This window comes from Pelophylax lessonae, assembly GCF_965119305.1.
Source record: "Pelophylax lessonae genome assembly, chromosome: 1".
In the NCBI taxonomy this organism is placed as follows: Eukaryota; Metazoa; Chordata; class Amphibia; order Anura; family Ranidae; genus Pelophylax; species Pelophylax lessonae.
Window position 1 is genome coordinate 10,738,097 of NC_138768.1, and position 144,179 is coordinate 10,882,275.

The window sequence follows — 144,179 nt, forward strand, 5'->3', positions numbered from 1 at the left end:
CTGATCATGCCCCTCTGACCTTAACAATTAAAACCCCAACTTATCAAAAAAATATGGGAATATGGAGGTTAAATGAAGATTTAATCCAAGATGAAGAAATAGGAAATAGAATAGAAAAGGAATTAGAATTATATTTCCAAGAAAATTACCTACTGGAAACATCATCTGTTACAATCTGGGAGGCTCATAAAGCCTACATCAGAGGATTATTGATATCCATAGCCTCAAAAAAAAAAGGAGAGGACCAATCAAATTAACAAACTAAAAACAGAAATACATGAACTAGAACAAAAGCATAAAAAATAACTTACAAAAGAAACAGGAAAATACCTCATATTTAAAAGAGATAAACTAACAGACCTACTAGAAGAAGAAGCCATATGTCATTTTAATAAAATAGCGAGATATAGATACAAATTTGGGAATAAACCAGGAAGATCCCTAGCTAGACTATTAATGAAGAAAACATCAAAAAATTACATAGAAAAAGTTAAAAATAGCAGAAATGAAATAACCAATTCAACAACAGAAATAGCTAAAGCTTTCCATACTTTTTATAATACTTTATACAATGTTCAAAAGGAAGAAACTCAAAAATCAAGACAAGAAAGAATAATAAACATTCAAAAATATATTAAGGAAGCAAATTTACCTAAAATCCCAGAAGAGAAATTAGAACTTTTAGAAGCCCCAATTGCCGAAAATTAGATAAGAGAAGTGTTAAAAACCATCCAAAACAGAAAAAGTCCAGGACCAGATGGATATACAATAAAGTATTACAAAAGATTCAAAGAAATATTAATACCAAAAATGCAAATATATATGAACAAAGTTGGGATGGAAGATCTAAGGGAGGAATCTCTGATGGCCCATATCACGGTAATACCGAAAGAAGGGAAAAGATCAAACCCTGTGTTCCAGTTATAGGCCAATTGCTTTGTTAAATGCAGATATTTTAAATGCAAAAATTTTAGCAACAAGATTAAAAGGCCTACTAAAACTATGGATCCATCTGGATCAAACCGGAGTTGTGCCAGGCAGAGAAGGGAAAGACAATGTAACCCGAACTTTGCTACTGTTACAAAAAAATAAAAATCATGAAGTCCCCTCCATCCTATTGCCGATTGACGCCGAGAAGGCCTTCAATAGGGTGGATTGGGACTTCATGAAGGAGACAATAAAAAATTTAGGGATCGGATTAAGAATGAGGCAATGGATAGAGGCACTATATAAAAAACCAACAGCAAAAATTAAAATAAATGGTGGCCTGTCAGAAAGGTTTTAGATGAGCAAAGGGACGAGACAGGGGTGCCCCCTGTCACCCCTACTGTTCATATTAACCTTAGAACCTCTATTAGCAAAAATCAGACAACATAAAGATATAAAAGGAGTAAAGGTAAATCATGACGAACATAAAACTGCAGCATATGTGGATGATTTATTATTTTTCATTACAAATCCTAGGATTACACTTCCAAACATTCAAAAAGAGTTAAGAGTACGGGAAAGCTATCAAATTTCAAAATAAACCCAATAAAATCAGAAATTCTTAACATTAGGTTAAATACTCAGGAAGAGCAAATATTAAAAACATATTTTCCATACACCTGGGCAAAAGAAAAACTAAAATATTTAGGGATATATATAACACCACAAATTCGAAAACTATATCAAGCTAATTATATACCTTTATTAAATGAAATAAAAATAGATATAAGAAGGAAATCAAATAATCAAATTTCATGGGTCGGAAGAATAAACTTCGTTAAGATGTTTGTTACCAAAGATCTTGTATACCTTTTCTCTATTGCCAATAAACATTCCTGCAACTTTTTTTTAGGGTAATAAAAACTTTATTAACAAAATACATACGGCAGCGGAAAAAACCCAGAGTACAATATACGTTTCTCACCAGAGGTAAAACACAAGGAGGATTAGCAACCCCAGATATAGAAAGGTACTATAAGGCAGTAATTATCACACGAATGATTGATTGGACAAAAGTAGAAAGGGAGAAAAGATGGGTGGAGATAGAATGTGCACAAAATAATACTCACTTACACAAAACAATATATAGGGAATCACAAGGAGCACATGAATTAACAAAGGTAGTCTATAAAATATGGGATAAGATTAATAAACAATTGAAATGGGAATACAACTCACCAATGATATCACTAAATGGCACTAAATACTTCCCACCAGGGAACAAGGAAAAATTTGGAAAATGGATTGGAAACACTCAATTAAAGGATGTACTTCACAAAGGTCACATTAAAACACTTCAAAATTTAAAACAAAATAATAAAAATATGAAATTAGATGAATGGAAATATCTCCAGCTGAGCCATTTTGTAAAGTCACTGCCACAGCCAATTAGATCAGAAAAAAATCTCAATACCATTGAGAAATTAAGTTATACCTCCACCCAAAAACATGGAGTGTCACAAATATATAAAATGCTGACAGAGTGGCACAGCTTGGAGAACCCTCCGTTCATGGTAAAATGGGAGAAAGAAATAGGGGCACAATTGTTAAAACAAGAATCGGATGTCGTACTGAAGGCGGTAGGATCCGTAGCCATAGATGTTAGTACAATAGAACTAAATTACAAATGTTTGTCAAGATGGTATATTACACCAGAATTACTAAATAAATACCAACCAGATAAGACAGATAAATGTTGGCGGGAATGCGGTAATACCGGAACAATGTACCACATGTTTTGGGACTGTCCAAAAATAAGAGAATTTTGGACAAAAGTCCGACAATTGACCGTAGAAATCACAGGAATAACAATACCAAACGACCCATGGGTATGCTTATTTCACAAAACAACAATGTCATTAAAAAAATATAAAATGACATTGGTCCCAACCTTATTAAACTCAGCAAAGGGAATAATACCAAAAAAGTGGAGAGAAGTAGACAGCCCACAATTAAAGGAATGGTGTAATAAGATAAATAATACCTTTAATATGGAATATATATGTAATTCGCAAGAGGAGATTCCAATAAGCATGAAAGACAAATGGGGAAAATGGATAGAATTTAAAAAGTCAATTAAATATATTTAATAAATGACTAAACATTACTGCTTTGGGGAAATATAGGAGGAAGAAAGCTATGGGCAGAAAGGGGAGGGAGTTCTGGGGGGGGGGGTGACAAGGGGTAGAAAGGGGAGAAGCATTATAAGTTTATAGATATTATTTTTTGAATATTGTTTATTTCTTCTTTTTTTTATATATATATATATATATATAAATCTATGTGTATATGTGTAATTCCATTTTCTGGAATTTTTTTTTTTGTAAAATTTATATGCAAATAATAAAAAAAAAATCGCAAAATATAGCCTGGTCATTAAGGGGAGAAATCTATCTAATACTAAAAAGGAAGGTTTTGTCTATGCATACATTTTAATTTGTTCTCTTTCTTTTTCTTACAATAAAATCTCTCTTCATTTGTTCCCTTTCTTTTTCTTACAATAATATCTTTCTTCATTTGTTGGATAATGTCCTCGGCATCTTTAATCTCCAAGCGTTTACTTTCTTCTATCAAAGGTTTCTTATCTAGGCTGCATGCTGTCAGGTTCTTTAAAAGTTTCCCTTTTGGGACCTCCAAGCAAAGATCGTTAGGGAGATGGAATGCAAAAATTAGATGATTCCAAATACTCCATACTTCATAATCTTCTTCTTTGATATGACCGCAATAACCATTGTCAATGAAATGTTCACAGGGTTTGGGAAATTCCCTCCAGGCAATACCTTGTTCAGAAATCTTCACTCTCAAACCACTGGAAGTGGATTCGGGTCTCCAGTACAATATTCCATCCTTCCTGTAGACAAAGGGAAGGGGTTCAGAAGGGTTCACAAGGTGTTTAGAGCTATCCCGTACCATCCTTAAGTTCTTGAACTGGTCAGCCTGGTCAGGACTGTGCACTAATATATAATGAGCCAACTCATACTTGTACATATCAGTACAGAGAATCTTCAGCTGTGGTTCTTCTCCCCCACAGTGCTGAGCCTGGTACAGATCCAGAAGAGAAGACAAAGGAAAGGAAAACTTGAAGTTACCATAACGGGAGGCAAATGTATTAAAAGCGGGAGAATTGGCAAATTGTGCTTTAATTCTTCCTTCATGTCTCATGGCCTTCTCTGGTGGAAGCACTCTATTTACGATTCCATATGAGTTTTCACGTGCTGCCTCAATGTCTTCTGAAGCAATACCTGCACTCCAGAATGAGAGGTTTCTAAATCCAGGTCTGGAGGTGGGCTTTACTATCCTGAAGCCCCCTTCATTATAAATTCTCTCCATAGAGTCCTTGTCGGTGACATGCTGTAGGTAAGAGACTGGAAACTCTTGTTGGATGAGCTGGAAGTCATGAAATTCAATTTTTTGAAAGGCTGCTAACATTTGCCTCCCACTGTCATTAAGTTGTGTAACATTTCTGGCCAAGATGGTGTAAGCACCTCCTAAAGACAAATGTTCTCCCTGTACACCATGGGCTGGACTTCCTTTTGAGCTGGTAAAGCTCTGAAGCTCCATGTTCCTGACGTCTCCTGAAGCCCATGACTCTGCCATAGTTGAATGCTGCTCCGGTGTGGGCTTTGAACCTCTTCTGTCTTCAGTCTGACCAGGTATAAGAGTTACGTGCAGTTTGTCAGGTTATATAAAGATATGCCAACCGCACCCACAACAAGATCACAATATAGAAGCACAAATCATAGTAAAGTTAAATATTCTTTACAATATGAGTGAGGTGATATATGAGAGTCATCTACCTACATTCTAACTTTCGCATTTTTCCAATAAAATTGCATTTCATTCCACCCTTGTACCAGGAAACACTTCAAAGGTAAAACCAGTAAATGAAACTTAACGAAGACCTTATCTCAAGACCTTATCTACGTTAATCTTCACGATCAATAGCACACTTGTTGTAGAAGTATGATACATCGGAAGACTAATAAAAGATATGAGGTATCAGACTCAATGGTGGCATGTGGTAGTAGACAAGTCCACCCAGTGCCGAAACAATGTCACCTACAGCCAGGGCCGCTGATAGAAATCATGGGGCCCCGTACAGCCTACCTGACGGGGCCCCCTTTAGCCCCCCCCTCAACTCCGCCCCGGGTCCCGCCCCAGACCCTGCCTTATATGTAATATGTGCTGCTTTTACTAACAGAACAGTCTGTTTTTTTCTCCTTGCTTTGCAGTGAGACGAAATAGCCAGATCGCTGATCTGTGTACAAAGCATACAGCAAAGTCAGTATAACTAGCAGAAGATGGAGGATATATAGGCTCACAACATCCATTGCTCTTTTACGTTTGGAAAATTGTTACTGCCATCAGAACCTTATCACACGGGTATTTTGTTACATGACAGGGTCTCTTAAAGAAATACAGTGATTATAAAAATTTGTAATCAGCCATTGCTGACCATTGCTTTTGAAAATGCTAGCTGCTTTACTGGCACATGATGCAGTGGCTTCAATACATTCTGCAATTTTAGCTAAAATTAGCAAAACTAATTTAGGTGGGTCTTATATTACAATGCAAAGTATACTTATTTACTTAGGGCCCCTTCTCCATGCCGCAGTACAATTAAAAATAAAAAACCTGTGGGGGAAAAAAAGTTAATAATTTACTTAGGAAACGTACTAAACCTGCAGCTTACATGTGCTCTATCCACAATATAGTGTGGCTCCCTCTGCTCACTGTAAGCTGTCTCTCCTTGCCACTGCTGCTGCCACCCGCCTCACATAAGCCTCTTGATCTCGGCTGCTGAGTGGGGACCTGAGTGGAGGAAGATCACTCCGCCAGGGTAGGCAATGGGCAGCCACAGTGGCAGGCATCCAGGACTTTAGCACAGCAGCCAGCAACGTGCGGAGCAGGTGCGGGAATGCGCATGCTCCCAAAATTGAAAAAAAAAAGTCCCTCAACTGCTCCGCCTCCACCATCCCATAATCAGAAAGGGGAACTGGAATTGCATGTAGTATATAACACCCCTTAAGCTAGTAGGAGTGGAATGAGCGGGGGTGCATTTTGTCTGTGAGGCTGCCCGGGCCCTCTCTGCTAAGCTCATGTACTGGCTTATCAGTGGCCCTGCACTGAGAACCCTCAAGTGTTTTTCTAATGGGGTAATGTCTGTTGAGGACCATAGCATCAGGAAGTCCTGAACCTCTTGCAAGTCAGAACCCGGGATCCATAGGACCTTGAAGTGCCTAGCCCCGAACTGATCCACAATGGGGTCGGGCCCCAAAATCATGCCAATCAATAGCCCTGTCTATGAATGACTTGTAATGTCTCTATGGGTGGCCAGATGTAAATGCACTCATATCCATTTTTACATCATGCTAGCTGTGATCTATAACATTTAGGTCTGCAGACCCGGAGGAAGGAGGGTGTATGGACACAAGTCCATTTACATCCAAACCCCCATAGACCTACATGGAACATTCAATCAGATCCGCATGTAAAGCTGACAGGCGGACCTAATTGAAAAGCTTGGTTGAAAGGCTATTTAAGGGGAGCGGTGGTAGTGGGAGGTAAAAACATGGCTCAGCTGCATGTTCTTACTCCCCCCTTTCCCCTTCCAAACACAAGAGTGAACTAGCAACCAAAAGCCATATAACACAGAGCCATAAAGTCCATGCTGTGCTGTGATCATCATAATGAATATGATTATAAGCACACAGTCAGGGAGTCTGGGAGCTGTACCTTCCTTCCATAGAAGTCTGCCGGTGTCACTGTGTGCTGCTGGTCTGTGTACTGCTGAGCCCTCTCATCCATCTCTCATCAGTCACTTCCTCATTCCACACATGCACAAACGAATCACTCCGCCAGGGCGGCCTGAACTACATATTCATTCAGTGCAGCATAGACACAGTGCACAAGGTTAGTGTGCCTACGCCCCGAAAATGGAAATAAAGTCCCTCCCCTGCTATCACCTCCTGGGCCCCTCTGTTGAACTCATGGGGCCCAGGAAAATATATTTATACACCCTGTAAGCAAATTGAAGTGGGGGATGCGATTAAAAGGCTTTCTATTTATTTAGGCAGACGTTAACTTTAAAGCTGCCCGGGCCCCTAGTGGAGCTCATGGAGCCCAGGCCCGGTACAGCAGGGCTGGTTGTACTGCCCTATCAGCGGCCCTGCCTACAGCCCAGGGCGAACATGCCAAACTGCGCCCCCCCCAAGATGTATAAGCATTATGTGTCAGCAAAAAATTATCTTCCCCCCCAAATAAATTGGGTATTAATCTTCATGATTACCCCCTAAGCATAAACTCCTCCTTCCCCCAGTACAAATACACCCCCTGCTGAAATCCCCCCTCCCAGCAAACATCTCTGCCCCTCCATCCCACAAATATGCCTCCCTCCCAAAAGAAAATCACCCCTTCTAGCGGATTCCCCCCCCCCCCGAGTACACATTCTTTCCTCCACTACTCCAAATCTCCCTCCTATCGAAAATATCCCCCCCCCCCAATGGCCAGTCATGTTCCCTCAAGTTAGCATAAAACAAATTGGCCTTAAATGTTAAAAAATTTAGATTTTTACATTTTTTTTGGGGAATTTCATATAAAAAAATGTGAAAAATATTGTTATCGCATAGCTGAACCTGCGATCTGTGTCTGTGTCACACAATCCCCTCCCCCCACACACGTCATTAAGCATGAGGCTCACATTTAACCCCTTGATCACCAACAGTGTTAACCCCTTCCCTGCCAGTGTCATTATTACAGTAACAGTGCATATATATAGCACTGATTACTGTAGTAATGTCACTGGTAACCCCAAAAGTGTCAAAAAATGTCAGTTAAGGGTCCGATCTGTCCGCCGCAATCGGACCTCTTTTTTTGTTTATAGCGCATGATCAAAAAATCGCACAGGTGATCAAATACCACCAAAAGAAAGCTCTGTTTGTGGGAAAAAAAGGACGTCAAATTCGTTTAGGTACAGCGTCACACGACTGCGCAATTGTCCGTTAAATTCACGCAGTGCCGAATCGCAAAATAGGCCCTGGTCAGGAAGGGGGTAAAATCTTCCGGGGCTTAAGTGGTTTTATTTGTATAAAGCACATAACATAAAAACCCAGTGCTGGTCACACTAAAAAAAAGCTCTATTTTTTGGAAAAAAATAAAATAAATGTTATTTGGGTACAGCGTTGCACGACCACGCAATTGTCAGTTAAAGTAACGCAGTGCCGTATAACAAAAAATGGCCTGGTCATGAAGGGGGGGGGGGGGTGGTAAATATTCCAGGAGGCAAGTGGTATTAATATTATTATTTTTTTATTATTAATAATAATAATAATAATTGTAATAATAATATATAAATAAATATATAATTATTCAGAATCTGAAGTAAGAAGAGCACATATGTGCCAAGATACTGGGATTGAAATAAACGTTTGAATAAATAAATAAATAAATAACCTTTTGGTGTGCAAAGGGGTTCAGAAGTGATTGCTGAGGAATACAGCGGCACATGTCAAAACTTTGAACTATGTCCTGGCCAAGAGCATTTTGATTTTCCCCCGGTTATTAAGGGGTTAGAGAATCTGGGGTCGAACTCGTATGGAAAATTCCCAGCTAGGACCTTATATACACAATGAGCACGTGGTGTGCACAGTTCTTTACAGCCCACTTCCTAGTTTACAGCTGTGCATTGTGTAGACATATTAACCACTTTAGGACCGGAGGATTTTCCTGCTTTACGTCCAGGCCACTTTTTGCAACTTGGCACTGTGCGACTTTAACTGACAATTGCGCGGTCATGCAACGCTGTACCCAAACTAAATTTATGTCTTTTTTTTCCCCACAAACAGAGCTTCCTTTTGGTGGTATTTGATCACCTGTGCGATTTTTACTTTTTTGCGCTATAAACAAAAAAAAAGAGCGACAATTTTGAAAAAATAACAATATTTTTCAAATTTTTCAAATTTTTTTAATGAAACCCCCCCCCCCCCCCAAAAAATGTAAAAATTTAAATTTTTTAACATTTTAGGCTAATTTATTTTCTGCTACATAGTTACATAGTTACATAGTTAGTGAGGCTGAAAAAAGACACCAGTTCAACCTATGATGTGTGTGTGTGTGTTTGCTTTTAACCATACATTGTATACCCCTGTATGTTGTGGTCTTTAAGGTGTCCATCCAATAGTTTTTTGAAACTATCAATGCTCCCCGCTGATAAGACTGCTTGCGGAAGAGAATTCCACATCCTTACCGCTCTTACAGTGAAGAACCCCTTACGCACTTTAAGGTTAAACCGCCTTTCCTCAAGTTTTAGTGAGTGGCCACGTGTCTTATTGTATCTCCTTTCTCTGAATAGTTTGTTCCTTATGCTAGGGTCACCAGTACAGTATTTGTACATTGATATCATATCCCCCCTCAATCGTCTCTTCTCCAGAGAGAATAAGTTCAGTGCTTGTAGTCTTTCCTCATAGCTGATGTCCTCCATTCCCCTAATTATTTTTGTTGCCCTTCTCTGGACTTTCTCCAGTTCCAGCACATCCTTCCTGAGGACCGGTGCCCAGAACTGGACAGCATACTCCAGATGTGGCCGGACCAGAGTCTTGTAGAGTGGAAGAATAATCTCTTTATTTCTGGAGTGAATCCCCTTTTTTATACATCCCAGTATTCTGTTGGCTTTGCTTGCGGCGGCTTGGCATTGCATGCCACTTCCAAGCCTGTTGTCTACCAGTACCCCCAGGTCCCTTTCCATCCTAGACTCACCCAGAGGTTCCCCCCCTAGTGAGTAGCTTGCTTTCTGGTTTCTGGCCCCCAAGTGCATTACTTTACATTTTTCTACATTAAATCTCATCTGCCATGTAGTTGCCCACCCCATTATTTTGTTCAGGTCCGCTTGCAAGATTTCCACATCCTGCATAGAAGATATTGGCATGCCTAATTTAGTATCATCTGCAAATACTGAGATTGTACTAGATATCCCCTCCTCTAGATCATTTATGAATAAATTAAACAGGATTGGTCCCAGGACAGAACCCTGGGGGACCCCACTTTCCACACCCGCCCAATCCGAGTACTCCCCATTAATCACCACCCTCTGTACTCTCCCCTGGAGCCAGTTCTCTATCCAGGTACTCACCTTATGGTCCATACCTACCTTCCTTAGTTTGTACAGTAAGCGTTTGTGGGGAACGGTGTCAAAGGCCTTTGCAAAGTCCAGATACACCACATCCACAGGCTTACCTTTATCTAAGTGGCAGCTCACTTCATCGTAGAAGGTTAATAGATTGGTTTGGCATGAACGATTTTTCATGAATCCATGCTGATTACTACTTATAATACCGTTTTCATTACTAAAGTCTTGTATGTGGTCCCTTATCATCCCCTCCAAAATTTTGCAGACTACTGATGTTAGGCTGACCGGCCTATAGTTACCCGGGATATATCTCGGCCCCTTTTTAAATATTGGTACCACGTTGGCTTTTTTCCAATCAGCTGGCACCATACCAGTCTGTAAACTATCCTTAAAGATCAAGAATAATGGTCCGGCAATCACCTGGCTGAGCTCATTAAGAACCCTTGGGTGCAAGCCATCCGGTCCCGGGGATTTATTTATGTTAAGTTTCTCTAGTTTAGCTCTAAGTCTATCTTCTGTTAGCCATGGCGGCACTTCCTGAGGTGTATTATTTAGTTCGGCCTTACAAGCTGGGTTCGTGTAGCCCCCCGATTCCTTTGTGAAGACTGAAGAAAAGAAATTATTTAACACTTCCGCCTTTTCTCTGTCCTCAGTGGCCATTTTTCCTTTATCATCTTTTATGGGGCCAATGTGTTCTGGCCTCGCTTTCTTACTGTTTATATACTTAAAGAACTTCTTGGGGTTCTTTTTACTCTCCTCCGCTATATGCCTCTCGTGTTCTATTTTAGCCGCCCTGATTTCGTCTTTACATTTCTTATTACACTCTTTGTAATGCTTAAATGCTGCCAATGACCCCTCAGTCTTGTATTTTTTGAAGGCCTTTTCTTTAGCTCTAATATACATTTTTATGTTGGAGTTTAGCCACCCAGGGTTTAGTTTTGCTCTTTTAAATGTATTTCCCTGTGGAATGCACTGGCCCACCCCCTTGTTAAGTATGCTCTTGAAGCACTCCCATTTTTCCTCCGTGTTCTTTGTTCCCAGGGTTCTATCCCATTTGATATTTTCTAGCAGCGAGCGCAGTTTAGGGAAATTGGCTCTTTTGAAATTCAGTGTCCTTATATTACCCTTGTGTTTCCTATTACTGTAATTAATACTGAAACCAATTGACCTATGGTCACTGTTCCCTAAGCTGTCCCGTATTTCTATATCCGTGAGCAGGTCTGTATTGTTGGTAATCAGTAGGTCAAGTACCGCATTGTTTCTTGTCGGTGCATTCACCATCTGACCCATGAAATTGTCCTGCAAAACATTTAGGAACTGCCGAGCCTTGGCTGAATGCGCGGTTCCTTCTGCCCAGTCTATATCAGGATAATTAAAGTCCCCCATTATAATGACATTTCCCATCCTTGCTGCCAATCCTATCTGTAACATGAGGTCCGCCTCACCCTCCTCCCTCTGGTTTAGGGGCCTATAGCATACGCCCAATATTACCTTCCCCACCGTGCCTTTCCTTTGAAGCTCTACCCATAGGGATTCTGCCTCGTCCATAGCTCCATTATTAATATCATCCCTCATATTTACCTGTATACTGTTCTTAATATACAAACATACCCCTCCCCCTTTTTTACCCTCTCTATCTCTGCGATAAAGGGAATACCCCTGAATGGTCGCCATCCAGTCATGAGAGCTGTCAAACCAAGTCTCAGTTATCCCCACAAAATCTAAGTCCTCCTCAAACATCAGCAGCTCCAGCTCTCCCATCTTGTTGGCCAGGCTTCTGGCATTGGTATATAAGCCTCGTAATTTTGATGTTTTTAGGCTGCTCTCTTGATTTTTCCCCGTACCCACCCTGGGTATAGGAGCTCCGAACACCCTACCGCTAATGCCCCCATTTCTGCCCTCTGAAACTTGCTTTCCACTGGCTAATTCTACATCTGTACCCTCCCCCCCATTCCCTAGTTTAAAAGCCCCTCTAACTTTGTGGCCATCCTCTCACCCAGTACGGCTGCACCCTCCCCATTTAGGTGCAATCCGTCCCTACCAAAGAGCTGGTGACCGACTGAGAAGTCGGCCCAGTTCTCCAGGAACCTGAAACCCTCCTTACTACACCAGCTCCTCAGCCACTCGTTAACTTCCCTAATCTCCCGCTGCCTCTCTGGTGTGGCTCGAGGTACCGGTAGTATTTCGGAAAATACTACCTTGGAGGTCCTAGTCCTCAACTTAGCGCCTAAGTCCCTGAAATCGTTTAGGACTCTCCGTCTTCCTCTGCCTATGTCATTGGTACCCACGTGTACCATGACAGCTGGGTCTTCCCCAGCCCCACCCAATAATCTGTTCACCCGATCCGCGATATGCTTGGTAAAAAAAATCGCAATAAGTGTATTTTGATTGGTTTGCGCAAAAGCTATCGCAGCTACTAACTACAGGAAAGATTTGTCATTTTTATTGTTTTTTTTTTAACTAGTGATGGCGGCGATCTGCGATTTTTTTTGTGGGACTGCGACATTGCGGCGGACAGATCGGACCCTTGACTGACATTTTTGACACTTTTGGGGGGACCAGTGACATTACTGCAGTAATCAGTGCTAAAAATATGCACTGTTACTGTAATAATGACACTGGCAGGGAGGGGGTTAACTTTATTGGTGATCGGGGGAGGGGGGGACGTGTGTGGGGGAGGGGGTTGTGTGACACAGACACAGATCGCAGGTTGAGCTATGCTGAATCCTGTAATCTGTGACTGTCTGTCACATAGGAGATCCGCCTGCTTTGTTTACACAAGCGGGCGGATCTCCTCACTCGATCCCCGACGATCGGGGGAAGAGCGGCGGTGATCACCACCTCTCCTCCCCTGGCCCGACTCCCGCTGTGTCTGAATACAGCGGGAGCGAGCCTCCGGCGGCGCGCGCGCGCCGCCCACAAGGGTTGGAGGTCTACGTCGCTGGACGGAATCGAGCCACTTTGCCGCAGTACGCTCCATGTGAGTGGTCGGCAAGTGGTTAACCTGCAATCATCTTGCATCTTGTGTGTGTGTGTGTGTGTGTACAGTATGTTTGTGTATTGTGTGTATTATATGTGTGTGAAACTGACAATAGGTAACTCAAGCGCAAATAGGAGAGCAACAAGCAGTTAAAAAGATCTGCGGGGCAGCCTAAAAAATCCTCCAAAAGCAGCACAAATCACTGTGGCCAATTTGCCCCCGTTCACATCGGCACAATCTGACATGTCCAATTGCATGCCAAACCGCAGCCTATTGCCGGCAACAGCAATGTCCCAATCGCTGCGATGCCAACTTTGCGGCACCGCACCGATTTCCAAAAGTAGTTCCTGACATTTTTACAGTGCGGAGGGCACGGGGGGCGGGGGGGTTCATTGGGAGGGGGCCCTGCCAGGTAGGCTGTATGGGGCCCTGTGATTTTCTATTCTAACAGCAGCCCTGGCTAGAGGACTTGGCTCACAATTGGCATTCCAATCCCCCCCAAAGGTCCTCATTAGGCAGTGCCAGGACAAGGTAGTCTAAAGCCCCGGGCGAACATGCCAGACTGAAAAGATGTAAGAGTATTACACTCACTGGCCACTTTATTAGGTATACCTGTTTAATTGCTTGGTTGCTAATCAGCCAATCACATTGCAGCAACTCAATGCATTTAGGCAGAATGGAGAAGAAAGGGCTTTTAAGTGACTTTGAATGTGGCATGGTTGTTGGTGTCAGACAAGCTGGTCTGGGGGATTTGGAAAAACGGCTGATCTCCTGCAATTTTCACATACAACCAGAGAATGGTGGGAAAAAGAGAAAATATCCAGTGAGCGGCAGTTGTGTGGAGGAAAATGCCTTGTTGAGGTCAGAGGAGAATGTGCAGACTGGTTCCAGATGATAGAATGGCTCAAATAACCCCTCGTTACACCCAATGCAGAATACCAACTCTGAATGCACAACACATGGAACCTTGAAGCAGTGGCACACCGGGTGCCTCTCCTGTCAGATAAGAACAGAAGAATGAGGCTACAATTGGCACAGGATCACCAAAATTGGACAATAGAAGATTGGAAAAAACGTTGCCTGGTCTGATGAGTCTGGATTTCAGCTGCGACATTCAGATGGGAGGGTCAGAATTTGGCGCATGGATCCATCCTGCCTTGTATCACCGGTACAGGCTGGTGGTGGTGGTGTAATGGTGTGGGGGATATTTTCTTGGCACACTTTGGTCCCCTTAGTACCAATTGAGCATCATTCAAATGCCACGGCCTACCTGAGTATTGTTGCTGACCATGTCCATCCCTTTATGACTACAGTGTCCCCGTCTTCTGATGGCTCCATCCAATCATCTCACCACTGGTTTCTTCACCATGACAATGAGGTCACTGTACTCCAATGGCCTCCACACTCATCAGATCAGGTCACTGTACTCCAATAGCCTCCACACTCACCAGATCTGGTCACTGTCCTCCAATGGCCTCCACACTCACCAGATCCGGTCACTGTACTCCAATGGCCTCCATACTCACCAGATCAGGTCACTGTCCTCCAATGGCCTCCACACTCACCAGATCAAGTCACTGTGCTCCAATGGCCTCCACACTCACCAGATCCGGTCACTTTACTCCAATGGCCTCCACACTCACCAGATCAGGTCACTGTACTCCAATGGCCTCCACACTCACCAGATCGGGTCACTATGCTCCAATGGCCTCCACACTCACCAGATCAGGTCACTGTACTCCAATGGCCTCCACACTCACCAGATCAGGTCACTGTACTCCAATGGCCCCCACACTCACCAGATCAGGTCACTATGCTCCAATGGCCTCCACACTCACCAGATCAGGTCACTATGCTCCAATGGCCTCCACACTCACCAGATCAGGTCACTGTCCTCCAATGGCCTCCACACTCACCAGATCAAGTCACTGTGCTCCAATGGCCTCCACACTCACCAGATCCGGTCACTTTACTCCAATGGCCTCCACACTCACCAGATCAGGTCACTGTACTCCAATGGCCTCCACACTCACCAGATCGGGTCACTATGCTCCAATGGCCTCCACACTCACCAGATCAGGTCACTGTGCTCCAATGGCCTCCACACTCACCAGATCAGGTCACTGTACTCCAATGGCCCCCACACTCACCAGATCAGGTCACTATGCTCCAATGGCCTCCACACTCACCAGATCAGGTCACTATGCTCCAATGGCCTCCACACTCACCAGATCAGGTCACTGTACTCCAATGGCCTCCACACTCACCAGATCAGGTCACTGTGCTCCAATGGCCTCCACACTCACCAGATCAGGTCACTATGCTCCAATGGCCTCCACACTCACCAGATCAGGTCACTGTGCTCCTATGGCCTCCACACTCACCAGATCCGGTCACTGTATTCCAATGGCCTCCACACTCACCAGATCTGGTCACTATGCTCCTATGGCCTCCACACTCACCAGATCAGGTCACTGTACTCCAATGGCCTCCACATTTACCACATCTCATCCAATAGAGCACCTTTGAGATGTGGTGGAATGGGAGATTAGCATCATGGATGTGCAGCCGACAAATCTGCAGCAACTGTGTGATGTTATCATTGCATAGATCCCCTTTAGAGCAGGATCCCCATATATCTCCCTTTAGGGCAGGCTAGGGCAGGTCCCCCATAGATCCTCCTTTACAGCAGGCCAGGGTGAGGTGAGGTCCCCTATATAGATCCCCTCTTACAGCAGGCCAGGGTCCTCCCCCAGACAGTCCCTATCAGTCTCCGCACCGACAGGATTGGGTTCGGGAGCTGAGCAGCCAGGGGCAGAGAGCAGCAGACAGAGAGGCGGCGGCCATGGCGGAAGCACTGCATGAGGGTGATTAGGGTGTGCCTAGGCACACCCAGCACACCCCGTGCGCATGCCTATGAGTAGGGCTGCACAATATTGCCCCCCATCAATGTAGCGACCAGCATGCCCCCCCATCAATTGACAATGTAGTAACCAGCGTACCAACCCATCAATGTAGTGACCAGCGTACCAACCCATCAATGTAGTGACCAGCATGATTGCCAACCTATCAATGTAGTGACCAGCGTGCTGTGTCCCCTTCAATCATGCAGAGACCAGAGAGAGACTTACCTAAGGTTACAGGTAGAAGAAGTGAACGAGAGGGCCCCTGTGTAGCTAGTTCTCTGTGACTGTCTGTGACTGAGCGCGGTGAGCAGCAGTGGCGCCGTGATTCGCTGCCCAGCTAACCAATCACGCGTGCCTGCACACCTGATTAGCAGCACAGCGAACCACTCACCGTGAGTAGCGGTACAGCGAACCAATCAGGTGTGTAGGCACGCGTGATTGGTTAGCTGTGCAGCGAATCACGGCGCCGCTCCTGCTCAGCTCACCGCACTCAGTCAGAGTCACAGAGAACAAGCTACACAGGGGCCCTCTCGTTCAGGTTCAGCTATGCTATGTAATGTTATACGCATAAGCGAGCGTGAGCGGCAGGGGCATTGCTAGGTGGTAAAAAGACCAGGGGCTGCAGCCCGAAGGTAAATTTGATAACCCCTCCCACAAGTCCCGCCCAAGATCCACCCAATACCCGCCCCCTCACCCCTGCCCAATGCCCCACCATAAAATGACTCACCCTTCGCAGCTATAACAGTCACAGATGTTGGATGAGAAGCCCTGACCTCACAAATGTGCTTCTGGAAGAATAGAATCAGAATAGTCAGGGAGGGAGAGAGGGATAAAGAGAGAGAGGGAGAGAGGGAGAGAGCGGGAAAGAGGGAGAGAGAGGGGGGTAGGGAGGGATAGAAGGAGAGGGAGGGAGAGAGAGGAATAGAAGGAGAGAGGGATACAGGGATAGAAGAAGAGAGAGAGGTAGTGAGAGAGGGGGAGGGGGGTAGTAGTGAGAGAGGGGGGAGGGGGGAAGTGGTGAGAGAGGGGTAGGGGGGTAGTAGTGAGAGAGGGGTAGGGGGGTAGTAGTGAGAGAGGGGTAGGGGGGTAGTAGTGAGAGAGGGGGAGGGGGGTAGTAGTGAGAGAGGGGGGAGGGGGGAAGTGGTGAGAGAGGGGTAGGGGGGTAGTAGTGAGAGAGGGGTAGGGGGGTAGTAGTGAGAGAGGGGTAGGGGGGTAGTAGTGAGAGAGGGGGGAGGGGGTAGTAGTGAGAGAGGGGGGAGGGGGGTAGTGGTGAGAGAGGGGGAGGGGGGTAGTGGTGAATGAGGGGGGAGGGGGGTAGTTGTGAGAGAGGGGGGTAGTTGTGAGAGAGGGGGAGGGGGGTAGTAGTGAGAGAGGGGGGTAGTGGTGAGAGAGGGGGAGGGGGGTAGTAGTGAGAGAGGGGGAGGGGGGTAGTAGTGAGAGAGGGGGGTAGTGGTGAGAGAGGGGGGGGTAGTGGTGAGAGAGGGGGAGGGGGGAAGTGGTGAGAGAGGGGGGTAGTACTGAGAGAGGGGGGAGGGGGTAGTAGTGAGAGAGGGGGGAAGTGGTGAGAGAGGGGGGTAGTGGGGGAGGGGGGAAGTGGTGAGAGAGGGGGGTAGTAGTGAGAGAGGGGGAGGGGGGGTAGTAGTGAGAGAGGGGGAGGGGGGGTAGTAGTGAGAGAGGGGGAGGGGGTAGTAGTGAGAGAGGGGGGTAGTAGTGAGAGAGGGGGAGGGGGGTAGTAGTGAAAGAGGGGGAGGGGGGTAGTAGTGAGAGAGGGGGGAGGGGGGTAGTAGTGAGAGAGGGGGGAGGGGGGTAGTAGTGAGAGAGGGGGGAGGGGGTAGTAGTGAGAGAGGGGGAGGGGGGTAGTAGTGAGAGAGGGGGGAGGGGGGTAGTGGTGAGAGAGGGGGAGGGGGGTAGTAGTGAGAGAGAGGGGGGGTAGTAGTGAGAGAGGGGGAGGGGGGAGGGGGGTAGTAGTGAGAGAGGGGGAGGGGGGTAGTAGTGAGAGAGGGGGGGTAGTAGTGAGAGAGGGGGAGGGGGGAAGTGGTGAGAGAGGGGGGAGGGGGGTAGTAGTGAGAGAGGGGGAGGGGGGTAGTAGTGAGAGAGGGGGGAGGGGGGAGAGTGGGTAGTGGGTGAGAGAGGGGGGTAGTGGTGAGAGAGGGGGGGTAGTGAGAGAGGGGGGAGGGGGTGGTACTGAGAGGGGAGGGGGGTAGTGAGGGGGGGTAGTAGTGAGAGAGAGGGGGTGGTAGTGGGGGGTAGTGGTGAGAGAGAGGGGGGCAGAGCCAGCAACACTTACCAAGTCCAGGAACCGGAGCTGACACCATCCATCCATCCATCCCGCGGCTGAATCCTTCCTGCCCCATCCAGCTTCAGTCAGTTTCTCTCTCTGATGGTGGCAGGGAGGTGGGTGGAGCCAATTTCAGGCGCGGAGGATGAAATGAAAATCCTCCTGGCTCTGAATGCTGGGGGAGGATGGGAAGCTCTGTGTGCCCATACAGCAGCTACAATTGGTCCCGCCCCCTGCCAGCTTCCTTCCCAGCCAGCTTCAGTTTCTCCACGGAGCAAGGGGGCGGAGCCCCGACTCCCGCAAACGGCCCCGCCCACACCCGACATCAATGTCTAAATTTGACAGCTGCAATCACATTGCAGCTGGCCCCCTCCCCCGCCGAATCGACCATTTTATCACTTGCTGTGCTAGTGTGCTGCCTGTTAAAGTGTTGATATGTAGCCCCGAGTTCCCGGTCAAACCCCTCCTGCCCTGAGCAGGGTGGCAACAGGGGTGGCAAAGATTTTGTCTGGGGTGGCAATTGACACCCCAGCTAGCCCTCTGGCTCCGCCACTGGTGTGATAAACCTGTGGCCCCCCAATACCACAGATTGAAGCGGGGTGTTATCTACCTTTTTCCACATACAGTATACTGCGATTCTCTAGAGACTTTTGTCACAGGGTAATTCAAAAACATGATATGCAGAGGAAGAGGCAGACACTTACGCAGGGTGGTAGGGGTAGGGCAGGAGCAGTAGACTGGAGCCAAAGTGTGAAGTTTCAAAAGCCGCGTGCAATTACATCAAAGGACGCACCAGACTTGGTTGAGTGGGTCACTCAGTCTTCCTCTTCTGCACCCTCCTCATCCTCTCTATCTGCACCCTCTTCACTCTCTGCTGTGTGCACCCCTAAAGACACCACCAACACCACCACCACCACCACATACCCTCCGCTTGAGTCACTGGAATTATTTTCCGATCCATCACAAGACATTTGCGATGCGCAGCCATTGTTGGCATCGGATCAGGAAGAGGAGGTAGCAACAGCCGCCACTCATCAGTCTGAAGACAGTACCCAGATCAGCCCAAGGAGGTTGGTCCCCGCTGTTGCTGCCTACTCCGAGACCTCGATTGTTAGTGGTTGGGAGGTGACGTGGATGATGACGATTCTATGGACATCACATGGGTGCCCACCAGAGAGGAAGAGGAGGGAAGTTCAGAGGGAGAGACGGACCAGCAGATAGTGAGGAGAGGCAGGCAGAACTTGCATTGCACAAGAGGTACAAAGCAGACTTCTAATGTATCAGGAGCGAGCCATCAACCATGTACAGTCACATCTGGCGCTCCCAGAATGCCGGCCCTTCTCCTCTCTCTCAAGCTAGCTTTCAGCTGCTGCAGATAGAGCCATAGAGGGGATCAGTTCCAGTAATTGCCCCCCCCCCCCCTCACCTATCACCCTTACTCTGCACCATACAGTTCCCCCTGCTGCCCAGACCAAACTGTGTACCCCCCACCCCCACAGTGCTGCCAGATTCCCACCTCATCTTCCAGCAGCTGTAAGCACACAAAAGGATCCTTCAGGATGGAGAGTGGGAGAAGGGTCCAGTAAATGTCATATTTTCCAGCCTCTTCCTTTCCTGAATGAACACAATGAGTGATCAGTACCGATCACTCACTGTGTTCAGTCATAACTGAAGCATAGTAAACTGTATTTATTTGGGGGGCTCTGTCAGGTTGGATGTATAGTGCCCTGTGGTTTCTAACTGCATCCCTGCCTGCAGCTGTACATAATTTCACTTTGTGACCGACCCATTGTAGCTTTACTGCCATAGGGCCACTGCTCTGTGAAAAATCATGTGTATATATATATATATGCGATTCTGCTCTTCCGGGTAGGGGCTGTGCACACAGCTCCACTTCTGCTGTTTTTAGTCACTGCACAAGCCGATCACATACTTGCCAACTGTCCCTTTTTTCCTGGGACAGTCCCTGCATATAGGAGCCTGTCCCAGGCAATTTATATTGTCCCTGGAAGCGCCTGTTAATCGGGCTGTCCATAAATGTTACGCAGAAGTAGTGCAGTTGAATGGGAGAATTATTCCAACTCTGCTACTGTAATGAAACTTGAAATTCCCTTTTTAATTTCCTGTAACTCTCTCTATATTGAGTAGACTCTATAATCTGATAAGTAGGCGGAGATTAATTATGCAGAGTGGGCGGAGCTTCAAGGAAGTGGGTGTGGTAATTGATAGCTGTGCTGCAAAGTGTCCCTGGACATTGTTTTTAAATGTTGGCAATTATGCGATCAGCGGGTGCCGGCTAATGGATGTCCGCCAGCACCTGCTGATCAGCGAGGACACAGACTGGACGGAGCTCGGCATATATAAATAAGGCAGAGCTTTGTCCTGTCAGCGGGGATGGGATGGATTTTGTTTCCCTGCAAAGCACATCCCTTAGTAAAAGCAGCACACAGTACACATAAACACCAGCTAGGCACACATTTTACCCTTTGATCGACCTAGATGTTAACCCCTTCCCAGCCAGTGTCATTAGTACAGTGACAGTGCATATTTTTAGCACCGATCACTGTACTAATGTCTCTGGTTTCCATAAAGTGTCATAAAGTTCCCATAAAGTGTCAAAAGTGTCAGTTAGTGTCAGATAGCAGTCCTGCTATAAGTCGCTGATTGCCACCATTACTAGTATAAAATTTTTTTTAAAAAAAATTCCAGTATATATCCCATAGTTTGTAGGTGCTAAAACTGTTGCGCAAACCAATCAATATACGGTAATTGACATTTTTTTTTTCCCAAAAAATCTTTATTTAGTAACTGTGCACATAAGGCACACAGGAACAAACAATGATTTCTTCAGAATAACAAAAGATAGAGAGAGGCCATTGTATAAACTTTCTCTTCCATCCTGTGCGGAGTGATAGGTTCCCAGTGCTGTACACATAACCAGTTCCAGTGGTAAAAGGAAAATACTGGTATTATTGGAGCCAATCTGAGACTCTCAGCTGTGAACTAGAGAGTAGAGGTCGGGACACCTTTCACTATTGGAGTAGTCCAGCATCCCCATCCCTAGGGACAAAAAGTAGAGGTCGGGGCACCTTTCGCTATTGGAGTAGTCCAGCATCCCCATCCCTAGGGACAAAAAGTAGAGGTCGGGGCACCTTTCGCTATTGGAGTAGTCCAGCATCCCCATCCCTAGGGACAAAAAGTAGAGGTCGGGGCACCTTTCGCTATTGGAGTAGTCCAGCATCCCACTCCGGGACAAAGACCAACCCATAGTGCCTTTAACCACTTTACCCCCAGCCCTATTTCGGACACTTTTTGTTCACAAGTTAAAACCAGTATTTTTTCCTAGAAAACTACTTAGAACCCCCAAACATTATATATATTTTTTAGCAAAGACTCTGGAGAATAAAATGTCGGTCATTGCAAAATTTTTTGTCACGCGGTATTTGCGCAGCGGTCTTTAAAACGCCATTTTTTTGGAAAAAATTTGAAAAATCACATTTCACTGCATTTAAAAAATACTAAACAGTAAAGTTAGCCCATTTTTTTGTATATTGTGAAAGATGATGTCACGCCGAGTAAATAGATACCCAACATGTTACGGTTTAAAATTGCGCCCCCCCCGTGGGATGGCAACAAACTACGGTCAATAGAGATCTCAATCTGCGACGCTTTAAATTTATTTAACGGTTACCAGTTTAGAGTTGTAGCTCTTTTTTTTAAAATTATTGCCCACGCTCTGGCGATCGCGGCGATACCTCACATGTGTGGTTTGAACAGCGATTTCATTTGCGGCTCGACTTGCGTATACGTTTTTTTTTGTGCGCGAGCTAACGGTGACGGGGGCGGCTACATTTTTTTTTTTTCCTATTTATTTTTCTTTTTTTTTAACTTTATTACAGGTTTTTTAAAAAAAAAAAAAATCTGATCACTTTTATTGCTGTCACAAGCAATGTAAACATCCCTTGTGACACCAATATGCAGTGACAGGTACTCTTTATGGAGGGATCGAGGGTCTAAAAGACCCCAAACCCCTCCACTACACTTCCCTGTATGCAAAACGCCGAAAACGGCATTTTTGCATACAGCCGTTTTTCAAATCTGCCGCCTTTTGCAGCACAGTAACCCGGATGTGACGTCATGGACGCCGCCTCCGGGTTACGTCATCGGAGCCCCGATTGATGCCGTTTCCGGCATTCATCGGGACTCCATCCAGCCGGCGGACGCGCCGGCTGGGTGCTCGGGGCTCCCGGTGGGACGGGAGCCCCGAGCAAAGCCGCGGAAGGCGGCGGGAGGGGGGGGGACGTCCCCTCCCGCCCCCCCGGGTAACGATCGAGCGGCTCCCGAGCCGCAGCGATCATTACCGACGGTAAGCTGACCGTCGGCTTCAAACAACGGTACCGGGATGATGCCTCTAGCTAGAGGCATCATCCCGGTATAACCACTCAAAGTCAACCGACGTAGGTCTACGTGGCTGGTCGTTAAGTGGTTAAAGGTGCAGTGAGGTGAGCGGCCACTGCACCTATAGATTGTCACAGCTCACTCCGGATCACAGCACTGGATATCCACTTGATTTCTCTATAGGATCACTAACTGTCACTTTTAATTTATGCACGGATGAACTTTATCCTATCACCACACCTATTTTATATATATATTTTTTCTTTTGCACAAGGATTATTTATTGCACAAGACTCTATGATAATTTATATATAGATGGATTATTGACTGCACAGAGAATTTTATTTATTTAATCATCACCTACTGGATTTTTTTTTATGCACCTTGACTACTGTACACTGAATTATTAATTTTTATCTATAAGATTGTGTGTTTTATATCTACATATTAGGGATAGTTTATGAATTTATGATTATCACGCACTGATGAGTATATTTTCACATTTATATTTATATCTTTTTTAGTCCTTTTATCACGTTTGGCATCTTAAATGATACTGTGAGAATTTTAGGTTGATTTATACTATAATTGTGAACTAGTGGATTGAGTTTTAGGATTCGCATCATATACGTTTTTACTACAATTGATTGTTTTCTGATCTCTGATTGTTTTATGGGAGGACCCGTCACAAGTCAGATTGATTGAATTTCTTTTAGAAACGGATACACACAGATTTTAAGAATCGGATTGATTTTTAAGAGTTGGATTTTATGCTTTCTACTTACATCTTTATCTTTTATGGATTACCTATTTATCCTGATTACTGACATATATTTATGGTGACTTTCGTTACATTTATTTGCGGGGGGTCCCGCTGCGATTCACACATTGGTTGGCTTGATCTGAGCCTTCTTTGAGATTTTTTCTATTTGCGCCGACTCACTGTGAAGTTGATAATGTACGGTAATTGACATTTTTTTTTTTTTTCCCAAAAATCTTTATTTAGTAACTGTGCACATAAGAAAAGAGGATTACAACAGTTGGACCATTCCGATCAACATTCTCGGTGATCCAATAAAAATTAGAATAAAGGTTGAACATGAAACATAACATTGTGACAATGTATTTATAGCAAACATAACATGAATCTTGGGAATAGGGGTAGGATACATTGTAGAAACATGAGCACAAAAATAAAAAAACTGTGAGTACTTTACTAGTCATATACCATTAATACACAGAGATTGTCTTTTCACTGAAGTCGTATTGTTGAGCGGATGGAGTGATATACTGAAAACTGTGATAGAGATAGGGAGGGGACACAGCATGGTCCCTAGAGATGGAAGGGAAGTGGTGAGGAGAGTAAAAATAGGGGGGGGGGGGGGGGGGGAGAGAAATTTAAGAGACAAACTTGTATGCTAGGGTTACATAAAAGTTTAGCAGATGTTTTAGCAGAATTTTGTTTTTTTTTGTTAGATATTATTGTTTTATAGCAGAAAATTGTCAGTTTTATTTATTTGTTTATAGCACATAACATAAAAACCCAGTGCTGATCAAATAACACTAAGGCTCCGTTCCCATGTCAGCGTATGGATCGCGGGCAGAACCGCCGCGGTTCCGCCCGCGATCCGGAGATTATTGCAAATCGCGGGACGCCTGTGCGTTGCCCGCTGATTTGCAATAGCCCCCCAAACGCTGAGCGATGTTGCCGCGATTCCCGCCTGCCGAATCGCGGTAACATCGCTCTTGTACTTTTTTGGGCGTAATGCATCCCGCGTTTTTTTTTTTGCGCGATGTTACCGCGATTCGGCAGGCGGAAATCGCGGCAACATCGCTCAGCATTTGGGGGGCTATTGCAAATCAACGGGCAACGCACAGGCGTCCCGCGATTTGCAATAATCTCCGGATCGCGGGCGGAACCGCGGCGGTTCTGCCCGCGATCCATACGCTGACATGTGAACGGAGCCTAAGGCTGCATTCACACCTGAGCGTAGCAGTTTCGCGCGTTTTTACCGTGATTTTACCACGATTTACAGGCGTTTTTTGTGCAGGCGTTTTTAGATTGAATAGAGATCAATGGAAAACGCCTGTAATCTGCCCAAAAAGAAGCTCATGTACTTTTTTGAGCATTGGGCGTTTTGCTCACAGCGTCAAAACGCTCACATGTGAACAGGGGCCATTGAAATGAATAGGATTTTTCTTGTTGGGTGTTTTGAGAGCTGATCCTAGAGCAGAAAAACTCCCCAAAAATGCCCCAAAACGCCTACATGTAAACGGAGCCTAAAAAAAAAGCTCTATTTCTTGGAAAAAAATAAAAATAAATGTTATTTAGGTACAGCGTTACACGACCACGCAATTGTCAGTTAAAGTAACGCAGTGCCATATAGCAAAAAATGGCCTGGCCATAAAGGGGGGGGCGGGGTGGTAAATATTCTGGAAGGCAAGTGGTTATTAATATTATTATTATTGTTTTCTAATAATATTTGTAATAATAATATATAAACAAGCAAAAAATTGGGGGAGCAAACCCTGAACATGTATTTCTAAAGCCGGTGCAGCTATGAACCAAGCGACATGCATATTAAAAAAGAATAGCGCACACATGCAAAAGAAATGACTATCAAATATGAAGACAATCCATACATAAAAATGGGGATTTAGTCCCACCATATGGCCATATCGTGCTGAAGCCCACCACTACGTCAAAGTACCCCATTATCAGTGGGTCCTACACTATCCATAAAAAAGGATGAATGCAGCCTCTCTAACCCTTGGAGATAACACTCCTTGCTGGGAGAGATGTGCTAATGCACTACAAGGGACTCCTCCTATATCTCCCCCAACTTTTTGCTTGTTTGTTATGTATTCGGTCTGACCAGACTTCTGAGGTTGAGCACCCCACCCCCCACACACACCTGTACTCTATCAGTGTCCACTATCAAGTAGATATAGGAGGAGCCCCTTGTAGTGCAGTAGCACATCTCTCCCAGCAAGGAGTGTTGTCTCCAAGGGTTAGAGAGGCTGGATTCACCCCTTTTTTATGGATAGTGTAGGACCCACTGATAATGGGGTACTTTGACGTAGTGGTGGGCTTGAGCACGATATGGCCATATGGTGGGACCAAATCCCCATTTTTATTTATGGATTGTCTTCATATTTGATAGCCATTTCGTTTGCATGTGTGCGCTATTCTTTTTTAATAATAATAATAATATATATATAAATATATAATTATTCAGAATCTGAAGTAAGAAGACCACATATGTGCCAAGATACTGGGATTGAAATAAACTTTTGAAAAAATAAATAAATAAATAAATAAACCTTTTGGTGTGCAAAGGGGTTCAGAAGTGATTACTGAGGAATACAGCGGCACAGGTCCAAACTTTAAACTATGTCCTGGCCAAGAGCATTTTGATTTCCCCCGGTTATTAAGGGGTTAGAGAATCTGGGGTCGAACTCGTATGGAAAATTCCCAGCTAGGACCTTATACGGTAAACACAATGAGCACGTGGTGTGCACAGTTCTTTACAGCCCACTTCCTAGTTTACAGCTGTGCATTGTGTTGACATATTAACCACTTGCCGACTGCCTAACGACAATTTACGTCAGCCCCTCACAGGCAAAGTGACGTAGATCTACATCGCTAGCCTGTGAGGCTCTAAGGAGCGAGCGCGCGCCGCCGGAGGCGCGCTCCCGCTCCCACTCGTTCAGGGACCCCCCCCATGCGAGTGACCGGCGGACCCGATGTCTGCTGGTCACTCGCGATCATCGGTTACATCGGGAGAAAGGCAGGCGGCTAATGTAAACAAAGCCGCCTGTCATTCTCCCCTGTGTAACAGCAGAGATCATACGGTCCTGCTATGTAGGACTGTAAATCTGTGCTGTTGCATAACAAGCCACATCCAATCACAGTAAGAAGCACGCCCCTAGGGACACACTTAACCCCTCCCTCTCAAGTAAAGTTAACCCCTTCCCTGCCAGTGTCATTATTACAGTAACAGTGCATATTTTTAGCACTGATTACTGCAGTAATGTCACTGGTACCCCCAAAAGTGTCAAAAATGTCAGTCAAGGGTCCGATCTGTCCGCCGCAATGTCACAGTCCCGCAAAAAAATTGCAGATCGCCGCCATTACTAGTTAAAAAAAAAAAACAATAAAAATGACAGAAATCTTTCCCTTTGTTAGTAAACGCAATAACTTTTGCGCAAACCAATCAAAATACGCTTTTTGCGATTTTTTTTTTACCAAACATATGTAGCAGAAAACAAATTGGCCAAAAATGTTGAAAAATGTTGATTATTACATTTTTTTTGGGGGGGGGGGGGATTTCATATAAAAAAATGTGAAAAATATTGTTATTTTTACAAAATTGTCACTCTTTTTTTGTTTATAGCGCATGATCAAAAAATCGCAGAGGTGATCAAATACCACCAAAAGAAAGCTCTGTTTGTGGGGAAAAAAACATCAAATTATTTTGGGTACAGCATCGCACGACCGAGCAATTGTCCGTTAAAGTCACGCAGTGCCGAATCGCAAAATAGGCCCTGGTCAGGAAGAGGGTATCTTAAGTGGTTAACCTGCAATCATCTTGCATTGTGTGTGGGTACAGTAGGTTTGTGTATTGTGTGTATTATATGTGTGTGAAACTGACAAGCGCAAATAGGAGAGCAACAAGCAGTTAAAAAGATCTGTGGGGCAGCCTAAAAAATCCTCCAAAAGCAGCAAAGATCACTGTGGACTATTCGCCCCCGTTCACATCGGCGCAATTTGACATGTCCAATTGCATGCCAAATCGCAGCCTATTGCCGGCAACAGCAATATACCAATCGTTGCGATGCCAACTTTGCGGCTCCACACTGATTTCCAAAAAATAGTTTTGGCGAGTTTCAGCTGAACTCACATGATTTTAACCCCGCCCTCAGTGTGAACGAGGGCTTGCTGTGTTGTGTGTGAGCTTCTCAGAAATTGCCTGTTTGCAGACAATGAGATGACATCAGCCCTGCAGGTGTCTAAGCCCCACCATCCCCATCACTCCCTCCTTTACGCCCTCCTGATCATTTCTTCCCTCCTTTCTGCCCTCCTGATCACTTCTTCCCATCCCTACCTCGTGATCACTCCATACTCCAGACCTCCCCTTCATTCCTCCAGTCTGTGCAATCCCTGAGGTTGCATCAACAGCACTTGTGGATGTCTCTGCAGAGTCTCCTCCATTCCTGCACCATGAAGACCCCACTGATCCTCCTGATATCTCTGACCACCCTCTACACAGCTACAGGTGAGAGCTACCAGTGTGGAGGGGAGGGGGCACTGCCTGGTGTGCTGGAACAATTACCTCTATGTTAGGGAGCAATCATCTCCATGTTATGGAGCAATCATCTCTGTTTAGGGAGCAATCATCTCTATGTTAGGGAGAAATAATTTCTATGTTGGGGGCAATCATCTCTATGTTGGGGGCAATCATCTCTATGTTGGGGGGGCAATCATCACCATGTTGGGGTCAATCATCTCTATGTTAGGTAGAAATAATTTCTTTGTTGGGGGCAATCATCTCTATGTTGGGGGGCATCATCTCTATGTTGGGGAGCAATCATCTCTATGTTGGGGGCAATCAGCTCTATGTTGGGGAGCAATAATCTCTATGTTGGGGGCAATCAGCTCTATGTTGGGGAGCAATAATCTCTATGTTGGGGGCAATCATCTCTTTGTTGGGGAGCAATCATCTCTATGTTGGGGAGCAATCATGTCTATGTTGGGGAGCAATCATGTCTATGTTGTGGAGAAATAATTTCTATGTTGGGGGGCAATCATCTCTATGTTAGGGAGAAATAATTTCTATGTTGGGGGCAATCATCTCTATGTTGGGGAGCAGTCATCTCTATGTTGGGAGCAATCATCTCTATGTTGGGGGGCAATCATCTCTATGTTGGGGGGCAGTCATCTCTATGTTAGGGAGAAATAATTTCTATGTTGGGGGCAATCATCTCTATGTTGGGGAGCAGTCATCTCTATGTTGGGAGCAATCACCTCTATGTTGGAAGGCAATCATCTCTATGTTGGGAGCAATTATCTCTATGTTGGGGCGCAATCATCTCTATGTTGGGGAGCAGTCATCTCTATGTTGGGGAGCAGTCATATCTATGTTGGGGGGCAATCATCTCTATGTTGGGGAGCAGTCACCTCTATGTTGGGGGGAAATCATCTCTATGTTGGGAGCAATCATCTCTATGTTGGGGAGCAGTCATCTCTATGTTGGGGGGCAATCATCTCTATGTTGGGGGGCAATCATCTCTATGTTGGGGAGCAGTCATCTCTATGTTGGGGGGGCAATCATCTTTATGTTGGGGCGCAATCATCTGTGTTTGGGGGCAATCCTCTCTATGTTGGGGAGCAGTCCTCTCTATGTTAGGAAGAAATAATTTCTATGTTGGGGGGCAATCATCTCTATGTTGGGGGGGGCAATCATCTCTATGTTGGGGGAGCAGTCATCTCTATGTTGGAGGGCAATCATCTCTATTATGGGGAGCAGTCATCTCTATGTTGGGGGGCAATCATCTCTATGTTGGGGGGCAATCATCTCTATGTTGGGGAGCAATCATCTGTGTTTGGGGGCAATCCTCTCGATGTTGGGGAGCAGTCCTCTCTATGTTGGGAAGAAATAATTTCTATGTTGGGGGGGGGGCAATCATCTCTATGTTGGGGGAGCAGTCATCTCTATGTTGGGGAGCAATCATCTCTATGTTGGGGAGAAATAATTTCTATGTTGGGGAGCAGTCCTCTCTATGTTGGGGAGCAATCATCTCTATGTTGGGAAGAAATCATTTCTATGTTGGGGGGGCAATCCTCTCTATGTTGGGGAGCAGTCCTCTCTATGTTGGGGAGCAATCATCTCTATGTTGGGAAGAAATCATTTCTATGTTGGGGGGGCAATCATCTCTATGTTGGGGAGCAATCATCTCTATGTTGGGAGCAATCATCTCTATGTTGGGAAGAAATCATTTCTATGTTGGGGGGGGCAATCCTCTCTATGTTGGGGAGCAGTCCTCTCTATGTTGGGGAGCAATCATCTCTATGTTGGGAAGAAATAATTTCTATGTTGGGGGGGCAATCATCTCTATGTTGGGGAGCAGTCCTCTCTATGTTGGGGAGCAATCATCTCTATGTTGGGAAGAAATCATTTCTATGTTGGGGGGGCAATCATCTCTATGTTGGGGAGCAATCATTTCTATGTTGGGGGCAATCATCTCCATATTGGGGTTCTCTGGGGTAGGGGGAGATACTTGCTGCTGACTGTTGTGTTTTAGTAAATACAGGGAAATGCAGCAACAGGCAAATGCAGCAACGTATCAGGTTGTCCTACAACTTTAGGAAGTCAGAGCATGTTTGCAGCAGTGCTGTATCCTGGCCTAGGGGGGGCAGCAAAAAAAATATTTCATTATTTGTAAAATGACTATGGACTTCCTATTTATTATACAAGTAAGTGAAATAATCCTATAATTACAATCAGTGGCAGCAAACACAAGTCCCAATATCCTAAAAGAGTAATCCTTCTAATCCCGTGACATAAGGCTATACTAATGGGCACTGATAAGGCTGCACTGGTGGCCCCTGATGAGGCCACAGATATGCTGCACTGATGGGCAGTAAAGAGGAGGCACTGATGAGGCTGAACTTATGGGAACTGATGAAGCTATGCTGAAGGGCACTGATAGACTGTGGTTATGGTCTGTGGTTTACAGATGACAGGGTGGGTCATAAACAGGAAAGGGTGTGGCCTTTACAGGAAGTTGGATAAAATACGACTAAACTAAAACAATTCAGATGACTAAAACACGACTAAAACTAAAATGCCATTTTAGTGAAAAGATTATGACTAAAACTAAATCGAAAATTGACCTCAAAATTAACACTCCTGCTGGCTGTTTCTAAATCGGCAACAGAATTCCATCCAGAGCCTGGAATAATCGCATATTAAAGTTTAAACATGTATTGCACCACCGCATAAGTAAGGGGAATCTACTGAGCTGCGGAAAGAGAAACAATTAAAAAAAAGGCTTTTCTTATTTTTTTTTTTCTTAACCACTTGCCGACCGCCGCACGACTATCTACGTCGGCAGTCAGCCCCTCACAGGCAAAGTGACGTAGGGCTACGTCACTAGCTTGTGAGGGTCTAGGGAGCGAGCGCGCGCCCCCGGAGGCGCGCTCCCGCTCCCGAGTGGTCACGGACCCCCCCGCGCGTGTGACCGGCGGACCCGATGTCCGCCGGCCACTCTGCGATCGGCGGGGGAGAGGGAGAAAGTCAGGCAGCTTGTGTAAACAAGCTGCCTGTCATTCTCCTCGCTGTATGAGAGCTGATCATCTGGATCTACTATGTAGATCCGTTGATCACTCTGCATACAGCTGAAGCCCCAGCCAATCACAGTTAGAATCACGCCCCTAGGGACACACACAGCCCCTCCCTCTCAAATAAAGTTAACCCCTTCACTACCAGTGTATTTTTACAGTAACAGTGCATATGTATAGCACTGATTACTGTAGAAATGTCACTGGTAACCCCAAAAGTGTCAAAAATGTCAGTCAAGGGTCCGATCTGTCCGCCGCAATGTCGCAGTACCGCAAAAAAAATCGCAGATCGCCGCCATTACGCGTTAAAAAAAAAAACAACAAAAATGACAAAAATCTTTCCCTTAGTTAGTAAACACAATAACTTTTGCGCAAACCAATCAAAATACGCTTTTTGCGATTTTTTTTTACCAAACATAGGTAGCATAAAACAAATTGGCCGAAAATTTTAAAAAATTTTGATTTTTACATTTTTTTTGGGGGGAATTTCATATAAAAAAAAGGGAAAAATATTGCTATTTTTGCAAAATGGACGCTCTTTTTTTGTTTATAGCGCGTGATCAAAAAATCACACAGGTGATCAAATACCGCCAAAAGAAAGCTCTGTTTGTGGGAAAAAAAGGACGCCAAATTCGTTTAGGTACAGCGTCGCACGACCGCGCAATTCTCCGTTAAAGTCACGCAGTGCCGAATCGCAAAATACCCTCTGGTCGGAATGGGGGTAAAATCTTCCGGGGCTTAAGTGGTTAATAATGAATGTTGGTAATATATTCAGGTAATATGTGCAATGGCATTACAGCCAATAGAGATTACAGTTTTTTGTATTTTAAAATTGCACTTCTATTTGTCAAAAAGCAGCATTTTTGTTTGTTTTTGAAACTTTGTTTTATTTATAAAGACGTTTTATATCACAATGGCCAAATCTGTGTCTGTAGTGCGTGATCAACCAATAATACCAGAAGAAATAATCACATATTATTCTTTTTCTTTTCTTTTTTTTTTTTTTTACTCCAGGAGTTTATCATTCGTTTGGAAATTCTAGAGAAATGTTTAAATAATGCATTACAATTTACCTAAACCCAACCCGATTTGTAGTTGACTAAAATGTGTTGGCGATTTTAGTCAACTAAAATATGACAAAAACTAAAACAATTCAGAAGACTAAAATATGACTAAAAATTAAAATTGCATTTTAGTCAAAAGACTAAAATACGGCAAAAACTATTTTGCATTTTAAAACTAGATTGAAATTTGCTGCTAAAAGTAACACTGTTGCAGACTTGTAGCTCAGCTGTGCTGCTGCAGAAATAAAAATCCCACCATGCTCAGACTGCTAATGCTGGGCCTTGTAGTTCTAAAGTGAAAGAGTCATCGTATAATTGTGTAGTATATTGCAGCATGACTTTGTTGCATCATGGTATTTTAACCACTTGCCGACCGCTCACTGAGCTGGTACTGCGGCAAAGTGTCTCGTTATCGCCTGGCGACGTAGACCTAGGTCACTGGACTCCTCCCCTCACTCGGCGACGCGTGCGCGCCGCCGGAGGCTCGCTCCTGCTGTATTCAGACACAGCGGGAGTCGGGCCAGAGGAGGAGAGGCGGTGATCACCGCTGCTCTTCCCCGATCAGGGAAAGACCGAGGAAATCCTCCAGCTTGTGTAAACAAAGCGGGGGGATCTCCTATGTGACAGACAGGGACAGATTACAGGATTCAGCATAGCTCAACCTGCGATCTGTGTCTGTGTCACACAATCTCCCCCCACACACATCATTAAGCATGAGGCTCACATTTAACCCCTTGATCTCCAACAGTGTTAACCCCTTCCCTGCCAGTGTCATTATTACAGTGACAGTGCATATTTTTAGCACTGATTACGGTAGTAATGTCACTGGTCCCCCCAAAAGTTTCAAAAATATCAGTCAAGGGTCCGATCTGTCCGCCGCAATGTCCCGCAAAAAAAATTGCAGATCGCCGCCATTACTAGTAAAAAAAAATAAACAATAAAAATGACAAATCTTTCCCGTAGTTAGTAGCTGCGATAACTTTTGCGCAAAGCAATCAAAATACGCTTATTGTGATTTTATTTTTACCAAAAATATGTAGCAGAAAACAAATTGGCCTAAAATGTTAAAAAATTTTGATTTATAAATTTTTTTGGGGGGATGTTATATATCAGAATGTAAAAAATATAGTTTTTTTTTTTCAAAATTGTCGTTCTTTTTTTCAAAAAATAAAAATCGCAGAGGTAATCAAATACCACCAAAAGAAAGCTCTATTTGTGGGGAAAAAAAGGACGTAAATTTAATTTGGGTACAGCGTCGCACGACCGCGCAATGGTCCGTTAAAGTAACGCAGTGCCGAATCGCAAAATATAGCCTGGTCAGGAATGGGGTAAAATCTTCCGGTCTTAAAGCGGTTAAAAATACGCTCATTGAGACTTTTTTTGTCAAAGACATGTAGCTAAATACATTTTGGGCTAAATATATGACAAAAATTGAATATATTGGATATTTTTTAATTGTAAAAGTAGAAAATGTCAATTTTTTTGCAAAATTTTCGCTGTTTTTTTATTAATATCGCAAAAAATGAAAAGCGCAGAGGTGATCAAATACCACCAAAAGAAAGCTCTGTTTGTGGGGAAAAAAAGGACGTAAATTTTGTTTGGGTACTGCGTTGCATGACCGCGCAATTGTCAGTTAAATTCGAGCAGTGCCAAGTTGCAAAAAGTGGCCTGGACGTAAAGCAGGAAAATCCTCCGGTGGTAAAGGGGTTAATGGCTGCCTGTGTCAGATGGCTATAGAAGCTTGTGTGTGGTTTCGTCATTGGAATTTCCCTGGAAGTATTATGTAACTCCATGTGCCCAATGATGTCCTGGTGTATGCTGAAAACTGTACATGTCGTCATCACATAAGGTCCCCCCCCCCCCCCAATGCTTTATTTTTACATAGCATCATTGCATCGGCTAAAGCAGTAGAGTGGAGTCAGTTCATCTCTCCCTCCTGCACCCCAATAACTCCGATACTGACCAGTACCAGGATGAGCCCCCTCATTATCCTGCTCATGTTGGTGCTGAAACCCAGTTGGACCGTAGGTAAGAATTTAAATGTAAAATCCCAATAACTGCAATCTATATATAGTGTGAGTGTATCGGCTGCTATGGAGGAACTGCAAGTCCCAGCATTATAGATCTCTTTTCATTATGGTTTACTTTATTTTAGTATCTTTTTTGGGTGGAGGTTCACCAATCCCTCTCTGGATCTGAAAGGTTGTAAATTAGGGGCGGTTGGTGTCACATCGGTGCGCTAAGCTGGCGTCGGACATTTTGTGTTTTGGAAATTGAGTCACTCATCATGTGTTTGCTTTCTTTTTCGCAATTGAGTCAGTGAGGTGGGTGTGGGAAATGAGTCATTTCACTATGTAGTTAGTCAGCGGTTATGGCGTCATTGCAGGATTATGGACTGTCTATGCAGAGTCTGGACCCTATACGTAGAGTAATGGGGGCTCTGCTGTATAAGTTGGGGACACGGTGAAATGGGGTTCCTGGTAAATTCAGGAGAGACTTCGGGTACGGAGGAAAGAAGGGAAAGGGGAGACATAATTTAAATGTTCCAGAACATTATAGGCTCTGAAAAGGGTTTGGGAGGGCAGTATTTTAAATGCCAAGAAGCCTAGATCAAGAACAAGGGGACATGACCTCAAACTAGCAGGAGGAACATTAAAACTAATCTTACAAAGTATAATTTTACAGACAGAGTAGTTGGTGCTCGGAATAGACTTCCAGCAGAGATAGTGAGTCAGTCAGGTTGTGGATAGTGAGGAGGGCTCTATGGAGACTGGGGGTTCTGTAACATGCAGGGGTCCTAGTTAACAGAGAATGGTATTTATAGCACAAAGGGGTTGTAAATTGTATAGGGGTCTCCAAACTTTCTAAAGAAAAGACCAGTTTACTGTCCTTCAGACTTAAGGGAGGGCAGACTGTGCCCAGTGCGAGCAAACCATGCCAGATCTTTGGTATTAGGGGGAGAAATAGTTGGTGTCAATGGGAGGAATAGTGCCCCATTGTTGGTGTCAATGGGAGGAATAGTGCCCCATTGTTGGTGTCAGTGGAAGGAAAAGTGCCCCATTGTTGGTGTCAATGGAAGGAATATTGACCCATTGTTGGTATCAATGGGAGGAATAGTGCCCCATCATTGGTGTCAATGGGAGGAATAGTGCCCCATTGTTGGTGTCAATGGGAGGAATAGTGCCCCATTGTTGGTGTCAATGGGAGGAATAGTGCCCCATCATTGGTGTCAGTGGGAGGAATAGTGTCCCATTGTTGGTGTCAATGGGAGGAATAGTGCCCCATTGTTGGTGTCAATGGAAGGAATAGTGCCCTATTGTTGGTGTCAATGGGAGGAATAATGCCCCATTGTTGGTGTCAATGGCAGGAATAGTGCCCCATTGTTGGTGTCAATAGCAGGAATAGTGCCCCATTGTTGGTGTCAATGGGAGGAATAGTGCCCCATTGTTGGTGTCAATGGGAGGAATAGTGCCCCATTGTTGGTGTCAATGGGAGGAATAGTGCCCCATTGTTGGTGTCAATGGGAGGAATAGTGCCCCATTGTTGGTGTCAACGGGAGGAATAGTGCCCCATTGTTGGTGTGAGTGGGAGGAATAATGCCCCATTGTTGGTGTCAGTGAAAGGAATAGTGCCCCATTGTTGGTGTCAGTGAAAGAAATAGTGCCCCATTTTTGGTGTCAATGGGAGGAATAGTGCCCCATTGTTGGTGTCAATGGGAGGAATAATGCCCCATTGCTGGTATCAGTGAAAGGAATAGTGCCCCATTTTTGGTGTCAATGGGAGGAATAGTGCCCCATTTTTGGTGTCAATGGGAGGAATAGTGCCCCATTGTTGGTGTCAATGGGAGGAATAATGCCCCATTGTTGGTGTCAGTGAAAGGAATAGTGCCCCATTTTTGGTGTCAATGGGAGGAATAATGCCCCATTGTTGGTGTCAGTGAAAGGAATAGTGCCCCATTTTTGGTGTCAATGAGAGGAATAGTGCCCCATTTTTGGTGTCAATGGGAGGAATAGTGCCCCATTGTTGGTGTCAATGAGAGGAATAGTGCCCCATTGTTGGTGTCAGTGGAAGGAATAGTGCCCCATCGTTGGTGTCGGTGGGAGGCTGGGAAGGTTTATGTAGTATGAAGGGGTCATAGATAATAGGGAAAAGTTTTTGGAGCACAGAAAGGTTGAAGATATTGCTGCAGGGTTTCTGGATAACAGAGACGTTTCTCAGGTCGCCCATAGACAGAGCGATTTTCTTTTTCTACCACCACGGGTGGAAGATAAGAAAATCATTTGATTTCCCCATCTAGACTGACAGTGTTGATGGGGGAATCCCTCCTGCGGGGCCATTTTATTCTCCCAGTGGGGAGACTTGGGAAGCTGTGGGAACACAGTGATTATTGCGATTGGCTATAATAGACGCAATAATTGCGTGTAAAATCTGAAAGGCTGGTTGTACCCAAGTTTATTGATGAACTTAGGTACATTCAGCCTACCCATACATGATTTGAATCTCGGCCAGTTCCTGCTGAACCAGTTGAGATTTAAAATGCCTATGGCCGGCCTTATGGCTCGTACACACGATCAGATAATCGTACAAAAAAAAAAAATCGATTTTCGAATTGATCACACGATAATCTGATCACACGATAATCTGATCGTTAGTACACAGCTTTCAACAGCCGATCATGACATTTCGTCTAACAAAATCCGAAGGGATGAACGTGAAAACTTGTCGTACAATAGCCTAGCGAACGGCAATAGTTTAATCAGTACAGTATGCGTGCGCTACAAATTGATAGACAAAGACTACGCCTGATCAGAAACCCAAAAATAACCCGGGAAAAGCCTGGCTGCCATTGTTTTCGTTTTGCACTTTCCGATACGTAGCTACGCAACCAGGAAGCTTTTCCAGAATCGTACGAAAAAAAAATCACACGTTTAGTACGCATTGTTGAATTCGATACTAGTATCATGCAAGAAAATGCAAACGATAAGTCGTCCAATTATCTGATCGTGTGTACGAGGCATTAGAACACAGAAGGGTTGCAGATAATGTGAAAGGCTGTATGAAGTCAGGAAGGAAAAGGTGGAGGTTCTGTAGCACAAAGGGATACTGGACGATAGTTTCTTAGAGCACAGAAGGGTTGCAATTAGTGAGGGGGCTGTATAGAGCCAGTGTAATGCAGGGGTTCCAGATAATAGAGACTGACTCTTTATGGAGTAATGAGGTGTCTTCAGCTGGGTACACAGTTGGTGGACTTATGCTATGGTAAGATTTATGGCTACCTACACTAGAACATGTAGCTAAGCCTTCACTCTGTTTTGTGGCACCTCCAAATCATTGTGGTCTGCAGGCATACTCACTAGCACTGCTATGGTCCCCTGCTTAGAAGGTGCTAGAGGTCTAAAGAACAAAACCTGCCTGACTGAAGATGCCCCGTTATATAGGTAATGCTGTGGGCTAAAGGGTAGCTAAAACATGGCCTGACTAAAATCCATCCACTCAATCATGGGGACAGTGATGTGGGCTAGAGGTCAGGTAGACTAAAATCCACCCCAATATTAGGGCACTGCTGTTGGCTACAGGCCAACTGGAACGTGGCTTGACTAAAATTCGCCCAGTCAGTGGAGTAGTGCTGTGAGTTAGAGGCCAGCTGAAACGTGACCTGACTAATATCAGCTCCATCACTGGTGAACTACTATCGGATAGAGACCAGGTAGAATGTGGCCTGACTAAAAGTCACCCCATTACTGGGGCAAGGCCATGGGCTGGAGTCCAGGAGGAACATGGCCTATTATTGGAGACTTGCTGTTGGTTAAAGGCCAGCTTGTATATGGCCTAACCAAAATCTGCTCTATCACTGGGGAACCACTGTGGGATAGAGGCTAGCTGAAATGGGCCGGATTAAAATCCACCCAGTCATAAGGGCAGTGCTGTGGGCTAGAAACCCTCTGAAATGTGACCTGACTAATGTCTGCCCTATCACTGGGGCACTGCTGTGGGCTAGAAGCCAGCTGGAATGTGGCCTGACTAGAATCTGCCCAGTCATTGGTCTGTGGGATAAAGGCCAGCTGAAACGCGGCCTGCCTAAAATTCAGCGTATCACTGGGGCACCACTGTTTTGGGCTAGAAGCCAGCTGAAACATGGCCTGATTAAAAATCCACCCTATCACTGGGGCACTACTGTGGGCTACAAGCCAGCTGGAATGGGGCCTGACTAAAATCCACCCTATCGCTGGGGCACCACTGTTTTGGGCTAGAAGCCAGCTGAAACATGGCCTGATTAAAAATCCACCCTATCACTGGGGCTCTGCTGCTGTGGGCTATAAGCCAGCTGGAATGGGACCTGACTAAAATCCACCCTATCACTTGGGTACCACTGTGGGCTACAGGCCAGCTAGAACGTGGCCTGACTAAAATCCATCCTATCATGAGGGTACCCCTGTGGGCTACATGCCACCTGTAACGTGGCACTGTATAATTCTTGAGACTAAAGGCCCGTACACACGATAAGAAATTCTGTAGGGAAAATTTGTCCGACGACCGATCTGCCGATTTTCGGATTGTTAGTATGGTGCTTTCAACAGCCGACTCCGACTTTTTGGATGCCAAAATCCTGATGTGCAGGCTATAAAATTTTTGTCAAACCAACGTCCGATTTTCAGATTTTGACTGAAAAAAAATCTTAAAGAGGAAGTAAACCCTCCTCTACAACTTGTACCTATAGGTAAGCCTATGATAAGGCTTACCTATAGGTACTGTAAATATCTCCTAAACATGTACCGTTTAGGAGATATTTACCTTACATGCCGCCAGTGACGTCACTGGCGCATGCGCTCTGAAGGAACGGCCGATCGTGCCGTTCCTTCAGAGTCCCGTGCCGTGACTGTCGGCTCGCGTGCGCGGGAGTGACGTCACCGCGGCTCCGGCCAATCAGATGGCCGGATGCCGCGATCCCGGAAGACGGGCGACTGGACATGTCACCCGTCATAGAGGTGAGTGAGCGGCACGGCGGGGGCTCGTTCTAAGGTAAGTATTGCATAATGAGCTAGTATGCGATGCATACTAGCTCATTATGTCTTTCTCTTGCAGGGTGTAAATAAAAAAAAAAACGAGTTTACAACCTCTTTAAGAGCAAGACTAGGCATGCTCAGAGACGAAAGAACACATACAAATCAATCCAACACATGACATCACTTCTGAAGTTGAATTCTGTCGTACGGGAAAATTCGTATGAAAATAACCTCTTCACTTTCCACATCAGACTAGCATGCCACAAAAAACGGACGACAGATCGTTCGATAATCTGATCGTGTAGATGGAAGAATAGGATTTTGGAGGGGGTTGTAGTTAACCAGATATGTCATCTCTATATGTGACTGGTATAAGGTTAGGTGGTTCTTGACGGCTATACAGGACAATTTTTCGAAAAGATCCAGAGGCCGAGGATTGTATAGAACCCCAAGGAGGACCTGTTGTAAAGTATTGGCCCCACAGCCTAACTATCTTTCCTCCAGTTCCCAGTGGTTGAAACATGTTCAGATGACACAAGATCAAATGCAACAAAAGTTAATTGGTAGGCAGTGCAAACAATCCTACTCTTGGCTCGATTTGTGGTGAAAAATATGGACAAATATAGACACAAGTTTTGGACTCATCTTGGCTCTACCAATAAAAATCCTGGGTAGTTAATGTCCAGATGTTCCTTTTTATATGAGGCCTTCTTGGGTTCCATATTGTGCCATTGACCATCATTTCGCCACTTACCTTCATAGCTCCATCAATGACACCCAGTTAACCCCCCAAAAAACAAAAATATTCCAGAGTACAAGCAAAAAATAGCTGAGGTAGCAGTTGGAATTGGGGTGACTGTAGTCATCCAGGTGTTCCATTATGGTGTGTTTTGGGTAAAAAGCTGGTCAGTTCTTGAGGACCACATGGGACGCAGATGACAAAAAAATCCCATAAATCCATAAGAACAATTTTTCTATAAGATCCAAAGGCTGAGAATTGTATGGGGCCCCTTGGAGGAGCAGTTGTAGAATCCCTGATAGGTGATGGTGCTGGTAATCCATGGGGTAGGTTTGGCTCTCTGTTGTGAAGCAGAATTCAGGTAGTAGTCAGGACTCTTCGTGCTTCGTGTGTGCTCTGTCTCAGGGACTTTCCAGCCTCGCTGTACACTTCACTATCTGGAAATAACACGTCTCTGTTCAGGAAGTCACCAACGCCCAGTGTGACCTCATTACATGACTGAGCTGTGGAACAGAATCTTAAGACGTTCAAGAATCCTTTCTGTTAAGAAAAAAGATTCTCGTAAATTATTTTTTATTCATTTTAGAAAAAAAAATGCACAGATAAAATACACCACAATAAAAACCGAGACAACATTCATAAAATAAGTAAGCAAAAGTAGAAAAAAACATTTAAATCTCATGCAATACACTATATATAGACTATTACAAATATAAAAAAGGCGTACATCCTATGACCTATTCATATTTCTTCCCCCAAAGAGGCGGAAAGAGACCTCTTAAGAAGTGGAGGCTCCCCAAATCTATAAATTGGTAATCTGACTGATATCTCTCCCTGATAGGTCTGAGGGCTACCCCGGCCTCTACCTAATCTTTACCCCTCGCATCCTCATTCCCCCACCACTTGTAGTCTTCATTGGAAGTCCCATGTGACAGGGTAAAAATGCCAGAGAAAAATTGGGAGACAAGTTCAGATTGTTGTCACCCCATAACAGCAAATGCCTGAATAAAAGAACATCATGTCAGGGATTATAGTTTCGAAAGCTGCAGTGAGATGTTGAATGACACAAGCATGTTAAGGATCGTAGAAGGTTTTTGTGATCGAGATTTCATATCATTTAACCACTTTGCCACTGGTCACTGAGCTGCTACTGCGGCAAAGTGGTTCGTTAACGTCTGGCGACGTAGACCTACGTCAGTAGACTCTCCCCTCTCTCAGCGGCGCGTGCGCGCCGCCGGAGGCTCGCTCCCGCTGTATTCAGACACAGCGGGAGTCGGGCCAGGGGAGGAGAGGCGGTGATCACCGCTGCTCTTCCCCGATCGTCGGGGATCGAGTGTGGAAATCCACCCACTTGTGTAAACAAAGCGGGTGGATCTCCTATGTGACAGACAGGGACAGATTACAGGATTCAGCATAGCTGAACCTGCGATCTGTGTCTGTGTCACACAACTTCCTCCCCCCACACACGTCAGTAAGCATGAGGCATACATTTAACCCCTTGATCACCAATAAAGTTAACCCCTTCCCTGCCAGTGTCATTATTACAGTAACAGTGCATATTTATAGCACTGATTACTGTAGTGATTTCGCTGGTACCCCCAAAATTGTCAAAAATGTCAGTTAGGGGTCCGATCTGTCCGCAGCAATGTCGCAGTCCCGCAAAAAAAAAAAAAATCCCAGATCGCCGCCATTGCTAGTAAAAAAAAATAAACAATAAAAATGACAAATCTTTCCCGTAGTTAGTAAACTTTTGCGCAAACCAATCAAAATACGCTTATTGTGATTTTTTTTTTTTACCAAAAATATGTAGCAGAAAACAAATTGGCCTAAAATGTTAAAAAAAGTTTGATTTTTAAATTTTTTTTTTGGGGGGGGGGGGGGGGGAAATGTTATATATCAGAATGTAAAAAATATTGTTTTTTTTTTTCAAAGTTGTCGCTCTTTTTTCAAAAATTAAAAACGCACAGGTGATCAAATACCACCAAAAGAAAGCTCTGTTTGTGGGGGAAAAAAGGACATTCAATTTAATTTGGGTACAGCGTCGCACGACCGCGCAATTGTCCGTTAAAGTAACGCAGTGCGGAATCGCAAAATATGGCCTGGTCAGGAATGGGGTAAAATCTTCCGGTCTTAAAGTGGTTAAAAATACGCTCATTGAGGATTTTTTTGTCAAAGACATGTAGCTAAATACATTTTGGCCTAAATATATGCCAAAAATTGAATATATTGGATATTTTTTAACTGTCAAAATAGAAAATGTCAAATGTCAAATTTTTGTTCTTTTTTTATTAATATCGAAAAAAAATGAAAAGTGCAGAGGTGATCAAATACCACCAAAAGAAAGCTCGGTTTGTGGGAAAAAAAGGATGTAAATTTCGTTTGGGTACGGCGTTGCATGACCGCGCAATTGTCAGTTAAAGTCGCGCAGTGCCAAGTTGCAAAAAGTGGCCTGGATGTTGAGCAGGAAAATCCTCCGGTGGTAAAGTGGTTAAATGCAGTGCAATCACCACACCATAGCTCTGTTCCCAAGTTTGGACTTTTGGATTTTCAAAGCCACCCTAGGGTGTTCCCTCGTCTGGTTGCAATATGTCCGTAATATAAAATAAATTAAAAGCCCAACAGAGAGAGTAGAGCCCCCTTCTAATGGTTTTCAGACCCTGGAACTCATCACAAAGATGTTTGCACCGCAGTCCCTGACTGATCCCATTGAGTGATAATACGGTAACCACTGCTGTATTTAGGCCTAGGCCGGCACTTTGCTTTTGGCCGCCCCCCCCCCCCCCCCCGCATGAAAAAAAGAAACCCTAGATCCATTGCACTGGTTAATACTTGTGAAAGAAAATAGGGTGCGCTAACCATACAATTATGCGGCAGCACCGAAATGGGGAAAATAAATGTGAAAAAAGGTATAGTGCACTCAACACAATCATAAATATTAAACATATGACATCTGGGATGACCCAAATATTATGGTGATCTTCAAACAGTGTGAAAAACCATATGTGAAAATTCTTTATGCAAAAACATATAATTTATAACAATCGTGAAAAAATATATATAAAGTCCTCCAATTGATCCAGATAATCTCAAATAGCCAAAGAGCAAGCTTCCATCAATATTAGATCTTCAATCTTGCTAATCTTAGACCGATATGTGAGGGTGAAATAGAAGAAATAGCCTCTTACCAGATAACACTAAACAGTGATCCTTATTGGTGAATCGGCACTTTCCACGCCTGAACAAATGAAATCAAGTAAGGTGACACCTCGGTGGTAGTGCAAACTTCTTACCAGAGGTATGTAGAGGGTAGGCATAAACCACTGGATGCACCAGGTATAGGTATCCAATGGCGGCTTCAATGCGTGGGCTGAATGTTTCTCCACCCCACCATATCCAACTCACCGATGTGGCTGGCGATACTGTACTCTAATGTATCTCCACCATAACAAAACATATAAAGTGCCAATAGTGCATTATCCTTTATTAAAAAAGAAACACAATTACATGGCAAATGGAAGGAACTGGGCATAAACAATGGTTCCAAGTGTACCGAACGTGACTGCCTGCAATGCGGAACACATGGTGTGGCGTGACGGCGTGGCTACTCCCCCGACGCATTTCTCCTTATCAGGCTTCAGCTGGGACCAGAGCACACCGAAGCCGCCATTGGATAACCTCTATCTGGTGCATCCGTATAAACAACAGTGGTTTATGCCTACACGTTCAGCTATTCCCGGGCAGGCGGCGCATGCACGGTGATGTAATGGCGGCACCTCAAGGTAAGTGAGACTCCTCCGCAGCAGGTGCAGGTTCTCCTGTACCATTCCCGCAGCCCTGCATCTCTTGTACCATGCTCGCAGCCCTGCATCTCTTGTACCATGCTGCCCACAGCCGTGCATCTCCTGTACCATGCCTGCAGCACTGTATCTCCTGTACCATGCTGCTCACAGCCCTGCATCTCCTGTACCATGCCTGTACCATGCCTGCAGCACTGCATCTCCTGTACCATGCCTGCAGCACTGCATCTCCTGTACCATGCCTGCAGCACTGCTTCTCCTGTACCATGCCCGCAGCACTGCATCTCCTGTACCATGCCTGCAGCACTGCATCTCCTGTACCATGCCTGCAGCACTGCATCTCCTGTACCATGCCTGCAGCACTGTATCTCCTGTACCATGCTGCCCACAGCCCTGCATCTCCTGTACCATGCCTGCAGCACTGTATCTCCTGTACCATGCTGCCCACAGCCCTGCATCTCCTGTACCATGCCTGCAGCACTGCTTCTCCTGTACCATGCCTGCAGCACTGCATCTCCTGTACCATGCCTGCAGCACTGTATCTCCTGTACCATGCTGCCCACAGCCCTGCATCTCCTGTACCATGCCTGCAGCACTGCATCTCCTGTACCATGCTGCCCACAGCCCTGCATCTCCTGTACCATGCCCGCAGCACTGCATCTCCTGTACCATGCTGCCCACAGCCCTGCATCTCCTGTACCATGCCTGTACCATGCCCGCAGCACTGTATCTCCTGTACCATGCCCACAGCACTGCATCTCCTGTACCATGCTGCCCACAACCCTGCATCTCCTGTACCATGCCTGTACCCTGCCCGCAGCACTGCATCTCCTGTACCATGCTGCCCACAGCCCTGCATCTCCTGTACCATGCCTGTATCATGCCCACAGCACTGTATCTCCTGTACCATGCTGCCCACAGCCCTGCATCTCCTGTACCATGCCCGCAGCCCCTGCATCATGCCCGCAACCCCTGCATCTCCTGTTCCATGTCCGCAGCCCCTGCACCATGCCCACAGCCCCTGCATCCCCTGCACTATGCCCGCAGCCTGTGCACCATGCCCGCAGCCCTGGAAGATTTTCTCCCTTAATGACCAGGCCATTTTTTGCGATTCAGAACTGCATTAATTTAAAGGACAATTGCGCTGTCGTGCAACACTGTACCCTAAAGAAATTAATGTGCTTTCTTTCCCACAAATAGAACTTTCTTTTGGTGGTATTTGATCACCTGTGCGATTTTTATTTATTGCGCTAAAAAAAACGAAAAAAGAGCAACAAAAAAAATATTGTTTTTCACATTCTGATATATAAGATTCCCATAAAAAAATTGAAAAATCAAAAATGTTCATCATTTTAGGCCAATTTGTATTCTGCTACATATTTTTGATAAAATAAAAAATCCCAATAAGTGTATTTTGATTGGTTTGCACAAAAGTTTATCGCGTCTACAAACTAGGGGAAAGATTTGTCATTTTTATTTATTTTATTTTTTTTACTAGTAATAGCGGCGATCAGCGATTTTTAGCGGGGCTGCGACATTGCGGCGGACAGATCGGACCACTGACTGACATTTTTGACACTTTTGTGGGGACCAGTGACATTACTACAGTAATCAGTGCTAAACATATGCAATGTCACTGTAATAATGACACTGGCAGGGAAGGGGTGATCAAAGGGTTTAGTGTGAGCCTACGGGGTGTTTTCTAACTGTATGGGGGAGAGGTCTGTGAAATGAACACAGAGACCTGTGATTCTAAATAGGAGGATCACAGGCACTTTGTGATCATTCCAGAGAGAACAACGGTCTGCTGTGTTTACAACATCAGACCATCCTTCTCTCTCAGCAGGGAGCGATCGCGGATCCCCGGCGGCAATTGTGGCCGCTGGTCCCGTGGATTGGCATCCCCTCTGCCTAGTGGGGGACCCCAGGAGCACGCGCCAGCCACCAGGAACGCTCCCACAAACCGACGTACCCATACAAAACAACAAAATATACAAGTAGGCACTTTGTACCCACTTTTAATGTACAGAGAGGAAGAGGTGGAGCCTGAAGAGGAAGGGGTGGGGTTTACATATGACAGGGCGGGTCTGAAACAGGAAGGGTGTGGCCTTGACAAGAAGGGATGGGTCGTAGTTTTTATTTTTTGGTATTTTAATTGTATTATTTTTTATCATTTTATTTTATTTTTTACAATGTGACTGACTATGACTCTGCCCATTCAGAAAAGGAAGGAGCTGGTAAATTACATATTTACCGACTCCTTCCTGGTTCTCTATTGTGACACATCCCCTGCAGCAGCTGGCAGGAGAGGGAAGGGAGCACAGTGTGGGGGGGGGGGGGAGCACACAGGGGCCCAGAGACCGCAGAACACAAGTGAACTGGATAGGAGGAGTGGCGGGGGCAGCATACAGAGGAACCAATCTCCTCCATTTTCCTCCTGCAGCTACAGGAGGAAAAAGGAGGACAGTGATTTCTCTACATGCTGCCCCCGCTGCCCCTCCTATCCAGGTGTACAGGGGAGCCGCACAGGCCTCCAGGAGCATGGGGCCCGGTTGCAATTGCAACCCCTGTAGTTACGCCCCTGACCAGGCCTATTTCTGACACTTGTTGTTTACAAGTTAATATCAGTATTTTTTGCTAGAAAATTACTTGGAACCCCCAAACATTATATATATATATATTTTTTTAGCAAAGACTCTGGAGACTAAAATGGCGGTCGTTGCAATATATTTTTTGTCACGCAGTATTTGCACAGCGGTCTTTCAAATGCAATTTTTGGAAAAAAATACACTTCACTGAATAAAAATAAATAAATAAACAGTAAAGTTAGCCCAATTTTTTTTACACATCGTGAAAGATGATGTCATGCCGAGTAAATGGATCCCTAACATGTTACGGTTTAAAATTGCGCCCCCCCGTGGAATGCCCACAAACTACAATGCTTAAACTCTATAGGCGACTCTTTAAAAATTTCAAACGGTTACCAGTTTCGAGTTACATTTGCGGGAGCGACTTGTGTATGCGTTTTCCTTGGTGCGCGAGCTCATGGGGACAGGGGCGCTTTAAAATTTTTTATTTTTTTTTCCTATTTATTTTTTTTTGTTAATTTTATCACTGTTCCTTTAAAAAAAAATAAAAATAAATACAATCTGATCACTTTTATTGCTGTGAGAAAATGTAAACCTCAGTAATAGGCAGTGACAGGTACTCTTTATGGAGGGGGGAAATCGGCATTTTTGAATACTGTCACTTTTTTAAAATCGGAAGTGGCCCGGTGACGTCTCTTCCAGGTTATTTGATCGGAGACCCAATCGAAGCCAAATCCAGCTTCCTTCGGGACTCTAACCAGCCGGCGGACCTGGCTGCTCAGGTCTCCCGGTGGGACAGGAGACCCGGGCAGAGCTGCGGACGGTGGCTGGAGAATTGGGGGGAGGTCCGCTTCCACTACCTGTGATAACGGCCAATCATTAGAAAGCCAACCGCCGGCTCTAAAGAACAATACCGGGGTGATGCCTGCAGCTGCAGGCATCACCCCGGTACAACAACTTCAAGCCGACGTACAGATCCGTCAGTTTGCGGGAAGTGGTTAAGTTAGTAGGGTGACAATATACATCCTTGCCGCTCTCCTTTCTCAATTTTGAACCAGTCAGTTGTTCCATGTTCTGTTCTAGCTGTTGCTTCTTTACTTTCACACAGGTTTTTCAGAAGACCGGTAAGGTGGTTGGGTTTTCCCATTTCTTTCACTATTTGCCACATCTTTTTGTTCTTCTGGAACTTCCTTGCTTTCTCCATGATCTAGTGCAGTGATGGCGAATCTTGGCACCCCAGATGTTTTGGAACTACATTTTCCATGATGCTCATGCACTTTGCAGTGTAGTTGAGTATCATGGGAAATATAGTTCCAAAACATCTGGGGTGCCAAGGTTTGCCATCACTGATCTAGTGAATGTTGGCAATTTGATCTCTAGTTTGGGTACCTCCTCGAAATCCAGCTTGTACTTGTGGTAGCTCTCGGTATTTGCATTGCTTGCGTTAAAAACGTAATGGTTACAGAGCTGCATTAGTTTGTGTTTTATATTTGTTCAGCTTTAACTCTTCAGCATCCACCAAACACTGAAATATCTGTTCTCTTCCTTATCTCTGCAGGAGGTGAAGGTATGGAGACTCACCGTCTACAAGCAGCAATCGGCTCATCTGTGTTCTTTCCTGGAGTGAAGATGGATAATTACACAGTTTATGACTTGAGTTTAGTCAGTGGAGACGTTGTAGTGTCATGTCATGGTGACTGCGAAGTACGGTATCCATACACCCAACGTGGCCGTTTCTACCAACACAATGGGACATTTCTGCTGACTCAACTAAGAAAGAAGGACAATGGGACCTTTGAGTACAAAGTGAACTTCACCTTGAAGGGACAGATCCATCTTTGGGTGTTGGGTGAGTCTGGTATATGGGTGGCAGTCATGACACATGGGGGGGAGGTTAGCAGAGGGAACAAAACTGGAACCTAAAGCTAAACTCCGATCAACTTATAAAAAAATCACTATTGGTAGCCCAGCCCCCCCCCCCCCCCATCCCCACTTCACTATTGAGGTTCTAATAAGCTTTTTACTCTCTTACGCTGTTCCTATTCTTTGCTCCTGCAGGTTTGCTCCCTGGTGTAAGCATGGTTCCACTAAGCAATTCCTCTTTGCCCCCCAGCACCTTGCACTCTGCAACACCATAGGCTTAGCAAGCATTAGAAGCCTAAGACTGGGTTCACTCTTCCAATGGGATGTGTTGCATTGACACAAAAGGGTAGTGGTGCTGCTACATTCCTTTGCTCAGCTCCACCCAGTGCTCAGACTAAAAGGCTGCTGATGCCTCTGTGTACTGTGAACCACTGGAGGGACAGTAAACACCAAATGGCAATAACCTATATTGAAATGACATGAAACCGTTGTAAAACAGCCAACGTATTTCGGCCATCGGGCCGTAGTCATACCAAGACAAGTTACTACTGATACTAACAATCTCAGCTACCTATAGGGACATTCTACCCACTGACCACTAACCTAATGAGCATTCCTCCCACTGACCACCAATGTAAGGGAAATTTCTCCCACTGACCACCAAAATGAGGAACATTCTTCCCACTGATCACCAATGTAAGGAAGGCATTCTTCCCACCAATGTAGGGAACATACTTACCACCAATGTAAGGAAAATTCTTCCCACTGACCATCAATGTAAGGAGCATTCTTCCTACTGACCACCAATATAAGGAGCATTCTTCCCACTGACCATCAACGTAAGGAGCATTCTTCCCACTGACCACCAATGTAAGGAGCATTCTTCCCACTGATCACCAATGTAAGGGGCATTCTTCTCACTGACCACCAATGTAAGGGACATTCTTCCCACTGACCACCAATGTAAGGAACATTCTTCCCACTGATCACCAATGTAAGGGACATTCTTCCCACTGACCACCAATGTAAGGAGCATTCTTCCCACTGATCACCAATGTAAGGAGCATTCTTCCCACTGACTACCAATGTAAGGAGCATTCTTCTCACTGATCACCAATGTAAGGAGCATTCTTCCCACTGATCACCAATGTAAGGAGCTTTCTTCCCACAAAATTGCGTCCCATTAACTTTAATGCAAATACGCCTTCTATTGACTTCAATGCAAAAACGCACCCTGTTAACTTCAATACAAAATTGCGTTCCATTGACTTCAATACAAAAATATCCCCTTGTTGACTTCGATGCTAAATTGCGTTCCAATAACTTCATTTCAAAAACACCAACCACATTCATTTAATTTTAATTAAAAAAAAGTGCATCCTGAATTTTCGGTTTCAGTCCAGAATTGAAGTATTTAATTTTACTACACTATGGTGGGCACTTTTTTGATCTTGAGTACCTACAGTGTAAATCTGGGGATCATGAGTCTTAAAGGGGCAGTACTAGACTGGGGATTGAAAAAAGTGAAGCTGTACCTGAGAGAAACCTGTCTGTGACCCCAAAGAGGGTAATGCGTGACAACATGACTTGGTAGGATCTATTCTGAAGGTGAGAGTCCATCCTGAACACAGGTGGTGTGTGTTGCAGAGTGTGATCACTGGGTACAGCGGAGTCCATTCAGATCAGACATTGTGGAGTAAACAGGAACTGGCTTCTTTATTGGAACATAACACAGAAATCAAAGATGTCACCTCATTGTAATAAGAACAACAGAACAGGAAGAGATAACCAACAAGTTCAGTACAGTGTACAGGATATTACAACACATCATAGAAATGCATAGCATATCACTGAGCATTAGCGACATCTAGTGTCCTATTTGTGAACTGCAGCTAATCTGCTAAACTGAAAGCTGTTGTATCTCCAACAGTGTGGTGCTGTTCATTGTACTCCTAGTGATTCGCAGCACGGGGTTCTTGGACACAAACACAATGAAGAAGATATTTGCAGACTTTATTTACCGGCAGGGGATGTCGTTTTGAACCTGCTGTTGATATTTTATTTTTGTTTTCTGCAGCACCGGTGATGGACCTGGTCTTCAAACAGGAGAAGAAAGAAAATGGAACCCAATGCCTGGTCACCATCACATGCCAAGCCAAGGGTGATGGTCCATTCAACTTCACAATTCTGAGGAAGAATAGGATTTTACATAATGTCACCCACAAAGACAACTCCACCTCTCTGTCTATGGATGGCTGGGATCCAGAAACATCCGGTATATTCTCCTGTGAGGTGACAAATGCGGTCAGCTCCAAGACATCTCCCTCTATTCTATTCCTGCCACCAGGTACATTATATTATTTAATATGGCAGCGCCCAGAGCGCTCTGCAAAATGAGCTAATGGGAAATTATAATAGTTTTGTAAAAAAAAAATTACAATGAGATATATATATATATATTTAGCTCCATGTCTTCGACAAACAAAATCTCAATAAGCGTATTTATATTGGTTTGCGCAAAAGGTATAGCGTCTACAAACTATGGTGTAAATACTGTGAATTTACGCAGCTTTTACTTTCTCACTGCCTCTCAATTCTTGAAGGGCTAAAATGGCAGGGCAGTACAACCCCCCCCCCCCCTCCCCCCAAATTACCACTTTTTGGAAAGTAGACTTCCTAAGGAATGTACTAAGAGGCATGTTGAGCTTGACACCCGGAAGCAAGCCGATTAGGTACCAGGCGGCGAGCCGCTAGAGACGGGGAGAGATTACCGGACACAGGTTAACCACATTACTTGTGATATGCTGTGATATTTTTTTATTACAAGTGAGTGCAATATTGGAAGGGTCTCTTGGGGATTGTTTTAATAAATTGGAGCTATACAAGATTACGCTATGTGTATCTCATCCTCTATTTTCATGCACACCGGGGAATGTTGAGTGAGTTCTTTCCATTATTGAGAGGAGTCAGTCCATTCCAGAGTCCCGGTGGTTTGAGGAAAAGGTCATCCTTATATTGAGTGAGACAGGCTCAAGAATAAGCTGCCTCTGGTAAGTGTATTACCATAAGCAGTGCTGTATCTTGGCCTAGGCCAACAAGGCCCAGGCCTAGAGCAGCACTTTGCAGGGGGGCAGCAAAAAAGCTGCACCACGCACGAGATAAAAACAACCTCCTCCCACCTTCCCCACTAAAAAGAGTCCCTGACGGCTTGCGCTACACACTTTTAGTATAGTGACAGTCTTATAGGGCAAATTGGGCTGGAGGGCAGGGTCCAGGAGGCAAATCAGTCTGGCACCCCCATAAAGCGGTCACACTGCTACCTCCTGGTGTGATATGGTATGATATGATGATGGGCACTGCTGAGGCTGACCTTATGGGAACTGATGAGGCTACACTGATGGGCACTGATAGACTGTGGTTGTGGTTTACAGATGACAGGGCGGGTTATAAATAGGAAGAGGTGTGGCCTTTACAAGAAGGGGTGCGTCATATTTAAATTAGGGGGTGCACAAGTTTAGTCAGGCCTAGGGCAGCACAAAACCTAAATACACCACTGACCATAAGGCGTGCACAGCGGTGAGGTGGAGGCTTTCTGCATGTCGTATGCATGATTGTGGACGATCTGATTATCTTTCAAACACTTGGATCCCAATTTTCCTTTGGACTGTGTGCATGAACAATCTTTTACTGTTTACATCAGTGATTGTACCAAGGACTCTATTCCTTTGAGTTTTATCATACTTATGTAATTATGGTTTTTGCCTTAATCAGTGTATTTTTATGATATACCAGCGCTGCTAGTGTATTCCTTAGTGGCTCTTTGTGTACATTATAAGCGGTAGGATTACCTTTTGAATACACCTTTTTGATATTAGTTATGTATATATAGCAGCAGCTTATTTTCCTCTTAGATTTCATTTAAGTAGGATAACTATTCGACATTTTGAGCGCTGGGTGAGTGGGTTACATTTTGATCCTACTCCTAGTTTTTATACCAAACATGACATGCTTTAAAATTGTGACCGCCCGTGCAGCAGCAACAAACTATGTACATTTTTAAAAGCCTTTAAAAGTCTTTACAGGTTACCACTTTGGACTTACAGAGGAGGTCTGCTGCAAGAATAACTGCCCTCGACCTGGCGTTTGTGGCGATACCTCACATGCATGCTGCAATTGCGGTTTACATATGACACTAGACCAACGCTTGCGTGCGCCTTTGCGTGCAAGCACGGGGGGACAGGGGGGCTTGAATTTTTTTTTTATTTATTTAGCTTTTTTTATGTTATTTTTACACCTTTCCTTTCATTTTTTTTAAATCATTTTTATTGTTAATTTAACACATTTAAATATCCCCTATGATAGCAATCTGTAGTGACAGGTACTCTTTTTTTAAAAAAAAATTGGGGTCTTTTAGACTCTAGATCTTTCCTCTGACCTTAACCACTTAAGCCCCGGAAGATTTTACCCCCTTCCTGACCAGGGCCTATTTTGCGATTCGGCACTGCGTGACTTTAACGGACAATTGCGCGGTCATGCGACGCTGTACCTAAACGAATTTGACGTCCTTTTTTTCCCACAAACAGAGCTTTCTTTTGGTGGTATTTGATCACCTGTGCGATTTTTTGATCATGCGCTATAAACAAAAAAAGAGCGACAATTTTGCAAAAATAACAATATTTTTCACATTTTTTTATATGAAATTCCCCAAAAAGAAAAATGTAAAAATCAAAATTTTTTAACATTTTCGGCCAATTTGTTTTCTGCTACATATGTTTGGTAAAAAAAATTGCAAAAAGCTTATTTTGATTGGTTTGCACAAAAGTTATTGCGTTTACTAACTATGGGAAAGATTTTTGTCATTTTTGTTGTTTTTTTTTTAACGAGTAATGGCGGCGATCTGCGATTTTTTTTGCGGTACTGCGACATTGCGGCGGACAGATCGGGCCCTTGACTGACATTTTTGACACTTTTGGGGTTACTAGTGACATTTCTACAGTAATCAGTGCTATACATATGCACTGTTACTGTAAAATTACACTGGCAGTGAAGGGGTTAACTTTTTTGAGAGGGAGGGGTGGTGTGTGCCCCTAGGGGCGTGCTTCTAACTGTGATTGGCTGTGGCTTGAGGTGTAGGAACAGTGATCAACGGTCCTACATAGCAGAACCGTATGATCACTGTTTCTACACAGGGGAGAATGACAGGCGGCTTGTTTACATCAGCCGCCTGCCTTTCTCCCTCTGCACCGACGATCGCCGAGTGACACACGCGCGGGGGGGGGGGAGGGGGGTCCGTGACCGCGCGGGAGCGCACCTCCGGCGGCGCGCGCTCGCTCCCCAGAGCCTCACAGGCTAGTATATGTACTTGCGGCGGTCGGCAAGTGGTTAAAGCATCTGACCACACCAAGATTGGTGTGATAAAATACTTTCCCAATTTCCCAATGGTGCTGTTTATTTCTGGCGAAACAGAAGTCATGAAATGCTTGTAGCTTCCGGTATCTTAGGCCATAGAGATGATGGAGCCATTTTCGTCTCTAATCAGTTCTAGAGTCAGATAATGGAACCACCGGCTGCACTCTCAGGTTAACCGGTGGGGCAGGAGAGCCCAAGAAAAACAGCGGAAGGCGGTGGGGGGGGGGGGGGGGAGGCAAAGCAGTAAAAGCAGTCTAGAGGCTAATTATATGCTAGGATAGCTTTTACATGTAAGCCGACCGCTGGCTTTAAAAAATTATACCAAGGTGATGCCTAAATCTGCAGGCATCCTCCTGGTATAACCACTCAAAGTCCAGCAACGTACCAGTACAATGCTGGTCCTTGTTTGGCATATAGTCTAGGTTTTTTTTCATGCAGCCTGTGGGCTAAACGAAAAAAAGAGAACCTAACAGATTCCTTCATCCACTTTAATTGATGTGGATGAAGAAATATTATCATTAGCCACCCAAAACATCCAACCCACTTTCTAATGATGGGTATACATGACGAACGCCATGTTTACCTATTTTTTTTTTTTAACTGTGGTGGAGAAATCACCTCCTACAGCGCTGCCATCAGAGATTTCCATATATATTGAGCGCAAACGCTGTTTGTGTCAGAATATATAAAATCAATGTGGCAGCTGATGAGTTTACCTGCAAGGCAAACTGGTTAACAATAGAATAGAAATAAAACATTACATTGGTACCTGAAAAGTAAAAAATGGTTACCAATGAGAAACAGTAAAAGTAGAAAGAGTAGAAGAGCAGAGTAAGAACAGAAAAATAACTCTCAAATGACAACTATTTTTGGCTTTTTTATTTTGTTTTTCTTGTAACTTTTTTTGTAATTTTTTTTGTAACTTTATTTATTTATTTTTTTACACTTTTTTTTTTCTTCAACTCAACTTAACGTTCCATCTTAGGGTCTCTCAAAATGACGATAGCCATAGAACATCTTTCGTGACCCTGTGTAAGTGTGAGGTGCTGTACCCTATGCTAATAATCCACTAGTGTGTGGTAGCGTTGGAAACATTCCCCAATGCAGAGACCAGGTTGGCCAGGACAGAAGGGACAATAAGTGCGGGTGTCACGCCTAAATCCGCGCTTGCGATAGACACGACATCTTCTTTGGGGTGTCTTTGGGTAGGGGTACTCGGAATGGCATAAGGAAAATGCCTCTCATGTAGCCAGGTCACTGCATCTGGTAATGGAAGTTGGGCAGGAACACCTCCTAAATACAGGTAGGCACTGGTGATCTCTTCCTGGAATTGGAGGAAGGATCCAGCTCGACCTGACTCTTTGTATAGCACAAAAGCGTTCAGCAAAGCCAATTGAAATAAATAAACAGACACTTTTTTGTACCAGCGTCTGGCCTTATGGGCAACTAAATACGGCAACAAAAGCTGGTCGTTCAGGTCCACCCCTCCCATAATAAGTTTATATTTGTGGACACAGAGGGGCTTCTCCATAACACCAGTTGCCGTATGAATTTGGACCGTCGTGTCTGCGTGAAGGGAGGACAGAACAGAAACATCCCGTGTATCCCTCCACTTCACCGCAAGCAATTTGTCAGTCTTCAAGCAGGCTCTCTCCCCCCGACTAAGTTGGGAATCTACAAGCCATTGGGGGAAGCCCCAGCGATTAGGTCGCATGGTGCCACATGCGCCAATTTGAAATTCGAGCAGGTAACTAAAAAGTGGCACGCTTGAATAAAAATTGTCCACGTACAAATGGTCCCCTTTTCCGAATAAGGGTGACACCAAGTCCCAAACTATCTTGCCGCTGTTCCCTATGTAGTCTGGGCAGTTGGGGGGCTCCACAGAGCTATCTTTACCCTCGTAAACACGAAAACTAACTGTATAGCCTGTGGCCCTGTCACACAGCTTATACAGTTTGACCCCGTATCTGGCACGCTTGCTGGGGAGAAACTGCTTGATAGCAAGGCGGCCAGAAAACTTAATCAGGGACTCATCAATGCAGACATCTTGTTGGGGGGTAAACAAGGCTGCAAACCGCTGATTGAAGTGGTTTACAAGGGGCCGAATTTTGTGGAGCCGGTCATATCCAGGGTCTCCCCGAGGACGACAGAGTTCATTGTCACTGAAGTGCATGAACCGCAGAATTTGCTCGTATCTCGCCCTGGGCAGTGAATGGGGGAAGTACGGGCGCTGTAGAATCTGGGGGCTGCCAATTAGGATATGCCAGCGCATCAGGGAGGGCACTATGGGCTCTACGGGCCTGTGTTTGAATTCTCGGTGACTGCAGGCCACTACTTGTGCTAGCCACCGCACCAGCTTCAACTGCACTTATGGGAATCGCCACCTCACCAAGTGTTGCTGCAGTGCTGGTTTGTCTACGACCAGGGTGTAGTAGGCCACTGGTTCTTGCCAGTTCACCAGAAGTTTGAGCGGCTCTAGTACCGACACTCTGCTCCATACGAGCACCCTGCAAATCCTGCACCTCAGCAACTCCAGAATGGGGTCGGGTACGCCTGACCTTAGCAGGGACCCCTCAGTGGTCGGAGCTATCTGTCAGGGAGCCACTGCTGTCTACAGGTTCATATACTGATCCTGATTCTGCCAGTGAGGCTTCCCCATCGCTCTCATCTGACATGGTCAGTATCCTGTAGGCCTCTTCACTAGCATACCTCCGTTTGGACATTTTAGCCACTAAATTTACAGGTACACTAGTATGACTAACAGGTATAAAAGCACCTGGTTGTCAAAGGACTATTTCAACCGCTACAAAAAAAAAACTGCTAATGCTAGTCAGGCCTGACTCTGCTAACGTTGCTGTTTTGTGTGTTGTGTTTTTGGAAGTGACAGTAATCTATTGATTACTGCACTTGCCTGGGTGGAGTTGGGTGGGCGGAGGGGCTAAACGCAGGTGCTGGCAGGTGTCGTGACCGATCCTGCTAACGCTGCATTTTGGGAACCCTAAACTATTGGGGAAGCTAGTATAGTTCTGATCAGATGAAAGATATTGATCCGTTCAGATACTATGCTAGTAATGGAGGTGTTTGGTGTGTGTATGTGTGTGTTACCGGCAATCAAAGGATTAACTAATATTTCTAACTATGTGGCGGGGATCTGTGCTGTCCTAGACTGACGCTAACTAGCGTTAACGCTAACTAATGTCACCTGTGACACTAATAATAATGATCAGAAAAAAAACTGTACACTGTAAAAAGTGACACTGTGACAGGGCAATGAAGGGGTTAACTGGGGGTGATCAGGGGGTTAAATCTTTACTGGGGGAGGGGTGGCAGGTACCCTAAACCTACTTGGGACAGAAACTAACTTGCTAGCGCTAACTCAAGTCACAAGGCACACTATTACAGAAATACAGAAAACCGCTATATACCTGTATATAGTGTGCAATGTGACAGGGGGTGAAGGGGTGATCAAGGGGTTAAATCTTTATTGGGGGGGTGGCGGGTACCCTAAACCTACTTGGGACAGAAACTAACTCGCTAGCGCTAAATTAAGTCACAATCACACTATTACAGAAATAAAGAAAACCGCTATATACCTGTATCTAGTGTGCAATGTGACAGGGGGTGAAGGGGATAACTGGGGGTGATCAGGGGGTTAAATTTTTATTGGGGGGGGGGGTGGCGGGTATCCTAAGCCTATAAGTAACGGTCGCTAGCGCTAAATCAAGTCACACTTTTACAGAAATATAGAAAACTGCTATATACTGTATATAGTGTGCAATGTGACAGGGGGCGTAGGGGTTAATTGGGGGGGGTGATCGGGGGTTAAATGGGCCTATCTACGTGTGTGTGTGTGTGTGTGTGCTTGGTGCAGTACTCACATTTGATCCTCTCTTCTCTCACGCTGGAATCCAAAAAGGATTTGAGGAGGGAAGAGAGGATCATTTCTGTGCCTGTGTTTACATTACACAGGCACAGCTCAGTCTGTCATTGGTCAGGACCGATCAGCAGGTCCAGGCCAAAAATCATTGGCCTGGACCTGATGACTGATCAGTTCTGAACAGAATCAGACCATAGGAGGGGCCGGGGGCATCTGAGAGCCCCAGGAGCGAGCGCCGTACATGTACGGCGATTTGCCTGTACGAGCCAGCCTGCCGTAGTACATCTGTGGCGGCTGGTCGGCAACCGGTTAATATAAAATTGGTTTTTATTTTAATTAAAAATATAATTAGGCATACGCCTATAAAACTGCCAGCACAGTAGGGAGGAAGGTAAAAATGTATGCGTTTTTTATTGGCTAACTGAATATGTTTTATTTTGTATGCAATTTACAGGCAAAAACATAACACAAAAAAAATGCACTTTTTTCTACTTTTGATTAGTGTTTCGTTTTTTTATTTACTGTTACTTTAATTAAATGGTATAAGGCTGCATTCACATGTCAGCTTATAATCGCGGGCAGAACCGCCGCGGTTCCGCCCGCGATTCGGAGATTTATTGCAAATCGCGGGACGCCTAGCGTTGCCCGTTGATTTGCAATAGCCCCCCAAACGCCGAGCGATGTTGCCGCGATTTACGCCCGCCGAATCGCGGCAACATCGCGCAAACAAAATCGCGGGACGCAATACGCTCCAAGGAAGCTCATGTACTTTTTTGGAGCGTATTGCGTCCCGCGATTTTGTTTGCGCGATGTTGCCGCGATTCGGCGGGCGTAAATCGCGGCAACATCGCTCGGCGTTTGGGGGGCTATTGCAAATCAACGGGCAACGCTAGGCGCCCCGCGATTTGCAATAAATCTCCGAATCGCGGGCGGAACCGCGGCGGTTCTGCCCGCGATTATAAGCTGACATGTGAATGCAGCCTTAATGGTATGATCTATTTTTTCTGATATATTATAACTCTGGAACAGAGCGTTGCAAAGACTTAGGGTTTCGGTGGTATTTGATCACCACTGGGTTTTTTATTTCTTGCTACAGTATATAAATGAAAAAAGACAGAACATTTTGTAAAAAAAAACAATATTTCTCTATCGTCCATCGACAGACGCAGCCTCATCTCCATGAGCTGAGTGGGTTATGCTCCTCCCATCAGGAGTAGTCTTGGCAGGAAAATTTGAATGTACACGCCCTAGGGGCTGTCCTTCCAAGCATAGCCCCCCACTGCCACAGCCCAGCACATCAGTTTGTTTCTGCCTAGAGAAGGAGTAGGACCTAGCTTTCCTGCTGGGACTCTGGTCTCAGTTTTTTATTTCTTTTAAGAATATTTTACTTTTATTTCTCTTTACTCGCTTGCTAGCTAGTGTTCAGGGAGGAATTTTTCTGGTGATCTGCAAGCAACGATGCCGGCTGGGGCTTGGCACTGGATAATCTAGATCCTTATGGTCCCCCAGTCTGGCCTACGAGCGTGAGCAGGTTATAGTTCCGACCTAGGGCTAGCCACGATGGTCCCCCTTTTCTGGAGGGGGGCGAGCCGGCTGGCAGCACCCCCACTTCGGGTGGGAGGCAGTCTGCCTGGAGCCGAGCCCACCCGGTCCATGGTATGGTGAGTAAACGTACCCCCTTTGCCCCTGCTGGCCTTGTGGAGATGTGAGCCCTGTCCTGGGGATAATGGGATTTGGCCTCCCAGAAGATCCCCCTGGCCTGCGCGGTGCCCGGTCTGTGTGTCCTTCCCTCCCCCATTCCCTGTCCCTGCGGTGGCTGTGTGTCTGGAGTGCCCTGGCACTCTGCAGGGGGGGGGGGTGCCATGGTACCTTGGACTTGCTGGTACCTGTTGTGGTTCCTGAGGCCTTCATATGTTGGTCCCTAGCCGCATGGTTCGTCTTTTTGCCATCAGGCCTCTGTTGTACAAGTTTGTAAGGCAGCGACTTGGTCGCCTGTGTACACCTTTAAAACATTTTACAAGGTGTACCTGCATTCCCGCCCAAAGACCCCCTGCCTCATGTGCTCCTGGCTTTTATACCCCATCCCATGATGCACCATTCTCTGTGCCAAACCCATAGGATGGTATCAAAGCCTGTGTGTCATTGGCTGGGTTTCCTCCACTGTCCAATGAACCTCTCCATTGGATACAGAGAGGACACTCACTCAGCCCACATGAATCACACACAGGACACATGGAACAGGCCTAACTAGTAGATCCAGCTCCCTGATAAGCAGAGAGCTCAAATGCTTCACCTACTGCTTTCCTGTTAAGCAGAGAGAAAGCCTTAGCTGTCATAAATGGGTTAACATTAATGAACAGCTTGCTTATGGCTGTGATCTGTGATTGGCTACAGCTTATTAAATGTTACAGGTATCTAGGTACTATTTGATTGCTGTGGGCCAATCACAGATCACAACTTCCAGAGTCCAATAGGCTCGCTCTGCCTTCAGACCCCCACAACCACTGGCCAGGGTTGCGGTGAAGAGGCCCTTGTCCCTGTCCACATGGGGAAAAGGGCCCCAATGTTTAGGGTATGTGACCTGGTATGGTTCAGGGGGCGGGGTTACTCGCTCGTTCCCCCCCCCTACTTTCCTGGTTTGTCAGGCTGAATGCTTGGATAAGGGTATGGTATGGATTTGGGGGGGCACCCCATGCGGGTTTTCATATTTTTTCTTATTTTGCCGTGGAGTAGTTACCCTCAAAATCCATACCAGACCCTAGGGGCCTGGTATTGATTGTGAGGGGCCCCCTACGCTGTATTTATTTATGTTTTTTAATGGACCTCTTGCAGATATCCTGCGGCAGGGCGATCCTCCTGCATGAAATCGCATACCTGCACCTGATTTTGTGCACTGGGTCTGGCGCTGGCAACCTGCTCCCGCTGTGACTGGACAGCGAGAGCCAATAGATGGGTCTGATGGGACACGCCTATCGTTGTCAGGAGAGGCAGAATGGTGGTCTGCCTATGAAATCAAGTCAGACCGCCATTCTCTGAGAGGGGAAGCAGAGATCTTGTGTTTATGCTAAGCAGAAACACAGATCTCTGTCTTCCCCCAGTCAGAGCACCCCCCCCCACACAGAAAGCACTCCCAGGGAACACATTTAAACCTATGATCGCCCTGATTTTAACCCCTTCCCTGCCAGTGTCATTAGTACAGTGACAGTGCATTTTTTTTAGCACTGATTACTGTAGTAATGTCACTGGTCCCCCCAAAAGTGTCAAAAATGTCAGTCAAGGGTCCGATCTGTCCGCCGCAATGTCGCAGTCCTGCAAAAAAAATCGCAGATTGCCGCCATTACTAGTAAAAAAATATGTAGCAGAAAACAAATTGGCCTAAAATGTTAAAAAATTTTGATTTTTAAATTTTTTTTGGGGAATGTTATATATCAGAATGTGAAAAATATTGTTTTTTTTTTTTTTTCAAAATTGTCACTCTTTTTTTCAAAAATTAAAAATCACACAGGTGATCAAATACCACCAAAAGAAATCTCTATTTGTGGGGGAAAAAAATGACGTAAATTTAGGTACAGCGCCGCACGACCGCGCAATTGTCTGTTAAAGTAACGCAGTGCCGAATCGCAAAATATGGCCTGGTCAGGAATGGGGTAAAATCTTCCGGTCTTAAAGTGGATAAAAATACGCTGATTGAGAATTTTTTTGTCACAGACATGTAGCTAAATACATTTTGGCCTAAATATATGACAAAAATTGAGTATATTGGATATTTTTTAACAGTCAAAGTAGAAAATGTCAATTTTTCGGAAAGTTTTCACTCTTTTTTTATTAATATCGCAAAAAATAAAAATCGCACAGGTGATCAAATACCACCAAAAGAAAGCTCTGTTTGTGGGAAAAAAGGACGTAAATTTTGTTTGGGTACGGCGTTGCACGACCGCACAATTGTCAGTTAAAGTCGCGCAGTGCCAGGTTGAAAAAAGTGGCCTGGTCATTGAGCAGCCAAATCTTCCGGGGCTAAAGTGGTTAAATATGGATGAGTCATGCTGAGTGGGAATCGGGTGGGAGATGGGAGTGCTGAGGAGAATGTCAGTGGCTCTTGAAGAGAACCCTTGCCGGGGGGGGGGGGGGTGGGGAGTCAATTAATCAGTGGCTTTTTTGGGGGTAGTGCTACATCTACAACTCAAGATACATTCGTGTGATGGTCAGTGGGAAGAACGCTCCTTACACTTGTGGTCATTGGGAAGAATTTTTTTTTTTCGCACTGATCACTGTATTGGTGTCAGATATGTCCACCGCAAATGTCGCAGTCCTGTTTAAAAATCGCTGATTGCCGCCATTTACTAGTAAAATAAATGAATAAAAATTCTATAAAAATATCCCCTAGACGCGATAACATTTTGCACAAACCAATCAATCTACGCTTATTAGGATTTTTTTTTTATTACCAAAAATATGTAGCAGAATAAATATTGGCCTAAAATAATGAGAAATTTGATTTTTTGTTACATTTTTTTTTTAATTGGACATGTTTTATAGCAGAAAGTAAAAAATATATATATTTTATTTTTTTGCTTCTAGCTCAAAAAATAAAACCCGCACAGGTGATCAAATACCACCAAAAGAAAGCTCTATTTGTGGGAAAAAAAGGACATCAATTGTATTTGGGTACAGCGTCACATGGCCGCGTGCTGGTCAGTTAACCACTTAAGCCCCGGAGGATTTGGCTGCTCAAAGACCAGGGCCTATTTTACGATTCGGCACTGCGTGACTTTAACGGACAATTGCGCGGTCGTGCGATGCTGTACCCAAATCAACCTGACGTCCTTTTTTTCCCACAAACAGAGCTTTCTTTTGGTGGTATTTGATCACCTGTGTGATTTTTATTTTTTGCGCTATAAACAAAAAAACAGCGACAATTTTGAAAAAATAACAATATTTTTTCACATTTTTTTATATGAAACCCCCCCCCCCCCAAAAAAAAATTTAAAAATCTAAATTTTTTAACATTTTAGGCCAATTTGTTTTCTGCTACATATTTTTGGTGAAAAAATCGCAATAAGCGTATTTTGATTGGTTTGCGCAAAAGTTATTGCGTTTACTAACTACGGGAAAGATTTATGTCATTTTTATTGTTTAATGGCGGCAATCTGTGATTTTTCTTTTTTTGCGGGACTGCGACATTGCGGCGGACAGATCGGACCCCTGACTGACATTTTTGACACTTTTGTGGGGACCAGTGACATTATTACAGTAATCAGTGCTAAAAATATGCACTGTCACTGTAATAATGACACTGGCAGGGAAGGGGTTAACACTGTGGGTGATCAAAGGGTTAAATGTGAGCCTAGGGGAGTGATTCTAACTGTGGGGGGGCGTGGCTTGTGAAATGACCATAGAAACCTGTGATCCTATATAGAAGGATCACAGGAGCTCTGTGATTATTCCAGAGAGAAGAACGGTCAGATGTGTTTACAACAGCCGACCGTCCTTCTCTCTCAGCGGGGAACGATCGCGGGTGTCAGGTGGCAATCGGAGCCACCTGCCCTGTGCATCGGAGTCCCCGTTGCCTAGTGGAGATGGGAGCGCGCTCGCCCCCTAGCTGCAGGCGCATGAACGACGTATACCTACGGCGGTTTGCACAGGAGGGCCAGCCTGCCGCAGTATAACTGAGGCGGGCGGTCCTTAAAGCGGAGTTCCACCCAAAAGTGGAACTTCCGCTTTAGGTAGTTCTAACCCCCTGGCATGCCACATTTGGCATGTCATTTTTTTTGAGGGGGGGGGAGCGGGTACCTAGTTTCGACAGGTACCCACTCCCACTTCTGCTCGGAGCGCCGCGGCGCCCTGAGCGGAAGTTCTCCTTTCCCCCTCCCTCCCTGCAATCTTCTAGGACATGTCAGAGGTCCCAGAAGATTGCCGGCCAATCACGACGCGTAGCGCAACTTGCGCATGCGCAGTGCGTACCCGGCTGTGAAGCCGTAAACTGTCACAGCCGGGTGCCCACAGCAGTGATGCCGGTGCCACAGAGCAGAGAGGGAGAAGACGGCGCATCGCTGGACCGTGGGACAGGTGAGGGTGTGTTTAGGCTGGAACTCCGCTTTAAGTGGTTAATTCTTAAATGTGGTTGGCTGCGTTTGTTTTGTTTTTCTTTTTTATTTAGGCTTTTTCTTTTCCTTTTTTATTTTCACCTGATGATATGGCCAGTAATCCCATTACTTTTTCACATTTAAGCTGGTGGGAAGCTGCAATTTTTTACGTTTTTGGGGTGCAAGGCTTCTTCATTTATTTCATAATAAAGGTTGCTTTAAGTGATATCAGATTCATCCCTTGTGATGAGAAGCTGGATGAAACAGAAAAGACACAAAAGTAACAATGTGTTTATTGTGTTTCTTTGCAGTAATACCTTGGCAGATGGAAATGGTGTTGGCTGTGATTGGCTTGTTTCTCCAGTGGGGTGTTACCACGCTGTACAGCCTATTGAAGATGGGTTTACTTAAATACAGGAAGTGTAATCGTGAAGAGTTTCGGCGAAGGAATGACCATTCTGATGAAGGTAAGCCAATAGGAAAGAGCCAAACTGGGAGTTTTCATTTCATTGAAATGTTGGGGAAAATTTAGACATTTCAGAAAAATTTTGCCATTTTTGGGGAATGCATTGAAGTGAATGGAAGGTTAAGGTAAGGTGCAATGGGCTTTAACCACTTGCTCACTGCTCACTGAGCTGGTACTGCGGCAAAGTGGCTCGTTACCGTCTGGCGACGTAGACCTACGTCACCAGACTCTCCCCCTCTCACCAGACTCGCCACCGGAGGCACGCTCCCGCTGTATTCAGTCACAGCGGGAGTCGGGCCAGGGGAGGAGCGGTGGTGATCAACGTCTCTCCTCCCCGATCGTCGGGGATCGAGTGAGGAAATCCGCCCGCTTGTGTAAACAAAGCGGGCGGATCTCCTCTGTGACCAACAGTGACAGATTACAGGATTCAGCATAGCTGAACCTGCGATCTATGTCACACAATCCCCTCCCCCCACACATTTCAGTAAGCATGAGGCATACATTTAACCCCTTGATCACCAATAAAGTTAACCCCTTCCCTGCCAGTGTCATTATTACAGTAACAGTGCATATTTATAGCACTGATTACTGTAGTAATGTCACTGGTCCCCCCAAAAGTGTAAAAAATGTCAGTTAGGGGTCCGATCTGTCCGCCGCAATGTCGCAGTCCCGCAAAAAAAAAATCGCAGATCGCCGCCATTACTAGTAAAAAAAAAAAATAAACAATAAAAATGACAAATCTTTCCCGTAGTTAGTAAACGCAATAACTTTTGCGTAAAACAATCAAAACACGCTTATTGTGATTTTTTTTTTACCAAAAATATGTAGCAGAAAACAAATTGGCCTAAAATGTAAAAAAAATTTGATTTATAATTTTTTTTTGGGGATTTTCATATATCAGAATGTGAAAAATATTTTTTTTTTTCAAAATTGTCACTCTTTTTTCAAAAATTAAAAATCGCACAGGTGATCAAATACCACCAAAAGAAAGCTCTATTTGTGGGGGGGAAAAAAGGACATCAATTTAACCACTTGCCAACTGCGCACAGTATATTTACTGCGGCAGTCAGCCCCGGCCAGGCAGAGTGACGTAGATCTACGTCGCTAGCCTGTGACCGGCTTTTGAGCCAATAGCCGGCGAGCGCGCGCCCGCTGAGGCACGCGCCCACCTCGGCTCTTTCACAGAGGAGTCCGCGCGTGTGACCGGCAGACCCGAATGTCCGCCGGTCACACTACGATCGTCGGTAGAGCAGGAGAAAGGCGGGCGGCTTATGTTAACAAAGCCGCCTGTCATTCTCCCCTGTGTAAAAATGGAGATCAGAGGGTTCTACTATGTAAAACCATTGATCTCTGTTTTTACAATAGGAGACATGTCCCATCACAGTTAGAAGCACGCCCCTAGGACACACTTAACCCCTCCCTCTCCAATACAGTTAACCCCTTCCCTGCCAGTGTCATTTTTACAGTAACAGTGCAAATGTATAGCACTGATTACTGCAGTAATGTCACTGGTACCCCCAAAAGTGTCAAAAATGTCAGTCAAGGGTCCGATCTGTCCACCGCAATGTCGCAGTACCGCAAAAAAAATCACAGATCGCCGCCATTACTCATTAAAAAAAACCACCAAAAATGACAGAAATCTTTCCCTTAGTTAGTAAACGCGATAACTTTTGCGCAAACCAATCAAAATACGCTTTTTGCGATTTTTTTTTTTTACCAAACATATGTAGCAGAAAACAAATTGGCCGAAAATGTTAAAAATTTTGATTTTTACATTTTTTTGGGGGGAATTTCATATAAAAAAATGTGAAAAATATTGTTATTTTTGCAAAATTGACGCTCTATTTTTGTTTAGAGCGCATGATCAAAAAATTGCACAGGTGATCAAATATCACCAAAAGAAAGCTCTGTTTGTGGGGAAAAAAAGACGTCAAATTCGTTTAGGTACAGCGTCGCACGACCGCGCAATTGTCCATTAAAGTCACGCAGTAAAAAATCGCAAAAAACCCCCTGGTCAGGAAGGGGGTAAAATCTTCCGGGGCTTAAGTGGTTAAATTGGGTACAGCGTCGCACAACCGCGCAATCGTCCATTAAAGTAACGCAGTGCCGAATCGCAAAATATGGCCTGGTCAGGAAGGGGGTAAAATCTCCCGGTCTTAAAGCAGTTAAAAAAAAGCTCATTGAGACTTTTTTTGTCAAAGACATGTAGCTAAATACATTTTGTATATTTAGCTACATGCCTAAATATATGACAAAAATTGAATATATTGGATATTTTTTAACTGTAAAATTAGAAAATGTCAATTTTTTTGCAAAATTTTTGCTCTTTTTTTATTAATATCGCAAAAAATAAAAAGCGCAGAGGTGATCAAATACCACCAAAAGAAAGCTCTGTTTGTGGGAAAAAAGGACATAAATTTTGTTTGGGTACAGGGTTACATGACCGCGCAATTGTCAGTTAAAGTCGCACAGTGCCAAGTTGCAAAAAGTGGCCTGGATGTTCAGCAGGAAAATCCTCCGGTGGTAAAGGGGTTAAATTAAACCAGGTTTGTCTGGATTAACCTCTTTGCACCTAAGGGTAAAACAAATCTAAATGCCTAAGCACCATTTAGCAACTTTGACGAGTTAGTAAAACCGTACATGTCATCACAACTGCTTTGTGCATCCAGGTGGATTATACCTTGATTTTTTTTTTTTTTTATAGGACCAATTTGGCTTTCATTTGGTGGTATATGGTAATAGATATCTCTTAATTGTTTTTATTATCAGAGGAAATCTGGCCAAAAATAGAAAAATAGTAAAAAAAAATTATATATATATATATATATATATATATATATATATACACACAGTGCATTGCAAAAGTATTCGGCCCCCTTGAACTTTTCGACCTTTTGCCACATTTCAGGCTTCAAACAAGATATAAAACTGTAATTTTTTGTGAAGAATCAACAACAAGTGGGACACAATCATGAAGTGGAACGAAATTTATTGGATATTTCAAACTTTTTTAACAAATAAAAAACTGAAAACTTGGACGTGCAAAATTATTCAACCCCCTTAAGTTAATACTTTGTAGCGCCACCTTTTGCTGCGATTACAGCTGTAAGTCGCTTGGGGTATGTCTCTATCAGTTTTGCACATCGAGAGACTGAAATTTTTGCCCATTCCTCCTTGCAAAACAGCTCGAGCTCAGTGAGGTTGGATGGAGAGCGTTTGTGAACAGCAGTTTTCAGTTCTTTCCACAGATTCTCGATTGGATTCAGGTCTGGACTTTGACTTGGCCATTCTAACATCTGGATATGTTTATTTGTGAACCATTCCATTGTAGATTTTGCTTTATGTTTTGGATCATTGTCTTGTTGGAAGACAAATCTCCATCCCAGTCTCAGGTCTTTTGCAGACTCCATCAGGTTTTCTTCCAGAATGGTCCTGTATTTGGCTCCATCCATCTTCCCATCAAATTTAACCATCTTCCCTGTCCCTGCTGAAGAAAAGCAGGCCCAGACCATGATGCTGCCACCACCATGTTTGACAGTGGGGATGGTGTGTTCAGGGTGAGGAGCTGTGTTGCTTTTACGCCAAACATAACGTTTTGCATTGTTGCCAAAAAGTTTGATTTTGGTTTCATCTGAGCAGAGCCCCTTCTTCCACATGTTTGGTGTCTCCCAGGTGGCTTGTGCCAAACTTTAAACAACACTTTTTATGGATATCTTTAAGAAATGGCTTTCTTCTTGCCACTCTTCCATAAAGGGCAGATTTGTGCAGTATACGACTGATTGTTGTCCTATGGACAGAGTCTCCCACCTCAGCTGTATATCTCTGCAGTTCATCCAGAGTGATCATGGGCCTCTTGGCTGCATCTCTGATCAGTCTTCTCCTTGTATGAGCTGAAAGTTTAGAGGGACGGCCAGGTCTTCGTAGATTTGCAGTGGTCTGATACTCCTTCCATTTCAATATTATCGCTTGCACAGTGCTCCTTGGGATGGTTAAAACTTGGGAAATCTTTTTGTATCCAAATCTGGCTTTAAGCTTCTCCACAACAGTATCTCGGACATGCCTGGTGTGTTCCTTGTTCTTCATGATGCTCTCTGCGCTTTAAACGGACCTCTGAGACTATCACAGTGCAGGTGCATTTATACGGAGACTTGATTACACACAGGTGGATTCTATTTATCATCATTAGTCATTTAGGTCAACATTGGATCATTCAGAGATCCTCACTGAACTTCTGGAGAGAGTTTGCTGCACTGAAAGTAAAGGGGCTGAATAATTTTGCACGCCCAATTTTTCAGTTTTTTATTTGTTAAAGTTTGAAATTTCCCAAAAATTTTGTTCCACTTCATGATTGTGTCCCACTTGTTGTTGATTCTTCAAAAAAAAATTACAGTTTTATATCTTTATGTTCGCAGCCTGAAATGTGGCAAAAGTTCGAAAAGTTCAAGGGGGCCGAATACTTTCACAATGCACTGTATGTATATATATATATATATATATATATATATATATATATATATATATAATATAGTTTTTTTAATTTATTTACTTTTTATATATAATATAATTGTTTTTTGTTTTTTTTAATTTAGCTGTATATTTGTTGGTACTACCGTAAGGACAGCCCAAATTAAATTCTCCTGCTCCTGACTATTGCAGTGATACCACACATGTGTATGTTAGTTGATGTTTGTACCCGTAGTACAACCCAAAATTAGTAGTGCCCATTGCTTTCTTTTAATCCTACCTAAAACACACTGACAATGATACTAATTTAAAAAAAAAAAAATATTCTGTAAAAAAAAATAAAAATACTGACCCTGACCTTGACTCAAACACTAACCCTGGCACTGATCTAGATCAAACCTTGGTCTAGGTATTTTTTTGTATTTTTTTATTATTATTAATTACATTTTTTTTTTTTTACACTTTTTTTTTCTCTGCAAGAGACTAATTTGTGCATCCAGGTGGATAATACCTTGATTTTTTTTCAGCAAATTTGGCTATTATTTGGTGGTTAATAGTAATGGATATCTCAGTTACATTTTTTTTTTTATTATCAAAGGAAAATAGCCGAAAATAGTAAAAAATATAAATATATATATATATATATATATATATATATATATATATATCGAGGGCCGATATGCACTTTCCCCGATATATCGGAAATTGGCCGATATTACCAATATTTCGGAAAGTGCTTGTACTGGAGTGATGCCTGCAGCTAAAGAACCGGCGTCCATAGCCGATGGTTGGCTGTCTTGTAATGACAACGGATGCGGCTGAGAAGATGCACGGCTGTCATTACAAGGAGCAGGAGGGGACGTCCTCCCCCCCCCTCCCGCTGCCTTCGGCGGCTTGCCCGGGTCTCCCGTCCCACCGGGAGACCCGGGCAACCAGCCTGCACAGCTGCCAAAGACCCGATCAAAGCCGCATCCGGCTCTGATCGAGTCTCCATGCAAAAACACGGAAGTGATGTCATGACATCACTTCCTGATACTCGGTGCCAAATTAAAAAAAATGACAGCATTCAAAACAGCCAAACTTGGCGTTTTGAATGCTTTTAAGTGCAGAGGAGGGATTTGGGGTCTTTTGACCCCCAGATCTCTCCACAAGAGTACCTGTCAAGTAAAAAAAAAATGTGGCGATACCAATATGCGATGACCAAAATATCGGTATCGGCAATGATAAAGCTATATCGGTCGATCCCTAACCCATAGCCCCACCCACCCGCTCAAACTTCTATATTGAAGGGGCACTGAAGCATCAAATGGTCCATCATCTCCTCCACACCGCAAAACACTCCACTCTTGGACAGCCACGGTTCTCCGCAGAGCGGTGCTTCAAGTTGCCCTTCACATAGAGTCTGACATGGAACGAGAGCCAGGCCAAATCCCGAAACTTCAAAGGGATTCTCTCCAGATTGATCAAACGCAGACGCTCCCTCATAACAGGGCCTGGGCAATCCCTCAAGGCCAGTGGCTCGTTAAAAGCAGATTCAACAACCCTCCTCTCCAGGGCCTTCCTAGGAAAAGACTAAAGGCCCGTACACACGTACCGATCGTCGGCATACAAACGTCGGCGGACGAAAGATCTGCCGATTGTACGCGTGTTAGTATGGTGCCTCCGACAGATGTCTGCGCACAATCCGCGGACAAAAGTCTTTCTTGCAAACATGAAAATTTTTGTATGCCGACACCAGAACGGACGATTGTTCGCCTGTCAGTACACAATTCGGCCGACACACAGCTACAAATCCCAACACGCATGATCAAACCAAATGAGTTCCCGGAAGAATTTTCTCTAGTAAACTCAACATTTTATCCAGAAAGAACTTTCGGCTCGCGGAAGTCCAAGAAATAGGTGAAATGCGGAGCACATGCTCATCTTGATAAATGTGAGAAGAAGGAAGATTCTGCTCATAATGCCATACTTTTCTAATAAAAAGGTATGTGTTCTGTTATGATGAAGATAATGTTTGTCTATTCTATCTGTTCTATCAAATTTTATAATTAAATAATTTGAACTCTTCACCATTATTTTTGTATTTTCACACCAAAGATCTAACTATTGATATGACCCTTTATTCTTGTATGAATTAATGTCTAAAACATATTTTTCAGGTTATGCACAATATTAAACATATTAACAAATTCAGATAGGCCATTTTTTATTTTCATTTTCTTTATTTTTTGGATCTCAGCAAAAAAAAACAAAGCAAACATCAATACTTTCCGTATAATAAACTAAACATAAAAAAGGTCCATTTGGACAAAATTAAACTAGAAACTGGCAAACAGGGGTAAAATAAATAATAGGGGGTTACAAAAATTAAAGTTGCTGGTAACTGTAATCAGGTTGCCATGAGGGCAGGTTTGGATCCTGCTGGCCATATTGCCACTGGCCATGTGGCATTTGGCGAGGTGGTGGGTGTTGTGGAGGTGGAGGTGGAGGTGGAGGGCACGGGTGCTCCTGGCATGCATGGCTGTGCTCAGTAAGTATGCCGTTTTCAGCCTTTTGCAGCACATCAAGAATAATTTTTCTGGCATACTGACACTGCCTGGGGTCCACCTTATCCAAAATTTTTGCCGTCATGTTGCCGAAGGACTCATTGGCCTCCGGTTTCCGACGTAGGGCTATGGTGGCCTCCTGGATAAATTCGTCTGTGATATCATCCACGTGCTTCCTCTTTTGCCTCCGTTTGGCAGGAGGAGGTGGTGGTGGAAATAGTTCCACAGGCTCCTCAGGCTCCGCAGGCTCCCCAGGCTCCTGGCTGCAACCTGGCTCCTCCTCAGTGACACTTCCCTGTTGATGAAATGAACAATTGATTAGAATGTTATAGTGTATATAAAAAGTCATGTTTGTTATATTATTGTGAACAAATAGCAGACTTTACATACAGTGGCGTATCTAGGGTCTCCAGTGCCCTTGTTGAGGAGCTGTATTTGGCAACAACCCCCCCCCCCCAAGATCAATGTAAAACTGTAACCCACCCCCCCCAAAAAAAATTAAAGGGCATTAAAAGTTTCTAATTTGCCCCTTGTTTGCCCAGTGTAGAGCTCTCTAGTGGGCAATCATTGTCTCAGGTGTGAAAAAGAAAGAGAGGGTTGAGAGATAGAGAGAGGGAGAGAAAGAGGGGGTGTGAGAGAGAGAGGAGGGGGTTGCAGAGAGAGAGGGGCCTGAACTTGCAGAGGGCTTGATGTAGGGCATTGAGGGTGAAGCAGTGCAGGGAAACAGGAATAAGGAAGCCACCTGCCTTGCTGACCCACAGTGAGAGACCAGAGACATGGAAGCAAGGATGGATGGATCATTTGCAGGAGCTGTTAGTTTTGTATTAAAAAAGGTTGAGCCAGAGGAATGCTGAGGCTACAGCAGTGTTTGTTAGGACCAGAGGTGTGCTGGGGATGCAGCAGTGTTTGTAAGACCAGAGGTGTGCTGGGGATGCAGTGAGAGGCAGTCTCAGTCTCCTGGTCTTTTGGCTCAGCTGCTCTCAATGTTTTACACCTGCATGAAGCAGCTCTCAATGTTTTACACCTGCATGAAGCAGCTCTCAATGTTTTACACCTGCATGAATCTGCCTGCAAACTGGGGGTTCTGGGGTGTGCAGGCTGAGTGGATTGTTAAAATAAACAATAAAACAATGCCAATGTTTTTGTGACCCACCCCCCTTGGCCTGCGCCCCTGGCGGTTGCCTGTCATGCCAACCCCTTGCTATGCCCGTTTACATAAAGGGTCAATTATGGTTTAGCTTATAATTTTGTTACATGATTACATTTTAGCAGACAATATATTGTGAAATGCCATACCTGAGTAAAACTCTCCTCCAGGAAATCCTCATCCTGGCTTGGATCTACAGACACTGAGCCCTCTGCCGAAGTCGAAGGCAGCGTAGAAATTGACGGCCTGGATTCCATGGTGTCTGCCAGGAACCGCATGTTATCATAGTACCACAGCCGTGGTACATATACATTCCGTGCACCTGCTCCAGACTGGGTGGAATCTTCTATTTTTTTTAACTCCCGCCTGTAGGCAGTGCGAATACTGTTTATTTTTTTGCGGATATAATTAAAATTTGCCCCAGGACAGACGGGCTTGTAGAAGGCCACCAAATGTTCCATGGCCTGTTTTCTGAGTTTTCTATTTTTATAATCTGCGGACTTCACTTGCCACAAACACGGCAGTTGCCTGAACTCATCAATGAAACTGATGAGAAAGTTGTGGGTGGTGTAATTGTCCACCATATTGCAGGACAGTATATGCCTGCAAGACACAAAACAACACAAAACATATTAAAATAGCATGTATTTTGGCACATAATAAAGATATTCCTAATAAAAGCTGTATAGGGCCCAAAACACACACTTTCTATTAAAAGAGTCGTACCTTTGTTTGTGGGGAAAAGTCGTGATTCGCCGCTCGATCGTGCTCCAACTCTCGATATGTCCGCTAGCGAATCGTCGGCCGAACGATCTGGCGTCCTTTAAATACAGCGCAGGCGTCAACTCCTCCTCCAGTGGCGGGCTTGTGCAGGGGTGTGTACGTGCCGAAGATCAGGCCTACATGCGACACTCACACCTGAAGCAGAGGAACAATCTTTTAATCAAGAAGAATGTCTGAAAGATCTCAGAGTTCATCAAGTGGGGGCCGAAGTGATTGGGCCACCAGAAAATCAAGGGCTACACCCATGTCAAAGCCAGAAATGGTGGAGATGGTCTCCATTTTAGAAAAAATGGATTATGATGGCAAGTTGGCAAATTACGATCGGCCCAATGCCAGGAAAGATGGCATCATGGATAAGGTGGTGGCCTGTTTGGTAAAAAAATTCGGTGTGGAGCGATCGAAAGATCAGATTAGGAAACGGTGGTCCGACCTGAAACACCGTGAGCAGGATCAGCTTTCCCAAATCCATCGGATTTTGAAAAAAAGTAAGTTTTATTTATTAATTTTTTTTTTAATCATGCAATATGTTTTTTATAATTTGGTGTATGTTGTATTAACATGTCTAGATTATAATGTCTATGTAAAAAGTTAGATTACTCATTTTAGTTGTCATGTCGTGATTAGATCGATCTATTGATGATGTTTTAGTATATGACATTAAAAGTCAGGAAGCCATAGTTAAAAATATATGTATTGTGTTGCAACGAACGTTCTTTCCTGCACGAATCTTCTCTGCAAACATTCCTATTAATCACAGATTATTATTCAAACCTTTAAATAGGAGAAAAACGAAAACTCCGTGCCAAACTATGGGAAAGGAGGAGGAGAGGTCTGGCAGCTCCATCGGCAGTTGCCGAACAAGATGAGGACATGGGCACAGAAGGTGGCACAGATTCCACTAAAGGTAATTGGTTCCTATGCACTGTCAAACATTAATGTACCATATTTTTCGTAGATAACCATGTACATGTCTTCATATTTGTTACTAAAAGAGCTATCAAGCAGGGCACCATGTCCTAACAAATGTACCTCTTGTGACTTTTATGATACGGCCAATGTTTTGTATTATGTAGATGAAGACATTATTCCGGAAATAATCCTGGTGGAGCCAACAAGTGATGAGACACCAGAGCAACAAGAAGGTTGGTAGGCACAGATTTTTGTGTAGTGGGATCATAGAAATATGTGTATTTGCAATGATTGTTTAACCTTATATTCTTGTATTCCCTTACAAATTTACATTGCAGATGTTGCATCATGCCAGGATGTGGCATCCCCAGCCATGTCAGAACCCCGATCTCCTGGCAACTTGCCAAGCAGCGTGGAAGCCACTTCCGAAAATGTGGACGATCCTGGACCAAGTGTCAGAGAGCCAATTGTGTGCCCACGTAGGTTTTTTCATAATGATTTTTATCAGTGTTTTTTTAGCCTCCAATTGTCAACACTAGTTCCCTATGGGAGCCTCTTTATTTGAATGGAAGTGGCACCGTAAGTCGGATCAGGATGCTCTGACTTGCGGGGCCACTTGCGCTGTGAAGATTTTTGAGGGGGAAGTACACAGACAAATTGAAGAACCCACCGTGGGTGTCCACCCCAAGTTTACAACCAGGCCTTTTGTGTGTGGTATTGAGTTTGAGGGTATGCCCACAACAAAAAGACAGCGTGGGTTACCCCCAAAACCCCTACCAGACCCTTATCCAAGCATGCAGCTTGTCAGGCCAGGAAAGAGAACGAGCAAGCGGACCAAACACCCCCTGGACCACAGCAGGACACATGCCCTCAACATGGGGGGGTTTTGTTGCTTTGGGCCAGGGGGCCTCTGCACCGCACACACAAAAGCACCTTGCTCCCATGTAGAGGAGGACAAGGGCCTCATCCCCACAACCCTGTCTGGTGGTTTTGGGGGGTCATGCGGCCAGGGGGTTCCTAGGACTTTGGAAGCAACCTTTAACAAAGGGTGGCCCCCAGATCCCAGACCCCAATCCCTATGTGAATGGGTATGGGGTACATAGTACCCCTACACATTAACCACATAAATGGAAGTGTATGTGAATAACGACAGGAGACGTTTATGAAATGTTCTTAAATATCTTCATCCGGTCTTCTCCACTCTGCTCTTTGGATCTTCTCCTCTCCACTCTTCTGCTGTCCAATCTTCTGCTCTTATGTTGTCTGCTCTTTTGCCCTAGGCTCTTCTTCTTCCTCCTGTCCTCCTCCGATGCTGTTGCCGTGCATTCTGCCCGTCTCTGGTCTCTGCATCTTAATATATATACATTACGACCATGCCCTCACAATGACGTCATCATGCGTTCACACCCCTAATAAATCTATAGTAAGCTCAGGAGACCGGCAGAATCATCAGCAACAGCATCGGAGGAGGACAGGAGGAAGAAGAAGAGCCTAGGGCAAAAGAGCATAAGAACAGGGTAGGTATTAACTCGAGAGGAATTTAAGATTACCTGGACACCAAATGTTTCTCTATTATTATGACCTCATGTAGGTGATTCACATTGACTCATTTTTTTTTATTTTTTACAGACCATGTTTTACATAGTTGCACATTAGCCAAATTGACCCATGAGGCTCTCCAATGCTGCGCAGACCTGGAACAAATAAAGGAGACTGCAACGGCATTACAAATCAAAATGCGCAATTTTGTGGACATGATTGGCAAATTTTAAGCCACAATTTTACTAGGTTTTTAATGTTTGTATTGGGATGTTCCTGATGTTACAAATTTTTTATAATGTTTTATGGCATTTTAAATACACTCAGATGTTAAAGAGTGTACCCAAGTTTGGGAAAAGCACTTTACAACACCCTAACCCTAACCCTAACCCTAACCCTGTGAATGTTTGATACTAAAACGTTTTTACATTCAACAATGTGTGTTCAATTCTTTATTAGACTTTCGTTGGGGGGTCGAGGTCTAAAGCTGTGTAAAGAAGCACTAAATGTATGATGGCTGTCCTATTCCCATATTTACATGTTAATGAAAGCATTTTGGACACTGCCATATGCGAGTTGCTGGAGGTGTCAATGAAATGTTAAAGATACCCCCAGTTTTAACGCATATCACAGTGCGATCTGACATTTCACACAGGATCGGATCACACAAGTTTGAACGACTGTGCGATCCTATCCTGATGCGGCTGAATAAATGCATCATGTGCGACTTTTGTGCGAGTGCAGTGTGAATTGAGACATACACTTTGTATGGCTACATTCGCACTGAACACGCATACAAGTCGCACATGACCCTTTATTTCTGATGTATCTGGATTGGATCGCACAGTGCTTAACACTTGTGGAATACAATCCTGTGCAAAAAGTAAGTGGCGGGTCACCCTTATGCAATGCTGGAAGGCTGCAAAGTCGCAGACTTCCCGCATCGCATAAGTGTGACTCAACACTCAAGGTACTAGCAGTCCTAGGATTCAATATGGCATTGATATTGCCAGTAGCAATCAGTGTAGGGAGATCAGTGTAATCTATAGTGTAATGCTTGTTCGTTGCTCTAGTTCACTTTCCATTACCTATATATATAACACTTTGAGATGAACAATGATCAAGTTTCACATAACACTGACATATCCTAACATTGGTGGGCAGTGAGAAGGATGTCATAAATGAACACAACATAACAGGTGTAGGTACTTTGTTAATACCCTAATGTAGTATATGAAATATATAGTATGGGCAACTTCTGGACAATGAACACCAATGTAAGGTGACATTAGATGAACCTTGGGTGTGACCTAGTTCTCAATGTGACAGGGTTTGTGTACATTTTGTGGGGTGCAGAAGGCCCTTGTATTTACACCACTGGCTAAAAAATAACACATGGCCATCATCACTTTGGATCAGCTGGTGAGAGACTACAGTCAAGAAACACACTGATGAATGTATTAACCCTTCCAAAGTCACACATATATAACACATGATTAACCCAAATAATTGTGTTTGGCATATGTGCCCAAATGATTATAATCCACAATACAGAATCATTGCAATTTTTGTTTAATGTGTTGAAAAATAATATATCTCTGACATTTATCTTGTGTGTCCAATCTTTAACAAGATTAATGGGTGTGTGACAGTGATTGCTGCCAGGACACAGCTCCTCTCCCCACGAAATAGTCCAGATATTCCTGGCGGATCTGACGGGCCCTGTGTGATGCCAATGCTGACCGTCCAACTTCCATTGACGTCATGGACTCCACTTGGTTAGAAGGTTGGGCCTCTCCACTTGTACCTGGCATAGCAGGGTCAGTATCCAGTTGCTGCAATACATAATTTTGTGCATTCCTGCGTAGGAAGTTGTGCAAAATGCAGCAACACAAGACCACATTATCCACTTTGTACAGTGCCAGGTTTATGGACGTCAGGAATATCCGGAACCGGTTGGCCATTATCCCGAAGGCATTCTCCACAACTCTGCGAGCTCTGGACAACCGGTAGTTGTAAATCCTTTGGTCTGGGGTGAGGTTCCTCTGAGGGTAGGGCTTCATGAGATGCTCCCCAAGCGCAAAAGCCTCATCTGCGATAAACACAAAGCTCATACCCTCAACAGTTTGCTCCCTGGATGGCAGGTTCAGAGTGCCGTTCTTTAGACGACGAGCGAACTCCGTCTGATCAATAACTCCCCCATCCGAATTGCGGCCATTTTTGCCAATATCCAAAAAAATAAACTCATAGTTTGCATTAACTATGGCTAGCATGACTATACTAAAAAAACCTTTATAATTATAAAAAAATGTGCCGGAATTCGGAGGGGGGACAATGCGGACGTGCTTCCCATCAATAGCACCCCCACAATTGGGAAAATTCCACTTCTCCAGAAATTGATCAGAAATCTCCAGCCATTGCTCTGCGTTTGAAGGAAACTGTGGGGAAAAAATAAAAAAAATAAAATTAGTGCTTGAGCACATCACATTATTAATTACACACACAGTTGTCTGTTAAATGCTTATGCAACTTGCTAAAAAAATATACAACAGGAAGGCAAAGGTTTGGATATGGGGATGTAACATCTACATACATTTATTTTCAACCTCCTATTGTTCTTATATTGTAAAGGGCCATACACACTAGAAGATTCTCTGAAGACTTTTTCGTGCAGATTTACCTTTTCTATGTAGTGCAAGGGCCTACCAGATTGCATAGGATTTGAAAGTGTTTGTTGGACCTCATATTATTTGGTTTTGGTAAATCGGAAGGATAAATTGTTCTGACAATCTTCTAGTGTGTATGGCCCATTATACTCACCAGCTAGAGCTGAGATTTACAAACTACGGCCATCCAGCTGTTGCAGAACTACACATCCCATGAGGCCTTGTAATTCTCTGACATTCACAGACATGACTAGGCATGATGGAAATTGAAGTTCGTGAACAACTGGTGGGCCATAGTTTGAAGACCTCTGAACTTGAGCTTTGGTATATGCTGACTTTGAGATTTAGCATGTGGGTGGGGGATGGGTAAGTAAAACTGGGCATTTATACATCAATAAGGGCTTGTGGTCAGTGAAGGTTTTAACATCATTACATAAACATACAGAATCATAGGTGGGAATGGATGGACTGATGTATTTTAGATAAATCATTAACTAGGTACTAAAACATTGGCCAAGGAATAATTGTTTGAGGGAAAGCAATAAAATTAGATAAATTCGACATACTGTTAACAGGCAATGCGTTTAGGGACACATAGGAGAGAATGGTGGGGTGGTTAGTGGGTAATTTTACAAATGGTTAAAGATAATCTACATCTTTACTACTATGTGCATGCGGACAGAGGGTAGTTTACAAATAATGGCCTGTGTCAATTGCTGTACATCCAAAAACATCATAATTCGGGTGAAACTAGTAATACATGTAATGTAATGTAAAAAATCAAACATACCTTGATATAGTCCTTCTGCAAGACCTTGATGATGGCAGAGCAGGTCTCAGGGATGATGACTCCCAGTGCTTGGGGGGAGATGCCTGTGGTGAACTTCAGATCCTGCAGGCTTCTCCCTGTTGCAAGATACCTCAACGTCGCAATTAACCTTTGCTCAGGAGTAATTGCAAGCCGCATACAAGTATCCTGCTTCAGAATATAGGGGGACACCAGGGCAAGAAGACGGTAAAAGATGGGATCCGTCATCCTCAAATAATTCCTGAAGTCATCAGGATTATTTTCCTGGAGCTCCCTCAGCAAGGACATATGAGAAAATTGATCACGGTTAAGCAACCAATTTTTCGTCCAGGAGGTCCGCTTCTTCTTCCTATTGCTCGTACGTCGTCTCAGAGCCAAAACTCCAACACTAACGACAGCAACGGACGAATTCACGGTCGCCATAATAAATTCTCGAACGATGTCTCGGAAAATAGCGAAATGTCGTCAACCAAACAAATGCTACCGAAATCAGCGCGAGATGCCCAGAAGGGTCACGGCCAAACACTCACTTCCTCTTTTGTAGCGGCGAACGTGCGTGGAACGTAGTGACGTCATTTTCTGTCGGAAGACAAATGTCCTGGGCAAGTTTTGAGCACTTTTCAACAGACAAACAACAAACACACCAGCCGCGAACATTTGTAGGACGTTCTGTCGGCCGACGATCGGTACGTGTGTACGGGGCTTTACTTTCCTCCGTTGTCACTCGCCACTGCTGAAGCATTTTCAGGCACGGGTCAAAATAACCAGGAAGCTTACCATGTCGGACCCTCAGACTTTTCACTGGCCCACCATTCTCCTAGCTTCGCAGAAAAGGCCTGAACCAGGACTGAAAAATTCCAACCCACCCAGGCGGTTCCTCTGCCAGCATGTTACCAAAATTGTTTCAAAAACATCAGAGAAAAGAATATCACCGGGTTGACCATACCTAGGCCACCCATCCACCTGGGAAGGTAGGTTACAGACCTATTAATGAAATTCAGTTTGTTCCCCTATAACATCTGGAAGAAACAGCTGTAGATCCTTGCATAGAGAGACACTGGCAAAACGCAGACAAAGCTGACATACAGAAATATCGGGATCAGGTAAGTTTTAATCAGGTTAATCCTTTCCCTGTAAGAGAGTTTCCATTCCTTCCAGCTGGCAACCTTGGCATCGGCATCTTGTAGCCTGCTTTCCCAATTTGCAAGACCGTAATCGCTTGGACCAAATTTGATGCCTAAAACTTTAATTTCCTGTCGGGGCTCTGGGAAGGTGTCCGGAAGCTCAAAGCTATCGCCTTCTTCTCCCATCCAGAAAACTTCACTCTTATCCTGATTGATCTTTGACCTGGATGCCTCAGCATACTGCTTCATCACTGAGACCACCTCCTTCGCCTCCTCTGTCCCAGAGATGAAAACAGACACGTCATCAGCATAGGCTACAACCCTCAAAGGGGGCTCACCAGGAATGTCCAAAGGCACCCCCACAACGGTCCACACTCTAACCTCCTGATGAAGGGTTAGATTGCGAGCGGGTATAGCAGATGACTCAAAGGACACCCCTAACGCACACCCGAGCCAACCTCAAAGGGCTGTCCAATCCAACCATTCACCAGCATGAAGCTTTCAGCTCCTCTGTACAAAGTCTTCAGCCAATCAATTAATCCCCCCTCCAGGCCGTACTTGCCAAGAAGCAGCCATAGGTACTCATGATTGGCCCAATCAAAAGCTTTAGCCTGATCCAATGCCAGCAGGTACTTTCTCCAGCCTGCAGCCCTGCATCGTTCCAGGGCCTCCTGGACAGCTAACACCGCTGAAAAAGTGCTTCTACCCTGAATCGAACAGTGCTGGTGGTGAGAAAGTAGATTGCCTGCTACAGACGATAAATGCCAGAAAATTATTTTTGCCAATATCTTCCTATGAACATTAGGAAGGCTAATGGGCCGCCAATTCTCAATTCTCGAAGAATCTTTACCCTTTGACAGAAGAATAACTGCAGATTGTCGCATGGAGGGAGAGAGTGAACCCTCTCTTAGGCAGCCATTAAAAACCTCCACCAAAAACGGGGCCAGAGTAACCTTAAAATGCTTGTAAAACTCGGCTATCAGTCCATCTGGCCCGGGCAACTTCTTAAAGGCGAGCTTATCAATAGCCTTAACCACCTTATCTGCAGTGATGTCCTCTGCCAAACTCACCAGAGAACTGCCATTTCCCAGTCCTGGAATAGAATCCAAAAAACCTGACATGCTTGACATTAACTACCTCAATACTGGGCACTTAAACAACCTTCCTTCCCAGACCAATTTTCAGCTTTTAGCTCTGTTGCATTTTGAATGACAATTGCGCGGTCATGCAACACTGTACTTAAACCAAATTTGTGTCATTTTTTCCCCACAAATAGAGTTTCCTTTTGGTGGTATTTGATCACCGCAAGGTTTTTTCTTTTTTGGTGCACAAATAAAAATCGAAAAGTTTGAAAAAATAAAAATTTCTGTTTTATGTTATAAAATTTTGTAAATAGATACGTTTTTTCCTGCACTGATGAGCACTGATGAGGCCGCACTGACAGGCACTGATGAGGAGGCACTGATGGGGTGGCACTGATATACAGCACTGATAGGCACTAATAGGTAGCACTGATATGCAGCACTGATGGGCACTGATAGGTAGCACTGATATACAGCATTGGTGGGCACTGATAGACAGCGCTGATGGGCACTGATAGGCAGCACTGATGGGCACTGATCGGGCGGCACTGATGGGCACTGATCGGACGGCACTGATCGGCACTGATAGGTGGCACTGATCGGCGGCACTGATCGGCACTGATGGGCGGCACTGATGGGCACTGATAGGCAGCACTGGTGGGCAATAATGGGCACTGGTGGGCGGCACTGATAGATGGCAATAATGGGTACTGGTGGGCAGCACTGATTGATGGCATTGGTGGGCAGCACTGATAGGGAGGGCACCACTGGCAGGCTCTCTGAGCCCTGATTGCCATCCCTGGTGGGCATCCCTGGTGGTCATGGGTGGGCATCCCTGGTGGCTCTAGTGGCACCCCCCCCCTCCAGGGCTGCACTGGTAATCAATGTTCTGATTACCAGCACAGACCCCCCCTGTGATCATTGAGTAATTAGAAAAACTCACTGATCCCCTGGCTGAAGCACAGATCATCTTCTTCTCCTCAATGGCAGGATCTGTGTGAGGAGACTGCAACGGCTGTATTTACATTACATGACAGCTGTGATTGGACACCGCCGTCATGTGATCAGGAGGGCCAATCACAGGGCCCTCCTGCCAAAACTTGTTGCTCTGTGCCCGAGGGACACAGGCACATCGAGATCACGCCGCTGCGCGTGTCCGCGGCGGCGCGATCTCTCTCCTTCTGCAGGATGTTCCGGAACGTCCGATCAGAAGGAAAAGACTCCCACCCAGCCGTATATGTACAGTGGCCGGGTGGGAGGTGGTTATTAAAGTGTAAGCTCCTCTGGTACAGAGACTGATGTGACCGACTTAGTGCTCTCTGTACAGCACTTTGGTATAGGTCAGAGCTAATTATAAAATTGTATGAAAATTGTGGAATATGTAACAATTTTATATATTTATCCAGCAGCTGTATATCATTAAAAAATGATTGCTGTATATTTTGGTTTCAGGAGACCAGCGCTCCAAAACACCCAGCCTCTTCAACGAAGCCCTCACTACGGCGGACAATCTTCTGGGGTTCATTAAGGAGTTTCTTGCAGTGATCGTCTCTTTCTATGGTAAGGAGGAAGGATCCAGTCTTGCAGTAACCCCAGTCAGGGCTGTCTTAATGCATGGGCACCCCTTGGCATTGCTCCAGGTGCATGGGGGCCCCATTACAGTCTTGTATTATATCATACTTGGCAACTGTCCCAGATTTGCTGGGCAAGTCATGCTTTTTACTAAGCTGTCCCACGATGGCTGTGTCCTGAACAGCATCCTGGAACCTGTACTGTGCCCTCTTGACCCCCCTGTACTGTGCCCTCCTGGCCCCCCTGTACTGTGCCCTCTTGACCCCTACTGTGCCCTCCTCATCCCAGTGTTGTGCCCTTCTGCCCCCCCTGTACTTTGCCCTCCTGCCCCCCCCCCCTGTACTGTGCCCTCCCCATCCCAGTATTGTGCCCTCCTGACCCCCCTGTACTGTGCCCTCCTCATCTCAGTATTGTGCCCTCTTGACCCCCCTGTACTGTGCCCTCCCGACCCTCCTGTACTGTGCCCTCCTCATCCCAGTGTTGTGCCCTTCTGCCCCCCTGTACTTTGCCCTCCTGCCCCCCCTGTACTGTGCCCTCCCCATCCCAGTATTATGCCCTCCTGACCCCCCTGTAAAAAAATGATGTCACTTCTTAAGCCCAAGTCCAGCTTATTTTAACCACTTGACCTCCGAAATGCGTTACCCCCTTCATGACCAGGTCATTTTTTTGTTATTCAGCACTGCGCTATTTTGTGATAAAGGTATATACTCCAGTAGGTGTATATTCTTCGCGCCTATGGATGGCCTACTTGGAGGGGGGGGGGTGTAAGAATAGATATATAAATAAGGGAAGGGGTGGTGGTAGCAGCTGCTATAGAATAGATATTAAATGAGTAAGAAAAACCCCAAAGTAGTTGGGATTACTATAGCGCTTGCTGTTAGTAGCCAGGGGTAAACAATTGCTTGTTAATAGACTGGATAAAATGTATGAGGCAAATATAAATTAATTATAAAAAGTGATAAATGTAGATTGAATACGTAAATAAAGTGATGACTTTTAGAACTCAATAAATAACAAAGACTGGATGGTGATAAATCACAAATAATTACAGTGTAAAATCAATAAATGGTCATAAAATATCAGGTTATAAAAAGTCAATCAAATCACATAAGTGCCTTAAAGTGCAAATAAGTGCCAAATAAGTCCAAATAAAGTTCATATGTGACTTAAGTGCATAAAAAATAACTTTGGAGCCAAAGGGGGAGAAAGTGCAAGTGCTTGTGCTGGGTCCTCCAGTAGTCCAACTGCTGGTACTTGTGGTATGGCTTTAAGGAATAATGGGGGTGTGCACTCACCAGAGGTTGTGGGTCTTAGTTACAATATGGCAGAAAGACCTTAAGAGCCTTGTGGCCTCCTAGGCCAGAGAGATGGCGACTGCTGGGCTTTGTAGTCCCCTATGGTCCGGGGTCCCCTTCCTGGATAGACTGGATCCTCAGGGTTCGGTTGGGGTTCTTTAGAACCTGAGGAGCTCCAGAACTTATGCAGCCTTGTGTGTTTTCCACATCTGAGAATTGTTTATAGCGCAAAATCTAAAAATCGCGGAGGTTATCAAATACCACCAAAAGAAAGCTCTATTTGTGGGGAAAAAAGGACATCAATTTTATTTGGGTACAGCGTCGCACGACCGCGCAATTGTTAAAGTATCGCAGTGCCAAATTGCAAAAAAAAAATGGCCTGGTCATTAAGGGGGTAAAACCTTTCAGAGATGAAGTGGATAAACTATTCATTTTGGAAAACTGCATGTACTGCATATGGAAATACTGTATTATGGCCACTAGATGGTGCCAAAACTCATAGAAAATATGTATTTATTTCCTATGATCGTTTTCACTTTATTCTGTATGAATTAAGAATATTCAACGTGGAGAGAAAATATACATGTGACACTCAGTTTTGCACACTTTATCAAATTTATGGATGAAATTTAAAAAAAGGTGGTGATGTCAAATCCTTTATTTATTTTTTTTTAAAGTAGGCAATGACATTTCTGTTTTGTCCTAGCATTTTATTGTTATGTTGACCAACACAACCAGATTATTATATATATATATATATATATATATATATATATTACATGTATGTATGTATGTATGTATATATGTGTGTGTGTGTGTGTATATATATATATATATATATATATATATATTACATGTATTGTATTGTAATGTATGTATGTATGTATGTGTGTATATATATATATCTATATATATATATATATATATTTTTTTTTTTTTCTTTTTTTTTTCTGTTTTAGGATGTATAATCCCATGGTGGTGTTGTGTGATACCGGCATTTTTCTTCTTCTGTCGGGTGATGTTCTGGATAATCCAGTTGGTAAACAGTCCTAGGAAACCACGTAAGTCTTAGTGAAAGTGTTCTTTCTGTGTGTGCGCTATCCAAATGGGATGTGTGTGGCCCATTTTGTAAGAAAACATGAGTGATTAGACCAGGGCCACTGATGAGGGGGGGGAGGGGGAACCACCAGTCCTCCTGTAGGGGGCCCCAGCAGACAGGGGGGACCGCAACAGCAGAGGGAATCGGTGCGGTCGGACAGAGGGGCAATTACAGGATGCCCTGTGCGGCTCTCTGCAGTAGCTGAAAACCGATTTCTCTCCCACCGGCCTTCAGCTGCTGCAGGGAGAGACACAGGGGCCCCCCATAGAAGCTGCTGGTTTCCCTGTCCCATTAAAAAAAATAACAAACTGTAAAAAAAAAAAATGTAAAATAAAATAAGTTTCAAACATTTAAACATTTTTTTTTTTTAATTATAAAATGTTTTTTTCAAAAATGTAAAAAACACTATTTAAAAAAAGGGCAAATTCACGCAGCTTCTTTATCTTTGTGTCCTCTAAGAACGATTTTAGTATATTTTTAGTGGAAATATTGTTTTGATAAATACAAGGGGGGCCCTGCCAGGTTGGCTGTACGGGGCCCCGTGATTTCTATCAGACCACACACTTCTTTTTTTTTTTTTTGCAGGCCTTTTGCAAACGATACTCCTGTTTGAGCGTCTACTTTTCAGACTTTTTATTTGTATGTGTTTGCGGGTATTTTCGCACAAATGCACGAAAAACTTGTTCTGTACTATATGTAAATGGGCATTTGCGCGCATTTACACGTGTGTGAGGTGTAAATGACTGATCATAAATGCAGATTTTTCTATTTTGTTTTTACTGAAGAATGCACGGCGCTTGTTTATGGGCCTGTGTGCATAGGTACATTATTATTAATGGGCTGCATTTTAGCTCTGTAAAAAAAAAAAAAAGCTATACTAAGCTTTTTCAAGCTGCAGTGTGAGAAAGGTCTAATTGTTGATGTGATTCAAATGAAACTAGTGGGTATCATAGAGTAACCTAACTAGTTCCCTTCTACAGCCATTTTTTTTCATTTTATGCACACATGTTAAGATTTGAATTTTTGGCTATAAAATTATTTTACACCCTATTATAAACCAGGGGTGATTAATTAAAATTCAAGGATGTCTGGTCCCTAAAATCTTCCAGCTGAGGTCCAAATTACAAGTTTGTGCTATGATTCAGAAACATTATAGTACTTGTATGTCTATCAAAAATATATCTGGTCCCCCATCAGAGTGCACCCTTATATCAGGTGCGCCCAATCGGAGTGCCCCCTTGCATCAGGTGCGCCCCCTTGCATCAGGTGCACCACTTACGTCAGGTGTGCCCCCTTGCATCAGGTGCGCCCCTTACGTCAGGTGTGCCCCCTTGCGTCAGGTGCGCCCCCTTGCGTCAGGTGTGCCCCCTTGTGTCAGGTGTGCCCCTTACATCAGGGGTGCCCCCTTGCATCAGGTGCGCCTCTTACGTCAGGTGTGCCCCCTTGCATCAGGTGCGCCCCTTACGTCAGGTGTGCCCCCTTGCATCAGGTGCGCACCTTACGTCAGGTGCGCCCCCTTGCGTCAGGTGTGCCCCTTGCGTCAGGTGCGCCCCTTACGTCAGGTGTGCCCCCTTGCATCAGGTGCGCACCTTACGTCAGGTGCGCCCCCTTGCGTCAGGTGTGCCCCTTGCGTCAGGTGCGCCCCTTACGTCAGGGGTGCCCCCTTGCATCAGGTGCGCCCCTTACTTCAGGTGTGCCCCCTTGCATTAGGTGCGCACCTTGCGTCAGGTGCGCCCCCTTGCGTCAGGTGTGCGCCCTTGCGTCAGGTGCGCCCCCTTGCGTCAGGTGTGCCCCCTTGCATCAGGTGCGCCCCTTACGTCAGGTGTGCCCCCTTGCATCAGGTGCGCCCCTTACGTCTGGTGTGCCCCTTACGTCAGGTGTGCACCCTTGTGTCGGGTGTGCCCCCTTCCATCAGGTGCGCCCCCTTGCATCAGGTGTGCCTCCTTACACCAGGTTCCCCCATCAGAATGCCTCCTTACATCGGGTGCCTCCTTATATCGGGTGCCTCCTTACATCAGGTGCGCCCATCAGAGTGCCCCCTTGCATCAGGTATGTCCCTTTAGACCTATAGACTGGTAGAGCCCATCAAAGTGAACAGTATACTTGTACCTAAGGGATATTTCACTGTAGTCAGGCAGGCAGACAGGGGGGGGAGCTGAGGAAGAAGCGAGTTGCAGGGGGCGGGAGGTGGGTAAGAAGTGAGTTGCAAGGGGCAGGAGCTGGGGAAGAAGCGAGTTGCAGGGGGCAGGAGCTGGGTAAGAAACGATTTGCAAGGGGCGGGAGCTGGGGAAGAATCGAGTTGCAGGGGGCGGAAGCTGGGGAAGAAGCGAGTTGCAGGGGTGGGAGCTGGGGAAGAATCGAGTTGCAGGGGGCGGGAGCTGGGCGGAGAAGTGAGTTGCAGAGGGCAAGAGATGGGCGGAGAAGTGTGCTGCAGAGGGCAGGGCACAAACGTGACATTATTGGTTTCTAGGACAGTAGCAGTCCTAGCAACCGATGACTGCTCAGTAGTGGGGATCCAGTGCTGCACACTGGCGGGCTGACGGTCCGGACAGGAGTGTCACTCGGTCTAGGAGTAGATAGCGGTCTGCCATTTCCTGACCACTCTTATATACAGTATTTTCTGAAATTAGAGGCCCTGTAGAGTAGAAGTTTCCATTTTTTTTATGCTGCACAATATTTGTGTAACTGTTTATTTAATCAATTTTTAGCAAAAAATACACTAAATTATTTTATTGCACACAAGCAATTTTTTTTTTTTGTACAAAATAAAAGAGGAGGTAGTGTAGAGTGAAGAGATACCAAATGTGTCAGGCCTCAAAACTGCACCAAATGGCAAAAAACAAGGGTACCCAAAATATCACTAGTAGGGATGATCAAACAGTTCGGGTCGACCATCGGTTCGACCCGAACATTGACTGAAAAAGTTCGGAATTCGGCAACCAGAACCGACCAAAATGCAATGGGACAGGAACTGGGCTTTAAAAGCCCGTGATTGGACCAGAACCATCAGTAAAAGCCAATTGAGGGGGCAGGAGGATGCTAGGAATGTGATTGGAGTGACTAGGGGGTCCAGAGGCCAATCAGTAGTGAATACGCCCCCCAGTATATAACATAGCCCCGCCAAATCTCTAGCATTGTAGTACAGGGATGTGGAAGAGAGTAGAAGCAGTTCTGTTACTCCTGCTGCAAAAGTGTCATTTAACAATTATTAGTGTGAGGAAAGGGATATCTAGTGTAGTTAGGGTACTATTTTCCACTATAGTTAGATTTAATAATCTAGTTTCTGTAGGGAAAGTGTTAAGTGCCAGGGTGACCGTAGTGTAGTGTAGGGTTAACTGACTCTGACTGCTATGGCAGGGTGACCAAACCCTTCCATGTCAGGGTGACCGCTATAGAGAAAAGATTGTTTCTATTAGAATTGCAGTAGAGCAGGGTAGTGGCTTCGCTATTTTCACACCTGGCCGTTTTTGTTGCAGGCATTTATTGGGCTTTTTTGTGGACGTCTTTGGAGGCAGGCATGACATCTGAACTTCTGTGTAGGGGTATATATACACACACACATGTATGTATAAATACACATACACATATATAGGTGTGAAAGTAGCAGAACCCTATGCCTGCGCTAATGAAATTATTTGCAGGCATAGGGCTTCGCTCCTATCACACCTTTATGTGTGTATGTGTATAAATACATATAAGTGTGTGTGTATATATACCCCTATACAGAAGTTCAGATGTTATGCCTGCCTCCAAAGACGCCCAAAAAATGCCCAAAAAAAAAACGCCTGCAACAACACACCTGGGCGTTTTTGTAGCAGGTGTTTTTTTGGGCATTTTTTGGGCGTCTTTGGAGGCAGGCATAACATCTGAACTTCTGTGTAAGGGTATATATACACACACACACATGTATGTATATATACACATACACATATATAGGTGTGAAAGTAGCAGAACCCTATGCCTACGCTAATGAAATAATTAACAGGCATAGGACTTCGCTCCTATCACACCTATATGTGTGTATGTGTATAAATACATATGAGTGGGTGTGTATATATACCCCTATACAGAAGTTCAGATGTTATGCCTGCCTCCAAAGACGTCCACAAAAAAGCCCAATAAACGAATGCAACAAAAACGCCCAGGTGTGTTGTTGCAGGCGTTTTTTTGGGCATTTTTTGGGCGTCTTTGGAGGCAGGCATAACATCTGAACTTCTGTATAGGGGTATATATACACACACACTTATATGTATTTATACACATACAGAACATATAGGTGTGATAGGAGTGGAGCCCTATGCCTGCAAATAATTTCATTAGCGCAGGCATAGGGTTCTGCTACTTTCACACCTATATATGTGTATAAATACATATATATGTGTGTGTGTATATATACCCCTACACAGAAGTTCAGATGTCATGCCTGCCTCCAAAGACATCCACAAAAAACCCAATAAACGCCTGCAACAAAAACGGCCGGGTGTGAAAATAGCGGAGCCACTATCCTGCTCTACTGCAATTCTAATACAAACAATCTTTTTTTTCTGGTTCTGGACATGCTACAGAGCTGAAACTTCACAGGTACACTTTTTAGATCCCCCAGACACTAAATCCAAAGAAATCTCATTTTTTTTTCAATAATTTTTTCAAAATGACAATTTTTAAGAACTGTTTTTTTGGTGTGAATAATAGTCCCTGGGGCATGACCCAGAACCCTAGGCAATTTTTAGGGGCATTTATTGGGTTTTAGGGCTTCAAAATGGTGTTTTTTGATTACCGAAGTTCGGGTCCCATTGATTTCAATGGGGTTCTGAAATCCGGGCCGAACTTTCGGGATGTTCGGGTGTTCTGGTCGAACCGAACTTTTCAAAAGTTCGATCATCCCTAATCACTAGGCAAAGCTTTAAAAGACTTTACAGCTCATCGGCTTAGAGTACTGTCATTGAGAGTAAACAGTGCCCAGTGTCAGTGGAAGGAATAGTGCCCCATCATTGGTATCAGTGGAATGAATAGTGCCCCATCATTGGTGTCAGTGGGAGGAATAGAGTCCCATCATTGGTGTCGGTAGGAGGAATAGTGCCCCATCATTGGTGTCAGTGGAGGTCATGGTGCCCCATCATTGATGTCAGTGGAAGGAAAAGTGCCCCATCATTGGTGTCAGTGTGAGGAATAGTGCCTCATCATTGGTGTCAGTGGGAGGAATAGTGCCCCATCATTGGTATCAGTGGGAGGAATAGTGTCCTATCATTGGTGTCAGTGGGAGGAATAGTGCCCCATCATTGGTGTCTGCGGGAGGAATAGTGCCCCATCATTGGTGCCAGTGGGAGGAATAGTGCCCCCATCATTGGTGTCAGTGGGAGGAATAGTGCCTCATCATTGGTGTCAGTAGGAGGAATGGTGCCCCATGATTGGTGTGAGTGAGGGGAATAGTGCCCTATCATTGGTGTCAGTGGGTGGAATAGTGCCCCATGATTGGTGTCAGTGAGAGGAATAGTGCCCTATCATTGGTGTCAGTGAGAGGAATAATGCCTTATCATTGGTGTCAGTGAGAGTAATAGTGTCCCATCATTGGTATCAGCGGGAGGAATAGTGCCTCATCATTGGTGTCAGTGGGAAGAATAGCGTGCCATCATTGGTGTCAGTGGAGGTCATGGTGCCCCAAGGGCCAGATAAAGACAAGCAAAAGGCCACAGAACATGGTTTGGATGCCGCTGGAGTAAACCATAAAAGAGCACTCAACAGAACAGAGGGAACTGTGTACTCCAATATATTACTGAAGGACTGGAGGACCTTACATCCAAAACCAGCAATCACTGATGCAGTCCAACAAAACTTGGTAAAGGCATGGATGGAGGACCAGGTGCCACTTTGCAATGTGTAAAAACAAAGCCTGGTGTTGGAAAGCCCAGACAGTACCCACCACTCTGGTAGAGCAGGTGTAGGGGTATAGCCACTAGAGGTAGCTGGGACCTTTTTGTTTTGCATAGTGCCCATACCTCCTATAAGTGGCTCCACCTGCTGCTTGTGTAACTGCTCCTATGACATTTATTTTCATTTACCTGGCTAAAAAATTTACACCTGTGGCCAAATATACACTATATTACCAAAAAAGTATTGAGACACCTGCCTTTACACGCACATGCACTTTAATGGCATCCCAGTCTTAGTCCAAAGGGTTCAATATTGGGTTGGCCCACCCTTTGAGAAAACACATGATACAAATGTTATAAATAGAGTTGCAGTTCAGTGAGTAAAATAAATATTTGATTCCCAAGCAAAACCTGACTTAGTAGTTGGTGGAGAAACCCTTGTTGGCAAGCACAGAGGTCAGACGTTTCTTGTAGTTGGGAAGTACAGAGGTCAGACGTTTCTTGTAGTTGGGAAGCACAGAGGTCAGACATTTCTTGTAGTTGGGAAGCACAGAGGTCAGACGTTTCTTGTAGTTGGGAAGTACAGAGGTCAGACGTTTCTTGTAGTTGAGAAGTACAGAGGTCAGACGTTTCTTGTAGTTGGGATGTACAGAGGTCAGACGTTTCTTGTATTTGGGAAGCACAGAGGTCAGACGTTTCTTGTAGTTGGGAAGCACAGAGGTCAGACGTTTCTTGTAGTTGGGAAGCACAGAGGTCAGACGTTTCTTGTAGTTGGGAAGCACAGAGGTCAGACATTTCTTGTAGTTGGGAAGCACAGAGGTCAGACGTTTCTTGTAGATGGGAAGTACAGAGGTCAGACGTTTATTGTAGTTGGGAAGCACAGAGGTCAGACGTTTCTTGTAGTTGGGAAGCACAGAGGTCAGACGTTTCTTGTAGTTAGGAAGTACAGAGGTCAGACATTTCTTGTAGTTGGGAAGCACAGAGGTCAGACGTTTCTTGTAGTTGGGAAGCACAGAGGTCAGACGTTTCTTGTAGTTGGGAAGCACAGAGGTCAGACGTTTCTTGTAGTTGGGAGGCACAGAGGTCAGACATTTCTTGTAGTTGGGAAGCACAGAGGTCAGACGTTTCTTGTAGTTGGGAAGCACAGAGGTCAGACGTTTCTTGTAGTTGGGAAGCACAGAGGTCAGACTTTTCTTGTAGTTGGGAAGCTCAGAGGTCAGAAGTTTCTTGTATTTGGGAAGCACAGAGGTCAGACGTTTCTTGTATTTGGGAAGCACAGAGGTCAGACGTTTCTTGTAGTTGGGAAGTACAGAGGTCAGACGTTTCTTGTAGTTGGGAAGAACAGAGGTCAGACGTTTCTTGTAGTTGGGAAGTACAGAGGTCAGACGTTTCTTGTAGTTGGGAAGTACAGAGGTCAGACGTTTCTTGTAGTTGGGAAGTACAGAGGTCAGACGTTTCTTGTAGTTGGGAAGTACAGAGGTCAGACGTTTCTTGTAGTTGGGAAGCACAGAGGTCAGACGTTTCTTGTAGTTGGGAAGCACAGAGGTCAGACGTTTCTTGTAGTTGGGAAGCACAGAGGTCAGACATTTCTTGTAGTTGGTGACCAGGTTTGCACACATCTCAGGAGGGATTTTGGTTCACTCTTCTTTACAGATCTTCTCTAAATCCTTAAGGTTTCTTGCCTGTCGCTTGTCAACTTTTTTCAGCTCCCTCCATAACTTTTCAATAGAATTAAGGTCTGGAGACTGACTATGCCACATGACCTTAATGTGCTTCTTCCTGAGCCACTCCTTTGTTGCCTGGGCTGTATGTTTAGGGTCATTGTCAGGGTGAAAGATCCACCCATGACCCATCTTCAGTGTTCTGGCTGAGGGAAGAAGCTTCTCATCCAACATTTTACAATACATGGCCCCATCCATTGGCCCCTCAATGTGGCAAATTCGGCCTGTACCTTTAGTAGAGAAACAGCCCCAAAGCATCATGTTTTCATCTCTGTGCTTGACTGTATGGATGGCCTTCTTAAGGTAATAGTCAGCATTTTTCTTGCTCCAAATACAGCGAGTCCCCTCCTCAAGAAGGCACTTATACAGTCATGCCAATGAACATCTAAATGATTCAGAGAAGAATTGGGAGAAAGTGCTGTGGTCAGATGAGACCAAAATTGAGCTCTTTGGCATTAACTCGACTCGCTGTGTTTGGGGGAAGAAAAATGCTGAAGAGAAACATCTTCCCTCAGCCAGAACACTGAAGATGGATCATGGATGGGTCTTCCAGCATGACAATGACCCAAAACATACTGCCAAGGCAACAAAGGAGTGGCTCAAGAAGAAGCACATTAAGGTCATGGAATGGCCTAGCCAGTCTCCTGACCTTAATCGTATAGAAAACTTATGGAGGGAGCTGAAACTTCAAGTTACCAAGAACCCTTAAGGATTTAGAGAAGATCTGTAAAGAAGAGTGAACCAAAATCCCTCCTGAGATGTGTGCAAACCTGGTAACCAACTACAAGAAATGTCTGACCTCTGTGCTTCCAACTACAAGAAATGTCTGACCTCTGTGCTTCCAACAAGGGTTTCTCCACCAACTACTAAGTCATGTTTTGTTTGGGGGTCATCAAATATCTATGTGATCGCCGCCGCTCCTCCCCTGGCCCGACTCCCGCTGTGTCTGAATACAGTGAGAGCGAGCCTCCGGCGGTGCGCGCGCGCTGCCCACGAGGGGAGGAGTCCAGTGATGTAGGTCTACGTTGCTGGACGATAACGAGCCACTTTGCCGCAGTACGGTCCATGTGAGCGGGTGGCAAGTGGTTAAAGAAACTACTTTGCATTTCCTTTTTTTTCACAACTTTCAAAACTGCTTGTTTTTATTTCATTTCTCAGGTAAAAGTATCTTCTCCTTTGCGAAAGTCTCTTTTGCCTGGGCCACATGCATCTCCAGCGTATTGGGAGTTCCCACATTCTGTGTTGCTGTCTTAGTGATCTTCTACAAATGCTGTGAGTAGAAAAAGATTCCATTGTATCATAACTCACTATTTATCTAGATGGGACCATATAGAGTTTCTGTCTGTTGGAGTTAGCTGTGTGCAATCATTTATTGACCATCAATGTCTTCTATTACTATGTGAGGACTAGTGTGTGTGTGTGTGTGTATATATACATACATGTGTGTGTGTATATATACCCCTACACAGAAGTTCAGATGTCATGCCTGCCTCCAAAGACGTCCACAAAAAATGCCCAATAGACGCCTGCAACAAAAACACCCAGGTGTGAAAATAGCGGAGCCCTGTGCCTGCTCTACTGCAATTCTAATACAAACAATCTTTTTTTCCTGGTTCTGGACATGCTACAGAGCTGAAACTTCACAGGTACACTTTTTAGACCCCCCAGATACTAAATCCAAAGAAATCTCTTTTTTTTTCCAATAATTTTTTCAATAATTGTCTATCAAAAACTAAAATTTTTAAGAACTTTTTTTCTGTGTGATTAATAGTCCCTGGGGCATTACCCAGAACCCTAGGCACTTTTTAGGGGCATTTATTGGGTTTTAGGGCTTCAAAATGGTGTTTTTTGATTACCGAAGTTCTGTTCCCATTGATTTCAATGGGGTTCTGGAATCCGGACCTGAACTTTCGGGAAGTTCGGGTGTTCTGGTCGAACCAAACTTTTCAAAAGTTCGATCATCCCTAATTGTGAGTGGCCGGCGGTCACACTCGCGGGCATGGCCGTGAACGAGCAGGGGCGGGAGCGCGCCTCCAGCAGCGCGCCCTCGCCCCCTACAGGCTCCTGGGTGAGTGACGTAGCCCTACGTCGGTTTGCCCAGGAGCGACTGGCTGCCGCAGTAAATATAATGACGGCAGTTGGCAAGTGGTTAAAACAACACACACATAGTATAGGAATAAAAAAGATTTACTTAGCTTAGGTTAAGGATGGCATTCAGATGATAAAAGGAGGATAAATTCACATCAATTTCAGGAGATTTTTCCCAATTTCTACTAATATCAGAATTTCCTGAAAAACTACAGTTTTTCAAAGTCTGGGCACAATCACCCATCCGTCCTAGTAGAAACTCTACTGATGTCATTATTCTCCAGTATTTTATATGTGAAAGGAGGCTCCAATGGATTGGTTTTAGCCAGTCCTAACAAAAGAATGGCTATAACAGTTTTGAGACTATCTGTGGTGAGGTCAGAAAATCAATGTATGTGGGAAAGGCATAGCCAGTATACAGATGTAGCACTGCCCCCTAGAGATCTGCTGAGAATTACACTTTCTTGGGTCCCCTGGGTTACCATTAGCAACTGACATTAGATAACAGTTCTTAGCTCAGACAATAATCAGTCCAAGGGATTTGGTTTTTTGTGTTTTATTTAGAACTGGGATAGGAGAAGGGATGAGTGGGATTCTCCAACTATGAACTATGCACAATCTTGAGGACAACGACCTGTAGAGTGCGGCAAGGCCGCTGCTTCACCTTGCCACTGAAGTGAAGATAAATAGACTGTTCGTGTTTGAATATTCTCTTCAGGGTTAACAACTTGGCACCCACTTTACTATCACTGCCTGTGGGTGCTGACACCCGTCCGCTGACTCTAGCCACTGGAGATGTCCTCTTCCTGGGCAGACCCTTTGGCAAGCTCCCCTGTACTCACAGACACTGTTTTTCCAGAGTTGCACTGCCTTCACCTTCACAGTCAGTTTCCACTGGACCTCTGGGTTCAGCCACACTGGCTCACTAGGCCAACTGCCAGTGACCACCATCCACAGCAAGCAGGAGGAGAGACAGCCGTCACCCTCCTCCTGGGACCTGGCTTCCCACCCAAAGACCCCCTGTCACATGTGCCCTTGGCTTTCATAACCTATCCCAGGATGCAACACTGTCTGTGCCAACCCACTGGGACAGTTACAAAACCTGTGCGGCACTGGCTGGGTTTCCTCCACTGTCCAACAGGCTCCCCTATTGGACACAGTGGGGACACAGAACAGATGAATCGCATATAGACACATGCAACAAGCCGGACTAGAAATTCTGCTCCCCTGTTAAGCAGATAGAGCAACTAGGTTTTACCTGCTACTCCCCTGTTAAGCAGGCAGAGCAAACTATACTCCCTACCTAGCACCTATCTAGGAGGGTGCTACACAGAAATATACACTGCTCAAAAAAAATTAAAGGCACATGGTTTAATCAGAGTATAGCTTCAAATCAATTAAACTCCTGGGATATTGATCTGGTCAGTTAAGTGGCACAAGGGGGTTGTAAATCCATTTCAGCTGCTTTGATGTTAATGAAATTAACCACAGGTGCACTAGATGGGTAACCATGAGACGAACTCCAAAACAGGAATGGTTTTACAGGTGGAGGCCACTGACTTTTTTTTTCCCTACTCATCTTTTCTGACTGTTTTTCACTAATTTTGCATTTGTCTGGGGTCAGTGTCACTACTGGTAGCATGAAGCCATACCTGGACCCAATAGAGGAGGTCAGTGTCACTACTGGTAGTATGAGGAGATACCTGGACCCTATAGAGGGGGTCAGGGTCCCTACTGGTAGCATGAGGGGATACCTGGACCCTATAGAGGGGGTCAGTGTCACTACTGGTAGCATGAGGAGATACCTGGACCCTATAGAGGGGGTCAGTGTCACTACTGGTAGCATGAGGAGATACCTGGACCCTATAGAGGGGGTCAGTGTCACTACTGGTAGCATGAGGAGATACCTGGACCCTATATAGGGGGTCAGTGTCACTACTGGTAGCATGAGAGGATACCTGGACCCTATAGAGGGGGTCAGTGTCACTACTGGTAGTATGAGGCCATACCTGGACCCTATAGAGGGGGTCAGTGTCACTACTGGTAGCATGAGGAGATACCTGGACCCTATAGAGGGGGTCAGTGTCACTACTGGTAGCATGAGGAGATACCTGGACCCTATAGAGGTGGTCAGTGTCACTACTGGTAGTATGAGGAGATACCTGGACCCTATAGAGGGGGTCAGTGTCACTACTGGTAGCATGAGGAGATACCTGGACCCTATAGAGGTGGTCAGTGTCACTACTGGTAGTATGAGGAGATACCTGGACCCTATAGAGGGGGGTCAGTGTCACTACTGGTAGTATGAGGAGATACCTGGACCCTATAGAGGGGGTCAGTGTCACTACTGGTAGTATGAGGAGATACCTGGACCCTATAGAGGGGGTCAGTGTCACTACTGGTAGCATGAGGAGATACCTGGACCCTATAGAGGGGTACAGTGTCACTACTGGTAGCATGAGGAGATACCTGGACCCTATAGAGGGGGTCAGTGTCACTACTGGTAGCATGAGGAGATACCTGGACCCTATAGAGGGGGTCAGTGTCACTACTGGTAGCATGAGGCCATACCTGGACCCTATAGAGGGGGTCAGTGTCACTACTGGTAGCATGAGGCCATACCTGGACCCTATAGAGGGGGGTTGGTGTCACTACTTACCTACTACTGAGGTCATATCCTAAACTTCTCCCCTAAACCTAATCTCTAACTCTAACAATTTACCTAAGGTGATCCCCTAAATTTAACTCTTAACCTACTTTCTCACTCTAAAACTTTATCCGAGACCAACCTCTAAATCTAACCCTAAACCTAACTTTAGACTTTAACGCTTCACCAGAGGCTAACTAATTGTAACCCTAAATCTAGCTTCTATCTCCAACACTTTACCTGAGGCCAACCCCTAAACACACCTTGAACCTGACTTCTAATTCTAACCCTTTAATTGAGGCCAACCATTAATTCCAACCTCAAACCTAATGTTCTATTTCAAATGCCACCTTATGCATTGACATACTGTACCTCTATAGAACCAATCCATCCGGACATTATGGTCACCTGCTGACTTGGCACCATTTAAATGCAACTTAATGCTTCAAACCTAACTTCTAACCCACTGACTGAGAGAGCAAGTGAGTCATAACAGCCAACTTCTACAGCTAACTCTTAATTGAGGCCAAATCCTATATCTAATGCTAAAGCTAACTTCTAGCCTTAACCCAAGACCAACACCTAATTCTAACCCTAAATCTATCTTCTGACTATAACCCTTTACCTGAGGCCAAGCCCTAAATCTAACCTTAAACCTAACTTCTAACTCTTTATGTGAGGCCAAGCCTTAACTCCAACTCTAAACCTAACTACTAATTCTAACCCTTTACCTGAGGCTAACCCTTAACTCTGACCCTAAATCTAACCCTTCGCCTAAGGCCAACCCCTAACTCTGACCCTAAATCTAACTTCTAACTCAACCCCTTTACTTAAGGCCAACCCCTAATTCCAGCCCCACACCTAACTAATAACTTTAACTCTTTACCTTAGGCCAACCCCTAAATCTAACTTCTATCTCTAACTTCTATCTCTAACCCTTCACCCTAGGCCAACCCCTAACTCTAACTCTAAGTCTAACTTCTAACTCTAACCCTTTAGGCAGGGTTCATACTGGTGCGAATTGGATAAAGGGATTCCCGCATTGAAATTCTCATGTCAAGAGACTGTGTCCGGCTCATACAGGAGCCGATTCACACAGCTCCAGGACAGCTGGGGAGCGGTTTGCAGAAGGGGCCTGTGCGTCTTCTATTCCATTTCGGGTCCGCATTCAGCCAAAAACTTGGACCGAATTTGGACCTGAAACTGTAAACAGGGACGCACTGGACCCTCTGCTGCGAGCCAATCCGTACACAGTGTGAACCCAGCCTTAAGGCTGGTACACACGATAAGAAAATCTGAAGGGAAAATTCATCCGTCGACTGATCTGACGATTTTCAGATTGTTAGTATGGTGCTTTCGACAGCCGACTCCGACTTTTCGGGCTGAAAAAATCCTGATGTGCAAGTTATACAATTTTTATCGTCCGTCAACACAACGTCCAATTTTCGTCTCATTTGTACAGTTTTCGTTGGAAAAAAATCTTAAGAGCAAGACTAGGCATGCTCAGAGATGAAAGAACACATACAAAGGAATCCAACACATGACATTACTTCTGAAGTAGAATTCTGTCGTACGGGAAAATTCGTATGAAAATAACCTCTTCACTTTCCACATCAGACTAGCATGCAACAAAAAACGGATGACAGATTGTTCGATAATCTGATCGTGTGTACGGGGCTTAACTTAAGGCCAACCCCTAATTCCAGCCCTAAACCTAACTGCTAACTCTAACCCTTTATCTTAGGCCAACCCCTAAATCTAACTTCTACCTGTAACCCCTCACCTGGGACCAACCCCTAACTCTAACCTAAATCTAACTTCTACCTCTAACCCTTCACCTGGGACCAACCCCTAACTCTGACCTACATCTAACTTCTACCTCTAACCCTTCACCTGGGACCAACCCCTAACTCTAACCTAAATCTAACTTCTACCTCTAACCCTTCACCTGGCACCAACCCCTAACTCTGACCTAAATCTAACTTCTACCTCTAACCCTTCACCTGGGACCAACCCCTAACTCTAACCTAAATCTAACTTCTACCTCTAACCCTTCACCTGAGACCAACCCCTAACTCTGACCTAAATCTAACTTCTACCTCTAACCCTTCACCTGGGACCAACCCCTAACTCTAACCTAAATCTAACTTCTACCTCTAACCCTTCACCTGGGACCAACCCCTAACTCTGACCTACATCTAACTTCTACCTCTAACCCGTCACCTGGGACCAACCCGTAACTCTGATCTAAATCTAACTTCTACCTCTAACCCTTCACCTGGGACCAACCCCTAACTCTGACCTAAATCTAACTTCTGCCTCTAACCATTCACCTGGGACCAACCCCTAACTCTGACCTAAATCTAACTTCTGCCTCTAACCATTCACCTGGGACCAACCCCTAACTCTGACCTACATCTAACTTCTACCTCTAACCCTTCACCTGGGACCAACCCCTAACTCTGACCTACATCTAACTTCTACCTCTAACCCTTCACCTGGGACCAACCCCTAACTCTAACCTAAATCTAACTTCTACCTCTAACCCTTCACCTGGGACCAACCTCTAACTCTGACCTAAATCTAACTTCTACCTCTAACCCTTCACCTGGGACCAACCCCGAACTCTGACCTAAATCTAACTTCTACCTCTAACCCTTCACCTGGGACCAACCTCTAACTCTGACCTAAATCTAACTTCTACCTCTAACCCTTCCCCTGGGACCAACCCCTAACTCTGACCTACATCTAACTTCTACCTCTAACCCGTCACCTGGGACCAACCCGTAACTCTGACCTAAATCTAACTTCTACCTCTAACCTTTCACCTGGGACCAACCCCTAACTCTGACCTACATCTAACTTCTACCTCTAACCCTTCACCTGGGACCAACCCCTAACTCTAACCTAAATCTAACTTCTACCTCTAACCCTTCACCTGGGACCAACCCCTAACTCTGACCTAAATCTAACTTCTACCTCTAACCCTTCACCTGGGACCAACCCCTAACTCTGACCTAAATCTAACTTCTACCTCTAACCCTTCACCTGGGACCAACCCCTAACTCTAACCTAAATCTAACTTCTACCTCTAACCCTTCACCTGGGACCAACCCCTAACTCTGACCTAAATCTAACTTCTACCTCTAACCCTTCACCTGGGACCAACCCCTAACTCTGACCTAAATCTAACTTCTACCTCTAACCCTTCACCTGGGACCAACCCCTAACTCTGACCTACATCTAACTTCTACCTCTAACCCTTCACCTGGGACCAACCCCTAACTCTGACCTACATCTAACTTCTACCTCTAACCCTTCACCTGGGACCAACTCCTAACTCTAACCTAAATCTAACTTCTACCTCTAACCCTTCACCTGGGACCAACCCCTAACTCTGACCTAAATCTAACTTCTACCTCTAACCCTTCCCCTGGGACCAACCCCTAACTCTGACCTACATCTAACTTCTACCTCTAACCCGTCACCTGGGACCAACCCGTAACTCTGACCTAAATCTAACTTCTACCTCTAACCTTTTACCTGGGACCAACCCCTAACTCTGACCTACATCTAACTTCTACCTCTAACCCTTCACCTGGAACCAACCCCTAACTCTGACCTACATCTAACTTCTACCTCTAACCCTTCACCTGGGACCAACCCCTAACTCTGACCTAAATCTAACTTCTACCTCTAACCCGTCACCTGGGACCAACCCCTAACTCTGACCTAAATCTAACTTCTACCTCTAACCCGTCACCTGGGACCAACCCCTGACTCTGACCTAAATCTAACTTTTACCTCTAACCCGTCACCTGGGACAAAACCCTAACTCTAACCTAAATCTAACTTCTACCTCTAACCCTTCACCTGGGACCAACCGTTAACTCTGACCTAAATCTAACTTCTACCTCCAACTCTTCACCTGGGACCAACCCCTAACTCTGACCTAAATCTAACTTCTACCTCTAACCCTTCACCTGGGACCAACCCCTAACTCTAACCTAAACCTAACTTCTACCTCTAACCCTTCACCTGGGACCAACCCCTAACTCTGACCTACATCTAACTTCTACCTCTAACCCGTCACCTGGGACCAACCCGTAACTCTGACCTAAATCTAACTTCTACCTCTAACCCTTCACCTGGGACCAACCCCTAACTCTGACCTAAATCTAACTTCTACCTCTAACCCTTCACCTGGGACCAACCCCTAACTCTGACCTACATCTAACTTCTACCTCTAACCCTTCACCTGGGACCAACCCCTAACTCTAACCTAAATCTAACTTCTACCTCTAACCCTTCACCTGGGACCAACCCCTAACTCTGACCTAAATCTAACTTCTACCTCTAACCCTTCCCCTGGGACCAACCCCTAACTCTGACCTACATCTAACTTCTACCTCTAACCCGTCACCTGGGACCAACCCGTAACTCTGACCTAAATCTAACTTCTACCTTTAACCCTTCACCTGGGACCAACCCCTAACTCTGACCTACATCTAACTTCTACCTCTAACCCTTCACCTGGGACCAACCCCTAACTCTGACCTACATCTAACTTCTACCTCTAACCCTTCACCTGGGACCAACCCCTAACTCTGACCTAAATCTAACTTCTACCTCTAACCCGTCACCTGGGACCAACCCCTAACTCTGACCTAAATCTAACTTCTACCTCTAACCCGTCACCTGGGACAAACCCCTAACTCTAACCTAAATCTAACTTCTACCTCTAACCCTTCACCTGGGACCAACCCCTAACTCTGACCTAAATCTAACTTCTACCTCTAACTCTTCACCTGGGACCAACCCCTAACTCTGACCTAAATCTAACTTCTACCTCTAACCCTTCACCTGGGACCAACCCCTAACTCTAACCTAAACCTAACTTCTACCTCTAACCCTTCACCTGGGACCAACCCCTAACTCTGACCTAAATCTAACTTCTACCTCTAACCCTTCACCTGGGACCAACCACTAACTCTAACCTAAATCTAACTTCTACCTCTAACCCTTCACCTGGGACCAACCCCTAACTCTGACCTAAATCTAACTTCTACCTCTAACCCTTCACCTGGGACCAACCCCTAACTCTAACCTAAACCTAACTTCTACCTCTAACCCTTCACCTGGGACCAACCCCTAACTCTGACCTAAATCTAACTTCTACCTCTAACCCTTCACCTGGGACCAACCCCTAACTCTGACCTAAATCTAACTTCTACCTCTAACCCTTCACCTGGGACCAACCCCTAACTCTAACCTAAATCTAACTTCTACCTCTAACCCGTCACCTGGGACCAACCCCTGACTCTGACCTAAATCTAACTTCTACCTCTAACCCGTCACCTGGGACAAAACCCTAACTCTAACCTAAATCTAACTTCTACCTCTAACCCTTCACCTGGGACCAACCCCTAACTCTGACCTAAATCTAACTTCTACCTCTAACTCTTCACCTGGGACCAACCCCTAACTCTGACCTAAATCTAACTTCTACCTCTAACCTTTCACCTGGGACCAACCCCTAACTCTGACCTACATCTAACTTCTACCTCTAACCCTTCACCTGGGACCAACCCCTAACTCTAACCTAAATCTAACTTCTACCTCTAACCCTTCACCTGGGACCAACCCCTAACTCTGACCTAAATCTAACTTCTACCTCCAACCCTTCACCTGGGACCAACCCCTAACTCTGACCTAAATCTAACTTCTACCTCTAACCCTTCACCTGGGACCAACCCCTAACTCTAACCTAAATCTAACTTCTACCTCTAACCCTTCACCTGGGACCAACCCCTAACTCTGACCTAAATCTAACTTCTACCTCTAACCCTTCACCTGGGACCAACCCCTAACTCTGACCTAAATCTAACTTCTACCTCTAACCCTTCACCTGGGACCAACCCCTAACTCTGACCTACATCTAACTTCTACCTCTAACCCTTCACCTGGGACCAACCCCTAACTCTGACCTACATCTAACTTCTACCTCTAACCCTTCACCTGGGACCAACCCCTAACTCTAACCTAAATCTAACTTCTACCTCTAACCCTTCACCTGGGACCAACCCCTAACTCTGACCTAAATCTAACTTCTACCTCTAACCCTTCCCCTGGGACCAACCCCTAACTCTGACCTACATCTAACTTCTACCTCTAACCCGTCACCTGGGACCAACCCGTAACTCTGACCTAAATCTAACTTCTACCTCTAACCCTTCACCTGGAACCAACCCCTAACTCTGACCTACATCTAACTTCTACCTCTAACCCTTCACCTGGGACCAACCCCTAACTCTGACCTAAATCTAACTTCTACCTCTAACCCGTCACCTGGGACCAACCCCTAACTCTGACCTAAATCTAACTTCTACCTCTAACCCGTCACCTGGGACCAACCCCTGACTCTGACCTAAATCTAACTTCTACCTCTAACCCGTCACCTGGGACAAAACCCTAACTCTAACCTAAATCTAACTTCTACCTCTAACCCTTCACCTGGGACCAACCCCTAACTCTGACCTAAATCTAACTTCTACCTCTAACTCTTCACCTGGGACCAACCCCTAACTCTGACCTAAATCTAACTTCTACCTCTAACCCTTCACCTGGGACCAACCCCTAACTCTAACCTAAACCTAACTTCTACCTCTAACCCTTCACCTGGGACCAACCCCTAACTCTGACCTAAATCTAACTTCTACCTCTAACCCTTCACCTGGGACCAACCCCTAACTCTGACCTAAATCTAACTTCTACCTCTAACCCTTCACCTGGGACCAACCCCTAACTCTGACCTACATCTAACTTCTACCTCTAACCCGTCACCTGGGACCAACCCGTAACTCTGACCTAAATCTAACTTCTACCTCTAACCCTTCACCTGGGACCAACCCCTAACTCTGACCTAAATCTAACTTCTACCTCTAACCCTTCACCTGGGACCAACCCCTAACTCTGACCTACATCTAACTTCTACCTCTAACCCTTCACCTAGGACCAACCCCTAACTCTAACCTAAATCTAACTTCTACCTCTAACCCTTCACCTGGGACCAACCCCTAACTCTGACCTAAATCTAACTTCTACCTCTAACACTTCCCCTGGGACCAACCCCTAACTCTGACCTACATCTTACTTCTACCTCTGACCCGTCACCTGGGACCAACCCGTAACTCTGACCTAAATCTAACTTCTACCTTTAACCCTTCACCTGGGACCAACCCCTAACTCTGACCTACATCTAACTTCTACCTCTAACCCTTCACCTGGGACCAACCCCTAACTCTGACCTACATCTAACTTCTACCTCTAACCCTTCACCTGGGACCAACCCCTAACTCTGACCTAAATCTAACTTCTACCTCTAACCCGTCACGTGGGACCAACCCCTAACTCTGACCTAAATCTAACTTCTACCTCTAACCCGTCACCTGGGACAAACCCCTAACTCTAACCTAAATCTAACTTCTACCTCTAACCCTTCACCTGGGACCAACCCCTAACTCTGACCTAAATCTAACTTCTACCTCTAACTCTTCACCTGGGACCAACCCCTAACTCTGACCTAAATCTAACTTCTACCTCTAACCCTTCACCTGGGACCAACCCCTAACTCTAACCTAAACCTAACTTCTACCTCTAACCCTTCACCTGGGACCAACCCCTAACTCTGACCTAAATCTAACTTCTACCTCTAACCCTTCACCTGGGACCAACCACTAACTCTGACCTAAATCTAACTTCTACCTCTAACCCTTCACCTGGGACCAACCCCTAACTCTGACCTAAATCTAACTTCTACCTCTAACCCTTCACCTGGGACCAACCCCTAACTCTGACCTAAATCTAACTTCTACCTCTAACCCTTCACCTGGGACCAACCCCTAACTCTGACCTACATCTAACTTCTACCTCTAACCCTTCACCTGGGACCAACCCCTAACTCTAACCTAAATCTAACTTATACCTCTAACCCTTCACCTGGGACCAACCCCTAACTCTGACCTACATCTAACTTCTACCTCTAACCCTTCACCTGGGACAAACCCCTAACTCTGACCTAAATCTAACTTCTACCTCTAACCCGTCACCTGGGACCAACCCCTAACTCTGACCTACATCTAACTTCTACCTCTAACCCTTCACCTGGGACCAACCCCTAACTCTGACCTACATCTAACTTCTACCTCTAACCCTTCACCTGGGACAAACCCCTAACTCTGACCTAAATCTAACTTCTACCTCTAACCCGTCACCTGGGACCAACCCCTAACTCTGACCTACATCTAACTTCTACCTCTAACCCGTCACCTGGGACCAACCCCAAACTCTGACCTAAATCTAACTTCTACCTCTAACCCTTCACCTGGGACCAACCCCTAACTCTGACCTACATCTAACTTCTACCTCTAACCCGTCACCTGGGACCAACCCGTAACTCTGACCTAAATCTAACTTCTATCTCTAACCCTTCACCTGGGACCAACCCCTAACTCTGACCTACATCTAACTTCTACCTCTAACTCTTCACCTGGGACCAACCCCTAACTCTGACCTAAATCTAACTTCTACCTCTAACCCGTCACCTGGGACCAACCCCTAACTCTGACCTAAATCTAACTTCTACCTCTAACCCGTCACCTGGGACAAACCCCTAACTCTAACCTAAATCTAACTTCTACCTCTAACCCTTCACCTGGGACCAACCCCTAACTCTGACCTAAATCTAACTTCTACCTCTAACCCTTCACCTGGGACCAACCCCTAACTCTGACCTAAATCTAACTTCTACCTCTAACCCTTCACCTGGGACCAACCCCTAACTCTAACCTAAATCTAACTTCTACCTCTAACCCTTCACCTGGGACCAACCCCTAACTCTGACCTAAATCTAACTTCTCCCTCTAACCCTTCACCTGGGACCAACCCCTAACTCTGACCTAAATCTAACTTCTACCTCTAACCCTTCACCTGGAACCAACCCCTAACTCTGACCTACATCTAACTTCTACCTCTAACCCTTCACCCGGGACCAACCCCTAACTCTAACCTAAATCTAACTTATACCTCTAACCCTTCACCTGGGACCAACCCCTAACTCTAACCTAAATCTAACTTATACCTCTAACCCTTCACCTGGGACCAACCCCTAACTCTGATCTACATCTAACTTCTACCTCTAACCCTTCACCTGGGTCCAACCCCTAACTCTGACCTAAATCTAACTTCTACCTCTAACCCTTCACCTGGGACCAACCCCTAACTCTGACCTAAATCTAACTTCTACCTCTAACCCTTCCCCTGGGACCAACCCGTAACTCTGACCTAAATCTAACTTCTACCTTTAACCCTTCACCTGGGACCAACCCCTAACTCTGACCTACATCTAACTTCTACCTCTAACCCTTCACCTGGGACCAACCCCTAACTCTGACCTACATCTAACTTCTACCTCTAACCCTTCACCTGGGACCAACCCCTAACTCTGACCTAAATCTAACTTCTACCTCTAACCCGTCACCTCGGACCAACCCCTAACTCTGACCTAAATCTAACTTCTACCTCTAACCCGTCACCTGGGACAAACCCCTAACTCTAACCTAAATCTAACTTCTACCTCTAACCCTTCACCTGGGACCAACCCCTAACTCTGACCTAAATCTAACTTCTACCTCTAACTCTTCACCTGGGACCAACCCCTAACTCTGACCTAAATCTAACTTCTACCTCTAACCCTTCACCTGGGACCAACCCCTAACTCTAACCTAAACCTAACTTCTACCTCTAACCCTTCACCTGGGACCAACCCCTAACTCTGACCTAAATCTAACTTCTACCTCTAACCCTTCACCTGGGACCAACCACTAACTCTGACCTAAATCTAACTTCTACCTCTAACCCTTCACCTGGGACCAACCCCTAACTCTGACCTAAATCTAACTTCTACCTCTAACCCTTCACCTGGGACCAACCCCTAACTCTGACCTAAATCTAACTTCTACCTCTAACCCTTCACCTGGGACCAACCCCTAACTCTGACCTAAATCTAACTTCTACCTCTAACCCGTCACCTGGGACCAACCCCTAACTCTGACCTAAATCTAACTTCTACCTCTAACCCGTCACCTGGGACAAACCCCTAACTCTAACCTAAATCTAACTTCTACCTCTAACCCTTCACCTGGGACCAACCCCTAACTCTGACCTAAATCTAACTTCTACCTCTAACCCTTCACCTGGGACCAACCACTAACTCTGACCTAAATCTAACTTCTACCTCTAACCCTTCACCTGGGACCAACCCCTAACTCTGACCTAAATTTAACTTCTACCTCTAACCCTTCACCTGGGTCCAACCCCTAACTCTGACCTACATCTAACTTCTACCTCTAACCCTTCACCTGGGACCAACCCCTAACTCTGACCTACATCTAACTTCTACCTCTAACCCTTCACCTGGGACCAACCCCTAACTCTGACCTAAATCTAACTTCTACCTCTAACCCTTCACCTGGAACCAACCCCTAACTCTGACCTACATCTAACTTCTACCTCTAACCCTTCACCCGGGACCAACCCCTAACTCTAACCTAAATCTAACTTATACCTCTAACCCTTCACCTGGGACCAACCCCTAACTCTGACCTACATCTACCTTCTACCTCTAACCCTTCACCTGGGTCCAACCCCTAACTCTCACCTAAATCTAACTTCTACCTCTAACCCTTCACCTGGGACCAACCCCTAACTCTGACCTAAATCTAACTTCTACCTCTAACCCTTCCCCTGGGACCAACCCCTAACTCTGACCTACATCTAACTTCTACCTCTAACCCTTCACCTGGGACCAACCCCTAACTCTGACCTAAATCTAACTTCTTCCTCTAACCCTTCACCTGGGACCAACCCCTAACTCTGAACTACATATAACTTCTACCTCTAACCCTTCACCTGGGACCAACCCCTAACTCTGACCTAAATCTAACTTCTACCTCTAATCCTTCACCTGGGACCAACCACTAACTCTGACCTACATCTAACTTCTACCTCTAACCCTTCACCTTGGACCAACCCCTAACTCTGACCTAAATCTAACTTCTACCTCTAACCCTTCACCTGGCACCAACCCCTAACTCTGACCTAAATCTAATTTCTACCTCTAACCCTTCACCTGGGTCCAACCCCTAACTCTGACCTAAATCTAACTTCTACCTCTAACCCTTCACCTGGGACCAACCCCTAACTCTGACCTAAATCTAACTTCTACCTCTAATCCTTCACCTGGGACCAACCACTAACTCTGACCTACATCTAACTTCTACCTCTAACCCTTCACCTTGGACCAACCCCTAACTCTGACCTAAATCTAACTTCTACCTCTAACCCTTCACCTGAGGCCACCACCTAACTCTGTATATTAAAAAAGAATAGCGCAACCATGCAAAAGAAATGACTATCAAATATGGAGACAATCCATAAATAAAAATGGGGATTTGGTCCCACCATATGGCCATATCGTGCTCAAGCCCACCACTGCATCAAAGTACCCCATTATCGGTGGGTCCTACACTATCCATAAAAAAGGGGTGAATCCAGCCTCTCTTACCCTTGGAGACAACACTCCTTGCTGGGAAGGTGTGCTAATGCACTGCAGGGGACTCCTCCTATATCTACTTGATAGAGGACACCAATAGAGTACAGGTGTGTGTGGGGGATGGGATGCTCAACCTCATAAGTCTGGTCAGACCGAATACATAATAAACAAGCAAAAAATTGGGGGAGCAAACCCTGAACATGTATATCTAAAGCCGGTGCAGCTATGGACCAAGCAACATGTATATTAAAAAAGAATAGCGCAACCATGCAGACTTATGAGGTTGAGCATCCCATCCCCCACACACACCTGTACTCTATTGGTGTCCTCTATCAAGTAGATATAGGAGGAGTCCCCTGCAGTGCATTAGCACACCTTCCCAGCAAGGAGTGTTGTCTCCAAGGGTAAGAGAGGCTGGATTCACCCCTTTTTTATGGATAGTGTAGGACCCACCGATAATGGGGTACTTTGATGCAGTGGTGGGCTTGAGCACGATATGGCCATATGGTGGAACTAAATCCCCATTTTTATTTATGGATTGTCTCCATCACCACCTAACTCTGACCTAAATCTAACTTCTACCTCTAACCCTTCACCTGGGACCAACCCCTAACTCTGACCTATATCTAACTTCTACCTCTAACCCGTCACCTGGGACCAACCCTTAACTCTGACCTAAATCTAACTTCTACCTTTAACCCTTCACCTGAGGCCACCGCCTAACTCTGACCTACATCTAACTTCTGCCTCTAACCCTTCACCTGGGAACAACCCCTAACTCTGACCTACATCTAACTTCTACCTCTAACACGTCACCTGGGACCAACCCCTAACTCTGACCTAAATCTAACTTCTACCTCTAACCCTTCACCTGGGACCAACCCCTAACTCTGACCTAAATCTAACTTCTACCTCTAACCCTTCACCTGGGACCAACCCCTAACTCTGACCTACATCTAACTTCTACCTCTAACCCGTCACCTGGGACCAACCCCTAACTCTGACCTAAATCTAACTTCTACCTCTAACCCTTCACCTGGGACCAACCCCTAACTCTGACCTACATCTAACTTCTACCTCTAACCCTTCACCTGGGACCAACCCCTAACTCTGACCTACATCTAACTTCTACCTCTAACCCGTCACCTGGGACCAACCCCTAACTCTGACCTAAATCTAACTTCTACCTATAACCCTTCACCTGGGACCAACCCCTAACTCTGACCTACATCTAACTTCTACCTCTAACTCTTCACCTGGGACCAACCCCTAACTCTGACCTAAATCTAACTTCTACCTCTAACCCGTCACCTGGGACCAACCCCTAACTCTGACCTAAATCTAACTTCTACCTCTAACCCTTCACCTGGGACCAACCCCTAACTCTGACCTAAATCTAATTTCTACCTCTAAGCCTTCACTTGGGACCAACCCTTAACTCTGACCTAAATCTAACTTCTACCTCTAACCCTTCACCTGAGGCCACCGCCTAACTCGAACTCTGCATCTAACTTCTACCTCTAACCCTTCACCTGGGACCAACCCCTAACTCTGACCTAAATCTAACTTCTACCTCTAACCCTTCACCTGAGGCCACCGCCTAACTCGAACTCTGAAACTAACTCCTAGCCCTATCCCCTTTACCTGAGGCCATCTCCTAATTCTAGCTAATGGCTTGACTTCTAATTCTAACCCTAACCTAACTTCTAACTCTAACCCTGTGCCCTTGCTCTGTGTATAGGCAGCCTAACCCCCTAACCTGATGCCAACCCATAACTCTAACCGTAAAACTCCATCAAACCACAATTTTACCCCTAAAAAAGACTTCACCTTATACCAACCCCAAGGTCTATCTCTAAACCTCAAAGCTAAGTCATGGTCCTTTTTGATAGTGTTACAAGAAAAATAACATTCTGCAGATAATACTACTATGGCAATAAGTCGTATTATAAATTTTCTCAATTGAGAAAATAGGAATGTGTGTGTAATAGAAATGTAAAGCGGTTATCTGATGTGACTCACCTGGACACCAGAGAGAGATGTACTGTTTTTGTTCTGTAGTTCTCGCCCTATTTTTTGTACTTCACATTCCATTTTCAATGCTGACGATTGCTACATAACTATGATTACTTTTTATATAATTTGTTATTTTAATTCCATATAATTCTTTCTGTATGTTTTTAGATTCCTGCCCCTGTACCTGTGGAATGACGAACAAATGGCCTCTTTATGTAATCATTGTGCCGATTGCCTTCCTTGTATTGTGCGTCATCTCCTTCATCTCCATGTGTAAGTAGATATTTTTTGTGAGATCAATAATTATTATTAAACTCCTGTTCTGATAGGTGGAAACAAAACATCATTTGAACTACTCTAGTCATTATTTACAAAAATATTTAACCACTTCTGGACCGGAAGGATTTGCCCCATTAACCACTTAAGCCCCGGAAGATTTTACCCCCTTCCTGACCAGGGTTTTTTTTGCGATTTTTTACTGCGTGACTTTAACGGACAATTGTGCGGTCGTGAGACGCTGTACCTAAACTAATTTGACGTCCTTTTTTTCCCACAAATAGAGCTTTATTTTGGTGGTATTTGATCACCTGTGCGATTTTTATATTCTGCGCTATAAACAAAAAAAGAGCGTCAATTTTGCAAAAATAACAATATTTTTCACATTTTTTTATATGAAATTCCCAAAAAAAAAATGTCAAAATCTAAATTTTTTAACATTTTCGGCCAATTTGTTTTATGCTACATATGTTTGGTAAAAAAAAATCGCAAAAAGCGTATTTTGATTGGTTTGCGCAAAAGTTATCGCGTTTACTAACAAAGGAAAAGATTTTTGTCATTTTTGGTGGTTTTTTTTTTAACGAGTAATGGCGGCGATCTGCGATTTTTTTTGCGGGACTGCGACATTGCGGCGGACAGATCGGACCCTTGACTGACATTTTTGACACTTTTGGGGGGACCAGTGACATTACTGCAGTAATCAAAGCTATACATATGCACTGTTACTGTAAAAATGACACTGGCAGGGAAGGGGTTAACTTTATTGGAGAGGGAGGGGTTAAGTGTGTCCTAGGGGCGTGATTCTAACTGTGATGGGACATGGCTACTACTGTAAAAACAGAGATCAACGTTCCTACATAGTAGAACCGTCTGATCTCCATTTTTACACAGGGGAGAATGACAGGCGGCTTGTTTACATCAGCCGCCTGCCTTTCTCCCTTCCCGCCGAACGATCGCGAGTGACCGATGTCCGCCGGTCACACGCACTGACTTGTCTGTGAACAAGCCGGGGCAGGCGCCAGTGACAGGCTAGGCTAGTGATGTATATATACGTCACTTTGCCTGGCCGGGGCTGACCGCCGCAGTATATGTACTTGCGGCGGTCGGCAACCGGTTAACAGACAATTGCCGTGCGATGCTGTACCCAAATAAAATTGATGTCCTTTTTTCCCCACAAACAGAGCTTTCTTTTGATGGTATTTGATCACATGTGCGATTTTTATTTTTTGCGCTATAAACAAAAAAAGAGACAATTCTGAAAAAAAAAATATATATATTTTTCATTTTCTGCTATATAACATTCCCAATAATAAAAAAAATTAAAAAATCTAATTTTTTCATCATTTTAGGCCAATTTGTATTCTGCTACATATTTTTAGTAAAAAAAAAAAAAAAAAATCCCAGTAAGTGTATTTTGATTGGTTTGCGCAAAAGTTATCGTGTTTACAAACTACGGGAAAGATTTATGTCATTTTTATTTATTTATTTATTAACCAGTAATGGCGGTGATCTGCGATTTTTAGCGGGACTGCGACATTGCGGCGGACAGATCGGATACCTAACTGACATCTTTTTTGGGGGGGGGGGGGGGGCGGCAGTGACATTACTACAGTAATCAGTGCTAAAAATAGGCAGGGAAGGGGTTAACTCAGGGGTTTAAAGGGTTAAGTGTATGCCTAGGGCAGTGATGGTGAACCTTGGCATCCCCGATGTTTTGGAACTACATTTCCCATGATGCTCAACCATACCGCAGAGAGCATGAGCATCATGGAAAATGTAGTTCCAAAACATCTGGGGTGCCAAGGTTCACCATCACTGGCCTAGGGGGTGCTTTCTTACAGTGAGGGGGATGGGCTTGTGGAATCACCACATCCTAAATAGGAGGAACACAGGCGCTCTGTGCTGATTTCTGAGAGAACAACGGTCTTCCGTGTGTACAACAGCAGACCGCCGTTCTCACTCCACGGGGAGCGATCGCGGGTGCCCGGTGGCAATCGCAGCCGCCGGCCCCGTGAATCAGCTTCCCCACTGGCATGTGCCCCCAGGATCGCTCCTGTAGATCACTGTACCGGGAGAAGCAGCAGGGGAAGTGAAAAAGAGATGAGCTCATCAGTCTGCTGCTTCTCCTTTCACTATCCAATCACAGGGTGAGGGAGGGACAAGGAGTTCAAGTGTTACTGAACTTGCAGCAGAGAAAGATCTGGTGCCCTGCCACACAGGACTGTGGGGGGGATGGGGGGTACATGACAAGGTACTTACTATTGCCTTCTTCATCCAAACTAAAAATAGGTTTTTCGCTTTATATCAGCGCCGCCCCCCCCATCCGTGGGTCCGGCCCCCTAATCTACATCCAGGGGCACAGGACGCATGGATTCCAATGGGGTTTTTATTTTGTTTGATGCATGTGATTAGAGCCAGAGGCTCTAATAGGCTTCAAAAAAGGGTGGGCTCGGGGCGCAGAGCACTGCGCCCTGAGCCCACCCAGTTGTGTGACAATAGCAAATGAATATTCGCTATTGTCACATGGATCCTCCTCCTGGCCAATCAGGAATGGTGTTGTCCATCTGGCCCCCCCCCTGGCCCATAGAGCACCAGCCGCCACTGCTTTATATACACTTATAGGTATCTTCCCCCACACAGCTTGATTTGAGGCTTGGAATGACGCTGGTAAAGTAATTATTATTCTGTTGTATCTACTTCTAGACCTAAAACAAAAATCCAAGGCTAAAGGAGTGCAAGAAAGCCAAACTAAAGATGTCAAGACTCAGCTAACAGAACTACAAAATGGGGTTACCAGTCATGTCCCTACTGATGGCAGAGGACAACCGGAGGTCAACGGGTACCCAGAATGTGAGGAACACCTGCCTGGAGTGCTTGTAGACATTCCAAATGCCGATCAGGAAAATCCAGAGCAAAAAGCGAGCTGTGAGAACTCAACCGAGGAAAGCCCAGAAGACCAGTTGATCCCTCAACCCGAAGAAGGCCAGGCACAGGGGTCCGTAGAGATCCCATGTAAGAGTTGCTTCAGGGCAGCTCCAAACCACGAGGATCCTGATGGCACTGAGGACACGGAGGGACAATGCTTACTGACTGTACCAACCAAGGTGGTGGCCTTGGACAAGGATCGAGTAGCGAATGGTTAATGAACATTATGAAAGGGTTTTTTTTTTGTTTTTTTTTTACAGGTTAATTCCAAGTGGAAGCATCCCGAACCTTCACCAGAAAATATCTCGACTCTGCCACTGTGCAGAGACTCCAGGGGAAGATGAACCTGGTGAAGAATAGAAACAGGAAGAGCAAATATTGTATGTGTGATGAATTGATGTATGAACCCGTACCTATATACTGATACCAGTGTAATATGGCTACTGCGGCTATTGTGGTTGGAGGAAGGAAAAGCAGAACCACAAATCACACAAAGCCCTCATGTAAAGAGTGGAAGCCGCCTCAGTCTAGACTCTCTTATATACAATCTTTCTGTACTGTGCCTTCCTATTCCTAGTAGCTTTAAGGGACTCTCTCTGTCCTTTTCATCTGTTTATATCTATTTATTTGTTGATGTCAGGTTCCTTATGCTGATGTCAGATTCCTTATGCTGATGTCAGGTTCCTTATGCTGATGTCAGGTTCCTTATCCTGATCTCAGGTTCTTTATGCTAATATCAGGTTCTTTATGCTGATGTCTGGTTCCTTATGCTGATGTCAGGTTCCTTATGCTGATGTTAGGTTTTTTATGCTAATATCAGGTTCTTTATGCTGATGTCAGGTTCCTTATGCTGATGTCAGGTTCCTTATGTTGATGTCGGGTTCCTTACGCTGATGTCGGGTTCCTTATGCTGATGTCGGGTTCCTTATGCTGATGTCGGGTTCTTTATGCTAATATCAGGTTCTTTATGCTAATATCAGGTTCTTTATGCTGATGTCGGATTCCTTATGCTGATGTCAGGTTCCTTATGCTGATGTCAGGTTCCTTATGCTGATGTCAGGTTCTTTATTCTAATATCTGGTTCCTTATGCTGATGTCAGTTATGCTGATGTCAGGTTCCTTATGCTAATATCGGGTTCATTATGCTGATGTCGGGTTCCTTATGCTAATTAAGGATGATCAAACTTTTTGAAAGTTCGGCCCGGATACTTGTGTATAGTGGTACTGTGCACAAGTTCTGATGTTTTGCCTGCCTCCAAAAACCCCCGAAAATGCCAGCAAAAACACACCTGGGCATTTTTTTTTGGACGCTAGCGCTAAAAAAGTACCACTATACACAAGTTCAGATGTTTTGCCTGCCTCAAAAGAACCACAAAAAATGCCAAAAAAACGCTAGCGTCAAAAAAAAAAAAATGCCCAGGTGTGTTTTTGCTGGCATTTTTTGGGGGGTTTTGGAGGCAGGCAAAACATCAGAACTTGTGCACAGTACCACTATACACAAGTTCAGATGTTTTTCCTGACTGCAAAGAACCCAAAAAAATGCCTTCTATTAAACCGGCAAGGTGTTACAGCAGAGAAGCCGTATTCCTGTGCTGAAAGTTTTCTAATACAAACAATCTTTTTTTCATGGTTCTGGACATGCTACAGAGCTGAAACTTCACAGGTACACCTTTTAGACCCCCCAGATACGAAATCCAAAGTAAAAATCAAAAAATCTATTTTTTTTATTTATTTTATTTTTTTTAAATTTTTCAATAATTGTCTTTTTTATCAAAAATGACAATTTTTAAGAACTTTTTTTTGTGTGATTTTGTGTCTGGGGGGTCTAAAAGGTTTACCTGTGAAGTTTCAGCTCTGTAGCATGTCCAGAACCAGAAAAAAAAAAGGATTGTTTGTATTAGAAAACTTTGAGCACAGGAATATGGCTTCTCTGCTGTAACACCTTGCCGGTTTCAAAGCAGGCATTTTTTTGGGTTCTTTGCAGTCAGGAAAAACATCTGAACTTGTGTATAGGGGGTATATATACACATATATGTCTGAATATATACCCCTAGACATATATAGGTGTGATAGTAGCAGAAATATATTACTGTAAATGATTTCATTAGCGCAAGCATTTATTTCTGCTACTATCACACCTATATATGTCTAGGGGTATATATTCAGACATATATGTGTATATATACCCCTTATACACATGTTCAGATTTCATGTCTGACATCAAACATGTCCTCAAAAAAGCACTGGCAGTGGCAGCCCCTGCAGCATAAAAAATGCTTGGCTGGTGAGAAGCCATATGGGTGTGATGAAGCTATTCAGAGAAATGATCATTTCTCTATAGCGGTCCCCCTGCTATGGAGGGGTTTTGTCACCCTGCCATAGCAGTCACTGCCAGTTAACCCTACACTACACTACGGTCCCCTTACACTTAACACTTTCCCTACAGAAACTAAATTTTTGAAGCTAACTTAAGTGTAAAGGAGCACTCTAACTACACTAGATATCCCTTTCCTCACACTAAAAATAGCTAAATGACACTTTTAAAGTAAAATTAACAGAACTGCTTCCACTCTCTTCCATGTCCAGTATAACAATGCTAGGAATTTGGCGGGGGCGATCTTATATACTGGGGGGCGTATTCACTAATGATTGGTCTAGGGACCCCCTAGTCACTCCAATCACATTCCTAGCATTCTCCTGCCCCCTCAATTGGCTTTTGCTAATGGTTCTGGTCCAATCACGGGCTTTTAAAGCCCATTTCCTGAAGCATTGCATTTTGGGCGGTTCTGGTTGCCGAATTCCGAACTTTTTGGGCAAAAAGTTCTAAATTCGGCCGAACCTCGAACACCCAATGTTCGGGCCAAACCGATGGTGGACCCGAACCGTTCGATCATCCCTAATGCTAATGTCAGGTTCTTTATGCTAATATCGGGCTCCTTATGCTGATGTCGGGTTCCTTATGCTGATGTCGGGTTCCTTATGCTGATGTCGGGTTCCTTATGCTGATGTCGGGTTCCTTACGCTAATGTCAGGTTCTTTATGCTAATATTGGGTTCCTTATGCTGATGTCAGGTTCCTTATGCTGATGTCAGGTTCTTTATGCTAATATCGGTTTCCTTATGCTGATGTCGGGTTCCTTATGCTGATGTCGGGTTCCTTATGCTGATGTCGGGTTCCTTATGCTGATGTCAGGTTCCTTATGCTAATATCAGGTCCTTTATGCTGATGTCAGTTATGCTGATGTCAGGTTTCTTATGCTGATGTCAGGTTTCTTATGCTGATGTCAGGTTCTTTATGCTGATGTTAGGTTCCTTATGCTGATGTTAGGTTCTTTATGCTAATGTTAGGTTCCTTATGCTGAGGTCAGGTTCCTTTATGCTAATTTCAGTTTCTTTATATAACAGCAGGTCCATTTGCCAGAATGACTTTGCAGAGAGATTTTGTAGATTTAGATAGATAATGGAACGGTTAGAACCTTTGTTACAATAAAGAAAAAAATAATTATGTAATGCTTTATTTATGATGAAATGGCATTACTTATGCCAATGTCAGGTTCCTTATGCCGATGTCAGGTTCTTTATGCTGATGTCGGGTTCCTTATGCTGATGTCGGGTTCCTTATGCTGATGCCAGGTTCCTTATGCTGATGCCGGGTTCCTTATGCTGATGCCAGGTTCCTTATGCTGATACCGGGTTCTTTATGCTGATGGCGGGTTCCTTATGCTAATGTCAGGTTATTTATGCTAATATCCAGTTCTTTATGCTAATGTTGGGTTCCTTTTGCTGATGTCGGGTTCCTTTTGCTGATGTCGGGTTCTTTATGCTGATGTCGGGTTCTTTATGCTGATGTTGGGTTCCTTATGCTGATGCCAGGTTCCTTATGCTGATGTCGGGTTCCTTATGCTGATGTCGGGCTCCTTATGCTGATGCCGGGTTCTTTATGCTGATGGCGGGTTCCGTATGCTGATGTCAGGTTCCTCATGCTAATGTCAGGTTCTTTATGCTAATATCCAGTTCTGTATGCTAATGTCGGGTTCCTTTTGCTGATGTCGGGTTCCTTTTGCTAATGTCGGGTTCCTTTTGCTGATGTCGGGTTCCTTTTGCTAATGTCGGGTTCCTTATGCTGATTCCGGGTTCTTTATGCTGATGGCGGGTTCTTTATGCTGATGGCGGGTTCTTTATGCTGATGGCGGGTTCCTTATGCTGATGGCGGGTTCCTTATGCTGATGGCGGGTTCCTTATGCTGATGGCGGGTTCCTTATGCTGATGTCGGGTTCTTTATGCTTATATCCAGTTCTTTATGCTAATGTCGGGTTCCTTTTGCTGATGTCAGGTTCTTTATGCTAATTTTAGTTTCTTTATATAACAGCAGGTCAATTTTCAAGAATAACTTTGCAGAGAAATATTGTTGCTATTCTTGGAAAGTCTTATTGTTGAACATAGAGACAGTAAAGCCGGCCAAACACTCAACGAAGTTTATCCAGGTCCTGACGGAACTTCCAGAATTCGCTCAATGGGTGGCCCTGTGGGCCGCTTCCTGTCTGACATTCCGTTTGGGTTTTTCGACAGCTGGTGGGCCGGCTTTCAAAATACAGTAACCACCGCAGGAGATTTGTCTGTCCACGCTATATAGCATGGGTGGAGGAATCTAATTTTTTTTTTTTTGGTCAGCTTGCAGGCTGAATAGTGTGTGGCCAGCTGTAGTCTCCATATTTTGCCATGAAGTGTCATGAAGTGTTTGGAGGTTGGTCCAGATGATAAGGAGTTCCAGGATAACAGAAATTAATGTCTCTTGAGAAAAATATGTCTCTAGTAATTATTGATGTGTTGCAAAGTCCTAAGTGAATGATTTGTTATATAAAATGTTTGAGAGGTCTGACATGGCAGAAGCAGGAGCAGTGACATATCACAGACTGATTTGTGTATAAAATGCAGATCTTTGCTATCCTGAGCAATTAACCACTTGCCGACCGCCGCCCGACTATATACGGCGGCGGTCAGCACCTCCCTGGCAAAGGGACGTACCGGTACGTCACTAGCCTTGGAGCCAATAGGGGGTGAGCGCGCGCCGCCGGAGGCGCGCTTCCGCTCGTTCACTAAGCAGCCCGCGCGTGTGACCGGCAGACCCGATGTCTGCTGGTCACTCGCGATCGTCGGGTGGAGAGGGAGAAAGGCAGGCGGCTGATGTAAACAAAGCCGTCTGTCATTCTCCCCTGTGTAAAAGCACAGATCATACGGTCCTGCTATGTAGGACCGTTGATCTCTGCTGTTACACACACAGCCACATCCAATCACAGTTAGAATCACGCCCCTAGGGACACACTTAACCCCTCCCTCTCCAATAAAGTTAACCCCTTCCCTCCCAGTGTCATTTTTACAGTAACAGTGCATATGTATAGCACTGATTACTGCAGTAATGTCACTGGTAACCCCAAAAGTGTCAAAAATGTCAGTCAAGGGTCCGATCTGTCCACCGCAATGTCGCAGTCCCGCAAAAAAAATCGCAGATCGCCGCCATTACTCGTTAAAAAAAACCCACCAAAAATGACAAAAATCTTTCCCTTAGTAAACGCAATAACTTTTGCGCAAACCAATCAAAATACGCTTTTTGCAATTTTTTTTACCAAACATAGGTAGCAGAAAACAAATTGGCCTAAAATGTTAAAACATTTTGATTTTTACATTTTTTGGGGGGGGGAATTTCATATAAAAAAATGTGAAAAATATTGTTATTTTTGCAAAATTGTCGCTCCTTTTTTTGTTTATAGTGCATGATCAAAAAATCGCACCGGTGATCAAATATCACCAAAAGAAAGCTCTGTTTGTGGGAAAAAAAGGACGTCAAATTTGTTTGGGTACAGCGTTGCACGACCGCGCAATTGTCCGTTAAAGTCATGCAGTGCCGAATCGCAAAATAGGCCCTGGTTAGGAAGGGGGTAAAATCTTCCGGGGCTTAAGTGGTTAAAGAAGCATGGGATTTTCCATTAAATATAAAGAGGGTGACTTTTTTATTTTTAAATATGTGACCTGTAAAAAAAAAAACCATCCTAACATTTGCTGAGAAGAATGAGAATGAGGATATGTGCTGTGAGCTGTAACATTCTCAGATGTATATACTGTGCTGGGTGAGGACTTGTGATATCAGAAAGGTTTGTATGGAAGAAGAGGTTCTGTGTGCGTCCAGGAGAGGTCTGCCCACCCGCTGTACATACCCCTCGTCTCCTGGAAGGGTGTGTGTCCCAACGTTTAGTTCAGTAGTTAAATCCTATATATACTGTAGGTCCAGAGCAGCACAGAGTGTTTCAGGAGTGTATATCATCCAGCAGGGGGCATCCTTTCCATCTATGATTGTGGAAATAAATGCACTCAGGGCTTTGTGGTTCTAAGTGTGTCACTAAATATGACACCACCCTGGCCTATGAAGGCGCCATTCTCCTGATTGGACACATCTATACCCAATCATGTGTAGGTATCTGATGGATCCGGCCACCCTGTGATTACAATGTATCTTTGTGTCTTTTTTTTACTACATAATATATTCTCCTTATTGTTCAATGTATCTTTATGTGAAATGTAATGTTCTTAGATATTGTATCCGGATTCAATGATAATAATAATAAATGTATATTGATTTTGATCATTTAAAGCTTTGATAACCTAAAATGTAACCATATTCTCAAATGTTACTAACAAATGAAGTGCAGTCTGCAGCATGGATGTATTCTCTAATATAAAATCATATGATTTTAGGTCTATTCACCAGAGTTTTTTCAATCCTTTTAGATTTTACTTCACTCATTTTATGGTTTACTCACTTAGGAATTAATTTATTTATTTATATTTGGATTTGGCACTAGCAAGATTGTGTATTTTTTACAGAGCTGCATCACTTAGCTTTTGCACTTATCACAGATTTTTTCACCAGTATGAAGCACATGACACTTTATTAATTCTGTATTTAACATTTATTTATGTAGCACTAGACACTTTATTAATTTCATATTTATTTATGCATCATTATAAAGCACACGGATTAGCAGGTTTACACTGGCAGCGCCATCAACCTTTTTTTGCATTTTTCAGTTTTACTATATTTTTAGGAATATAGTGTACAGGTGGGCTGCAGCCAGGATTAACAACTAAATTATCCTAAGCGCGGATTTTTTTCATTCTAGTAACCCTTACACTACCTGATCGATACAACATCATACCTGATGGTATTCACACACTGGATGTTTTAAAGCACGTTATTCCAAACAATTTAGGAATGTTAGGTGATTTATGCCCTTTAGGGATTAAAACCCGACTCTGCGTCAACTACGTAATTGTTCATGGGAGTTTTGCCACGGATCCCCCTCCGGCATGCCACAGTCCAGGTGTTTGTCCCCTTGAAACAACTTTTCCATTACTATTGTGGCCAGAAAGAGTCCCTGTGGGTTTTAAAATTCGCCTGCCTATTGAAGTCTATGGCAGTTCGCCAACATTTGCGGAAGTTCGCGTTCGCGAACATTAAATTTTATGTTTGCGACATCACTACTCCTGTAGTATGTCTGCAGTCTGTGACCATCTCCTGTAGTATGGCTTCATTCTCTGACCAACTCCTGTAGTATGGCTTCATTCTATGACCATCTCCTGTAGTATGGCTTCATTCTATGACCATCTCCTGTAGTGTGTCTGCAGTCTCTGACCATCTCCTGTACTATGTCTGCAGTCTCTGACCATCTCCTGTAGTATGTCTGCAGTCTCTGACCATCTCCTGTACTATGTCTGCAGTCTCTGACCATCTCCTGTACTATGTCTGCAGTCTCTGACCATCTCCTGTACTATGTCTGCAGTCTCTGACCGTCTCCTGTAGTATGTCTGCAGTCTCTGACCATCTCCTGTAGTGTGTCTGCAGTCTCTGACCATCTCCTGTACTATGTCTGCAGTCTCTGACCATCTCCTGTAGTGTGTCTGCAGTCTCTGACCATCTCCTGTAGTATTTCTGCAGTCTCTGACCATCTCCTGTACTATGTCTGCAGTCTCTGACCATCTCCTGTAGTGTGTCTGCAGTCTCTGACCATCTCCTGTAGTATTTCTGCAGTCTCTGACCATCTCCTGTAGTATGTCTGGCAGTAAATCAGTGTTTCTCAATCTTTTTTCAGTCAAAGCACCCTTTAAAAATAATGGACAGTCTTGAGGCACCCCATTCTAAAATGTAAAAACTATTCTAATTGTTTTACATAATGCAGCAACATCCACATGTAGGACACCTAACATTAGAAGTATTTTATTCTTCCAAAGCAAATACACTTTTGCAAACTGGTACTGACTAGTATTCCAGTGTTTCTCTTCTCCCTCAGTTTTTCTCCATTACTCAGCTAATGAGACCCCAACGCTGATGGAGAGGGGCAGGGGAGGGCCAAACAAGGATGCTATGCAGGCAACTGACATCCTCCTTATCAGATGATGATGCCATTGGTCGTTAGGACACCGGCAGCTAGAAGGTTGCACAGTGAAAATCTGTGGCTTTGTGTATATAAAAGGAAGGCTTTATCCATACGCCGGCTTGTATACAATTTTTGGGCAATGGTCAGGCATTTTGCCAAGGCACCCCTGAAGAAACCTCAAGGCACCCCAGGGTGCCTGGGAACCCTGGTTAGAAAAAAGGCTGCACTAAATGATATGCACAACCCTTTGGTGTGTCAGGGCTGCAGTTGAAGCCCTGAAAACCTCATCAGTTGACCATAACCGGGATGCAATCTCAAACCAGGCCTTATATCCACACAATAAATGGTGTGCATGAGAGTCAGAAGAAGCTGTTCTGGTTTAAAGTAGACTTTTCACCATGAAGGCCTCTTTCACACATACTGCAGTCCCTACCTTCATAGCTATGTGTGCTCTGCTCATTGCTAATAACAAGTCCTAGGAGTTTTCTGTCTATTAGTGAGTCCCCCCACCTCCCCAGTCCTTGGTGTGCAGGCAGTGAGTAGATGATATGCAGTAACCTCTAGAAACCAATGAGTGAACAGTAATATCATGCAGTAACCTTTAGCAATCAGTCAGTGAGCGGTAATGATGTGCTGTAACCTCCAGCAACCAATTAGTGAGCAGTAATGATGTGCTGTGACCTCCAGCCACCAATTAGTGAGCAGTTATGATGTGCTGTAACCTCCAGCAACCAATTAGTGAGCAGTAATGATGTGCTGTGACCTCCAGAAACTAATCAGTGAGCAGTCATGATGTGCTGTGACTTCCAGCAACCAATCAGTGAGTGGTTTAGATGTGCATGAGGGCGGCTGAAGAAAATGTTTGTCCAGAGTCTAATCAATATTAAAGTTGGCCCTGGTCCTGTACTGCATTCAAATTGCACTGCCCTTGCAATCTACAGCGGGTGTCAGTGCAATCTTAACGACACCTAAAAAGCAAGCCACAAACGCAGTGTGTTTGCCTGCTGCAGATCTGATGATACAAAATGACCATGTGATCCAGTTGCAGTGTGTTCCCAAAATTGGTGCATGCACGGCTATGGTGTAATGCGGTGCAATCTGCACCCATTCCAAATGAATGGGCTCAAATCATACTGCACTAAATCTCATGTTAATATGTGCAGAAATTTGACATGGGTTCCTATGTGACTCATAGCATGAACCAAGGCTAAGGCTAGGTTCACACCTATGCATGTGGTGTGGCCAGCGTTTGCGTGAGAATGGGCTGCTGTACCTGCAGGAAATGCAGGGAAAAGGTCTGCACACCTTTTCTAAAACCACAGCTGCAGAGAAACCGCATTGCGCAATGTGGTTTCCAGTACATGGGGGTGCCATTAGGATTAAAGTGTTACTAAAATAATGAACATGTTATTTTCACCTGCTCTGTGTAATGGCTTTGCACAGAGTGGCCCTGATCCTCCTCTTCTCTGTGTGCCACCATAGAAAGCTGTTTGCTATGGGGCACACAGTGGATGCCCGCTCCCGTGCTGTGTGGGTCTATTGAGCCACGCTCCATAGACACACACACAGCGCTGCTTAGTCCCCCACCCTCCCCCCCCTTTCACCACTTGGTACCTGATGCTGAACCCCCCCGGGGCAAAAAATTATCTACGGCCCTGGTACTGTGGGCTCCATCGGGAAGTTCTTTAACTAGTCAGTCTAGTCAAGGCTGCGCACTAATATATAATGAGCCAACTCATAGTTGTACATACAGTATCTGTACCCAGAATCCTCATCTGTGGTTCTTTGCCCCCACAATGCTGAGCCTATTATAGATCCAGAAAAGAAGACAAAGGAAAACTTGAAGTTACCATCACGGGAGGCAAATATAATAAACTCGGGAGAATTGGCAAATTGTGCTTTAATTCTTCCTTCATATCTCATGGCCATCTCTGGTGAGAGCACTCTCTTTACAACTCCATATGATTTTTCATGTGCTGCCTCAATGTCTTCTGCAAGCAACACCCGCACTTCAGAATGAGAAGTCTCCAAGTCCAGGTTTGGGGGTGTTCCTTACTATCCTGAAGCCCCCTTCATTTTTAAATTCCCTCTATAGAGGCCCTGTCAGGTGACGTGCTGTAGGTAAGAGACTGGAAACTCTTGTTGGATGAGCTAGAAGCAGTGGCGGCCCGTCCATTGGGGGCGCAGGGGCCATGCGTCCGGCCCCCTAATCTTCATGCGGGAAAACCGGACGCATGGATTCCAAAAGGGGATTTTTTTTTAAGCTCCAAAAAAAGGTGGGCTCGGGGCACAGGGCACTGCGCCCCGAGCCCACCCCATTGTATGACAATAGCAAATGAATATTCGCTATTATAACACTGATTCTCCTCCCAGCCAATCAGGAAGCGGGTCGTGAGACCCCTTTCCTGATTGGATGAAAAGAGAAGTGATTTGGCCAGGAAGAGGGAGGGGACATACAGCCAGAGGAGACTCAGCTGCTTGGGGGAAGGAGCAGGTAAGGATGCTGGCCATCCGTCCCGGGAGGGGGGGGGGAGAGGAGGGAGGGGGTGGTAGATTTGATTGCTGGCCCGCCGGGGGGGGGTGTTGGTTTTTCCGCCCCCCCCCCCCCCAAATTTTCATTCACCAGCAGCCACTGGCTGGAAGTCATGAACTTCTATATTTTGGATGGTTGCTAACATTTTATACCAATTGCAAGTTGTATAATTGAAGAAGCTGAAGTTAGAGGCTGATGGGCTACCATGCACAGCTGCACCAGATTCTGTGTGCTCCAATTTTAGTAAATCAACCTCAATGTCCGTACCTGAAACAGCTGTGTTTCACCCAGGCTTAAAACTGGGTCAGGAACAGCCAAACTCTGCTGCTAAGATAAGGTTGTAGAAGACAGTTTAATGTCACAGATCATACGCTATAGCAAGACTGAGCACTAAGACAAGACACGAGGTAATTATACTCATTCCAAAATTATATTTATTGAAAGGATTAGACTCTCTTTTCCCCCCCTACTCTCTATTTCTCACTTTTTACATTTTATTTGCTGTTTTGCTATTTTATTTTGCACCGCCCCACCCCCATTGTGCAGTTTCATTTCATTTTCTTTGTGGTCGCAGGCACAGGAAATTAAAATAAATCTCTACAGCAGAGACACTGACAGTAGATAAAACCTAACAGAAGTCCAAACCCTTCCCTACACTATCCAAACATTTAGAAAAAAAAAAAACACTGTCAGTTTTGTATAGTCATCAGAACAAAAGATGGGGGCAAATCTTCCAATTGGGGCACCTGTTTAGATTAGATCTTATAAGGGACTTCCCCTCATTTTGTAGAGATTTATTCTCACTTCTTGTTGTGTCTCCAGGACAGGAAGTGAATGAAAATCTCTCCAAATGACTCAGACAGCAAAAACAAAAAATAAGTATTTATTTTCTATGACCATCAGCTCCATCTAGTGGTCATAATGCAGTAACTTTCTGATTCATGCTAGATTCATGCTATTCTTTAAAGACCATTCGACCTGGAGAGAAAATAGCCTTGTAAAATTCAATTTTTTCGGCATTGGTCTGACAGGGTTTTCTCTAATCTATCAAATACTAAAAAGAAAGGTCTATACATACATTTTAATATGTTCTCTTTCTTTTTCCTACAATAAAATCTCTTTTCATTTGTCGGATAATGTCCTCAGCATCTTTAATCTCCAGGCGTTTACTTTCTTCTAACAAAGGTTTCTTATCTAGGCTGCATGCCGTCAGGTTCTTTAAAAGTTGCCCTTTTGGGACTTCCAAGCAAAGGTCGTTAGGGAGATGGAATGCAAAAACGAGATGATTCCAAATACTCCATACTTCATAATCTTCTTCTTTGATATGACGGCAATAACCATTATCAATGAAATAATCACAGGGTATGGGGCAATCCCTCCAGGCAATACCTTTTTTAGAAATCTTCACTCTCAAAACACTGGAAGTGGATTCGGGTCTCCAGTACAATATTCCGTCCTTTCTGTAGACAAAGGGAAGGGGTTCAGAAGGGTTCACAAGGCGTTCAGAGCAACCCCGTACTGTGGGCACCATTGGGAAGTTCTTGAACTGGTCACTGCAATTAGGGCTGTGCACTAAGATATAATGAGCCATCTCCTGCTTATACATATCTGTACCCAGAATCCTCAGCTGTGGTTCTTCACCCCCACAGTGCTGAGCCTGATACAGATCCAGAAGCGAAAAAAAAGGAAAGGAAAACTTAAAGTTACCATAACGGGAGACAGATGTATTAAAAGCGGGAGAATTGGCAAATTGTGCTTTAATTCTTCCTTCATGTCTCATGGCCATCTCTGGTGAGAGCACTCTACTTACGACTCCATACGACTTTTCACGTGCTGCCTCAACATCTTCAGAAGCAATACCTGCACTCCAGAATGAGAGGTCTCTAAATCCAGGTCTTGAGGTGTGCTTTAGTATCTTGAAGCCCCCTTGGTTATAAATTCCCTCCATAGAGGATGTGTCGGTGACGTGCTGTAGGTAAGAGACTGGAAACTCCTGTTGGATTAGTTGGAAATCATGAAATCCCATATTTTCAAGGGTTTCCAACATTTTATTCCCACTGACATTAAGTTGTGTGAAATTTCTTTCCAAGATGGTGTAAGCACCTTCTGAAGACAAAAGTTCTCCCTGTACATAATGCACTTGACTTCCTCTTGAGCTGGTAAAGCTTTGCAACTTCATGAGGTCTCCTGAAGGACATGACTCCGCCATAGTTGATGCTTCTCCGGTGAGGACTCTGATCCTCTTCTCTCTTCAGTCTGACCAGGTATCGGAGTTAGGTGTAGCATGCTAGATATATAAAGACAGAATTATTACACCAACAACTTGATTACAAAAACACAAGACAAAGTAAAGTACAGCCCGGAGCAAAATAACAAAAATAGGCGCAGGGCTAGCATGACTGGGCCAGCAGTGTAATTGGCCTAGTAGGGGTTAATAAAGAAAGGCACTTCGTGGGGTTTCTCTCCTATTGGCTACTGTTAGTTGTGGGGAGGGGCCATAGAGGGGGGAGTTAGCCGTCCTGCAGCTTCCCGGGCATCAGTTCAGCGTGGGTGGAGGAGCGTTCCCGCCCGCCCGCCCCTACATTGGAATGTCTGTGTAATGTGATTGTTTGCAGATTTGACGGTTGGGGTCTTTGGAGGTGTTTCTGGTAAAACCTGCTGTTCTTATCAGCTGAGGGACCCATCTAAGGTATGGAGTCACCTGGGGAATGCCAGTTAATAGATGGGTTAACTGGTAGATTAAATTGGGAGGTTTCTGCTGTGTGTTGAGGTCGTCCCCGAGCCGGTGGTGCGGCTGAGGACAGTTAAGAGTTACACAGATACAAAATGGTACTTGATATTTGGGGCCTCCAAAGATCGGCAACCTTATGTGATCTTTTATTATATTATTTTGGTTCCTGTTCTAAGGAATGTGTTATATATATATTTGTTACTGGTTAATAAATGGCCACTTCGGCCAATTTTACTCCAATAACGATGTCTGTGTATTTATTGCAGGAAGTTTAGGTAAGGGGTTGGGATTTTTGGGATAACGGTTATGGTAAGTGTGCCTTAGTCATGCAATTTAAGAGGGTCACCTACCAACATTCTAGTTTAACCACTTGACCTCCAGAAGGTTTTACCCCCCTCATGATGACCAGGGCAGTTTTTGTTATTTAGTACTATGTTACGTTAACTGGTAATTGCTCAGCCATGCAACACTGTACCCAAATGAAATTTATATAATGTTTATACACTAATAGAACCTTATTTTGGTGGTATTTGGTCATCACTGGGTTTTTTATTTTTATTAATGAATAATATCCCAAACTTTTTAAAAAAAAATTATATTTTTTATTTTTGTAATAAAATATATTCAATAAAATCAAATTTCTTCATAAATTTAGACCAAAATGTATTCTGCTACATGTCTTTGGTAAAAAAAAAAAAAAAAAAATCCCACAAAGTGTATAATAATTGTCTCTAAGTCAGAGGTTGCATTCTTGATTAAGGAAATTTTCCATGCACCATATTTTTACCACCTCCTTAAAGTACACAAGAGATACTCTAATCCTCCTGGCAGGCCCATAGTAGTGGCGATGAATAGTGTGACAAGTGGGTTCTCACAGTACATAGATACAGTGCCTTGCGAAAGTATTCGGCCCCCTTGAACTTTGCGACCTTATACTACATTTCAGGCTTCAAACATAAAGATATAAAACTGTAATTTTTTGTGAAGAATCAACAAGTGGGACACAATCATGAAGTGGAACGAAATTTATTGGATATTTCAAACTTTGTTAACAAATAAAAAACTGAAAAATTGGGCGTGCAAAATTATTCAGCCCCTTTACTTTCAGTGCAGCAAACTCTCTCCAGAAGTTCAGTGAGGATCTCTGAATGATCCAATGTTGACCTCAATGACTAATGATGATAAATAGAATCCACCTGTGTGTAATCAAGTCTGCGTATAAATGCACCTGCACTGTGATAGTCTCAGAGGTCCGTTTAAAGCGTAGAGAGCATCATGAAGAACAAGGAACACACCAGGCAGGTCCGAGATACTGTTGTGGAGAAGTTTAAAGCCGGATTTGGATACAAAAAGATTTCCCAAGCTTTAAACATCCCAAGGAGCACTGTGCAAGCGATAATATTGAAATGGAAGGAGTATTAGACCACTGCAAATCTACGAAGACCTGGCCGTCCCTCTAAACTTTCAGCTCATACAAGGAGAAGACTGATCAGAGATGCAGCCAAGAGGCCCATGATCACTCTGGATGAACTGCAGAGATCTACAGCTGAGGTGGGAGACTCTGTCCATAGGACAACAATCAGTCGTATACTGCACAAATCTGCCCTTTATGGAAGAGTGGCAAGAAGAAAGCCATTTCTTAAAGATATCCATAAAAAGTGTTGTTTAAAGTTTGCCACAAGCCACCTGGGAGACACCAAACATGTGGAAGAAGGTGCTCTGCTCAGATGAAACCAAAATCAAACTTTTTGGCAACAATGCAAAACGTTATGTTTGGCGTAAAAGCAACACAGCTCATCACCCTGAACACACCATCCCCACTGTCAAACATGGTGGTGGCAGCATCAGGGTTTGGGCCTGCTTTTCTTCAGCAGGGACAGGGAAGATGGTTAAAATTGATGGGAAGATGGATGGAGCCAAATACAGGACCATTCTGGAAGAAAACCTGATGGAGTCTGCAAAAGACCTGAGACTGGGACGGAGATTTGTCTTCCAACAAGACAATGATCCAAAACATAAAGCAAAATCTACAATGGAATGGTTCACAAATAAACATATCCAGGTGTTAGAATGGCCAAGTCAAAGTCCAGACCTGAATCCAATCGAGAATCTGTGGAAAGAACTGAAAATTGCTGTTCACAAACGCTCTCCATCCAACCTCACTGAGCTCGAGCTGTTTTGCAAGGAGGAATGGGCAAAAATGTCAGTCTCTCGATGTGCAAAACTGATAGAGACCTACCCCAAGCGACTTACAGCTGTAATCGCAGCAAAAGGTGACGCTACAAAGTATTAACTTAAGGGGGCTGAATAATTTTGCACGCCCCAATTTTTCAGTTTTTTATTTGTTAAAAAGTTTGAAATATCCAATAAATTTCGTTCCACTTCATGATTGTGTCCCACTTGTTGTTGATTCTTCACAAAAAATTACAGTTTTATATCTTTATGTTTGAAGCCTGAAATGTGGCAAAAGGTCGAAAAGTTCAAGGGGACTTTCGCAAGGCACTGTATGTTCCACGGTAATTAAACAATGATTTTGATTTGGGTAGGTTCCTTAGTGACCAATGAGGGGGTGATGACAGATTTGTATTGGGGTAAAGGATTTGACTTGCTCACTCCACACAATGTTGATGGACCATGTATTATCTTAGGTTCCACAGTATATGGTTTGCATAGGGGGTGATGAGATCCTCGCCGTGCCCACATACTATGTACTGTTGCGCCCACCTTGTGATGTGAAGAAATGTCATCAAAACACAGGGATTCCTCAAAATGGTCCAAAAACTTTATTCCGTGGTCACATAGTATACAGCATGTATATTATGTTGGCTGCATATTATGTGACTACGGAGAAAAGTTTTTGGACCCTTTGAGGAATCCTTGGTGTGCTGATGACATTTCTTCACTTTGTCCACGGTCTCCAACCTATGTTCATTACAGCACCATTGAACAGCCGGTTATCTTGAATGTGTGCATGGGGAATATTGCATTTGCACCTTGTGATGTGGGAACCTATGGCAGCTTATGACACTTATGTGGTTGTGTTGATGTGTGCGCCTATGGGTTTACATTTCACAGAAGGAGGTACATTACACATTAGATGGGTGCTTATATTTACAGATGGAATATAGGGAGGTGTGAACTAATGATCGACCGATATTGGTTTTTCGTTGCCGATATCGATATTTTGATCAATGCATATCGGTATCGGCCGTCATTTTTTGAATCTGGCGCCAGTACCTGGAAGTGATGTCATCACATCACTTCCGGGTTTTTGCATAGAGACCCGATCAGAGCCGAATGCGGCTTTGATCAGGTCTTCAGCGGCCGTGCAGGCTGGTTGTCCAGGTCTCCTGTTGGGACAGGAGACCCGGGCGAGCCGCGGAAGGTGGCGGGAGGGGGGGGGGATGTCCCCTCCCGCTTCTTGTAATTACAGCCGAGCGGCTTCTCAGCCGCATAGGTTGTCATTACAAGACAGTCGACCGTCGGCTATGGACGCCCGTACCGGGGGGATGTCTCTAGCTGCAGACATCACTCCAGTACAAGCACTTTCCCGAAATATCGCCAAATTGGTCACCTTGGTGGCCGATTCCGATATATCGGGGAAAGTACAGATCGGCCCTTGATATATTCTTGGCTTTGCCGATAATCGGTCGATCCCTAGTGTGAACACAACAACACACCAGCCATGGTATTCCTATTCACTCTTATCAAAGTTGCATAATGGAGCTCATTTAGATTAAATTCAATTAAAGTATTCAAAGTGGTTAGGGTAGAAGGACCATACCATTATATAGCCCAGAAAGGTGGGGGCACAACCTCATTCCTCCAGCTAAGTACCTTCACATAATAAGTATGTTTTGAAAATTTACATTGTTGATTTTTAATTGTAGCACACCAGTGCATTAATTGTATAATTTGGTACCCCCACAGAGGCGCACACCTGCAGAGATCACCGTCCTCCTAGTTATTAATATGGGGCACAGCTGTGTATTTATTATGTTCGGTGACAAGGGGATTAACATCAGTCACTTGGGACTATAATAAAATGGAGATACGTTGATTCTGTATAGGTACATGTAAGCTTGCCCGGACCACAGTAAAATGGCGCCCCGTCGAATATAAAACAACATAAGTATACTGATTTGGTCTACAATAAAATGGCACTGATCTGATTTTGTTATCATAGCAGTTGACACTCAATATGTTAGCACATTTTACTTTTACAGTATCTCACAAAAGTAAGTACACCCCTCAAATTTTTGTAAATATTTTATTATATTTTTTCATGTGACAACACTGAAGAAATGACACTTTGCTACAATGTAAAGTAGTGAGTGTACAGCTTGTATAACAGTGTAAATTTACTGTCCCCTCAAAATAACTCAACACACAGCCATTAATGTCTAAACAGCTGGCAACAAAAGTGAGTACACCCCCTAAGTGAAAATGTCCAAATTGGGCCCAATTAGCCATTTTCCCGCCCCTGTGTCATGTGACTCGTTAGTGTTACAAGGTCTCAGGTATGAATGGGGAGCAGGTGTGTTAAATTTTGTGTTATCACTCCCACTCTCTCATACTGGTCACTGGAAGTTCAACATGGCACCTCATGGCAAAGAACTCTCTGAGGATCTGAAAAAAAAGAATGGTTGCTCTACATAAAGATGGCCTAGGCTATAAGAAGATTGCCAAGACCCTGAAACTGAGCTGCAGCATGGTGGCCAAGGCCATTCAGCAGTTTACCAGGACATGTTCCACTCAGAACAGGCCTCACCATGATCAACCAAAGAAGTTGAGTGCACGTGCTCAGCGTCATATCCAGAGGTTGTCTTTGGGAAATAGGTGTGTGAGTGCTGCCAACATTGCTGCAGAGGTTGAAGGGGGGGGGGGAGTCAGCCTGTCAGTGCTCAGACCAGTGGCGGCTGGTGCTCCATGGGTCGGAGGGGGAGGAGATAGACGGACCTGACCACGGACCACACCAGCTTCAGCCCGCACCGTACACCACCCCCCCCCCGGTCGCCGGCTCACTCACCCTGTGCTGCCTCTGGACTGACATGTGGAGGCGGCGGCAGCTTCCCCCTCAGACTCCTCCGTGTCCCCCTTCACTGGTCAGGCTTCCCCTGCATCTCCTCCCTCCTCCTCCTTCACCAATAGGATGGCTTCTTCTTTTGGCCAATCGGGAAACAGGTCTCAGGACCCACTTGCTGATTGGCCAGGAGGAGAATCAGTGTGACAATAGCGAATATTCATTCGCTATTGTCACACAACCGGGTGGGCTCAGGGTGCAGTGCTCTGCGCCCCGAACCCAACCTTTATTAGAGCCTCTGGCTCTAATCACGTGCTTAAAAAAAAAATCCCCCATTGGAATCCATGCATCCAGTGCCCTGCATGTAGATTAGGGGGCCAGACGCATGGATAGGGGGGCGGCTCCCCTGCGCCACTGGCTCAGACCATATGCCGCAAACTGAATCAAATTGGTCTGCATGGCTGTCGTCCCAGAGGGAAACCTCTTCTAAAGATGATGCAAGAAAAGAAAGCCTGAAAACAGTTTGCTGAAGACAAGCAGACTAAGGACATGGATTACTGGAACCATGCCCTGTAGTCTGATGAGATCAAGGTAAACGTATTTGGTTCAGATGGTGTCAAGCGTGTGTGGCGGCAACCAGGTGAGGAGTACAAAGACAAGTGTGTCTTCCTACAGTCAGGCATGCTGGTGGGAGTGTCATGGTCTGGGGCTGCATGAGTGCTGCCAGCACTGGGGAGCTACAGTTCATTGAGGGATCCATGAATGCCAACATGTACTGTGACATACTGAAGCATAGCATGATCCCCTCCCTTTGGAGACTGGGCCACAGGGCAGTATTCCAACATAACGACCACAAACACCTCCAAGACAACCACTGCCTTGCTAAAGAAGCTGAGAGTAAAGGTGATGGACTGGCCAAGCATGTCTCCAGACCTAAACCCTATTGAGCATCTGTGGGGAATCCTCAAACAGAAGATAGAGAAGCGCAAGGCCTCTAACATTCATCATGGAAGAGGGGAAGAGGACTCCAGTGGCAACCTGTGAAGCTCTGGTGAACTCCATGCCCAAGAGGGTTAAGGCAGCGCTGGAAAATAATGGTGGCCACACAAAATATTGACACTTTGGGCCCAATTTGGACATTTTCACTTAGGGGTGTACTCACTTTTGTTGCCAGCGGTTTAGACATTAATGGCTGTGTGTTGAGTTATTTTGAGGGGACAGCAAATTTACACTGTTATACAAGCTGTACACTCACTACTTTACATTGTAGCAAAGTCTCATTTCTTCAGAGTTGTCACATCAAAAGATAGAATAAAATATTTACAAAAATGTGAGGGGTGTACTTCTCCATCCCTCAAACTTTGTTCACTCCCCCTCTTCTCTACCCCCAAATCTGTTTGACCCCCCTCTTCCCCATCCCCCAAACTCTGTTTACGCCCATCTTCTCCATCCCCCAACTCTGCTCACCCCCTTCTCCATCCTCCCAACTCTGTTCACCTCCCATTTTCTCTATCCCACCAACTCTGCTCACCCCCCCCCCTTATCCAACCCCCAATTCTGCTCACCCCTCCTCATCTCCATCCCCACAACTCTGTTCACCTCCCATTTTCTCTATCCCCCAAACTCTGCTCACCCCCCCCTTCTCCACCCCCCAATTCTGCTCACACCCCCTCTTCTCCATCCCCATACTCTGCTCACCCCCTTCTCCATCCCCCCCAACCCTGTTAACCACCCCTTCTCCATCTCTCCAACGCACCGCATTTTATCACTCCTGCTAGACCACGCCTACAAATCAATACCCCACCCCTAATTAAAATAATACTCCGCCTATAGAAAAAAAGTGTCCCTAAACATTTTTTGAGAATGTTAGCAACTATGGTAATGTTAATGATGACAATGTTAACTATGGTTAATATTTCTTTCACAACAGTAAACACTTCAAAAGTTGAACCAGAGAACAAAGCATCATGGCGACCTTATCTCCAGATACATTAACCTTCCCAATCCATAGTACACCTATTCCCTGGGGCATGACCCAGAACCCTAGGCACTTTTTAGGGGCATTTATTGGGTTTTAGGGCTTCAAAATTGTGTTTTTTGATTACCGAAGTTCGGGTCCCATTGATTTCAATGGGGTTCTGAAATCCGGGCCGAACTTTTGGGTAGTTCGGGTGTTCTGGTCGAACCGAACTTTTGAAAAGTTCGATCATCCCTAATTGTAGAAGCATGATTGAGCAGAAGATATGGGATATCAGCCCCAACAGTGGCATATGGTAGCAGATGACTCCACCAAAGAGAAAGAACAGAACCCTTAGTTAAGAAAAATCCAACCAAGAGTTTTCTTACCCATTTTTATTCATCTGCAGTACTGGTCCACAAAAACTCTTCCCAGCCGGGATACACCGAGCAGAACACCAAACTCCAGCTTCTTGGCTAACAGGTTCAGCTGTGTATGATGTTGGCGTACGTGTTGTCAGCCCGCGACAAGGCTCTTTCTTTCTCTTTCCTTTCTCTCTCCGTCACACTTACATTCCATCTATAAATGGCCATAGGGAGGTGTGACCACACCTGAGACTTTCAGTTAACACTCTATAAGCTGCTATCCATCCGCTATACACGTCCAGGACACTTTGCATCAAAGTTACACTGTCTTTTTTCCCCCGGGAACTTTCACTTTGCAAAGGATAATTATCAAATAAATGAGTGAACACGGTGACGCTATGTCGACTTCAGGCATGTGATTGATTATTCTTGGCAAAGTGAATTCTCACGTTATTCCCCCATATTCACTAAGATAAGTGAAAATTCCATTTTTAAAGTAGAGTTCCAGAATTTTTTTTGACAGTTGCCAACCGCCCTATAGCAGATTTACTGCTACAAGGCGGCCGCTCTGTGCACAATCCCATATATATATATATATATAAATATACGTGATTCTGCACTCCTGGGTAGGGAGTGTGGGCTTGCTGCCAGCGCGCTGCTTCTGCTGTGATTAGGCACTAGTGTTTGGTGAACGGTTCGGCCCGAGCATGAGTTTATGCCAAACATTGGCCGTTCACCCATTCGGTGAACATCCAAATTATCAGGGCTTTCAACAGATTGTTCAGCCCGCCAAATTACCCCACTTTCCTTTCTCTCTTATTCTCTCTTCCGGTTCTCTCTCATTCTCTTTTTCCCTTCTCTCTCAGCCCCGGTTCACACTTGTGCGTGTGCGGGGTTCGCATGTAATGTCGGAGCCCACTGCTCCGACATTACATGCAATCGGCTGTGCGGTGCGAGTTTAGCCATTCAGTTTGTATGGCTAAATTCGCACCGCAGCCGCACCAAACACGCACAGGGACCCTTTTTGGAAGCCGCATCAGGATCGGATCGCACAGCGGTTCACACTTGTGCGATCCGATCCTGTGCGAACTGCACGATCGCACTGCGATATGCGATCGAACTGGGGGTGTCGTTAAGATTACATTGACACCCCCAGCGTATCGCATATGGCAGTGTGAACTGCCGGGGGTGCGTGTGCGATGCGGGAACAGGCTGCGGATTCGCAGCCTTCCCGCACTCGCATAAGTGTGAACCGGACCTCATTCTCTTTCCTCTCTCTCATTCTCTTTCCGTCTCTTATTGTCTCTCTCCTTTCCTCTCATTCTCTCTCTTCCCTCTCTCATTCTCTCTATCCTATCTCTCTCATTCTTTTCTTTCTGTCTCTCATTGTCTCTTGCCTCTGTCTCTCATTCCCTCTTTCCTTTCTCCGTCTCATTCTATCCCTCTCTCTCTCTCTCATTCTCTCTTTCCTCTGTCTCTCATTCTTACTTTCCTCTCTCTTTCCTCTCTCTCTCTTCCCCCCTGTCTCTCTCTTTCCTCTCTCTCTCTCTTCCCCCTCTCTTTCCCCCCCCTCTCTCTCTCTCTCTTCCCCTCTCTCTCTTCCCCTCTCTCTCTTCCCCTCTCTCTCTTTCCCCTCTCCCGCCCCTCTCTCTCTCTCCCCCTCTCTCTCTTTCCCCTCTCTCTCCCCCCCCTCTCTCTCTCTCTCTTTCCCCTCTCTCCCCCCTCTCTCTCTTTCCCCCCCTCTCTCTCTCCCCCCTCTCTCTCTCTTTCCCCTCTCTCCCCCTCTCTCTCTCTTTGCACTCTCTCCCTCCCCCTCTCTCTCTTTCCTCTCTCTTTCCCCTCTCTTCCTCCCCCTCTCTCTCTCTCACTCTTTTCCCTCTCTCTTTCCCCTCTCTCCCCCCTCTCTCTCTTTCCCCCCCCCTCTCTCTCTCTTTCCCCTCTCTCCCCCTCTCTCTCTCTTTGCACTCTCTCTCTCCCCCTCTCTCTCTTTCCTCTCTCTTTCCCCTCTCTCCCTCCCCCCTCTCTCTCACTCTTTCCCCTCTCTCTCCCACTCTCTCTTTCCCCTCTCTCCCTCCCCTCTCTCTCTCACTCTTTCCCCTCTCTCTCCCCCTCTCTCTTTCCCCTCTCTCCCCCCTCTCTCTCTTTCCCCTCTCTCTCCTCCCTCTCTCTCCCCCTCTCTCTTTCCCCTCCCCCCCTCTCCCCCCCCTCTCTCTCCCCCTCTCTCTTTCCTCTCTCTTTCCTCTCTCTCCCCCCCTCTCTCTTTCCCCTCTCTCTCCCCCTCTCTCTTTCCCCTCTCTCTCCTCCCTCTCTCTCCCCCTCTCTCTTTCCCCTCTCCCCCCCTCTCTCCCCCCTCTCTCTCTCCCCCCTCTCTCTTTCCTCTCTCTTTCCTCTCTCTCCCCCCTCTCTCTCTTCCCCCTCTCTCTCCCCCCTCTCTCTCTTCCCCCTCTCTCTCCCCCCTCTCTCTCTCTTTCCTCTCTCTCCCCCTCTCTCTTTCCCCTCTCTCCCCCCTCTCTCTCTCCCCCTCCCCCCTCTCTCTCTCCCCCCTCTCTCTCTTTCCCCTCTCTCTCTTTCCTCTCTCCCCCTCTCTCTTTCCCCTCTCTCCCCCCCTCTCCCCCCCTCTCCCCCCCCTCTCTCTCTCTCTCTCTCTCTCATTCATGTGAAGGTTTGGCTTGCTGCACATTGTAGAATCTCTCCATTACACAATGTAATAGTTCCTATGATACAGACAGTCAGTGTCCCAACAATGGCCACAGCACTTTCCAGGCCAGTCTGTAGTATCCATGATGTAAAAGGTAATCCTGTTATATTGTTAACACCGGTCACATTACCACATCTCTACCCATAGAGAGAATGCAGAGACTGGGGGGAGGGGATTTCATGGCTGCCCTACACCGAGCAGTGACTGGACTGATGGAGGAAACTCTCTGTGTGTGCTGAACGGCTACAACTCCATCGTTCTAGATGTGACATCACAGGGAGGGCGAGGAGGGGGTGAACCAAACTATTGGTGTTAACCTATCAACTGCGGGTATAGGATTGTGTATATGGCATTGTATGGTTGGGGCGGGTATAGGATTGTGTATATGGGATTGTATGGTTGGGGTGGGTATAGGATTGTGTATATGGGATTGTATGGTTGGGGAGGGTATAGGATTGTGTATATGGGATTGTATGGTTGGGGTGGGTATAGGATTGTGTATATGGGATTGTATGGTTGGGGAGGGTATAGGATTGTGTATATGGGATTGTATGGTTGGGGAGGGTATAGGATTGTGTATATGGGATTGTATGGTTGGGGAGGGTATAGGATTGTGTATATGGGATTGTATGGTTGGGGAGGGTATAGGATTGTGTATATGGGATTGTATGGTTGGGGAGGGTATAGGATTGTGTATATGGGATTGTATGGTTGGGGAGGGTATAGGATTGTGTATATGGGATTGTATGGTTGGGGTGGGTATAGGATTGTGTATATGGGATTGTATGGTTGGGGAGGGTATAGGATTGTGTATATGGGATTGTATGGTTGGGGTGGGTATAGGATTGTGTATATGGGAATGTATGGTTGGGGAGGGTATAGGATTGTGTATATGGGATTGTATGGTTGGGGAGGGTATAGGATTGTGTATATGGGATTGTATGGTTGGGGTGGGTATAGGATTCTGTATATGGGATTGTATGGTTGGGTTTTCATTACTGTTTTTTTTTTTTCATTGGTTGAGCCAGATGGACTTGTGTCTTTTTTTCAACCTGACCAACTATGTAACTGTGCAACTATGTAACTGTGTAACTATGTAACTGTGCAACTATGTAACTGTGTAACTATGTAACTGTGTAACTATGTAACTGTGTAACTATGTAACTGTAAAACTGTGCAACTATGTAACTCTGCAACTATGTAACTGTGTAACTATGTAACTGTGCAACTATGTAACTGTGTAACTATGTAACTGTAAAACTGTGCAACTATGTAACTCTGCAACTATGTAACTGTGCAACTATGTAACTGTGCAACTATGTAACTATGCAACTATGTAACTATGTGACTGTGTAACGTGAACTGTGTAGACAGTGTTGGTGTGTTGCAGGCCGGCTGGTAAGTGAGCTGGTAATTATTGCTTGCTGTTTTTTTTACATGTTTCGCCCTTCCATGTGCTCCTTGCTGCAAAGCCCAGTTATAGGTCGGGGTGGTTGCCATTTGTTTGTACGAGGAGGGGGCTGGGCAGATGGAGACAATAGATTACATTGGATGAGGCTTCCTGACACCGATAACTAAAGGGTGGAAGTTAACTCTTTCACCAAAGTAGCAGGAAACAGAACATTCTGATACACGGATGAATTTCTGCTTCCACTTTTAGGAACAGAAGGTTATTTGGCTGAGGCTGAATGTTTTTATAGATAAATAGCTCAGGAAGCCGCGGCACCCCTGAGGAGTCATGGTGGCACCCCGGTTGGGGAAGGCTGCGTAGACACACACAACAAACACTGAAATGCCGCCACTTCTATGGAGGGGAATCTCCATCTGTGTTTAGAAAGAAAGGGGAGGAAGGCAGACAGCTCAAGGCCATAGTGCAAGTGTCATTGTCCAAAATACTTTATTGAAACAACAATGGTTCTACTCACAATCTGAGAGATCAGAAGAGCACTGCAGTGGAGGAGAATAGTCGGTGCTGGGGCTCCGGGGGACCAGACTGCTGTCATGTGCCAAGCATGGGAGGAGGTTGAAAACTCCGCCACAATGCTATTCTCTGACTGGACCGGCCTCCCACTGACGTCACTGTTGGAGTTTGCATAATACAGGACAGCCAAATCCCCTTCCCCACCCACTCATACACAGTGGCGTAGCGTGGGTTGTCAGCACCCGGGGCAAGGCAGGTAATTTGCGCCCCTTAACCTGCAGGATTTTAGCACTCGAGTCTCTTCCACTAGGTTAGTTAAAGAAACCCTTACCCCCTAAGCACATGTATTGTTTGTTATGAAAATACTGATGTAATTAAAGTAAAATGCATCTAAATACAAGTTTGAATGACCATCGTGCCCCCTTTCAATGCAGAGAGAACAGTGTGCCCCCTTTCAATGCAGAATGACCAGCGTGCCCCCTTTCAATGCAGAATGACCAGCGTGCCCCCTTTCAATACAGAGAGACCAGCGTGCCCCCTTTCAATGCAAAATGACCAGCATGCCCCCTTTCAACGCAGAATGACCAGCGTGCCCCCTTTAATGCAGAGAGACCAGCGTGCCCCCTTTCAATGCAGAGTGACCAGCGTGCCCCCTTTCAATGCAGAGTGATCAGCGTGCCCCCTTTCAATGCAGAATGACCAGCGTGCCCCCTTTCAATGCAGAATGACCAGCGTGCCCCCTTTCAATGCAGAATGACCAGCGTGCCCCTCTTCAATGGAGAGAGATCATCGTTCCCCCATTCAATGCAGAGTGACCAGCGTGCCCCCATTCAATGCAGAATGACCAGCGTGCCCCCTTTCAATGCAGAATAACCAGCGTGCCCCCTTTCAATGCAGAGTGTCCAGCGTGCCCCCTTCAATGCAGAGAGACTTACCTGCAGCGGTGGCTTCTCCTCAGTTCCCCGCGTCTCCTCGAATCCTCCCGCCTCCTCCTCGGCCAATGGCATGCATTCGCCTTTCGGGCCAATCAGGAAGCGGGTCTCGGACCCACTTCCTGATCGGCCAGGAGGAGGATCCGTGTGACAATAGTGAATTTTCATTCACTATTGTCACACAATGGGTGGGCTCAGGGCGAACTGCTCTGCTCTGCTCTCCACCCTTTTTTTTGAAGCCTATTAGAGCCTCTGGCTCTAATCAGATGATTAAAAAAAAAAACCCACTCTGTGACAGCGCCAGGCTGCTGACTCACTCACTGCTAAACTGACTGAGCAGTGAGGAGATGCGGCATAGGCGGGGCTTGGCTTGCAACGCCACCCTACACCAATGGACAGGTGAGGCACAGTCCAGCCCCGCCCTGCCATTTTCAGCCATAGGGCGGCCGCGCTGGACATCGTATAGATGGAGGCAGCCGCAGACAGTGTGTGAACTGTGTATGTCAGAGTCAGACAGACAAAGTGACACTGCGGATGCGCCCCCCAGATGTTGCGCCCGGTGCGGCCGGCCCCCCCTGCACCCCCCACGCTACGCCACTGCTCATACAACATAGCCAGCAAGGAGGAGGCAGGCTCCATATGGGGGCTCAACCTACGGCCCTCCAGCTGTTGCAAAACTACAAGTCCCATCATGCCTCTGCCTTTGGGAGTCATGCTTGTACCTGTCAGCCTTGCAATGCCTCATAGGACTTTGATCACTTTTTTAATTGTGCACTATTGTGATCAAAATTTACCCCTTTACCTTTCTCAAGTCCCCTCTTTAATACATTATTTACAATCTTTTTTACTTACTATTAGGGGTTACTACACACTTTTATGGTCCACCCTTTGCTGCCAATGTTGAGTAGCCCCCACATACCCTTTTGCCACCAGCGCTATCTTAAGAGCATTATAGGCCCCCGGGCAATGCAGTGCACTGGGGCCCCGCCTACACAATCACCCACGAGAATAAAAATGCAAATTATGGATAAGGCGATATTTATTGGTACAGCAGTGCCAGGCTAATGACAGCTTCCAAGTTCGGTGGCTGGGTCCGACGGACACACACATGGAAGGGAGTCAGACTCCACTTTCCTGTGTGTGCCTGTTCCCTTGTAGGCGGACAGGCATTCCTGCAGTTGTGGGCTCCCCCTCCATGGCCCAAGCGGCCTGACAGCAGCGCAGGGCCGACAGGCGCTTGCCACCTGCTAAGTTTGGACGCACACGGGAATTGGGACTAATGCTTGGCTGGGGCTGGGTCGCTGGACAGGTGGGGCCCCCCTTGGCAAGTGGGGCCCCCGGGCAACTGCCCAGCGTGCCCATTCGGTAAGATGGCCCTGATTGCCACAGCTCCCGGAAAATACGCTCCCCACACAACATCTATTTTTCCATTATTTTTTTTTTATGGTTTACCTACGATACCTTGGTAGCTCTGTAAGTATCATTAGGGGAATTCTTTTGTTTTGTTTTTTTTTCTCTTTGCCTTGTTTCTTCTTCTTTTTTCTCTTTGGCCCACTGGCATATTAACCGAATTGGTTTATAGTCTATTGTAGTTATATACATTTGTACACTTCGCATCTGTTCCTGATGACTGAATATATTCACGAAACGCGTAGAGATATTTTTGATGCAACGCCCTATCATCATACGTTTACTACCAGTATATCTCTATGAAATTTGATATATATATATATATTAAACATTATTTATTTTCTTTGTTGTTGTTTGATCAGAGAGCTAGTGTCATGAACCGGCAGGACTGGTAGTGGATCCTCTGGACCAGAGAGGCGATGGCGCCAGTTGTACTAGAGGACCGGTTCTAAGCAGTTACTGGTCTTCACCAGAGCCCTCCGCAAAGCGGGATGGATTTGCTGCGGCGGTAACTACCAGGTCGTATCCCCTAGTAACAACTCGATCTCTCTGGCAGCTGATATGGCGTGGTACACAGGGAGTAGGCAAGAGCGTAGTCGGACGTAGCAGAGGTCAGGGCAGGCGGCAAAGGTTCAAAGGCGAGTAGTCGGTAGCAACGGGTTCAGCAACAGGCAAGGCAAACTAACACAATAGGGAACGCTTTCTCAGAGGCACAAGGCACAAAGACCCGGCAGGAAGCTGTGGGAGGAGAAGGTATTAATGGGCAGTGCACAGGTGAAACCTAATTAAGTCAGCACTGCCTCTCACAAACCTTAACTCTTAACCACTTTGGGCCAGGCACCAATCACTGGTGCACTGGCCCTTTGAATCTAAGAGTCCCGGCCTAGAGAGCGGGGACGCACACGCCGAGACGCTGGAGTGCTGCCTGGCGGCATACGCTGTGAGCGCTCCGAGGCCAGCAGGGGGCCCGGAGCGCTCAGCGTAACAGCTAGTTGGGTCGGTATTGATATTTTATGTGCAATCATGTTACGCCCTGTACCAATATGTTTATGTATTATATGGAATTAGCTGTCTTTATCATGATTACTATTATTACTGCGTTGTATGCCATGTGTCTTTTACATGAATAAAATTGTGATCATTTTTATATTTTTATACATTATGTTTATTGTGCTATGACCCTATACATATACATACCAGTATACATATATTACATATTCATTTTTCTAAATTCCCTAGGATTGCGGTTTCATTTAAAGTCCCAACTTCCTTGTGTGTTCATCTAACTGCTTGAGGGATGGAGACGTATGACCCTACCATGTCACATCCTCATGTAAAATCCCAATATTTTTCTCCCCCCCTCTTTTTTCATGGGATTTGTAGTTATGCAACAGCTGGGGGGGCCACAGGTTGAGTACCCCTGTGGATGTTCCTTTGGTTCTCCACCAGAGACCTGGAGCAAATGAGTTACTGCTGGGGGAGGGGGAGGGGATTCGTCCTGATCTCTGTCTGTTTACATGATTGCAGCAGCAATGTAGCAAAATCAATGTACCCCGATGTGGATGCACCTAGCTGTGGCAGCAATGTCCCGATGAATGTGCAGAGATGTGGCGGGCAATGACACATAAAAGGCCGGTGACTGGTGTCGGGACATTTTAATAAAATCAGTCAGTCAGGGGAGTAACTACAGGGGTTGCAGGGGTTGCAATTGCAACCGGGCCCCATGCTCCAGGGGGCCTGTGCGGCTCCCCTGTACACCTGGATAGGGGGAGGGGGGTGGCGGGGCGGTGGGGGCAGCATGTAGAGAAATCACTGTCCCCCTCTTCCCTTCTGTAGCTGAAGGAGGAAAATGGAGGAGATTGGTTCCTCTGTATGCTGCCCCCGCCACTCCTCCTATCCAATTAATTTGTGTTTTGCTGTCTCTGGGCCCCTGTGTGCTCCTCTGGTACCCCCCCTCCCCCCCCCTACTGTGCTCCCTTCCCTCTTCTGCCAGCTGCTGCAGGGGATGTGTCACAATAGAGAACCAGGAAGGGGTCGGTAAATATGTAATTTACCAGCTCCTTCCTTTTCTGAATGGACAGAGTCA

General features: G+C 45.0%; 3 protein-coding genes across 3 annotated transcripts; 1 reads left to right on the plus strand and 2 right to left on the minus strand.

Moving 5' to 3' along the window:
- Positions 1 to 3,387: 3,387 nt before the first annotated feature.
- Positions 3,388 to 4,584, minus strand: LOC309568055 (uncharacterized protein; the record flags this gene model as incomplete). Its single annotated transcript, XM_082273633.1, has 1 exon — positions 3,388 to 4,584. One exon carries the CDS (start codon positions 4,582 to 4,584, stop codon positions 3,388 to 3,390), a length of 1,197 nt encoding a protein of 398 aa, XP_082129759.1.
- Positions 4,585 to 4,950: 366 nt separating this feature from the next.
- Positions 4,951 to 114,491, plus strand: LOC309568069 (uncharacterized protein; the record flags this gene model as incomplete). The annotated part of the gene is made up of 10 exons (XM_082273639.1): positions 4,951 to 5,008; positions 27,692 to 27,952; positions 47,768 to 48,058; positions 50,150 to 50,419; positions 63,753 to 63,908; positions 82,428 to 82,535; positions 84,802 to 84,903; positions 93,691 to 93,804; positions 111,063 to 111,167; positions 113,874 to 114,491. The coding sequence occupies 10 exons, from the start codon at positions 4,951 to 4,953 to the stop codon at positions 114,311 to 114,313; spliced, it is 1,905 nt and encodes a 634-aa protein (XP_082129765.1). The 3' UTR covers positions 114,314 to 114,491.
- Positions 114,492 to 126,137: 11,646 nt separating this feature from the next.
- LOC309552879 (uncharacterized protein) lies at positions 126,138 to 127,327 on the minus strand (the record flags this gene model as incomplete). The annotated part of the gene is made up of 1 exon (XM_082253790.1): positions 126,138 to 127,327. The coding sequence occupies exon 1, from the start codon at positions 127,263 to 127,265 to the stop codon at positions 126,138 to 126,140; it is 1,128 nt and encodes a 375-aa protein (XP_082109916.1). The 5' UTR covers positions 127,266 to 127,327.
- Positions 127,328 to 144,179: the final 16,852 nt, after the last annotated feature.